Source organism: Lacerta agilis, chromosome 5 (assembly GCF_009819535.1).
Source record: "Lacerta agilis isolate rLacAgi1 chromosome 5, rLacAgi1.pri, whole genome shotgun sequence".
NCBI lineage: Eukaryota > Metazoa > Chordata > Lepidosauria > Squamata > Lacertidae > Lacerta > Lacerta agilis.
The window spans coordinates 61,310,763-61,432,658 of record NC_046316.1 but is presented as its reverse complement, the minus strand read 5'-3'; the positions used below and the strand labels follow the sequence as shown (position 1 = coordinate 61,432,658).

At 43.3% G+C, this 121,896-nt stretch overlaps 8 protein-coding genes across 10 annotated transcripts in view; 5 read left to right on the top strand and 3 right to left on the bottom strand.

The window, feature by feature from the left end:
- The first annotated feature begins 659 nt into the window (after window positions 1-659).
- Window positions 660-27,116, top strand: BOK (BCL2 family apoptosis regulator BOK). Its single transcript, XM_033150182.1, has 5 exons — window positions 660-947; window positions 2,561-2,933; window positions 12,135-12,263; window positions 24,887-25,050; window positions 26,420-27,116. The coding sequence occupies exons 2-5, from the start codon at window positions 2,705-2,707 to the stop codon at window positions 26,543-26,545; spliced, it is 648 nt and encodes a 215-aa protein (XP_033006073.1). The 5' UTR covers window positions 660-947; window positions 2,561-2,704; the 3' UTR covers window positions 26,546-27,116.
- A 4,838-nt stretch (window positions 27,117-31,954) lies between these two features.
- Window positions 31,955-51,984, bottom strand: THAP4 (THAP domain containing 4). 3 transcript variants are annotated; one of them, XM_033150179.1, is made up of 6 exons: window positions 51,844-51,984; window positions 47,185-48,338; window positions 40,197-40,356; window positions 37,686-37,795; window positions 37,391-37,494; window positions 31,955-32,234 (listed from the first exon to the last, which is right to left on the bottom strand). In XM_033150179.1, the coding sequence occupies exons 1-6, from the start codon at window positions 51,924-51,926 to the stop codon at window positions 32,115-32,117; spliced, it is 1,731 nt and encodes a 576-aa protein (XP_033006070.1). In that variant the 5' UTR covers window positions 51,927-51,984; the 3' UTR covers window positions 31,955-32,114. The 3 variants fall into 3 exon arrangements, with proteins under 3 accessions (XP_033006070.1, XP_033006071.1, XP_033006072.1); XM_033150180.1 differs by having other exon boundaries at window positions 47,185-47,366; window positions 51,844-51,979; XM_033150181.1 differs by lacking the exons at window positions 47,185-48,338; window positions 51,844-51,984 and adding an exon at window positions 43,937-44,055.
- Window positions 51,985-52,621: 637 nt separating this feature from the next.
- ATG4B (autophagy related 4B cysteine peptidase) lies at window positions 52,622-71,690 on the top strand. Its single transcript, XM_033150178.1, has 13 exons — window positions 52,622-52,724; window positions 59,359-59,457; window positions 59,982-60,053; window positions 61,635-61,733; window positions 62,311-62,412; window positions 64,391-64,463; window positions 65,024-65,103; window positions 65,544-65,740; window positions 66,023-66,101; window positions 66,711-66,856; window positions 67,400-67,456; window positions 68,270-68,363; window positions 69,871-71,690. Exons 1-13 carry the CDS (start codon window positions 52,715-52,717, stop codon window positions 69,942-69,944), a joined length of 1,182 nt encoding a protein of 393 aa, XP_033006069.1. The 5' UTR covers window positions 52,622-52,714; the 3' UTR covers window positions 69,945-71,690.
- Window positions 71,691-74,662: 2,972 nt separating this feature from the next.
- Window positions 74,663-79,195, bottom strand: DTYMK (deoxythymidylate kinase). The gene is made up of 5 exons (XM_033150177.1): window positions 78,972-79,195; window positions 77,918-78,026; window positions 76,033-76,123; window positions 75,563-75,760; window positions 74,663-75,319 (listed from the first exon to the last, which is right to left on the bottom strand). The coding sequence occupies exons 1-5, from the start codon at window positions 79,099-79,101 to the stop codon at window positions 75,209-75,211; spliced, it is 639 nt and encodes a 212-aa protein (XP_033006068.1). The 5' UTR covers window positions 79,102-79,195; the 3' UTR covers window positions 74,663-75,208.
- Window positions 79,196-81,003: 1,808 nt separating this feature from the next.
- On the top strand, window positions 81,004-90,285 carry ING5 (inhibitor of growth family member 5). The gene is made up of 8 exons (XM_033150176.1): window positions 81,004-81,121; window positions 83,343-83,414; window positions 84,344-84,510; window positions 85,736-85,847; window positions 87,624-87,717; window positions 87,969-88,104; window positions 89,735-89,795; window positions 90,182-90,285. Exons 1-8 carry the CDS (start codon window positions 81,082-81,084, stop codon window positions 90,256-90,258), a joined length of 759 nt encoding a protein of 252 aa, XP_033006067.1. The 5' UTR covers window positions 81,004-81,081; the 3' UTR covers window positions 90,259-90,285.
- A 5,230-nt stretch (window positions 90,286-95,515) lies between these two features.
- Window positions 95,516-107,652, top strand: D2HGDH (D-2-hydroxyglutarate dehydrogenase). The gene is given in 16 exon segments (XM_033150174.1): window positions 95,516-95,571; window positions 96,760-96,990; window positions 96,993-97,058; window positions 97,061-97,107; window positions 97,109-97,172; window positions 97,608-97,665; window positions 99,128-99,153; window positions 99,156-99,191; window positions 99,194-99,265; window positions 100,098-100,220; window positions 100,223-100,290; window positions 101,411-101,579; window positions 102,879-103,022; window positions 104,145-104,287; window positions 105,230-105,395; window positions 106,882-107,652. Coding segments are annotated over 15 exon segments (1,668 nt in total). The 5' UTR covers window positions 95,516-95,571; window positions 96,760-96,767; the 3' UTR covers window positions 107,145-107,652.
- A 5,138-nt stretch (window positions 107,653-112,790) lies between these two features.
- NEU4 (neuraminidase 4) lies at window positions 112,791-117,954 on the top strand. Its single transcript, XM_033150173.1, has 3 exons — window positions 112,791-113,013; window positions 114,573-114,828; window positions 116,616-117,954. The coding sequence occupies exons 1-3, from the start codon at window positions 112,813-112,815 to the stop codon at window positions 117,665-117,667; spliced, it is 1,509 nt and encodes a 502-aa protein (XP_033006064.1). The 5' UTR covers window positions 112,791-112,812; the 3' UTR covers window positions 117,668-117,954.
- Window positions 117,955-120,768: 2,814 nt separating this feature from the next.
- The window catches only part of TM4SF19 (transmembrane 4 L six family member 19), a 9,293-nt gene continuing 8,165 nt past the window's right edge, over window positions 120,769-121,896 (bottom strand). The window contains exon 6 of the mRNA XM_033148110.1: window positions 120,769-120,998. The gene's annotated coding sequence lies outside the window, so the exon portion shown is untranslated. The remainder of the gene's footprint in view (window positions 120,999-121,896) is intronic.

Here is a 121,896-nt window from a genome sequence, read left to right as displayed (position 1 = left end):
CTTAGGTTACATTACCTTAGGCAGCACTTTTTTTGGGGGGGGGGAGAGAACGCAGGTGTACACATACCCCTAAACATTTTGTGAATCTAAGTTTGGCCTCATTGAGGGGCAGCACAGTGGTACCTCAGGTTACATATGCTTCAGGTTACATACTCCACTAACCCAGAAATAACGCTTCAGGTTAAGAACAGAAATTTTGCTCTGGCGGCGCAGTGGCAGCGGGAGGTCCCATTAGCTAAAGTGGTGCTTCAGGTTAAGAACAGTTTCAGGTTAAGAACGGACTGCCAGAATGAATTAAGTTCTTAACCCGAGGTACCACTGTATTTCAGTATGAGGAGGAAAATGAGAGTACCCCTAAACATTTTTTTAAAGAAAAAAACCCCACTGAATTTAGGTAACCAAAAGGCTGCCAGCAGCCCTTTGAGGTGGGCTGCTGTTTTCCCATTTTAAAAGATGAGGAACAGAGAGGCTCACAACCCTCTTCCTTAGGCCTAGACGCCCCTTTCAACAACACTTGACTGATAGTGAGAACAAGATTGTCGGTGTCGCAACTCCAAGAGCCACTCTCAGCCTTGCCCAGCACAGTTCCCTGGTACCTCCTTAAGAGCGAGGAGAAAGGGGCGGGCAGATTCTTTCTAACCAGATTCAACTCCTCCCGCTAGTTAATCCACCTTCCTTACAAGGCTACTGCTAGAAGCTGGCTTTCCCCTCCCTTTGAAAAAGAGCAGAGCCAGAGCTGACAGCAGCAAAGGAGGCTGAAAGAAGAGCGGGACCGTGGCTCCAGGTCTTTTGGAAGAAGCAAATGCAGCGTGGCTTCAACAGCTCAGTATCCTTGTAGTCTCTGTGCAGCCCAGGCCCTGGAGAAGGGGGCAAGTTCTTCCTAAGGAAAATACAAAACACATACGAAGCCATCTGCAGATAATTGTGGGTGGAAATGCTCTAGAAAGGTAAATGGCTTTATAAAGCTGGTTTGGATTTACTTGCTGCTTCCTTTCCTCATGTCCTATTTAGAATAGGCCATCCCACCCCAGGACTCCTGTTGCTGATGTGTGTACCTTGCTAGGTTTCTAACTTCTGAGCAAAAAAAGTTGCATTGTTGGTTAACCTGCATTTCCCGCCAAAATCAGGTTCAAGCAGTTGTTTGATACCCCAATGCTATTTCTGAGCCTCGTTTTGGGCCCTTGTGTCTCTGGGTGTGGAGTGGGTGGGAGAGATGCCTTGCTCTGATCATTCAATGAATGCTTAGGGCTGTTCTGCTCATCCTGTTAGGGGATCGAAAAGAAATCTCAGTATGAAATAGGCTGGGAAAAGATGGTACAAATGGCACAGCTTGCTGCTAGAGACATTTAGGTAAATCCCAACTTGTTTTATGTCCTGCCGGAAACCGCTGTGGAACCTCTTGGTCCTCTTGTCAGGGTTTCAGGCTGCTTCTGGTCGGTGTCAGGCCATCGGCCAATCTTGGTCCAGGGTCCCAGGCAGCGGTCTTTCCACCAGGGATTGAATCTTTGTGCACATGGGGTATGTGCTCTGACTGCTGCTGAGCTATGCTGGTCTTTCCATTGATGTTCTCTGTGTCAAGCCAGAATTTCATTTTGTAAATAAATTCTATTAAGGTTTATAGAGGAAAAATACAAAAAAAAAAAAAAAAAAATACAGTTTGTAACCAAACTGTCAAGCCAGAATTTGCAGATCTTGTCTGAGTTGTTTTGTTAGGGATGTGCTAAATCGAGGCTCTGGGCTGGGAGTTAGTTACCAGACGCAACTGGAGAGGTTTATTTGCAGCTCTGTGATTTTTAAATTAATAACATCTGTGAGACAACATTGATGCAATAAAAATGTCTTCTTACTTAAGATAAAGATCAAGAATTTGGTGTGCCTATCGCACCAAACAAAAATCCTTACGAGGTGTCTGTCTGTCTCATATATACCGTACCCAAAGTCTGGGGTGATAGTCCTTGTTCTGTGAAGAAGCCAAGAGAGACAGCCTGTTGAGATCCTTATTTCTGACTGCCATATTTTGGTTGAGTGAATGATGTGACTTGGTGTGCATATTTTCTGCTGATTTTACTGCCCCTGGGATTTTGTATTCTTCGGTGGTTACTTTATTATTCTCTGTCACAAAACAACAACACCACAAGATGGGAGTATCTGTCCTTGAACATTACTTCGAGATTCTAACTGAATGTAATGTCTGCTGTGCTAATTCTTAAAGGGGGCTAGTGGGTCTGTATGAAATAGCATTAGATTTGTAAAATTTCTGCTAGCATCTCCCCTTGTTCTTGCAGATATCCTGCAGCCTACAAGATGTGATTTGTGTTCTGGGGTGTTTTGCTTTTATTTTTGCAAGAATCACTTGCTGGTGTAGGCCCCATTGAACACAGAGGGAGTTCCTTTGAGTAAAAAATGCATAAGGTTGTGATATGATTCAGTTTCCAGGATAAATAGTGTTAAATATTAAAATACAACATCATCCGCTCTTCACAATGAGATTTCGATGCCTGGATATTCCTTTGTGCCCTTTTTTAAATTCATGGATTTTTCAATATTCTTTATCAACCAGGCAGCTCCAAAGAGCATTCGTGGCAAGAGCTGCAGTGAATCAGGATCATAGTGAACCACTGGCCAGCTGTAGATTTCCCTGGAGGCATCCTACTACCAGCTCATTCCTCATGACTGCTCCACCCTGCCTGCTTGGGACTGGGTGATGAAGATGGAGGTTCTGCGCCGCTCTTCTGTCTTTGCTGCAGAAGTCATGGAAGTGTTTGATCGGACTCCTACAGACAAGGAGCTTGTATCGCAGGCCAAAGTGCTCTGCAGAGACTTCATTCACTCCAGGCTGATTCGGGCTGGAATTGGCTGGAACAAGCCTGAGCAAAGCACACCTGTTCCTGGTGGCAAGTTAGCAGAAGTGTCCAACATACTTCTAAGATTAGGTAAGTGCTGAAACTGTCAGTGTGCCTCTGTGAGGGTGACAGGTTGGATTCCTGGGATTTCTGCCTGGATCAGGGGGAAGATGCTGTTGAGTGAAAGGCTCAGCAAAGAAATCCCCCACAATCTTGCTAATTTCTGCTAGGGCATCCAGGTGAATGGTGTTTGGTCATATTCCTCTAAAACTGCTCATGCCTGTAGAATCAGAAGTGTGTGCTATGCTCAGCCCAGACTTCTGGACCTCCTCATTGCCCATGAGTGCTTGAAAAAAATGTGATGACAGTATGTGAACAGACATGGTTTTAACTGTGAGCCCACTGGGGAAGTGAACTCATTGCAGTTTAGACATTGTGGGATACAAATTTAAAACATCATCAGCATCAGAAACATATTGTTATGTATTGAAGTTCCCACCCTAGGCCACTAGGGGTGTGTGTATATAGTTCATTCTGCTGCAGTTTTCACTCAGGTCCGCACATGTAAATGAGGGATTGAAAAGTGACGTTCAGGGATTGGGTAACTACAGAAAGTTGTTACTGTTGCTTTGTAGCTGAGTTCTATATAAGCAGGCTGCTGAGCCCTTCAGCTCACTTCTGTTCCAGCCTGAGAATAAACAAGAGCTGCTTGGAAATCACTGTGTCGTCTGCGGTGTCCACCCACTACTTAACACTGGCGACAAGGATGGGATCATGGACATCAGAACACAGACAGACGCAGCCATTCTTGAAGCAAGAGCAAATCCAGAGCCGTCTCATCCATTGGGGCTGGTGGCGCGGCGCACCAGGGCGCAATGGCCTGGAGGGCGCCTCCGCCCTCCAGCCCCGCTGGCAGCGCCTGCCGGCAGCGCCCTCTGACTCCCGGCAAGGGAGCTGGCCGGTCACGCCACGCCCTCTGGCTGCCCAGCAGAGCACAGGAGCTCTGCGCGCCCTTCCAGCGCTTCCGGGACGGGAGGCGAGGGCAGCCGGCTCGCGCTCCCGCGCGCAGCCGCATGGCGCGGCGCAGCCGGATGGCGCGGCGCAGCCGGCCAGCTCGTACTCCGCGCGCAGCCGCCCGCCCGCCCGATGCAGCGCGAGCTGCCCAGCCGCGCCGCGCCGTCCGGCTGCGCGCGGAGCGCGAATTGTCCGGCTGCGCGCGGGAGCGCGAGCCGGCCGCCCTCGCCTCCCATCCCGGAAGCGCTGGAAGGGCGCGCAGAGCCCCGCGCCGCTCCAGCGCCACGCCCCTCATCCCCCACTCGCCCACCCCCCTCCCAAGGGGCGGCAAGCGCGGGAGGGAGGCGGCGGAGAGGTGGCATGGCGGGGGCGCCGGAGGGATAGCCGCGCCAGGGCGGCAGATCCCCGTGAGACGGCTCTGAGCAAATCACTGAGCTGAATCACTGAGCTGAAACGCTGAGCAAAATCACTGAACAGAACCAATTCAGAGCTGCCCGTTCTGGCTAGAGCACTGTGTTCCATCCGTCGCCCACCACGTCAGCATCATAATCATGGCTACACAACACATATATACCATCTTCCTAGGACTGAGCATAGGCATAATTTGTTTTCCTTGTTTGCATCACTGATTGACCATCCAGTGTGCATTTATAAAGCCACTTCCTCTGTTCATAGAGCAGGGCTGTGCACAGAGCTGATTGGCTGGTCTTTGTGTCAATCATGCAGTCATCACTACTCTTTCTCAGGCACATTTAAATATAAACTTTTTAGAAAGAAAGAAAGAAAGAAAGAAAGAAAGAAAGAAAGAAAGCCCCAATAAACAATCAAATAGCTCTGCAGATAATTAAAAAACAAAAATACGCCTCCTTGGAACAAGGGGGAGGGTGGGAGTAACAATCAGTCTACTCTTTGGAACTTGACACGTGTGTCCATTTGAGGAAGGAAGGATAGGGGCAGATAGAGTCCACCCTGCTGCACCCTCTGTTGTTCTCAGGAACAATAACTTTTCATTAGTCTAGTTCAGAGGTATAGCTATACGCCCTCCAGATGTTGTGGATTATAACTCCCAACAGCCTCGACTAGTATAGTCAATGGGTGTTTTATTCCGCAATTTGGGGTGTTACCATGTCGGCTACCCATGCTCCAGTTGTACTAGCCTATAGAATCTGGCTCAAGATACCGGTAGTATCATTCTGGTCAAACATTTTGCAGTGCTCAAAAAATTTTAACCAGGGGAAAAGGAAATGCATGTGCACATCACAAGCAATGATGCCACTATCATACCCTGAAAAATAATTGCTGCCTATAAAATAATACTTTTTGAGGCTAGAATCCCTTCTGGCATTTCCTTAGCAACCTGCCCATAATAGATTAGTGTTGCATCTTCATTTGTGAACAGTAAACTTGTGCTTTCAGTTGCCCTCGATTATGACAGATGGTGAGCATAAGGGATGCTGAAATAAGATTTCTACTCAGTTGCAAGAATCTTCTGCAGTCAGAATAGCTGCACCCCACTTTTCCAAAGCACTGCAGGCAATCAGCTGTCATTTGGCTTTATATTGTGAAAACATTATGTGGGATTATAGTACCAGCAACAGACCTCAGTAACAGCACCCTATGCAAGGCCAAAATTTGAGGTGCACACCCCACAGCCCTCCCACCTCCTTCCCAAAGCTGGCTAAGTGCTAACTAGGCATGGGGAGGGAGGTGGAAAGACTCTGGGGCCCTGTCAGAGCTCTCAGGCCTGCTTCGTGAAGCAAGTGCTTACTAGGCTTTGGGAAGGAGGAGGGAAGGCACCCCCTCGGCTCAGCACCCTGTGCTGGGTAACTGGTTGTGCTGCTCTAAATCCGCCTCTGATAGTACTAGTTATGCATCTCTTTTCTCTCTGTCATTTGGCTTTGGTGTCACAGTTGCCAAGTCAGTATTGAAGAGCCAATTTCTTGGCTAAGGAGATTTGTACGAAGGTGGGAATTTGTTCTGGCATTTTTGCTTTTTCAGATTTTTTACAGCAATAAATAGCAGCATACTGTGCACTTATGGTATTTACTTATATAACTGAAAGACCCGAATGGCTTACCTTTGCAATATTTTGGTATCTTGATGCTCTGGGTTCGTGTCTCCACTCCTCCACATGCAGCTGCTGGGTGACCTTGGGCTAGTCACACTTATTTGAAGTCTCTTAGCCCCACTCACCTCACAGAGTGTTTGTTGTGGGGGAGGAAGGGAAAGGAGAATGTTAGCTGCTTTGAGACTCCTTCGGGTAGTGAAAAGCGGGATATCAAATCCAAACTCTTCTTCTTCTTCTTCTTCTTCTCTGGAGAGGAATAGTTCGATGCTGTGGGGTTCTGTCCTGCACAAAATGTTTCTTAGAAAAAAGTGGGCTTCTTTATTTGTCAAATGTTTTTTTAAAAGGATGACACCTTTGAGAACCTCTGAGAAGGTTCCAAAATGTTGTCACAAGGAGCCTCTGTAAGCCAAATGCTTAGACCCCTCCATATCCCAGTGTCTCCTCCATCTACAAGAATGAGAGATAGAAGGCATTAAAGCCTTCCCTTAAAAGGACAAATTAAACTTTTTTGTTTGCTCGAGGTTATTTGAGTATGCAGCTTTGGCATATTTATAAAGCGGTTATATACATCACTGATAATGATACCATCAAAATGCAGTGGGAACACCAATCTTAACAGCTGTCCTTTTAAATGTCTGTTTCTGGAATTTTGTACAGTACAGCTGGTTTTAATCCACCTCTCACTCTTTGCTTTCAAAGCCTTCCCTTCAGGCTGAGACTTTGGAGTATAATGTAGACTTCCTTGTAGAGGTGATCCCATCAGTTTTTAGTTCTTTTCAGAACTGTTCCCCTCATCTCCAGTGGGGCTTGTATTCCTTTTTGTTTGGGCCATTCCTTTGCCTTCTTGCTGTTCTCTCCATCAACTGCCTTTGCTCTTTATTCTCTCCCTGTTGCTCTTCCTACACTATTTGTGTGTGTGTGTGTGTGTGTGTGTGTGTGTGCATTTACCGCCTCCCATTCAATTTCCCTCCAACACTGAGGCCAGAGTGTGGGACTTGCATCCTTTAGATACGCGGGTGGCAGTGAGTGTTTCAGAAAGCTAGTGCAAGTGCTGTGGTGCGAATCTTTGGCAATTGTCCTGGCTGCTAACGTTTTGAGTAGGATTTGGCTTATGGGTACAATAACTTGGCATTCCATCTAAGCAATGTAGCTTGAAATCAAAACATTAATAGAAGGCTTGAGGGAAACACCACCTCCTCCTCCCCACCCCACCCCCCACTGAGCCTTTCTTTTCCTTCTGCTGTAAACAACCCTATATGGTTACGGAAGCCATGCTGTATTCATGCTCTTTCTCAACAATGTGTATGAAATATGGTGGCCCTAAGCTTTTGTAGCCCCTGCCAAGTGGTGCAACAAGTCTGACTCATTCCAGCTTTGGTGAGAGCGGCTGGGGAACACCTTGTGTGTCTGGAGTTCCTATCATATTTTTGAATGGATGTCTTAATTCTCAGTGAACAGAAGGGCAATTACTTGGTTGGAACTAGTCCAGTGCTGAAGCATAGGCATAGAAACATAATATAGGTGAGATAGGTTAGGCGTAGGCCTATCTCCCCAGTGAACCTCCTTATAAATGTCACAGTATTGGCTGTTCTTTTGGGAGGGAAAAGCTCAACAGATCTTGAGGTGAGCATCCTATTCTTTCCCATACCTTATGCATAAGAATGTCCATGTTTACCTGTTATCATAATTTATAGACACCGGTCCTTCATTATGCAGTAATCGCACGGCAGTTTCTAACATGCTATATAGCAGTTGTGGGGAACCTTTGGCCCTCCAGCTGTTTTTGAACAACAACTCCCATCAGCTTCCACAAGCATGGCCAAGGATGATGGGAGGTATAGTTCAGAAACATCTGGAGGGCCAAAGGTTCCTCACACCCGAAAGAGAAGAAGAGCCCTGGTGGAGCAGATCAAAAGTCTTATCTAGTCCAGCACTCTGCTTCCTACTGTGGGCAACCAAAAATGTGTCTTGTAAAACGTATAAGCAGGACATATGGGCAATTGCCCCCTCTCAGTGTAACTCTCAGGCAGAAGGGAAGGCACCTGCATTTTCCAGAGCTGTTACACTAATAGTCATAGCTGGCAAGAGTCCCTCACTGTGGATTATTATAGGCAGATGTCAGCAAGCATAAACGACAACAAAAGCTTTTGTTTTGCATACTTTCCCAGGCAGGTTGAGAGATTTCTGGGGCATACTTAAAAGGACATTGAGTCTGAGCTCTTCGGTCACACATATTTTTGTATAAAGGTATTGCAGTATGAGCAGTTTCATTTGTCAATCCCTTTCCTAGAGAATTCTGACATGGAGTTTGCCTTTCTCTTTGCAACTACCACACAGGGATGGGGGAGAATTCAAAGTCCGTTTGCACTGAAAGGCAAACCCACCTAATTTGTACTTTCTGAAACAATATGAAAATTGAAATGTTCTTCAAAATTTGCACTTCTCTGAATTCTGCAGTGCAGTTCTCCAGCAAAGTAATGTGCACAGAAATGCATATACTGAGGTAAAGTGTCCATAAAAATGAATTTATTTCAGGGGGAAATGCATTGCAAAAATGTGTCTATCAGGCAAAATTACATACAGATGTCTATATCAGGAGAATTTTGCACTAAAATGCTGGTGAATTTTATGCTAACTGTTAGACACATTAATGTGTTTGAAATCTCAGTCATACAAGTAATAATATTTTTCAAAGCCCAGTGATCGTGTGAGCATTATGCCACAGTGTAGCTGCTTGTGTGTTCATATAGGGAGGAAAACCATGGGAGCCTGTACTCCAACCAATTTGCAGCATTGCTAATGTAGAGCAAACCTTTACCAATTTACACTATGCCCTATTCTTCCTTCACATGCAATGTGCTTCTCTGCTGGGAAGCAGCTGTCCTCAACTTCCTCCCTTCTTTGCCATGTCTCAGAAGGAATCCCCCCATTCCTAGTGCAGAGAGCCCCCTCCCTCACCAGTGGGTAATGTTCCCTCTTATCAGGCTTGTGCATTTATAAACCACGTTTCCTTTCTGTTTTTGTCAGATAACATGGAACAATCCAGCCCTTCAGAGGGTCAAAGGTTTTCCTTGCAGGTTTCTCCAAAAACTTGGCTTTTTTAAAAAAAATCTGTTTAAATACCGGCTTAATTGAGAGTGCAAGATGGTTGCATGAATGGCAGATCATCAACACTTTTTGCTGTCCTTAATGAGACTAAATGAATGCAGTGCTGTGGCTAGTTACATATGAGTAGAGCTGTAGCTAGGTGATCTTGTGCCCGTGGCAGAACCATCCAGCTTGTGCCCCTTAGCCACAGACAAATTAGCTCTTCTTTCCGCATTTTCCCCAACCTCCACCCCACCCATTCAATTCACCCTCTATTCAAAACCTTTTCTTATGAGCAAATAATCAATAGATTCACCCTATCCCTGAATGAATACAGTTCCATCTACACAACACTAATGTCTACATCATGGCAACCTTGTTATTATTTTAGCCTCACAGTAACCTGGCAAGGTAGATTAGGCTGATAGAGATGGTGACTGGACCAAGGCCTGGACCATGCTCCTAAGGTGTAAGATTAGTTAAGAGACATCCTCCAACTGCTTGTTAATATTTGTGCAATATTCAGTGCAATATCCAGTAGATGCTATTGCACAACCACATTCCACATAGCAACCACAAGCGCAGCTTCCCCTCATGATACAAACAGATGGTGGCAGGGGAAGATGCAGTATTATTATTATTATTATTAGAATTTATATACTGTATTATACCCAGAGGTCTCAGGGCACAGAGCAAAATCAAAATATAAAACCACAATATATATAGTCAAAATAAAAGAAACAACCCAATAACCCCCACAAAAAACCCACATTTTAAAAGGGTGTAGGATGTTAATCAAATCAGTTAACTGAAGTATCCTGTAACTGAAGCACAGTCTAGAGGAAATGTGCATAGAAAGTATACAACCAAAGAGAAACGAATACCGTATGTGTCCCCTATTTGCCTAGTAAAATTGCTTTGCAGAAAGCCCTAGAACTATAACCAGGAGTGTGCACTGGTCTAGCACAAACACAATTGGGACTACGTTTATGATTGATATCCCTATTTGCGTTTTGAAAGCCCAAGTAAAGGAGCGGTCATAAAGTAGCTGCAATCATGAGTCTGTGTAACAAGAGAATAATTAGACATGACTATTGGTCTATTGAGCTCAGTGTTGTCTACACTGACTGGCAGCAGCTCTCCAGGGTTTCACACTTTCCCAGCCCTACCATCAGCTGTTGGGGATTGAATGTGAGACCTTCTGCATGCAACGAAGGCCCTCTGCCACTGAGATACAGCTGTTCCCAGGATTTGCAAGACTCCTGGAGGCTTCGCTTAAGTTCATGTGTCTTGACACTTAACACCTGACTATTCTCTCTGGCCACTTTCCAATCTCTTGTGTTTTATAATGGATGTGACTTTTCCTGTTTGATGTCCTCGCACACTTCTGGGAAAAGGATACAGAAACAAGAAAAATGCTTGGCACACTTGCTGGTCTTGAGATTGCTTAGATTCAGCAAACCAGTGAAGGATTTTGGGGGCAAGGGAAGACTATTCCAAGTCTAAATATCTCATGTCATTATTAGTGGGAAATACTGGTGACATATTTAATCTGCCTGATTTATGTTTCACAGCTTCAGGCAGGCCTTGTACTACTTCTGTCATGTCCCAGCCCATAAAATACAGTACCTTCTTTGATGCACGGCTGACAAGGAGTTGAAAAAGGGTTGTTCCATGGAAGCTATGAGATACTGTCGGTGTCTCGTTGCTTGCTGAGCAGCAACGTGCAGAGCTCAGTGGAGTGGGAGCCAACCAGAAGAATCTCTGAGGTGCACTTGCCTGGAGGCAGAGTCAGCATCCAAGGTCAGGTCCAGTCCTAGGGTTGCGCAAACAGCAATATGCACAGTCAGACGGTTCAGGAGTCAGGAAATCCAATGATCATGGGGTCAAGGGTCAAAATGAACAGGAAGCAGGAAGGTAGGGCCAAGAACTACAAGCCTTGTTATCAGCACCTGACTGCTGCTGGAAACTCTGCTTAAGAAGGCCAGCTGGTTCTCATCAGTGCCTTCTTCTCTGTGTCCTTGCAGTCTGATCAGCTGCAGGTGGAGCAAAGCTGACTCCTGGCCCATGGCATCCACATGTTGCCTAGCAAGGGCAACATATTGCCTAGGCCACATATTGCCAGGGGGCGGGGGAACAGAAGCTTTTCTCTAACCCTCTCAGATAATACAAGAATACCATGCTTTGAAAACACTCTGAAGATCCTGAAACCAAATGTGATCAGAGAATGACTCAATTTATTTATTCATTTAAAGCATCTGCTATCTTCAGTCCAGAAAGGATTTTCAGAATGCTTGACAGGAGGAGATGCATATATACACACATACACATACAGTTTAGCAACCCAGCACAAAAATCCCATTTCTTTTATTCTGCTGCACCATCGTTTTTTGAAACAGCAACTAATGTGACTTCTGTGAAATGTTGCTCTCTATTTGTTTCTGTGCACAATCTAAAGTGCTTGTTTTGGCACATAATGTTTCGAGTTATGATCCAGGTGTTGAAAACTTGTTCCCATATGAACAGGACTCCCCACCCCCCACCCCCAGTTCCGGCACCTCTCCACTGGGCGCCATTAAGAGAACGAGGGAGGTGTTTATTATGGTGAGTTCCTGCACCTCTTTTTCTAGAAAAATAGCTGTTACTGTGCGGCCATTAGAAATCTGGGCAGTGGAAATCCGAGAGCGAGCCATTTCAGTAGTGCATGCTGAACACCATCCCCAGTGACAGGAGTCTATGTGGTTAACCATGTGGTGCTTAATTAATATTTGTGTGTTTTCAGCTATTAGCTTCTGTCAGGTATTCTACTGTTTTGTTGTGTTTTTAGACACTTGTATTGTGTTTATTTGAAGTCAGGGCTTGGGGGAACCTGTGGCACTCCAGGTGTCTCCCATCATCCCTGAACATTGGCTATGCTGGCTGGGGCTTATGGGAGTTGAAGTCCAACAACATCTGCAATCCAGCTTTGGGATATCCTCCCCCTGGTGCCACAGGTTCCCTCACGCTTGTCTCGGGTGCCACAGATTCCCACCTTGAGAATGTTAATTGAAAGGTGGGCTACAAATGTTTAAAATAAGTCCTTGTTTGTTTGTTTTTTGAATTGTATGTGTTCTTTTTTTCAGGTGATGAACTGGAGTACATCAGGCCCAACCTGTACCGGAATGTGGCACGGCAGCTAAACATCTCGCTGCACTCGGAAACCGTGGTAACAGATGCCTTCCTAGCAGTGGCAACTCAGATCTTTACTTCAGGTGCTGTCCTGCAACCCGCAGTGTGGGTGAGGGAATGAGAGGGATGAGAAATGAAACAAAGCAAGATGTGTAAGCACAGGCATGTTTTAGGTGAGCCTGTTGGGTGGGGCCCACTTGGCAAAGGATCCTGGCTGTAAGTGGTTTGGCAGTGGATGCTGCACTAATGATTTAACACAAAGCCATGTTTGTTTACTCTTTCCTCCTATATCTCACCAGGTGAGGAGATGCTGTAGCCACTCCCCATTTCTATCCTCCCAGCAGGGGAATCCCTTGCATTTTTAGCTCCCTCACTACACTCCCAGCAGTGACTGACTTAGTTACATAAAAAATACCTTTCTGTTTTTCTAGTTTCTTCCTCTTTTTGACTCTTGGGATTGGACACATTAATGGCTGCCAAGTTACTGCTTCAGTCTGGGGTACAACTGTGCACAAACGAATTTCCAAAATTCCTTACCCTCTAAGTGAACAGGGGAATTGGGATGACATGGACATAATTTTACCATATTTGTCTTGCTAGAGGAATAATTCTCTGTCAGTTTCTCATCAAACACAACCCATCTAGGCCTTTAAGAGCTGCTAGATGGAATCAAATCAATGTCATTTTTCTGAGGAGATGGTTGAGGCTTTGCTGGTAAACTGCAAGCAACAGTTAAACTTAAATGTTAAAAGTAGCAAAATAAAGAGCTTCAGTCGTGCCTCACCCAGACATTCCACTCTTCGAAGAAGAAGAAAAATCAATGCCAGATCCAGCAATTAAGGACAGAAAGCAGCTGCAGAAATCGGACTGACTTTAATGTTAAAATTCTGCACTAATGAGATGTTTGATTTAGCACGCACACACACACAAACACACACACACACACACACACACACACACCCCGCAAATAAAATAAAAACTGCTTTTCTTCCAGAAAATGGTTGTATGGCTAAATTTACAGTGCAACCCTTTGCATATTTATTCAGAAGTAAATCCCACTGTGTTCAGCTGGGCTTGCTCCTAGTTAAGTTGATAGAACTGTAGGTTTCATCTTGCAGGGGGCATAAAATTGACTAAGATGGTGACTTTTCAGATGCGGGAGGTTTTTACTCTGGTTCAAAACTGGATACAAAACACATGCATGTTGTGCCAGATACAAAATGTATTTTACATACGTGTCCTTTCTTTTTGGGCATGTGAAGAAGTTTCTTGATTGCTCATTCTGGTGTTTAAAGGGTTGATGATTGACAAATATACATTTGTCCACTTCACATAGGATGAGTTTATGGTCCTTTGGTTGATTTCTGCTCTGTTGTCCACATAACTTCCTTTCAACTGCACCTGCTGTGCTCTGTCACAGCACAGTCGTCATCACCACCATCGTTTTATTTGTATGCCGCCTTTCCATAGTTGAAACTATGCTCAAGGCGGCTTACAACATGACAAGATTTACATAATCACAAACATAACAGAAGCCATAAACGATAAATAAAACACATCAAAAAGTACACAACCAAATGGAAACAATTTCCACGTAAATCATAAGATCTAAAACTAAAGATACAACAACAATATCATTAACAGCAACAGCTCCCTCAACCCCTCGTAAACAATACTCTGGCCCAAGAATCTGTTCAACAGCTTCAGCTTTTGTAGCTGGAGTCAGTCAGCACTCCACATTCCCAGGCCAGATGGGAAAGGGCCAGCAAGGCAGGGTTCAGGTCTTCCAGGGTGCACAGCCAAGATGGTCTCATTTAAAACAACACAGATAAAAATTAAAAACAGTTTAAAAGCAGCTGCAGTCCTTGTGAAGCCTGTCAAGCCCCGCCCCAGGCCAGGTGGAAAGAGGCATGGGCAGAGTCCTCCTGGCCCTCAGCAGCCAGTCCTCCTTCCAAATCGTACCTTAGAAGTTGAACAGCTTAGTTCCTGAGCGTCGCAAACCTGGAAGCGACTGTTCCAGTTTGTAAACTATTTTTGGAAGCTGAACATCTGACGGGGCTTCTGATTGGCTGCAGGAGCTTCCTGCAGCCAATCAGAAGCGGCGCTTTGGTTTTTGAACGTTTTGGAAGTCAAACGGACTTCCAAGGTATGATTGTACAGCTAATCTGCTAGATTTATTTAAAGCATTATTGCCTTGCAGTTTAGCTGCAAGTCTTCTAGATGGCGATTCTTGAAAAAATATGAGTTAGCTTGTGGTGCTATGCAAGGAAGAAACTAGAAAATAAAATGCTGCATCCATTACGCTTAGTCTGAATCCAGATAATTATTTCCTATGCCTCTGAATCCAACCAGCACAGTCATTGCTTTGGACAAGGACCTAGAAACTATGAGCAAGAGAGTGCCCCTATTCAGCTCTCCAACTAGCAACAACAAATGCTTTTAACATGCTTTCAGCCACCCCAAATATATGGATGTTGTTTAAAAGTAGAAAACTGATCTTTCTTTTCTTTTTCTGCCTCTTTCAATACACGTTAAATGCATGGAGCTATGACTTCAAAAACACACTGGTGCTTTTGACTACAAGGTCAAGAGTGGTGACAGCCCTCTTCCTGTGTTTGTGCTATAAATCTCAAATATTGGGCTTGATTTCAAACTTCCAATGAATGTCTGTGGGAGCTGCTTGCGTTGGAGTCCACAAAACTTTGGGTAAGGTTTTTGTTTAGTCTGGTCAGTCTTAAAACTGGCCATGTTGCTCATGCTGCTGCTGAAGGAGAGCTTTCATTGTGTGAAAAGACTCTCAACACAATAAGGCAAACTTCAAAGCAGTTGGCCTAACTTAGCACAGAGGAAAGGGCTTTCAAGCGGGTGCTTTTAGACAGCTGTGCATTGTGCCCTTGGGCAAGACAGAAATAGAGGCTGCCTGTCATGGTCCAAGGTTGTGCCATGAACTGCCTCAGTCATCAATTGTGGAGGAGGCTACTTCTCTCCACCCAGTTGTCAGGTGAAAACTGGGCCTAAGGTGACCATGTTTCCTACTTGGGTCCTTTACTGGAAGGGATTTTAGAGAACAGTTCTCTGTTTGAAGCTGCCCTTTGGTTGAAGGGCTGAGCAAGTACAATTTAAAGATAAATAAAGGGAGCAGGAGGCTTGAAATTGTCCATTAACAGCTCCTGGAAGACAGAGTGAATAGGCACCAGGCACACTGGGCATGAGCATATATGTTAATTTTGGTTTTTCTCGATTTCTCATTTCCTCAATCTTAAATTCAAATCTCCACATTAATTTGTTCTTTTTTAAAAAGTCTTTATGAAACTTTGTCAGAATTTTAATTCAAATTTCTTCTTATATACATTTATTTTTGCAATTTTGCCAAATATACAGATTTTAGCAAAGCGATTTCCCTTAATATAATGCTTTTTGTATGTTAGTTTCACTAATATAAACATTTAAATGCATCCTTTCCCCTAGTATACATATTTTTGTGCACAGTACTTGGCTGGACTGCATTGCAAAATTCAGAGAAGTGTGAATTTCAAAGGATGGTTATGTTGTGTTATGATTTGTTTATTGTTTTGGGAAGTGCAAATTAGGTAGGTTCTCTTCAGATGTGAATATCAAATTTCTCCCCCATCCCTAGTAGGTACACAGGTCACCTGGTCATGGCCTGCCTCTCTATAGTGAGATGCCTTTTTCTTTAAAGTATTTCCCCTAAATTTGAACCTGAACATAATAAATTCAAATATGCAAATTGAAAATTTGATGCAAATCTGTGTCCCATTGTTTTCTTCTTTTGGGTGGTACATTCCCTCTTTTGCAACAAACCACACATGTCCCCCCCCCCCCTGACAATGCCAGGTAATACTAATGCTGGATTCAGCAAGCTCTAGTTCTTAATTCAGGCACTGTCTGAAACAAATAGCAAGAAGCCATGGTCGAAGTATGCATGCTTTGTCTGTATAGTGTTTGTTCCCTTTCCTATACACCCACAAGCAACCCCCTTTTTGTAATCCAGGAGAGAAATTAGATTCAGTTCATATTTAATGGCAAATGAATCTAATTTGAACTTTCTGAAACAACATGGCAGCCTTCAAAATTCACATTTCTCAAAAATCTGTAACACAGGAGCCAGACTTTTTTTGGGGGGGGGGGGGAGAGAGAATTGCAAACTGGTGTGGAAATGTGGAGAACTAAATTTAACTTTGAGAAAAATAATCTGAGAGTCACCGAAATTGGCAGATTCACCCATGTCTAAATACAACTCATGAAAAGTTTGTTTGGGGATCTGATTGTTTGGGAGAGCTGTGTACTTTGATAATGAAGTTGGTAGACTTATTTATTTAGCTAAGGGAAATGTGGTTTTTGAGCTTGGAGACAGACCAGATGCTTACCCTCACATGGTTCCTGGGTGTTTTCCAGGACCTGGGAGGCCAATGCAGACAGGACAGGTGGGCTCCCTCCAGATTATTCACATTTGTTCTCTCTTCTGTGCTGTGCAGTATATTTACATATCTTGGCTTCACAGCTGGCTTCCATCTGGCATCTTTTAAAGCAGAAGAAGAGACAGCTTTTTTGGCATTGCTTGCCAGCTTTGAAACAGATATTTGTTTTTAAATTCAGCTCTGTGATGTGGAGATGCATAGGGACAGCCCTCCCTCCTGCTGGTTTCTCCCCTCTGGTTTATTCTTCGCTTGCTTTTATTAGGATAACACATACGTAAATATAAATAAGTGGTGGTATTCTTAAGTGTCTATGGAAATAACAGTTGTCTCTTGCCCAACTGGATTATGAATTGGTGGCAGTTTTTTTTTTAATTGGATACGGATTGGTGCCTCTTTATGTTTGTGGGCAGGCAAGTGCGAGAGGGGTTCAAAGGAACAGGCAAGCTGTCTGTCACATCTGTGAGCTCACAAATGCTGGTCAGACACTGCCCTTGTACTGCAGAGTGTTGTAAAATAGAGGAAAGATGTTCATGATAATAGTAGGCATAAACAGAATGGGAAATTGTCTTGCCTACGTTAGCAATCAGAAACAATGGTGCTGTGGCACCTTAAAGACTTAGCACATCTATTAGGTGTAGCTGATCAAGTGGGCTATAGCCCACTGGTTCCCAAACTTTTTCCCCCCCTCCATGAACCACTTGAAAATTGGTGAAGGTCTTGGTGGACCACTTAATGATTTTTCTGCCTATTGTAGTGTTTGTTATGCACTGTGCTTTGTAATTTTCCAAAGAATTCAAACTGAAACACAATACAATGTAAGATTGAATACAATATAAGAAATAAAAGAATCAATAAAAATACAATTAAAATGAACAGGAATATTTAATGTGATGGATGCACCATCTCTTGTCTTCAACCACAAATCCACAGACTTGCCATGGACAGGAGTGCCAACTTGAATAAAATATTGGGGGCCCAGGTAAGCTGTGTCCTGCATAATTGATCACAAGACACAGTGCACTCACCAATTGAATGGCAATGACCCTCAACTTAGAGGGGGCAGCCCTCTAAGTTTTATTGGGGGGGCGGCGGCGAAGGGACCTCGGCCACCATGAGTTGACTCCTATGCTCACAGACCACTGATGGTCTGTGGACCACAATTTGGGAACCTCTGTTCTAGTCCCTTAAAGTTTTTGTCATAATAACTTGTTGGTGGCGATGCTTGAGGATTTCATTTAGTCTGCATTTTAAAGCAAATTGACCAAATTCACATGGCCTTCTTGGCTTCTTCGGACTTTGTATTCACAAATGTTGTGAATTTTCATTCCTTTAAAAAAAATTCTTACAAGAAGAACCAGGAACTTGGATTCTGCTTACAGGAGACAGAGTTTGTAAGGACCATGTCACCAGAGACCTCTCTTTTGTCTTCTCTTGTTGTGAAAGCACAGTAGCAGTCTTGAGCTCCAGTCCTCAATGCATTTACTCAGAAGCAAGTTCCACAGATTTAAGTGAAGCTTACTCCAAGTACATATTTATGGGATCATAATGTTTGGTTAAATAATTTTATTGTATTTTTTTTAAAAAAAATGAATGCTATTATGGAGGCTCTGCTGAAAACCATTCTGTAAACTTTAATTTTTTTAAATCTAAAATAAAGAACAGGTGCACACTCTGTAAAAAGAATGGGTGCTGCTTATATTTAACAGGATAAAATGAGGTATTCTGCATTTGAAAACAAACACAGCTGCCTTGAGGCTGCTCAAAAGAACCCTTCTGCTTTCATGAGCTCGTTCTTTTGAGCAGCCTTCAAAAACAAGGATAAATATTTCATGGATTAAAGATATATTTTGGAAACACATTGGGAACACCAACCTGCATAGCTATCTTTGTTTGGTTTCTTGACAGCAGCAGTTGACGCTCTTCTTTTTGTGTAGACCAACCTTCCCCAAACTGGTGCCCTCCAGATGTTTCGAACTGCAACTCCCATCAGCTCCAACCTGCATGGCTAATAATCAGGGATGAGGGAGGAGGGCACTTCATACTAGCTCTAGTAAGAATGGTTGGAATTGCCCCCAGAGGGCACATCTGTCTAGCTGGTGCACATTTGTGGACGGGAAGCTCTGCTGCAGGCCAGATTAACCGGCTAATCAGCATCCCATTCTCTTGCTACATACTGCACCTCATTCACCATTGCTGAGTGTAGGCAGTAGGTAATGAGAAAAACTGATAATATCTTGAATTTCTGTGTGTTTTTCTACCAAACTAGACATTGACTATACAGTATTCATGCATCATACAACATTTGGGGTATTTACCTCCCTAGATCTCTTTTTTATTATTAAAAAACAAACAAACAGCTGGGTTTTGTGAGAACGCCAAGTTAATTCGGCTCAAGGATCTTATCACCATAATCAGAACAGGGCTGTGTAGGGGCAGGAATGATGACATTGTGTTATGTACTGAGTTGAATAGGATCCAAACTGCAGCAGTCTGATTGGTCCTAGAACAATAGGATTGAGATTGCAGCAGTCTGACTGGTCTCAGAACAATAGGATTGAGATTGCAGCAGTCTGACTGGTCCCTGAACAATACGATTGAGATTGCAGGAGTCTGATTGGTCTGCAGGAGCCACCCAATCCAGCTCCAGGTGGAAGTGAATCCGCACTCTGATTGGCATACAGGAGTATCCCGGAATTAGCCAATCACGTGGGGCCCATTGTGTAAATAGTGTATATAAAGCAAACGTTTTGGGGGAACTACATTCCTCACTACTATGAGCTGAATAAAGAGCATGAAATTCACACTCGACTCCGAGTATCTTTCACTGGCGACGAGGATGGGATCCCGCTGAGCTGACTGCAACACACAGCACCGCAGCAACGCCACCTGCCGCACAGCTGCCTCGCACCGTGTATCCAGGCTTCAGCTCCGGGTCCCAAGGAACTCAAGATGGCAACAGACAGCAGCTTCTCGCCGTTCAACCCAGCATCAGGAGACTGGGAAGGATATGCCACCCGTTTCACCTTTCTTCTAGAAGCTAAAGGGGTCACCAACGATGCCAAGAAGAGGGCGATATTCTTCAGCGTCTGCGGAGAGGAGACATTCGAAATCGCCCGGGCTCTCCTTGCGCCTGATGATGTCGCTACCGTTCCTTACAAAACAATAGTGGAACGGCTGAAGGGGCACTTCTCGCCACAGCCCTCGGTGGTGGCTCGTCGAAATGCCTTCTATGCAAAGCGGCAAGCCCCTGGGGAAACCATAACGGGGTTTGTGACCTCCCTCCGCCAAGCCGCTCGGTTCTGCAACTTCTCAGAGTTGGAGAACATGCTGCGTGACCGCCTCGTCGGTGGCCTGAGGGACGAGAAGCTGCAACGACGCCTCTATGCCAAGAAGGACCTAACGTTCCAGGTCGTTCTGGAGGAGGCCCTGGCAACAGAAGCCGCCGAGAGGTCGATGCAAGAGGCACGGCCGAGCGTGCCGTCCCAACCAAGGGTCCACCAGGAGGACCTCATCGACGATTCAGGATCAGACAGGGAGGAGGTGCACAGAGTACAGCAGCGCACTCAAGCCGTGCGCACACCACAGCTGCCTCGACCAGAAGGAGGGAACTGCGCAAGCTGCGGGGAGAATCACGAGAGGAGGACCTGCCGTTTCCGCAATGCCGAATGCAGGAAGTGCAGAAAATCAGGCCACATCGCCCGGGTGTGTCGGGCTCGGCCCACCCGACGCTAGGCATCAGATGACCGCCCCAAGAGCCCCAGGTCCCGGGGCCCAACGCACCAAGGCAACTCGACGGAGACCACGGACTACCAGGTATACCAGTTGCCCCACCCCAACATAGAGAAAATTTATGTAGAGGTACAGATAGAGGGGGCCCCGTGCCGCATGGAGCTGGACACAGGTTCAACCCTATCCATAATCTCGGCACGGACTTTAAGGAAACTGTGCCCTAGTGGGGGTCCCAAACTCAGGCCGGCCCCATTCACCCTCCGGGACTTCCAGAAACGTAAGGTCCCCACAATGGGGGTGGGGACCTTCAGGGTGCAATATCGAGGGCGGACGCGGCAACTGGACTTGCTCGTGGTCAAGGGCTCCTACGTTAGCTTACTGGGATTGGCATGGTTTGGACCACTGGGGCTAGCCGTCACCGGGGTGAACCGCACTAGCTTACAAGTGGATGTGGACGCCATATGCAAGGAGTTTCCGGCGGTTTTCGATGGGAAATTGGGACAGTATACGGGCCCCCCTGTTGCCCTACAACTGGACCCCACAGTACGACCCGTCAGGCTCAAGGCCCGCCGGGTCCCGTTCGCCCTGAAACCCCGTATAGACGAGGAATTGGACCGGCTCGTGGAGCAAGGAGTGCTGGAGCCTGTGCCTAATGCCACCTGGGAAACCCCGATCGTCACACCCGTCAAGCCTAATGGTTCAGTCCGCATCTGCGCAGACTACAAATGTACCATAAACAAGGCCCTCATGGCCCACGCATACCCAGTGCCAGTGGTCAGCCATGTCCTCACCACCCTGGCTGGGTCAATTTTTTTTGGCAAGCTGGACTTGGCCCAAGCCTATCAACAGCTGCCAGTAGATGAAGCCACAGCAGAGGCACAGACGATTGTGACGCACAGGGGAGCGTTCAAGGTAAAGCGGCTGCAATTCGGTGTCAGCGTGGCACCAGGCATATTCCAGAATCTAATGGACTCGCTGCTTAAAGGGATTCCTGGCGTCACCCCCTTCTTCGATGATGTGTTGATTGCCGGGCCCACGGCAGAGGAGTTTGAGGACCGCCTTCGCACCGTTCTGCACCGTTTCCAGACGGCGGGTCTCAAGGTGAAGCGGGAAAAGTGTCTACTAGGAGTGCCTCAGGTGGACTTTCTGGGATTTATGGTGGATGCAGAAGGGGTCCACCCGACTGGGGACAAGGTACGGGCCATTTGTGATGCCCCAGCGCCCAAGGGCAAGACTGAACTTCAGGCCTTTTTGGGGCTATTGAACTTTTACCATGCCTTCCTTCCCCATAAGGCAGCAGTAGCAGAGCCCCTACACAGACTCCTGGACAAGCGGGCCCCTTGGGTGTGGGGCCAGCGCCAGGAGGCCGCATTCCAGGCAGTCAAGGACTTGCTCGTCTCAAACTCGGTCTTGGCACACTTCGACGAGAGGCTGCCGGTGGTGCTAGCATGCGACGCCTCACCCTACGGCATTGGCGCTGTCCTTGGACACCAACTCCCAGATGGAAGAGAGGTGCCAGTGGCATACTTTTCCCAGACACTCACCGCAGCCGAGCGGAACTACTCGCAAATCGACAAGGAAGGTCTGGCAATCGTGAAGGGAGTAAAAAAATTCCATGATTTCTTGTACGGGCGGCCCTTTACCGTGGTGACTGATCACAAGCCGTTGCTTGGTTTGTTTGCCCCCGAAAAGCAGACCCCCCAAGTGCTGTCTCCTCGCGTCCTCAGGTGGTCAATTTTCCTTGCCGGCTACAAGTATGCACTGATTCACCGCCCTGGGAAAGCGATGGGCCACGCAGACGCCCTCAGCAGGCTACCACTACCAGAAACAGGCCCCGACCCAGCACCCGCACAAGAGGTTATGAGCCTGGAGCTGCTTCCCGACCGCCCTATTCAGGCACAAGTAGTTGCACACCATTCCAAGAAAGATAGGGTCATCTCCCGGGTCCTGGACTGGGTGTGGAGGGGATGGCCCAGCAGCAGCCCCGGGACAGAATTCGCTGGCTACACAACCCGTAAACATGAACTGTCGGCCCACAAGGGGTGCCTGTTATGGGGAAGCAGGGTCGTCGTTCCTGAGCCCCTTCGCAAAAGGGTCCTTGCAGCCCTACACGAGACACACCCAGGGGTAGTGAGAATGAAGGCCCTCGCCAGGAGTTATGTATGGTGGCCAGGGATTGACGGAGAGATAGAGACCTGGGTCAAACACTGCCAGGCCTGCCAAGAATCCCGCCCAGATCCCCCAAGGTCCCCAGTGCAGTCCTGGGAGTCCGCCCGAGCACCATGGTCACGCCTGCACATGGACTTTGCGGGCCCCTTCCAGGGGAAAACATTCTTCATAGTGGTGGACTCCTACACCAAATGGCTGGAAGTCGCACTGGTACCATCCACTTCTACGTCTGCAGCCATCCGGGTACTACGCAGGCTGTTTGCAACCCATGGACTCCCTGACACTCTCGTCTCAGACAACGGAACCGCATTTACGTCAGAAGAATTCCAGACCTTCACAGCGCAGAATGCCATCCGCCACATCCGCTCAGCACCATTCCACCCTGCCACCAATGGCCAAGCAGAGCGCATGGTGCGGACCACCAAGGACACCCTACGCCGCATGACGCAAGGGGACTGGGAGTACCGCCTTGCCACATTCCTTCTAGCACAGCACAGCACCCCCAGCTCAACGACTGGCCGGAGCCCCGCTGAACTACTAATGGGCCGGCGCCTCGCAATCAGACTGGACCGCCTCCACCCTGACAGAGTTCAGGATGAGGTAGTGGTGGGGGAAGGCAGGAACCCCCGGACCTTTGTGGCCCAGGATCCAGTGTACGCAAAGAATTTTGGGGCAGGCCCAGCATGGGTACCCGCCACAGTCACCAGGGTGACGGGCCCCGTGTCATACGAGGTGCTAACAGAGGGGGGGCAATGCTGGCGCCGCCACTGCGACCAGCTACGGCGACGATTCCCAGGAGAAAACCAGGAGGAGGACAGGTCAGAGGAGTCCCAAGGGAACAGTGGGGCATTGAGACCCGTAGAGCAGGAGGGGCCGGCAGGGAGGCAGAATCAGTAAATACTGAGAGGACCCGTGAGGCCGAAAGGGCACCGGAACCAGAGCCACGACAGAGCGAGCTGGTTGCGCCAGACCAAACAGCCCCATCACAACCAGCAGCCTTGGAACACGAGCCTGAACCAGAACCCCTGACCAGGGAACAGCCCAGGCCGCAACGCACACGTAGGCGGCCAGCGTACCTTGAGGACTATGGATGCAACCTCCCAGGCAGGACTGGAACTTAGAGGGGAGGGGTGTTATGTACTGAGTTGAATAGGATCCAAACTGCAGCAGTCTGATTGGTCCTAGAACAATAGGATTGAGATTGCAGCAGTCTGACTGGTCTCAGAACAATAGGATTGAGATTGCAGCAGTCTGACTGGTCCCTGAACAATACGATTGAGATTGCAGGAGTCTGATTGGTCTGCAGGAGCCACCCAATCCAGCTCCAGGTGGAAGTGAATCCGCACTCTGATTGGCATACAGGAGTATCCCGGAATTAGCCAATCACGTGGGGCCCATTGTGTAAATAGTGTATATAAAGCAAACGTTTTGGGGGAACTACATTCCTCACTACTATGAGCTGAATAAAGAGCATGAAATTCACACTCGACTCCGAGTATCTTTCACATTGCTTTGATCAGAGTGTGTGGTCTAGAACCTTGTGACATTTTAAATGCCTCTATTGTACACTCTCCTTGTATGGGAAGTTCCTCATGCCTAAAACAGTTAAGAACGTGGACTTGTGTCCAAGGTGCCTTTTTTGTTTGCTTGTATGGCCAAGCTAGCTCTGTCTTGTAGCACTTCACAGAGAGGATAGGAAATGTCCTAGGTAAGGGTTTGTGCATCCTGGGTGCTCTTGAATTTAGGAGGAGAAGCCAGCCAGGTGGATTGTCCATCAGGCAGCCTGTGCTGGGTTGCACATCAATCCTTGCCAGATGGATGAGAGTCAGGGCAGGCTGATGCTGTCCATCTTTATTTATTTATAATTTTCATTTACAGCCTTCTTGCTATCTAAAGATCTTGAAGCAGTTTGGAATCAATAAAAATTACCTAAATGTAATATAATCTCAATAAAAACCATATCAAGTGACTTACACAAAAACAAAACAAATACATAAATAGCATCCATATACATAAACACGATTATCAATACAAAAAAGTCAGGGAACATTATGCACCTTATTCATACAGCTACTGGACCAATCTCATTCACCATCCATTCCGCACAACCACTACAATCATTCACTACCTCAGACATTGTCTCTTATCAACCAACCACTTCAGGGTGCCAGATGATGCTATCCATTCTCAAAATTGAGGCCATCCAGGCATGTAGCATTGGAAGGCTAGGGAGGCCAGAACTTAGTAGTAGAGCATCTGGTTTAGTGGCATAGTGGCTAGAGTTTGGGGCTGGTGTCAGGCCCTTTCTCCCACCAGTTTTGTAACAACCGTATGCTGAAATTCTTCCCCCCCTCCCCTTCTTCCTGCAGGCATAACATGGGGTAAAGTAGTGTCTCTCTATGCCGTGGCAGCAGGCCTTGCTGTGGACTGTGTAAGACACGCCCAGCCAGCGATGGTCCATACCATTGTGGATTGCCTGGGAGAATTTGTACGGAAGACTTTGGTGACGTGGATGAAGAGGAGAGGAGGCTGGGTAAGCTTTTCTAAAGAGCAAATGTGCAAGTTACGGACACATTACTGACATGAATAAAAACAGAATGGTCACAAAAGCTACCGGTAGGTATAATGCAGCTAAATACTGGATAGAATTCCCATTTATGGAGCTATGTGTACTTATTTTAAGCATTTTACCCTGTCCTCCTGGAGCAGCAAGATCAATAATAAGCCCTTTGCCCTCATTTTTACAATCTAAAGAACATAGCACAAAAGGAAAAAAGGATGTGTGGATGGAGGGGTAGAGAGAAGGGACAAAAAGCAAATAGGCATTGGCTGTTCATTACAATGACCAGCTGGAATGGTATCAGATCAAGGAGAGGAGAAGTCACAGATTGCTGGTCAAACTAGCGATGAGGGGCTGCTTCTTTTTTCACCCTAGGCTGTAGCCTGATATAATGACTGCTGCCAGGGACATTTGATGGAGGGAGAAACTTGAGAGAGTTGACATCTCTCAGCAGAGCTGATGCTTTACTTCACTCCCTTAGCCAATCCACCTTTGCCTGCAGTGATCCTGATTATACTAGCTCTACGCTCCCAAAGCTTTCCCACTGACCTGCAGCAACCTTGACTATATTTGCCATCAAGCTCCCAGCACAATTCCACTAACCTCATTTGCTCCTGACCTGCCAATACCTTTGCTATGAATCCAGTTTTCATCCCTTCGAGGCGCATGAGCACAGAATTGCTTAGGACTGCTGCTGCATGTGTTATGAGAGAGACAGACACATCTGCTGCTAAGGATGCTGGGGGAGGGGGGGGATGGTCTCCTGGCCATTTGCTTGATATGTGATATATGTGTCTATGCCCTTCACATCACAAATTATGGTTTTTAGCACGTCCAGGCTAAAAAACGGTAACGTTGAGTAGGTATGTTGAATGAATGAATTTATTTTTACGGTCACAGACCAGCTCAAGAGTAGGTATGTTATTCAGATCAAGTTTAGTAAATGAAAGAACAAAGCGGAAAACAGGCAGTGATGATGCTTACTGTATAATCTTTACAGGAAGCATTTTATTTTAGAAAGGAGGGTGGAAAAGGATGATACTGAGAACTTCTGAAAAAAATAATATGATTCATTTTGTCAACGTTAAATGAATAAAATGCACAGCAATTTGGGTCTCAGTATGACTGGGAAACAGAGTGGTGGTGGTAATATTGGTGGTTGTAAGGCTCTAGGGAAATATTTTAGGGCTGGTGACCTGCAGAGAAAGGTGGGAAATCTTCCCAAGCCATCTGCTAGAAATATTTGGAGAACCATGTGAGAACACAGATTGTGTGAGTGTGAAACATTGTATTGATGACAGCACATTTCTGAGTCTCCATTTTTCTTTTTCTCTCCCCCTAGACCGATATAACGAAATGCGTGGTGAATACTGATCCCAACCTTCGCTCACATTGGCTTGTGGCTGCTATTTGTAGTTTTGGCCACTTCCTGAAGGCCATCTTCTTTGTGCTTTTACCAGAAAGATGATATCCAATTGCCTATTGAAACCCCGTCTCCTTCTCACAGACACAGCTGACACAGAGAAGGGGAAGAAATGAGATAATGATGGAGAGGGGCTGGGCAAATGTACATTCCACTTGTCTGGCTTTCCCAGCTGCCTCAGTGCAAAGACTCTTTCTTCAGCAATGGGGAACATTTCTCCTGATTACTTCTTACAGCCAAGTGACTTTTGTGCTTTCTAAGTTGCTGGGATCCTGTATGTAAGGTTGGGAGGCTGTTGGACTTGCCAGTCAGTTATTTATTCTTTTCCTCCCGTTCAAATTGTGTCACGTTTTTATATGCATACACACTTAAGAAATCCTACTTGGAGTTGCTATTAAGAAGCAGTCTGCCCCCTTCATTTGCAAAATGACAACGGCTCCTTTGTTTTTTAGTCAGTCAGTAGATTCTTCCCATCTTCCCTAAACATGGTGTCCTTGAGCCCCTGGCTAATGTTGTTGTAAGATGGATGTTTTCTGTAACCACCTGAAATATGCAGTTGTCTTAAGTCACCACAACTCTGTCACCCTCTGCCTGAGGGATTTTCTTGTTATTAAAATGTGTTTTTTTCTTGAGAGGGATTTTCAGCATGGATAACTACATGCTGCATGTTAAAATTTACTTACATGAGGGAAGTAAGACCAAAAATAAATAAAAACATTGCCTAAAAAAAACATTAGGGCAGGGCCACAGATTTTCCACCCTCCATTTAAAATGAAGAAAAATTGAGGGACATTTAACTGCAGCAACTTTTTGAGTTTTCTAACCACTCTTTCTGTCCCAAATATGAAGTTAATGTGGAATGCAGGCAATCCCATGAGCATGTTGTATCTTATGCGGGGAGAAAAAAGAGACATCAATAAATTGTATCAACTGCTGTGTGTTTATCGTGTACAGTGTACGACTATTGTTACTGTTGTGGCAAAATTAATGCCAAATGAATATTTAGTTGCATGATTGGTATGCATACATACCTTTTATGCTCATTCAATGGCCATTCTTTAACTCCAGGAATCCTGGGCACAGCATTTTAAGCCCTCAAATAGTTACAATTTCCAGCAACCCCAGCGCCCAGGGTTTGCGGGAAATATTGTGCTTCGAACGTGCTTTAAAAGTATAATGTGTACTACACAGCCTTGGCAAAGTAGTGTCACATCAATTCTGAAGTCTGGGTGGGGAAGCTGGCTTTGGAGTCCAAAAGGAACTCTGGAAAGGAGAACTGACTTAACAGATCCACCCCCTGCCCACACTCCCTTGTGCACATAAAGCTGTTGCATGCGCTTCTAGAAATGGGAAAAGCAGAAGCAGGAGCGGCAGGGACATGATTCAGCCCTAATCCACAGCGTGGGGACTCTGACATTTCCCTCCCATGAAGGCCATGACCTTCACGGTGACATCTTACCATGGATGTGTTGTAGGAGTTCCATGTCACCTCTTGCAGGAGCAGAAAAAGAATCACAGATCTTCCGCTTTTTCTGCTTCTGATATGAACCGGCTCACGGAGATGCATATTTTCCTTCCTTACATACCTGAAAAGGGTAAAATTGAGGTATGCTACTAATCCTCTCTTCTGGCTCATGCTGTTGTCCTCATTAATTCTTGGGGATAAAGTTCACACAACACCATACCAAGCTGCATCTCCTCTCCCCTGATGCTGTATGTGTAGGTCACAGCTGTAGGGCTTGTCCCAGCTCACCCCCCTGCCACAAGATAGGGATGGAGGTAGATCTGAGAAGCACACTCTCAGACCTCCCATTCCTTGTAAAGACCTTGTCAGCTAAGTGCTCAGTTACTGGGAGGGAGGGGCTCTGCCAAATTTTATGGGGATCTATTTGCAAATGGCTGCTGTGCTTGCATAACAGATCATACTCACATTATTGTTATATGTTTGGAGAGGGCAAGGATCCCCTAAACTCCTGGGTGCTAATCCTCCCCCCATAATTCCTGGATTTAGTCAAAGTTAGAATTAATCAAGGTTTGATTAAACTCTGCTGGATTCCACTTGGCATAGCTAGTACTGGAGGAACAAAGCTAATAATGGTCAAACTATTAACCCATTAAGAAGGTCATTAACAGATACTTTCTGGGCCAGACAAAAAATGGAGAAAGCCCCTCCCTGAGGTGAGAGGTAGCAGAGGGAAAAGGCCAGAGTTTCCAGAGGGAAGGACGGAATTACTCTGGGTGATGAGCTAAGCAAAGGGGGGGGGATGCCAGTTTTGCAAGCTGGGGAGGGGGAAGTCAGAGCATGAGACGGGCAGTCTGTTTTAGGCTGCAGAGAGGGTCTGATACAATGTTTGGGGTCTCTTGGACTCTCAGGTTGCAGCAATGGAAGGATCAGGGCCCTCTTGGGATGTGAATGCTCTGCACTCTCTCCATGAAGGTTCTTGTTGTACAGTATATATGTGTAAACAAACCATGCATCATATAGACACCACAGTATCTGCCCTGTCTTTATGTTCCAAGGAAACACAGACCCTGGTAAGTGTGCCTGGTACCCCTGGAATCTCACACCGCTTGGAGATTGGGGTGACGTGTAACAATATTTTGAACTTCTAAATACTTAATGAGCACTCACATTTTCAATCTATACTGTGCCTGCTCATAATTGTACCAGAATTGCTAAGGGAGCATAAAGTGATTGGAATGTATGATTATTCCTGCTGACGGCCATGAAAGATTAACTGGATTAAGAAACGCCAAAATATTTTCCTCCGTGGCAGTTTGCCAGTTATGCTGGTATTCATTGTTGGGCAGGCCCAAAACATTTTGCTGCCTGAGGCAAAGAACAACTGGCACCTTCTCCTTCTAAGTACAGAAGCTGACTGGACTGGCAGTTGAATCTCAGGCTGTGTATGCACAATCCGTTTAAAGCAATTTCCCTCAAAGAATTATGAGCACTGCAGTTTACCCCTCACAGAGTCCCAATCCCCATTAATAGATCCCAATGTCCAGAATTATTTGAAAGAATGTGCTTTAAAAGTATAGTGTGTATACTTCACTTCAGCACTGGCAATGAGACTGTGTTCTCCACATGAAAGAAGCAGATTAGAAAGTTCTGGAAAGGATGTCTGTCCTCCCAACAGAGAGGGATGACTGCGGGGTTCAGGAGAGAAGCCTGAGTGGCTAACCCATTCTCCATCATATGCAGCCTAAAGTGGTCACTTCACTCTGGCCAGCCTTGATTCATAAAGGGCAAGCTGTGTCTAAGGAAATCACACAGACACTGTGTGACCTGCTGCAGTGCAACTCAACCCCTATCCTGACATTTCAGTTCAGTGTAGGACTTTGCTTACAGATAAGGCTTCTCACCACATGTTATAGGAAGGCTATAATAAAGGGGCAAGGGGCATGTGATTGACTTAACTCTATCTGCTATTCTATCATTTTTATTACAGGTCTTGGTCTGCCATAGTCAAAACAAAATTAAAAAATTAAAAAATTCCTTCCAGTAGCACCTTAGAGACCAAACTTGGTTGGTCTCTAAGGTGCTACTGGAAGGATTTTTTTTTTTTTTTTTTGTTTGGACTATCATGTTTATGTAACTCATACTGCAGATTAGATAGCAGAACACTTTAAATGGTGGGATGATAAGAAATAAACTAATACAGAGTGGGCAAAGTAAATGTCCTGACAAAACCCTGTAATCTATTAAAATTCAGAGCCTGAAAAATCCCATTTAAAAAGTCACCCTAAGGATCAAATGCTTAATTTAAAACTGTTGGTGTGTGGTTAATAAATGGAGCTGGAATAATGATCAGCAGATATTTGGGGAGCATTGTGCTTAGCTTATGGAACCAATAACTTAAAATAGACTTACCGTAAAATAACTTAAAAGAAGTGTGCATGCACATGAAAGCTCATACCAATAACAAACTTAGTTGGTCTCTAAGGTACTACTGGAATGAAATTTTTATTTTGTTTTAAAATAATACAACACTGGGAACAAACTAGTTTTGAATATTTACACTACTGTTCCTTCATCAATTCCATGTCAGTTTCCCCCTCTTCATCTAACTCTTCCTTCTCTTTTACGTATATGACATGGTATTGGGGGTGAAGAGGGTTGAAAGAGGAAGGGAGTAACCCTGAGATGAGATTGTGAAATACTCAGTAGTGTGTAAGACCACAAATATCTCTCTCACACAGCAGTTATCAGATAAATCAGTGAGGTTGTGGTGAATGACATCCTTTTTCTAAAATAAAGCTTTTGCTAGGAGGAAGAAAGTGGAAATAAAACCAAGTTTCAGAGGGCAATAGAGGATAAAGTCCAGGAAGCTGGATGTTATTAGACTTGTATAATTTTATACTACTCTGTTGTGACATTGCTTATTATGTTATGTGGGCTGGTGTTATTTTTTTTAATTGTGGATTCTATTGTAAACCTCCCATGGGCACTTTTTAATGGAAAGGCAGAAAAAAGGCGGCAGAAACTTGGGCCATTGTTTTAACATTTCCAATGCTATTTATTAAACATACCTATGTTTAATAGACAAGGCTTCTAATGTGCAATCACAAAGCCTCCGTCAAGATCCACACATTGCCATCAAATTGTAATTTCCCCAGTTTCCCCCACTGTACTACCACTGGGCAAACTGAACCAACTGCCACAGACAGGGTGGCAGTGGATTAGTGCCCTCTTGGTCTCTTGTTTCCCTTAGAAATCCACTCACACAGCTCCTATGGGGCTCTCTAGAGTGGCCGCATCGCCATGGCTCTCTCGAAAGACAAAGCTCCTTCCTCAGGCTGAACCCTGACTACATGGTGGACAGACCAAAGTAGAATAGTTTACTGAACATAGCAGAGTATTTCCTGAGAATATGAACAATCAACACAGCTCACACTAAAAGCAATGACTGATTAGTGCAAGGAGCTTCCAGCCTGGAACAACCACAAAGCTGTAATGGAAGATAGTGCAATTTTTTTTTTTATCTCTATCCCATACCTTTTGGTTAAGCTCAAGTTATTACATGAAGCCATGAAGGAAGGAGTTCTTGTTTTACCCTATTCAAAGGAACATTGGTTATATAAGAAACCTGAAAAAGTTCTGGGCTCTCAACATGACTTGAGAAATTAGTTTAAAAAACAAAAACAAAACAGTCTCTCTCAGGATTGCTTAACTTCTTATAGTTATTTATCAGTTCTAGCCATAGCCTGCATTTAATGAGAGGAATCCATGACCTCTTCCTTTGTATAAACCACCTTGTTTGCAAACCATAAAGATCGCAAGAAGGAAACTGAAGAGAGAAGTCTCCCATCACCTCCATGCTTCGTAAGGAAAAACTATCAATGCTTCTTTAACAAATGACAACATGGAGTCATTTCTAATTCAACATAATACCATTCCAAGCTACACCTTTAAAAATAAAGGCTTTTTTATTGGCTTTTGGTTTTTTTTTAAAGTCTACCATTACAGAAACTTTAGAATAACTTCCTTCAGCAACTATAGTTTCTGCTGTCAGGTAGGAACTGGATCACGAAGATACAGAGTCACTGCTTCCAAGCTGCTTCCGTTTTCTTGGCCTCGATTCCTCTGTGGTGAAACAACCTCCTCTTTGTTTTAAGGAGTCACTTTCTTGTAGGTAATGTGAAGGTGCTGAGTCATTGGCTGCGTAGTGGTTGCCATGGAGACAGTCTGTTCTAGTTTCCCATCAGAATTGAGCCTGAATTTTCTAGTAATCTAAGGAGGGGAATAGAAAACACATGGCTTATTATTTGATCCTGTTTATAATTCAAGAAGAAAAACAGCAGCAAAGCAAACCACTGTCCAATGACTTGAACCAAATCTGTGTCCTCAGGACTGGGAAGCAAAATGGTTCATCCCTGCAAAATTCTATAGAGAAAATATGAAGGCCTACTTATATCCCCACCACCCAAGTATTATTCAAGAGGGACAGATAATATATGCCATAAATCAGGAAAAAAAGTGAACTAGTTTGTTCAAAAGCTCTTTCAGAAGATTTCTGCTTATTTTGTGTACCAGGAACCTGCTCTGAGATCACTCAACCGTTCAACAACCATGGAGAGAAACACACATTGTGCCTCATTTGAAAGCATCTTCTGCTTCTAATTTGCCAAGCTAGGTTTAAACGAAGTATGAGAATCCGAAGGCAAGGAGTTACAATGCTGAAATTGAAGAAAAGTGTGATGGAGAATTGGATCAAACATATTAAATAAAGGGGAGAGGGGAGAAAATAGTTTAGAATTTGGTAGCTATGGAATACTGGGGGTCTTGCACCAAACAGCCCATAAGTGCAAAGCAAGGCACTGTAGTCAGAGCACATTTTGGCAGACACCAGAAAGACCCCTCCACTTATTTCAGTAAAATATTTCTGCACACAATCCAAGGTTTTGTGTATGCTAAGTTGGTGCCCTTTACCCTTTTTTGCCATAGTTAACATGGTTTTTAAAGAAGAGTGGAAATGAAATATCCGGGACTGCGGGATCTCTGCCAAAGAAAGCCTGCCAAAAGTTATTTTGTTAAGTACAACTGCAGCAAAAACACCCACACCCCACCAATATGCAGCTATCGAAGCAGAAAAACTTCAGCTCCATTAAAGCTCTCCAATACACTTGTTATTTCGAACCATATATTGTGAGGAAATGCAAACACAAACCGTGCCAGTAAAATCAATTTCCTATCTTTATTTGAAGAGGTCTGCAGAATAAAATGCTTTACTTTCCCTCCTTTAAAACAAATTGCTGAATATTGGTAATTTTTACATAATCACCGAGGAAATGTATCCCAAACATTACAGGCAAGATAATCTGAGACAAGGAAAAGGAGGTATGTGTGAACTGGGATGACGTGTCTCCTGCTGCTCTCACCAGCAATAGAAAGATTAGCTTGACCCCAGCAACTGGCTGGAAGACCTATAGCTTCTGGGAGTTTGCTTCCCCCCTCCCTCCAAAAGGAACTCCACGGCAACTGTAAGTTGCCCTGTAGCTGCAGAAATCCTTAAGGGAATGGATGGAACAGGATAAAACCTGAATAAACAAACCTCTGGTGTTATTGTTCCAGTGTTGGAACTGGATTAATACGAAGAGAGAGTGGTCTTGCTTTTTCATGTTCTTGACTTATCAGGGCCTTAATATTTAGTACATTAAACCTTTAATACACACTAATAATTACCATGCTTTTCAGATAACATGCTTTGAAGGTGAAACTTGTGTGTGTGTGTTTTGCATTATAGGTGGGCTTGAGCACACTCAAACTGGAGATTATGAAGTTGACTTGCTTTCACCAACCACAGCAAACATCAAACATAGTTTAGTGTTCAAACAAGGTAACTTGTGGTTAATCTAAAATGGAAGTGGAAGTTTCTCATCTCCTCATGTTAGTGCTAGAGGAGAGGGGGAGGAAATAGCATATAAGCCAAGGGAGGAGAGGCCAGGCTTGTTCTTGTAATGCATCCAGTTACATTCAAATTGCAGCCTGTATCTTTCCCAACTCTAAATTCTACAATGCTTTGACTGGAAATTCAGGAGCTATTTTTATCAAATGTTTGTAACAGTGGCAAACCTTGACATCTCTACAATGAACTAAGTGGTATGTTGTATTTTTGAAGCACCCACCCTTAGACAAGTCACTAGAATACAAACAGAAGTATACTCGAATACTGTTAGCATTGCTTTGCTGCAGATGTAGAGTACTTACATAACAATATAGGTTAAATGTACCAATAAATTAAATTAGTTCCACAGTCCAAAATTATTCAAACTATTTTAACGTTATGTATTGGACAGCTATAAGCAACAGGGATTTAAGAGGGTGAGTGTTTGTAAGCAAGCAGTTTACAAAAGGTCTTAAATAGATATTCTGAGTATCTTTGTGGGATATGGTTAGGCAATAGTCAAGAAAAATTAAAGGGTCCGGTGTGCGTAGGCTCATTTCAGAGCACCTGTGAGACGTGGGATCATTATATTTTTAACTGGCCACCAAAAGTTTACATTAACTAAATGGTTAGAAACTCTTTTATAGGGATGCTAAGAGTTGTAGTCCAATAACATCTAGAAGGCACTAGGTACCCCCACCCTGGAGCCTTACAATTACTTTTTTATTTTAAAAAAATCCCATTTCTTTATAATTCATAACATTACATAATTCTGGATATCTGGGAGCTTGCTGTTATCTAGAAATGAATCCCTTACTTTTGAGTGGCCCCATTTAGCTTCCAAACTGACTGACACTCAGTCACCTGAGTTCATCTTCAGTAGAAACAATTAGGATCTGCAACAGAATGTTCCAATGTATTCTCATTTCCTAATAGGACTCCTCTTGTTCAGGGTTCAAGCCAGTCAGTTTGCTCCAGGGAGCCTTCCATCTACACCCATCGCTTCCCCGCTTTTCTCTTCCAACTTATACTCAGCTTTCCATGGCCAATGAACATGCTTGCTTTAATATATAGTTGTGTACTTCTGTAAATCTTGGCGTTCCACTGAATGTGCCAATGCCTCCCTCTTGTTTCTCAGTGGCCCCACTTCGGTTGGCACTCACTACCCAAGTTCCCTGTTCCCTTCCCTCTAAGGTTGACAGTAGCCCTCTCTCAACAGCCACCCTTCTACAAAATAGACAAGACCTCTCATTTCTCTGTCATTTTTCTGACCTCAATATTTTTTCAGGTCCTCTGCTGCTGTTCTCGTTTTACTCTTCTACCAAGTGCTTAATGCAATTTTTAAAAAACTGGCACAATTTTTTTAAAAACTGGCACAGATCTCACAGTAGCATGAAATATGAGGATGAACAGAGCTACTTTAAATTTTATAGAAGCAGACTGTCTACTTGACTTTTGTCTTTTTTCTCCCCCAAGGGAATGTGTTTGTTCTGCTAAGCTCTTCAACTGCAAGAGTCAAGGCTGCCTGATGAGGAAAAATACTCTAAAACCTTGTGCGATGCTACCAAATAGTAAAAATTATTATTAAATTATGTGAACAAAATGAAGAGGAAAATAAGTATACAAAGAAAAAAGAAAAGAAAAGGGAGGGAGGGAGGAGGGAGGGACAGTCCTATGAAGAGAAGAAACCTGTTGGCTAGAAGTATGCGAAATTCTTGAACAGATGAAATTCTTGAGATCAGGTAAGAAAGTGGGGTGTGTGTGTGTCTAGCAATATACACACACACACACACACACACACACACACAAAACCTATGAACAGTCACAGCCTGCGGAGCCAACAAGCACTCCATCAGCATGGTGTTTTCTTGTGTTGCCTTCTAACAGAGCAGAGAAAGTGGTGGCAAGCACCAAGATAAATGTGCCTCCTTTCATCCAAGTCATAATTAAGGCTCAGCAGGGTAAACAGCCCAGGGACAGGACATTTCTCTCTCTCTACACACCAGGGGCCTTCCCAGGGCAGACATCCATATTAAAATAGCCAAAGGACACATGAGGACAATTTTTGTCTCTTCTCTATGGTATCAGGCCAGCCAGAGAGAAACCTACTATTCAATTCAAGAGGAAGGAAAAGTCAGGACTGTTGAAGGACTGGGAATGTCTGGTACAAAATACTGAAAAATTGTTCCTGCTTCTGAAACACCAACCAATCATTTTGACCCTCATTTACCCGTCTTGTGAGGGGTAAATGAGGGTCCCAAAAATTAGGTAACCACAGCCTTGAGATGTTGTGGACAGGAGGGAGAATATTCACTAAAATATCCTATCAAGTCAGGAGTGCACATTTTGGTCAGAGTTTTGCAACTCAGAGTATGAGCAGTTTCTGCTAGTTTAACTATCAACCAAGCAGTGCTGCAGCCAATCTGTGGAGAGACAGTTTGATAGAAAGGTCTGCAGAGTACAAAAATCGACAGATATTGGGAATCAGTTACAAAAACTAGGTAGGGCTGAAGAGAATGTCAAAGTTAAAGGCTTCCTGGGGCATGAATGAATCAGACACTTATCCAGTGAGGCCCTGCACCACTCTTTCTGATTAGCTATATAACTGCAGGCACATCTCCCTCTCCCATGCACTGCAAGAAGATCAAACCTATCCATTCTTAAAGAAATCAGCCCTGAGTGCTCACTGGAAGGGCAGATCCTGAAGTTGAGGCTCCAGTACTTTGGCCACCTCATGAGAAGAGAAGACTCCCTAGAAAAGACCCTGATGTTGGGAAAGATGGAGGGCACAAGGAGAAGGGAATGACAGAGGATGAGATGGTTGGACAGTGTTCTTGAAGCTACTAACATGAGTTTGGCCAAACTGCAGGAGGCAGTGAAGGATAGGCATGCCAGGCGTGCTCTGGTCCATGGGGTCACGAAGAGTCGGACACGACTGAACGACTGAACAACAACAACTCCCTCTCCACTCTTTTCCTGTGTGAGATCATAATCCTTGGCCATATCTGGGACCTCTTGTGGTCTAGGTGGTTCTACTGCACTAGTGAGTTCAAAAGGCGCCATTATGAGCCTGCCTTCTGCCATTTCCTGAGATGTGGCGCTCAAGTTTGTGGAGCTATAGGAAATCTGGGTTCTAGTCTTGATGCTCTTCCTACCTTCAGCATCTAAAATAATTGCTGCTGCCAGAATACACAAAAGCTTTCTTGTAGTCACTTCAGCATCTCCCTTCTGCAGGAACTGAACCCTATCTGTTTTATCCCCCAAATTTTGGTAGTTGCTTGCAGTCTGCTTGCCTGCTGACTAAGGGTTCAAATCCTTAAACGCTGAAGTTCATACCTACAGATGTTAGTTGCTCTTTTCTGCTCTTTAGTGGTCTCTTTCGAGTTGCCCATTTTACCTTGTGTGCATGCCCTAGGTTGGGAGATCTCTTTAGGCAGGCAACAGAATGCCAAGTACAGATTTGTCATACCAGTTCAGCTGAACCACACTTAAATATACTCACTTGCTCTACATGGGGTTTCTTGGCAAATGAGATCCTTGCTACAGAGTGGGAAGCTATAGAAAGCTCCTGCCCATTAACCTCTCCTTCCTCCACCTCTACCAAACCTGGATCAAGAAGAGAAATTATTAATACTGACACAATTCATGGAGCTGGAATACAAGACAACACTTGGCTTATAAGCAGGCAAGAGAGATTTGTTGAAAGTACGGCATCAAGCCACTTTCTGACTACTTTAAGGGAAGTCGTTTTTAAAGCAGAAAGAGGGGGAAACCTGCTAATGTAATTAGGCTAGTACCTGTATTCTGAGCACTGATGAAGGCCACCTTGTTAGTGTCAGGTTTGATGCGGATAAATCCACATTCTCGGTGCATCGGTTTCCTGGTGTCTGGATGGAAGGCGTTGAATCTATTAGGATAGGAGGATACTAACATTACCATGCCTCTATAAACACATCCTCCACAGAAACTAGAACTCGTTCAGCTTTTTCAGCATCATCTGTATGAAAAGAATATAGTGCTCCCATACCTGTCCTCAACAAACAGTAAACCCGAAGTCCCATTTAAGAAGCACAGGGTCATATTCAATGCAAGTCCTATTCAGAGTAGACCCACTGAAGTTAAGGGCATTTCTAACTTATGTTCACTCAAATATGGCTGAAGATAGTTTCTTGGATATCTTCTTTTTTTCTCTTGGAAATTTGTTCATTCTTTTAACTATGGCCTGCATTTTTGCCTGTCCCATTAGATACTTGTCAGAGTATATTTTTCATATTACTTGGCAACTCCAGCAACTCCTAATAAGGAATATTGAGGTGTACCTGTCGCCGCAGGAGTAGTATGACAGTGTTCTTCTTCCTCGACATAGAATGCTGCAGTTGTATAAGTGCTATGTATAAACTTCCTTACACACAGCACTCCTGAACAGTCGTTTTAAAAACTACAGAAATGTGCTAGTAAAAAAGTGCTGATTTTATACATGAGGTCCAAATGTGATGTCGGCAGCAAAGCGTGCTTTCTTCCATAATCGCCCTATTACCTCTCCCATATTTATGATGTTTCTGGATAATTTCCTACACTGCATTTCTGCAGAGGTCATGCAAAGTAAGAATGGATGCTCACTTTTGGCCTAAATAGTCTCTAAGGAGCTAGGCAATTCCGCCATTTACAGAATCAGCTGGCAAGTAATATTTTAAAATGCAACTCTTCCCTTAAAGCTACTTTATAGGGGTCCAAATCTTCCCAATTAGTGAAAATCCGTATTTCAGCTGGGCAATTCAGCAGAAAGAGTTATGCAACTAGAATAGGCATGTGGCGGAGTGCATTAAATTCCAAAGCAAACTGAACTGACCACTTTTTAAAGGATATAAAAACTAGCAGCTTCGAGCAGTGCTCCCCCCCGAAAAATAGGTGCCAGTACTCACCACAAAATTGTTACAGTAAGTGCCACACTTTTTAACAACAACAAAAAAGAGGTGCTGGTACTGAGTACCCCCTGAAAAAAGCACTGGCTTTGAGAAAAGAATATCATGCATAATTGCAATCATTGGGAAGATGTTTGTTTAACACCACAACAGCATCAGGTGAATATCCTTTCAACTCTCAAATTTCACTTTCCATTTTAAGAACACAAAAGCCTGCTCAAAATTCTAAGAAAAACTGTTTTTCTCAAAACCAAAACATGTTGCATTTCCAACTTTCCATTTGTGCTTATATAGAAATGCATCTTTTTTTGAGTCAAGAGAGCTGGAAAAATTTCAAAAATATATCGAAAAAATCTTTGTAATGCTTGGAGGATAATAAATCATACATTTGATCACGCCCACTCTTGCTTGGCTCTGGAAAAAAACATTCCATTCCCAGGCTACCAGGAAGGACCCCATTAACCACTTAAGCCAACTAAAAGAAAGTGTCCAGAACTACTATATCACAACATCACATATGACCACTGTTTTCCTGCAACACATTCCTGTGCCATTGAAGCCCCTTCAATCTATTGTTCCCAAAACCATCATACAGCCACTGCTGATTTCTCCCACCTAATGTGACTTGTATTCAACAAATCACCTGTCAGCCATGCATAAAAGGAATTCCATGCAGGTGAATAACCAGGCTGGCAGAGGAGGGTCATCTCCAGTCTACTTGGTAAAAGGCCAAAGTTTGATAAAAACCTCCTCTTAGCAGGGCAATATAAATGTTGCTGACTAGTAAATTTTGGGGTCTTATTTACAAAGTCTATGATCCCTAGACACCCAATTCCTTGGTGAACCCACAAACAGTTGCATAGCTATCTTGACCCTGCAGCTACCTCTTCCTCTTCTGCCATCTGCCCTGCTGTTACCTTTCCATGGCACACACAGGACGGGAGCACTGGGAGGGAATGGGAAGCAGGGGGAAAGCAAAATCATAAGGGGCTTTTAAAGATTTTGCTGCCTATTTACTTTCTTAAAGTGCCTGGGAATTCAATTTTGCACTAGAATTACTAGTAGGGGTGTGGAGATGTTATATTGCCTGCACAGTTACTTCTGTCCTTTCATTTACATTTGAGGTCTTTAAGAAAACTGACTGCATCTCTAGGGATGACAGCTAAATGTAAAAATATATGTGGTGATAGGTTAATAGCTGCTGAGCAGCTTCTGAGAAACATGATGTCTATTTCTAGGAAGAATTTGATTTATATTCTACACACTGATTTTATTTAAATTGATTCTTAGGTTGTACCTCACTAACAGTCTCAGTTGATAAACAACACAGATTATTTTAAGGTGTCCCTGTCGCAGAAAACCCCCCTCAAAAATAAGGAAACTTACGAAAAATTCAGCATGGGTTGCCCCACGTGAGAGATGCACACTTCTTCGAGGTATTGAAAGGGCTTCATTGCAGGGAAGGTACCATCTCCTGGGGGGTCTGACAGCCAGGTGCCCAGCATCCAGGAGAGAGGCTCAACCACAGGGTTCAACTGCGGGGGTTCTGTGAGAAGAGAGAGACTGAGGATAAGCAAACTGCACCAAGACTTTGCGCAATTATCTCTTACCATGTCACTGTTGGTCAACTACTTTGCATTGGTGAGACAGTTCCCAGTAGCCATGTTGCATGTTCTACCACCCTCTTTCATTTTATCTGTTTTTATCCAGCTCTGGCCACACGAGGCTTGAGTTGGGTCGAAAGTTCAAAACAAACAAATTTCATATTTTACAAACCTGGCTCAAAATAAAAGTTTGACTAGTTATGTGCCTATAGGCTCCTTGACCATTTCTTACCCCCCTCAGGGTCAAACTATATGTTACAGAGAAGACCTGCAATCAAAGCAGCAGTGCTGGGGAAGGGCATAATTACCCCGCCATCAAAGAAAACTGCTGGAATGTTCACAGTCCTGGAGAGAAGAAGAAATAATACAAGCATGTCATTTTCCTAAATGAGGCTAAGATAAATTTTCAAGGCATGGAAAAATTTCAGCTGCAAAACCAGAACTGGGCAAAGCTGTACACACCCAAGTCCCCTTCACATTAATACTGAATGTGCTGCCACACATTCAAATAACTATATATGTGTACACAAAGAGCTTTTAGCTATATACAAATAACTGTATCAATGGCAAGCATTATTTTAGACAGAGAAAGCAATGTCATAACAAAGCTATAACCTATACGTTGGGAAAGACAAGTGAGAACCAGAACAAAGCATTTTAGTGTTCCCTGCTTCCTAACAGGAGTGGTCCCATTCAAGGCTCAAGCCAGATGAGTGAGTGATTGACGGTACACAAGATGGTACACAAACTATGCTTTGCATGAACACCTGACCTCAGTGTTCTCAAAAGTCTGCTAACTTCCAGGAGTATCTTATTTTCTTGTTCTTTGATGGTAGCTTGAATAAGATATTGGTATGGTAAAATTGATTTTTTTTAAAATTACATTTAAATTACCATTGTAATACTTCACTATAGTACCCCTGTCTGCAAACACCCAAAGCACACTTTCTTTAAAAATGAACACACAGAATTCTACAGACTGGCTTGTCCTTTTAAAAATTTGACTGCTCCATGCAAGATGGCAAGGACTCCATGCAAGTGGTATAGTAGAGTACTGCAGGGGCAGGCAGGGACGAAACACTTATTTTGCAGCAGGGACAATATATCTTTAGGTATAATTTTATTTTATATGGGATGCTTTCCAATTGTTGAAAGCAGAGTAAATCAGAATTCTTTTTGTTGTGAAGAAATTATAACTTGTGAGTATATATTTTGGTGCTCTATTTATTATTTCAGTTTATGTACTAATGTTATGCTTGTGTTAGGCAAGTCTATTCTTTTTCAATTTTTAAAAAATACAATCAAATGGGCATAAAAGGATATTTCGAAGCTAACTTTATTCTACATAGAGCAGTGAGAAGTGTGATGGGTGATGAGCTATTCTGAAAAGTCCTCTTTATCTGGGCAGATTTCGATGAAATCTCTTTTCCTTCCATCTCCTTAAGCATAAAATTGTGGCAATATTTATGACAAAGAACCATTTCCATGGAATTAGTATAAGGTCATGCAGAAACCTGACCTCTCTCCTTGAAGAACATATGCAGTTTATAACAAAGAGTTGTGTGGCAACTTGAAGTCTAATAATTTATTATGACTTAACTTTTGTAGACTAGAGTCCATTAGTTTATAAGAGGATGAAAACAGGGAAGCTTGCAAAGCTGAAAATGTGTTTTTTGCTACCATCTAGTGGCTTCAAGTAATAATGCAGCAATTCAAAGCAGCCTTCCCTGAGAGGGTGTAACACGGAACCATATTATCTGCTCCTTTTTTGTCACTTTTGTCACTTATGTCACTTTTGTTACTTTTGTTATCCGGAATGGTATCACTAAATGAGAACAAAGTATAATTGAGAGGTCACTGCTAGACCTTCCAGATTCACTACATTAAGATAAATACACTTTATATAAAATTTATTTATATTTATATTTATGTATTTATATAAAATAAATACACTAAATACACTTGCAAAGTTCCAAAGGCACTGAATCCTTTGCAGTTGTATCTTCACGACAAATTCCATTGCAACACATGCAATTTTAACAGGAATAAAGGTAAAGGGACCCCTGACCGTTAAGTCCAGTCGTGGATGACTCTGGAGTTGTGGCTCTCATCTCGCTTTACTGGCTAAGGGAGCCGGCATTTGTCCGCAGACAGCTTCCGGGTCATGTGGCCAGCATGACTAAGCCACTTCTGGCGAACCAGAGCAGCGCACGGAAATGCCGTTTACCTTCCCGCCTATTTATCTACTTGCACTTTGAAGTGCTTTCGAACTGCTAGGTTGGCAGGAGCAGAGACCGAGCAACGGGAGCTCACCCCGCCACGGGGATTCAAACCGCCAACCTTCTGATTGGCAAGCCCTAGGCTCTGTGGTTTAGACCACAACGCCACCCGTGTCCTTATTTGAAAAGGAATATTGGACTGCAAAAAAGATGACAACCTTTCTGTTAGATTTGTACTTGGAGGTTGTTGGTCAGAGATACCAGAGCATGCTGACTCAAAGTTGAAATTCAACTCAAAGTTATTCAACTTATCATCCAGCCCAGACCAGTAAGGATATCTATGTTTATTTTTACTCTAATGAAGAAAGAATGTGAAATGTTAGATGACTAGCTGGTCAAAAATCTTATCTGATTCATAATCAGCTACCTTTTCTTTTTTAAAAAACACATAAGAGAATCCCAGGGTGTTTTACAGTACATCTCCTTCCTCATTCTCAACCTTTTATACAATACATGTTAAATGTCATACTGTATTGTGCAACACCAAAGCTCACATATTGCCTTGTAAAGTCTCCTTAAATACAACCGATAAGTTGATTCTACTAAGATTTATTTGATTCTACTGCTGTAAGGTCTTTGATTCCGATTCTTAATGACTTTTAAAAAATTATTTAAAGTAAACTCTTTATAGGTTTTTTATTAATCCATATTTAAAACTTGCTAAATAATGCATATATTATTTTATTGTACTTTCATTGTACACCCTTGAGGGTGGCCAAGAGTGTTTGATAACCAAGTTCCCCTCTCACCATAAACAGAAGTTAACTGAATAGGAGGGCTGTGGGCTCTTCCCTGTTTTACTTGTAAACTTCTACCCATGATGAAGAGATCATAGAATCACAGAATTGTATAGCTGGAAGGGACCACAAGAGTAATCTAGTCCAATTCCCTGCAACACAGGAATCTTTTGCCCAATGTGAGGTTCAAACCGACAACCCTGAGATTAAGAGTCTCATGCTCTACCAACTGAGCTATTTGGATCAAGGGAGTGAGTGCATTTTTCTGAGGTCTCATTCTGAATACAATCCCATGGACCATATAGCAGCTCCAAGTAAAGTTGCGGAGTGCAGGTGCACTGTGCTCTGTTGAGACAACAGATCTCTGCACACAAAGGCTGAGAACAATGCCCTGCAGGATAATTTAAACAGGCACGAATCTTAAGAAGAGCTCAGATGGAACCCAAATCTCCGTTTTCAGAATGTCTTAGCGTTTCGATAAAAGTGTTAAGCATTTTAGACTGTACCTGTATCTGTTTCAATGCTGGTCATATCGTGCAAGATTATTTTTAGCTTGTTCACTCTAGATTGCTTATCATTCCCTATTCTCCAGGAACACTGTGATGCAATCTAGTAAGACAAGACAGGAAACAACCTTGGGACTCTACACAGAGGTTACCCCAGTGCATTCTGGGACTTGTAGTTTAGCTTAAGAAAGCTATGGAGAGAAGAAACCTACAAGTATGGCATATATTGTGACTCATAATTCCTTTCTGGCTACTACTGCCTTTTCATAGACAGAGGATAAGCAACATAAAGGAAGTTAAAGGCAAACATATATGTATTTACATTTGAGTTTTATCAATTAGTACAGATGGTGATCATTTCGTGCAGAGGTTCCATTCCCAGCCCCCGCACACATTGGTGGAGTGTGCGTAAGTGCGCCCCTGCCCATTATGCTCCAAAATTCTACTTGGAGCCTTTGCTGTGATGCAAAGGGGGAAACATAAAGCAGGGGGGAGGCTTCACATATGCTCATTTGCAAATAATATGCATGTCAGCAACAATATTGCATACCCTCTAACTTGTCCCAGAGGAAAACCAGGACACACATCTTTTGGGGCCATGAAGTCACATGACTTGTGCAAGAGCACAGCCCCCCCAAATGGGATGTCCCTCTTAAATTGAGACAGTTGAGGGGTATGATATTGCAGATTAGCAAAATTGTATCAGTAATTCATGCAAATTGAGATTTTGTCAGGCAAAGTTACATATTGAGCCTACAACTTTGTCCTTTGTTTCTTTCATTCTTACAAGACTAAGTAATCTGTACGTAACAGTGTCCACACAGAAACATATTCCTTGTTTCTCTACAGAGCACACACAAAACAGTTAACAACTGTTCAAGTTGTTGTTGTTGTTGTTGTTGTTGTTGTTGTTGTTGTTGTTGTTGTTGTTGCTGTTACTAAGGTTACTACCTGCCCTTCACCAGCAGGTCCCAGGGCAAGTTACAACAGTTTAAAATTTAAAACTGTTAAAACAAATTATAGTCACGGGAATAGCCTGATCACTGCTAGCAAGGTCCTGCCAGCTAGAGTTGATGGGAGTTGTAGTCCAACAGCTGGGGACCCAAGTTTGAGCAACGCTGGCCTAAATAAGCACAACAAACTAAAACAGGGGAGGCTAACCTGTGGCACTCCAGATGTTGCTGGACTACTGCTCCCATCACTGGCCATGCTGCCTGGGGTTGGTGGGATGGCCACAGCTGCCCAGCTACAGGTTACACACCCCTGGTCTCAAACCCTATGGTAGTAAATAGGTTTTGTATATGAATTCTGAACGCCTTCATCACAATCCAGCCAGGAGAGGTGTGCACATGCCACCCCTCCCTTATTTCCTTATAGGCAAATGACTTCCATTGACCTCTTTGGCAGAAAGGAAAGGAGAACGTGTGGCAAAACCTTCCACAGTCCTCAGTGGCTAAGGTGTTTTATCCTATCTCAGCTTACAGATCTTCTTCTCCAATAGGGAGATGTTCCAAGTAAATTTCAGACAAAATTTGGCTAGTATACCTAGACAACCCTGATGTGAGGAGTAGGAATGAAATTTGGCCCCTTCGCCTCCGGGGCTCTGAGGATTTTGGTGCACACATACAAACACACTCCACTGGAACACCTGACTTGCCAGGTCTTGGCCACATCAGCACTACTGAATCTGAACCGTCATTCCACTGTCTGCTTCCTGAACACAAGAAATGGCTATTTGCCTAAGGTAGGAGCGCTCAAGGACCATATTATCTCATAGGAAATCTTCCAAGGTCATATGCCAGTAGCAGGTAAGCCAAAGGCAACAGATGTGACTCTTACCTTTTGTTGCCAGGCAAAAACATTCACTTGGCTTTTAACTATATATGGGCTTTTTCTGTGGGCGGTTTTTTAAATGCTGGATTTAATATATGTACCCGGTATGTCTTTGGTTTTTTTCCTTAAAACACTGTAAGTCACTTTGTACAGTAAGCTACATTCCTGCCATGCAAAAGTCAGAGGTTTTGTACACACACATAGACATGGTTCTTCATTCAGAGAAGGATACATTCCAGCCAGGCAAAAGCATGCAGAGGATGCAGGGCTGGTAATGAGTGTGGCCTGGGGGAAGCTCCATGGGATGGCTAGAAATGCCTGGAGGGCTGCATTTGTCTTGCAAGCCTATGGCTTTTAATAATGTATCTTATTTTGGGTATAACTACAGTGTACCAACTGCATGTCAAATGGTGACTAAACTGTGTTTGGGTATAAGAAAGCTACACATTCAGAGGGAAAGCGTGCCGAGAAATCACGATATACATAAATGAGGTATATGATGTTTTAAAACTGGCATATTAATGACTCACCCATAGGCAGTAATGCAAACAATCAAAACCCCTAAAATGTAATTCTAAGGACAATATTCCTCCTCTCTTCAAATTTCAGAGCACTGGTGCATGGCGTATGGGTGGGGAATATACGTGTGACTGTTTCGGTTAGGATGGCCAAGTGCAAAAGAGGGTAGGATGCCTGCAGCTTTCCTAGCTGTATAAAAGGAAATCTCAGCAGATGTGGCTTGCATAACAAGCCACACCTGCTGCTGAAATTCTCTTTTTTACATGACAATTTAATGTGCGGGTTGCTTGGCCTCTTTTGCACCTGACGATCCTAGTTTCAATAACAAAGCATACGAGTTTGCAAGCAGTTTCATTTTCAAAAACTGGAGGCTACATCGCCAGACTCCCTGGAAAAGACCCTGATGTTGGGAAAGTTGGAGGGCACAAGGAGAAGGGGACGACAGAGGACGAGATGGTTGGACAGTGTTCTCGAAGCTACCAACATGAGTCTGACCAAACTGCGGGAGGCAGTGGAAGACAAGAGTGCCTGGCGTGCTCTGGTCCATGGGGTCACGAAGAGTTGGACACGACTAAACGACTAAACAACAACAACAAAAATTTTAAGGAAATGGGCAGAAATCATCTAACACGGACTTCCGCTAGTGCAATGGGACATCCTGCCCTCTCGTCTCACTGTGTGCCCCCTGAAATTGGCTCGAGGGGCAGTTGGGAGAACCCACAGATCAACACTGAAGGGGAAGAAGAGGGGCAATGGTTCCATCTGGCAAGCTGCAATGCATGCAGTGTGTGATTGTTCATTATAATGCAACATTGAATCCCACCCATTATATCTAATAAATGGCTTCATATTTTTATATCAGTTTCACCCTGGCTAAGAGCGCAGAAGATACTGACCACAGTCCTGGGACAGCAGGTTGCTCAGGCATGGGAAATTGATCCTCTTCAGTTCATCTAGTTTTTCCTTCAGCTTTCTAACTTGGCTGTCGGAGCGACTGATCTTTTGTCTCAACTGCTTTAGCTCTCCATTCTTCTTCTCTACCTGCTCTCTCAAGCAGCACACTTGACTTTTGCTCTGCCTAGAGGAGAAGCAATACGAATGCAGGGAATCAATGAGTTTGCAGGCTCCTGAAGCAGACATGATGACCTCATTGATGGACATGGGGTTGGCATCCGTTTCTCCCTTCTGACCTACAACAGCTTCTGTTGCTGGCTTAGGGGTCAGATCTGCAGGAGAAGCAGACATGTTCTGGGAAGGTTTCTGAGGGATAGCAGTGAGAGAGGAAGTAGAGGAGGATTCTGTTAAACTAGTGTCCTGCTCCAGAGTGTTGCTACTACAGCTTGGATCCACACTTCTCCTTAACCTTTTCCTTTCTAGTTGCTCTTTTGGAAAAGATGACCTCTCTCTAGTGTGCTTGGAGAAAAAGCTGTAAGAGTGAAGGGAGCCAATAAATTTGCATGCACCAGACACAGGAGGTGTGAAGTCATCCTCCGATATACCACTTTTGTCCATTTTCAAATTCCCAGAATGGATAACTGCTTCGGAACAATCCTCCAGAGTCAGTTTTCCTGGCTTATTTTGAGTTACTTTTGTGACTAGGTTATCTGCTAACATCCTCCTGAGGGAGCCTTCAAGTTGGTCCTGGAAATTTTCTCCCTGCTCTGACATTGACCCGATTTCAGCTTGAAGAGTCACTTGCTCTATTTCTTGAGTCCCGTGAACTATCAAGTTTTGGTCAGATGATAAGATTCCCTCAACTACCTCACCGCTTCCTTCCTTTGGTTGATCGCCATCTCCTTCTAGAGTCTGACTTGCTATTTTCCTCCTCCTTTTGACATAATCCCTGCTCTCCCCTCTTGTCTCTGAAATATGGAAGATGGTTGGCACAGCTGTGGGCTTGAGCAGCCGGTGCTGGTCTTCGTGCCGTTTTGAAAAACTGTCTTTAGTAAAGTGCTCGCTGCAAAGAAAGGAATACTTGGTGGGAATCCAGTTGTCCCGCTGAACTGCTTTTAACCACTGGATCAGTCTCTTTGAATCCTTTAAGGGAAACCTTCAAAACAGTGTAAAGGAAAAGCATTACTGTGTATGCTTTTTGCCTAGAGCTTTGCAAAGTAGCTTATACATTGAGTTACATTTAAGAGCAACCTGAATTTTATAAAAAGACAGTCTGTTAAGATTATATTGCAGGGCACAGAAATATGCAGCAGTAATTACATTTTCTACAAATCAAAATTTGTCATGTATGTTAAGACCCTTTCAGCTTTGAACCTATTCGTTCATTTTTTTTAAATGCAGTAACTCTGGATTAGGTGGAAACGGTTCTTGCAGCAAACAGAAATACATACAATTCAGAAACATTAATGACAGTTAAAATATTTTTTATCATTTAGCCACTTGCAAACAATTCTTACAACCCAACCAGCAGGTTTAAATGAGCTGCCAAGTGCTATTCTAAAGCTGCAACTCCTATGCAGGGTTGGATATGGTTAAGCCTATTTGTTTCCAAGGGGCTCAGACTCACCTAACTTTGCATTAGGTCAGGCTGAATGATAAGAGGCAGCTGGAAAGATGGGTCTCCTACAGGGAAAGTACTGTAGTAAGGGCACCACCACCACTGGTAATCTATTGCTGAACTTTATATGGTACCCTAGTTAGGTTATCCCTACTATACCTTAAGTCTAGATTTGGGAGCTTAGCAGCTAACCATATCACAATGTATTTGCACCAGTCAAAAATACATGTCTATCCCTGACATAACATGGAGTTATGCAGTCTTCTAGCTTAGCCTGAGATCACTGACCAATCTCCCATTATCTACCTCAACAACTTTCTCCTCAGATGGCACATAAATATCCTTCTACCTTCCTTCCCAGTGAAGTGTGAGATGCAGACAAAGAAGAGGAGAGGATGGGGGGATACTGCTAGGGTCACCACTGTTCACTCTGGGGAAGAGAAATTGTAAGCCACACCAAATAATGTGTGTGCAATTTATCTGTTTGCCCGTGTCCTGGTTCAGGCAGAAGTGCATCTGAAGGTACGTCAAGCGTTGTTGACGGCAGTATAGACCCTGATCAGCACTGTAAAGTTAAAAAAGCAAATAGTGTGAATGGAAAAACTCCGTCTGGCTCCACTATATTGGCGAGTTATCCATGATGAGAGAGGCAATCTAACCCATTAATCTGCTTTGTGAAACAGACTCTTCCAAACTGTAGAGAGAGAATATCAGGAAAGGTATAAAACAGTCTGAAATTGCCACTTCAACACAAAGGCAGAAAAAATGGGTTTTCAAGTGTCAGGCCTTCTGATTCAATACACCTGACACTGACAAGTTGGACGGAGACTATGCCAGTTTCTCATGTCTATCATGAGCAGACAAAATGCATTCTGGGAGCTAACAGGACACCTGTGGTACCACAGGAGAAAGTGATTGCCTATTGTGGGGGCAGCATGCAGGATCTACTTTATGTGTGTGTTTTTAATAGATCTCCAAGATCCTCCAACTGAGCAAGGCAGGGGAACAGGACATACTTTAGCAATGAAGCAGTAATGTGTTCAGCTAAAAAAGATGCTATATTTAACTTATTCAAGGAAAACTAGGATATAAGTGTAATAATAAATAAATAAATAACATCAGATATAATACTGCAAATTATATCTACTGGGATATCCTTATCCAAGTTCTGTTCACCCATAGTGCAAAATTAGATGACAACTTTTCCTTTTTCATCTATGTCCACTTTAGTATTAGTTACTTCTGTTACAATGCAGACCAAGTAGGTATTATAAAGTATTTATTTTGCACAATTTAGATGTCAAAGCAAATCATGGGTAAAGATCCTCTGCAGGTTTAGCAATGACTAAGTCTCACTATGTTAAATATATAGGATGTAACTATTATGGTTTAGCATGCTGACTGAATTGGTATGTCATGATTTGCAATCAGTCAGCAAACCAAAATCATAAGCAATGGTTTGAAGTGGATCTGCACTTGCAAACTACATTATGTCATGTCTGAAATGACAAATTATAGTCATGGTTTTTGCTTCATTTCTGGAGTGCAAAGCAAAGGGAAAATGAAAGCAAACAGCTTTAAACCATGGTTTGCTTGTACATTGGAAGCGCAAAACATGATTTGGGCTCTAACCCAGGCATAGGCAAACTTGGCCCTCCAGATGTTTTGAGACTACAATTCCCATCATCCCTGACCACTGGTCTTGTTAGCTGGGATGATGGAAGTTGTAGGCCCCAAAACATCTGGAGAGCCATGTTTGCCTAGCCTGCTCTAACCTATGGTTAGAGCAAACAATGGTTTGATGTACTTTGATATCTGAAGTAAGCCTGTGCTTTGACAAAAGCAATAGCTGTTGGTCATCAGTCCTACTTTAAGAAACAATGTAATGCACTTTGCTACTCTCAATGACAGAACAGTTTGAGTAATCTAAATCTAATACAAAAAGGAAAAAAAAACAATATGTGGGCAAAATATGGAGGAGTATGACTCCCATCATCCCTGACCATTGGTCATGTTGGATTCAATTGACTAGACTCAGGAGTCCAACATCATGTGGAGGACCATAGATTCCACAGCCCTTCTCTAGCACACCTTTGCTGAGAATCTACCTTTTGCCTTGATTGTGAATTCCTGGTTGCTGCTGGAAACAAAATGCTGGGCTGGATGAAATTTGCTTCTTTTCTCAATTATAAATATATATTGTTTCCTCAACTTATTTATAGTAAACTCTGCATATCTTTGCAACTTAGCTATTTGTCATTTCTATATGCATGGGTGTGGCACATTTCTTAACGCTAGGGAATGCTCTTCTTGCATGCTACCAGAAAAGCAAAAAATCAGGCATTTCTAATTGTTGCCATCGGCCGAGATGTTTGCTGCACACCTGATGGGCAACTTGCTTTCTCCAATGGGCGCATACACCTTATTCCCAGAACTCTGACAGGACGAGACAGGCAAACTTAGAAACAGGAAGGCTATGTACTCCACACCTTAAAAGTGGGGCTTTCTTTTGAGTTCAGGACGTACCCGCCCTGGAACCTGTTTTCAAAGGTTGCGCTTCTGCTATAAAACGTGGGAAAGCGAGAGACGGACGGGCAAGGTGTCGTCATCACCAGAAGGAAGCATGTACAGGGTGCCTTGCTCTGCCTTCCCGGGGGTGGGGTGGGGTGGGGTGGGGGGCACAGCCCTGACACACCTCTCTAAAAATTAGGTTAGGCGGCCGGAGTTGTATTGGTGGATAGAACATGGCTAAGGGAATCCCTTTTGTCCGCGGGATGCTCCCTCGATCTGCCTGGGAGCGGGTGGAGGCGAGGTAATAAGTGGGGTGGGGGGATGCAAGCAGCCAGTACTGTATGCGAGCGGGGCACCCCGTCTTGTTTCGTGGGGCATCAGCCCGTCAGGGTGCTGCAGGCGGAGGAGGAAAAGAAGGAGGCTCCTCGCCCGCCTGCCCGACGTATGTCACGGAGAAGGAGATGGGCAGGGCTGTGCTCCAGTCGCCCTCCCAGGACCAGGTGCGACCTGTTCCTGCCCTCCCCCTGGTTACCTGTGGAAGGAGACGGCCGCTCGACCCCGGGGAGCTTTGCCCTGCCGGTTGGAGCAATTCAGCGCCGCGCAGCAGATCACCATCTCTGGAGGCCGCGCGGGCGGCCCTGCCTCTCCCCCACCTCCTCCTCCTCCTCCTCCCCCCGCTCCGCGTCCGTACAACAAGATGGCGCAGCCTGTCGAGTCACCTCAGCCGCCTCGCCGCATCCTGAACGGCCACTTCCGTACGGAAGGAGCAGCCGTTTCACAGGGGCGGTCCTCAGGCGGCGTTTGGTCATAGCGTACGTGCATCTACAGCACACTTGCCTTTTTTAAAAAAACAACAGCAGCAACAACGGCTTTTTACCTCACGGCCTCACTGTCTGTACACAGAAAGACGGCCGGACTGTTGTGGGTTAGAATGGTTATAATAGAAGTGTGACGTGAACTCCTAGACACTGCAATGTTGGGGGGGGGTAAGGGGGCGGGGCGTTAAGACTCCGTACACAAATATGGCGGTCTCCGCGGTCTGAGCTTTTCCTATCCTGTGGTGGTTGTACGACTCGGAGAGGTCGGGAGCACATCCTGAAAAAATCAAAGTGCCCTCCACTTCAGAAAGGTGCGAAGTTGGACCTAAAGGAGCGCGTTTGGCAGAGTCACCCTCTCCGTACAGCAAGATGGCGCCTCCCTAGCATCAGGAGGAAGCGATGCGGTGCAGAAGAGCTTGCTGACCTCTTCAGCGAACCTATCCGCCACACAGATGGACTGCGAAAAGCTACGCGATTGGGCGAGAGTCGGACAGTCGAGGCGAGTAGGTTAGAGTGCGCCGTTGTGGTGGTCTGTTTCTGTAAGGAGACAGCCGTGGTCGCCCCTGAATCTTGAGCGGGGGCAGAATGGACGCGGGTGAGAGAAGGGAAATATCTGGGTTATTGGAATGGGGAGGCTATTCGGAGGGCAGGCGGGGGGGGCTTTCTTTGTGTTTGTGGCTCAGGGTGATTGGGGTGTGAAAGGGTGGAGGATCGGTCTGTTTTTCAGGAGAAGCTGGTGTTGCGGGATGGGCTAGGGAGAGGGTCGTTCAGAGAGTGGGGAGATTAAAGGGGGGCGCTCTGTCGGGGGCACAAGAGGTCGTGTCTCAAAAAAAGAGGGGGGGACATACTTCTTTTACAGAATAGGTCATTGGGTAAAGTTGTTAAAAAGGAGTCAGGCAAACGTGGTACTTCGCCTCCCGGTCTTGTTTCTGTAATAGACACACAGCTTGCTATGGCATTGTATGCTATTTATGCATTCCCTGCCAAAGCCAGCATGTTTTTTGTGTGTTTTTTTTTTGTCTTCCTAGCATTAGCAGAGAGTGATGTTTTCAGTCCACAGTGCTGACGCTTCATCACCGGTGGGTGCTGTGACCTAGTGAAATATGCCTGGGTTAAAAGTTTTATGAAGTTGACAAGAACTTGGGAATTAGTGGGGGTTGGTGAAGTTTGCGTGTGAGGCCTTGTAAGCTGAAAGTGTGTTTTTGTTTTTTTGCTCCCCGACATGTTGCTGCAGTGGATTCTCCTTGGGGCATTGTGGGACAGTGCGCTGCATGACAGCTGGTTATAATACTTTGTCAAAGTGCTACAACTAAGATGGAAAAACCGTGAGGATGGTAAAGAATAAGATAGCGAATCAAGTAACTCCCTTATTCTTCATCCCCTCCTTGAACTTCCCCAGTAGGTGGAAAAACATGATAGTCAAGGACTGAAGTTCTTAGGTTTACCCCCTAAATGAGATAACCTAAGCAGTACACACACATTCTTAAATATGTGCCCTACTGAACTTTGTTGAAAGCCCCTAGGTGCCTCCCAGATAACTGATCATTCATGTCTGACAGAAATGCACAGTATTCTCTTTCCCCCCCTACTGGCATACCCCTATTGATCAACGGTCACAAAGTACTGTAATCTGTTGTTCTGAATTCATCATGGTATGAAATGTATGGCTCCTAAAACTATACAAATACCCTACAAAAATTTATGCTCTTTATTTCACCACACCATAGCTCCATGGCAGCCCTGTCTTTTGGAATTTTGATCAAGCAATATGTGAAAATAATTAGAATTAGTTGCAATATTAGAGTCATTTGATTGCAGGTAACCTGTTTCCTTCAGCCTGAATGCTTGAGGGCAACTCAGAATTGTGTCTGTGATCACTTGCCTTGTGGAAGAAGATTCCTAGTTCAGATCAAATTGTTGGCTTTTACTTGCTTTGTATTTGATGTCAGCCACATTTTTCAAAATTACATTTGTTTTCTGCCTGTTCTCTCAGGAGTTCAGAGTGGTATTTTAGTCTCCCAGAAGCCATGTGAAATGGGCTAGACTGAATAATAATAATCTGTCCAGCACTACAGAGTGAGCTTTACAGCTAAAGACCAAACTATTAACACATTTTGTCCTAGTGTGTCTGTGTCTGTGTTTGTGGTTTTTTGATTTTTACAAATATCTGGTGTGTGAGAGCTGTTTCAGGACTGTAGTGTGGCAAAGGCATAAAGTCACCCTTTGCTCCATGCCGTGGTTCAGTCCAGCTGGGTGTGTATTGTGTGCAAGCTATTTTTTAAACAGGCAAACAGCCATAAAAGGGTTGATGGTGGTAATAATGTCATGACTACTTTGGCTGTTATTGGTTTGCCCATATCCAATTCTCTAGCTACTTCACCTACTGGCCACCTGTGGAAGGTTGTTGTTGTTGTTGTTGTTGTTGTTGTTGTTATATACAGTTTTGCTCTTCTGTTTTCTGTTGGTTGGTCACATGCTGAAGTCATGCAAAAGGGCACCTTGGGGCCTTTTTGTTTGTGGGTTTGGTGGTGGTTAGTTTTTAAAAGATTTCCCCCAATTTCATCCCAGTCATATTTTGACATACAAGAGTTGGGGCTTATCTCCAGTGCCTTAACACTAACCAATAATTTGTTTACTTTCTTGAAACTGGCACTATGATAAACACTTTATTTTAACATCGGTTGCTAAGGATCAGTTGCCCAAGAAGTTGCTCTTGAGCTAGTGACCTCACGGCTCAGTAATTGAGGTTCCTTTCTTTATTGTAGCTTGGCATTCCAGAAACACTAATAGTTTATTTTGTTCTGATCTTTGACTATAAGCATTGAGACATGAATAAGATTTTCTCATTACTAAGAGTCTTAACAATGGCTATTCTTTATCAAGCCTGGCCATTCTAGCTGTGGAAGTTGCAAAGCAGATAGAACAAGTGGTTTTGAGTTTTTTCATGATGCCTTGGTTCACAGTTGTGAGAATGATGTACCATTTCCCAGAGTGTAATGGCAGTTCCTCGTTATATTTCATTTTTTGTCCTTTCTTTGACATGTAATATAAAATCATTTGTCTGTAAAAATGATGGCTGTGTCCGGATAGGCTATGTAAACCTCTCCTGCTTTGACCAGTAAAAATAACTGTGCATGAATAGCCTATAATGGTGGTTATTGGCCTGTGTTATTTATTAATTTTTTTATTTGCTTCCTATGAAACTTATTGAAGTGATTTCACAACACAATAAAAACAGTTAAAACAATTGCATATACTGTATAAAACAATTTCAAATAAATTCAGATACTGGCTGGGATAGAATAAATTCAGTTACTAACTTGGATAAAAATCTCTGCTTAGAAAGCTTATTGAAAGAGTGTTGAAAAGACAGCTGCCGAAAAGACAATGGAGACTCTGCCTGTCTGATATGTAATGGGAGGGATTTCCAAAGGGTAGGTGCCGCCATATTAAATGTCCAGTTCTGGCACTGTGTGGAACACCCTTCCTGATAAGATGGTATCTCTTTGTTTTAATTTACTTTGAGTCACTTTTGTGAAAACAACAAATATTGAGGGGGGGGAATAAACCGGATGCTTTCTTTGCTGGTTTGTGACCATTTACTACTACTACTACTACTACTAATTTTATTATTTGTATGTCGCCCATCTGACTGGGTTCCCCCAGCCACTCTGGGCAGCTCCCAACAGAAAAATAAAAATACGATAAAACATCAAACATTAAAAATTTCCAATAATAATAACATAATAGGTCCAGAATAGAGAAAACTGTGTTGACTGCATAACTACAAATCTGGACTTCCTGATTGCTTCCACTTTTTTAAAACTATGTTTGTGAGAGTCCTATCTCCTTTGGATGAAAGAAAGTACAGTATGGTGATATAATATATGAGGTGCCAGTTGAAGGAATAACAAAAATAGATAGTAAACAAACATGAGTGAAGATCATACAATAGAATAGAAATAATAATACTTACGTGGCTTCTGGTGAGAGGAGGGGGGATTTTTACCCTCCCTCTTATGGATGTCAGTGTGCTCATTGCAAAATAAATCAAATAATTTTATTTAATTTATTTCCCGCCCAAATATTCTAATATTTTTTGGGGAGGGGATAAAATAAATATAATCAGCAGCAGCAGGTTGCCATCTCCTGGAGATCTCCTAGATGATCTTTTAGCTTTCCATGTATAGTTGAGCCCTTTTGATTGCTTTTCTGACTCCTCCCTTGCCACAGTTAATTAACAAGAGTTTTTCCTTGTACTGTACACTTGGTAAGGTTGCCAGAAGTTATTTGTTCCAGAGCAGCCCCATAGAAGTCAACAGATGAAAGATACTGCAGCTGGCACAACAAGCTAATAATCTAAACCATGTGCCTGTGTATGCCGGGGCTATCTTTCTTCTGCTTATCATCATACTAACTTCTTGACCACGGTATCATGTGGTTTATAATATATATATATATATCAATCTTGATATTGAAACATTTTAATGCAGAGGAATTATTTATATGTGACTTGATGAGCATCCTTACTGTCTGGGAACAGAATATAATAAACTAGCAGTGGGGCATGATGCCCTCTAAGGTGAGGCTGCAGAGCATGTGAAATTTGAACTGAATGTATGATCTGGAGATCTATTGATTTTTGGACTACACAAAATGAAGGTCAAGGAGAGAAAGATGTGACATTGAGGTGCATATTTGCTTCAGAACCTTTATTTGTTCATGTTGATTCAGATTCCTAGGAAAGGGCTGTATGGTTCCTTTGGTGTTGCTAAAGAGGCCTAGAATTTTCTCTTTTTATAGATTTCAGCCTCCTGCTACTTGTTCATCATGTTACTTTTACTGTTGCAGATATGAGTAAATTGGGGAAAGATTACATTTGTTTATCAGATTTATTTCCTGCCCCTTATCACATTTGATCCCAGGGTAGACAATATGTCATTAAAATACAGTTGAAAAACATCTCTCATGTAAACCCCAATATACTCAGGTTGCTTAGAGAAGTGGTTCTCATAGTGGGTGGCAGGCATGCCAACTCCTAGGGGTTGGAAGTGTTCTCAACTCCCTCAATATCAGCTGACAGGGGGCCAGGCCCCCTCAATGCTGAGGGGGTAGAGTAGGGTTACCATACGTCCCCGGTTCCGCAAATCTGTCCCTGGAAGAAGAAGAAGAGAAGAAGAGTTTGGATTTGATATCCCGCTTTATCACTACCCGAAGGAGTCTCAAAGCGGCTAACATTCTCCTTTCCTTTCCTCCCCCACAACAAACACTCTGTGAGGTGAGTGGGGCTGAGAGACTTCAGAGAAGTATGACTAGCCCAAGGTCACCCAGCAGCTACATGTGGAGGAGCGGAGACACGAACCAGGTTCCCCAGATTACGAGTCTACCACTCTTAACCACTACACCACACTGGTCTCCGGAACGTCCCCAGATTTGCAAATCTGTCCCCGGGAAATGTGGCAGCGGCAGCTTCAGCAACCCAGAGCCAGCCTGGTAGCGCAGTTGGCTCTGGCTGGCTTCAGGAGCTGCTCGCTGCTGCTGCCACTACTAAAGGGGAAACGGGGATGTCTGGTGGTACAGATCTCATGCCCTCTTCCCCCTTTGTTTTGACAGATTGGGGGAGTCTCGGGAGTCGCAGGTGGGCGGCCGTTGCCCAGGAGGAGTGCAAGGCACTCCGTTTCTCTGCCAGGCAAGGTGCAAAGCCCTTCTTTTGCACTCTGTGAAACAAATGCACAGAGTTTTTTTAAAAAAACTGGGCAATGGCACGCTGCCTGCCTGTGATTCCCAAGCCTCCGATCTCCTGCCCCCTTCCCCCTTTGTTTTGACTGATCCAGATTCATTGAAAAATAATCTGGTAACCATAGGGTAGAAGAGGCTGAGTGCAGAGCCGAGTGTGGCTGGTTCCTCCTGAGCATGAGAAAGGAAGCCATGCTGCGCTGGGCTCTGCCTTCTCCTGTCAATGCAACATCGTGTGCATGATGTCACACACTTGAAACGTGCACTGGGGCCCCTCAACCTTAAGTGCAAGACAGTGCCTCTGGTAGATGGTACCCACCTGGGAGGGCAGTGGGATTACCTGGGGGGAGCACAATAAGCACGGGCACTGCAGGTGTAAATGACTACAGTGGTACCTCAGGTTACAGACGCTTCAGGTTACAGACTCTGCTAACCCAGAAATAACGCTTCAGCTTAAGAACTTTGCTTCAGGATAAGAACAGAAATCGTGCTCTGGCGGCGCAGCAGCAGTGGGAGGTCCCATTAGCTAAAGTGGTGCTTCAGGTTAAGAACAGTTTCAGGTTAAGAACGGACCTCCGGAACGAATTAAGTTCTTAACCCGAGGTACCACTGTACCAGACTTTTAAAAGCTGGGATCTTTGGATCAGGGTCATCAATTTTGCTGACTTAATTAAACTATATATATTGAATTGGATTTTGAATAAATGTGCAGTTTTGAATTTTATTGTGTGAGTATCTTCTTTAGTGGGTCGTGGAAACTTCTATTCTGAATAATGCTTTTTACAGGATAAGATAAGGGACACTGTTGCTCCTCCTATCTTTATTGTTCTTTCTCTAAAAAAACTGAAACCGAAAAAAGTGCAGGTGGTGGCCTTGGTGTGACCCACCGGTTGAAAACCACTTGAGAACGTACAATGAAAGCCCAGAATCTAGATGCATCCAGTAAGTGGCTGGATTCCAGCAGAGTATCTATCTTGGCAGACAGTGAACAGAAAATTCAGCTTGACATGGAGCAATGTGTGTCATGTTGTTCACAAATTGGCTACTGGTTCTTTTGCTGTGTGTTTGGGTGTAAATAATGGTGATGAGGCCACCCCCACTATTGGCTTGTCTTGTGTCTACATATGCTGGAAAAGGAAGAAATGAAATGTTGAGGTTTTAAGATTGGTGATGGGCAGATCAGTTCAGAAGCGTGCATTTATCAATCCATTTTTTTCTATGCTGGTATGGTGCCTTTTAAAAATCTGTATGGAAATGCACATTTAAATGGACTTTTGAACTTATTTTCTCCCAAAATACATTTAGAAATGTGCATTTTATCTGAAACCACACGTTTTAAAAATTCATTTTAATACCTCTTTGAGTGAGGAAACTGCATTGCAAAAATTTGGTAGGTATAACCTCCAGACCTTAGCTACATGCTGATCCTCACATGTAGGGACAAAAGCCTCAAAAGATTAGTGACGGTCTTGTGTATTTTTGTTTTTGAACAGCTACTCTCACGTACGATACTCTCAGGTTTGAGTATGAAGACTTCCCCGAAACCAAAGAGCCTGTTTGGATCCTGGGGAGAAAATATAGTGTATTAACAGGTATTTGAAGGGCTATAAATACTCCAGTCAGCTGTGTTGCTAACTCTTCTTTTTGAAGGCTTGGGGGGTGTTTGTAGTTTTGATTTAACAGCTTGCCTTTCTCTTTTCCCTTCTTAACCACCTCCGTTGAATATTCATAGAGAGAGCAGTCATCATTCAAATACAGATGTGTAGTCCACCCTCCTTCCCTATTTTCCTGAATGAGTTTAGGCTCTGGAATATCAAGGCTAAAATAAAGAGAGAGAGAGAGAGCACCCAATAAAAGATGAAATGTTAATGTGTATTTTTCCCACATGCATACTGTATTAGTCTTGGCTTAGTTGTCTTGTACCTTTTGTAGTCTGAAGTCCAGAGAGCTGATGAACCTAAAAGGTTCCTAAACCTCCCTAAAAGGAACAACTTTTTTTAAAAAATGTCTCTTGGCTTGGTTAATTAATTAATTCAGTGACAGTACCACTGAATCAGCACAGTGTCAATGCACTTCCAGGGAAAAAAAATTACATTTGGTGTTTTCACTTCTTTAGAGAAAGAGGAGATCCTGTTAGACGTGACCTCTCGTCTTTGGTTCACATACAGAAAAAGCTTTCCAGCCATTGGTAAGTAGGAGAGTTCATTCACTATGTTACACCATAAATGAAGTTGGTTTATTTCTTAGTACCCAATTGCCCCTTAGCCCAATGATGACAGCAGGGATCATGTGTTGAGTTGTGCTAGCAAAATCCGAAAGCCCTGTTCTGCTCATTGGAGGGTAGCATAGAATCACGTTGCTCTGCTAGGTTCTGGAAAGCAACTTTACTTCTTTCTCTGTTCTGATGTGACATTTGATTCTAATTCTGGTACAGTATTCATAGAAAAAGGAAATGTGCTCCCACCTTGAAAACAGGAAACACAAAAAAATGCAGAAGTTGAAGAATACAAAGGAAACTTGTTTTGGAGGGTGGGTGGGAGGGTGTTAGTTAAAACAATTTGACAATATGTTACTTTCAATAAAATTGCTATTGGATTAAAAAAAAAAGCTCTGGAAGCCAAAGTTGATAGTTCTAAAGAATGCTGAGGATGAGAGAATTTTCAAGAAGGTGACACCCCACTCCATTTTAAGGTGTTAAAAATAATAATTAAAAGTATAGGTGGAAATTAATGTTTTCTTATAGGGTTAGGGTTACCTGGAAAGCATTATACTATACAGACCCTTTGGTCTATCTAGCTCACTAATGTCTACACTGATAGACAGTGTAGTGTGTTCCAGACAGAGGATATTCCCAGCTCTACCAGGAGATACCATGGATTGATTCTGGGACCCTCTGCATATAAAGATATTCTACCACTGAATTAGGGCAGTGTGCAAAACTCCCATTGTTCTAGGCGCATTTTGCGACCGGGAATTTCATTAGTGTGAGCAGTTTCTGAGCTCTGGGTGCAGTACTGCACCTAAGATTTCTGATTAAAACTGCAGGGTGGAAGGAAAAGAGGACCTTTTTCTGCCTCCCTTACTTCCAGCTACTCTCCGAAGACTGGAGAAGAGACCCCCTTAAGAATATTAGGTGGGTGGCAGGGGAAGGACTAAACCATGCGAAAAATGAGCATAATACTTTAGCTGCCGTTCATTCATTTTCAGCTTTGTATTCTTGTTATAAAAAAGAGTGCCTAGACATTCTGTTGTTGTGCCTATAACCTAGGTTTAAGGTGCCATTTAGCTCCTAGCTTTCATATCTCAGTTTCTAATACTGAATTAGGGTCATTCCCCTTCTCCCAAGTTATGACCATGGGGTATTGGGACATTCAGTTTGTATACTTAGAAGTTGTTTCTTCTTATAATGGCTACAAAATATATGTAGCTCTTTTTCCAATACTATGTGTAATCCAGGTTCAATGCAATAAAAAAATGTGTGTAACATAAATATATTTTACTTCTTCTAATTTTTGCATTTATTTTTCTGAGCTGAAGAGAAGACCAATATGATACAGTGCAGTCCTATGAATGCCAGTGCAGAAATAAGTCATACTGTGTTCAGTGGGTCTTAACCCCAACAAATGTAAATAGGATTACAGCCATAGCCGGGTTTCTGGGCTTTCCAACCTATGCCTGCTCAGGTATACAGCAAAAATCACATTGCTTCACACCACATATGCCACGTGTGCCAATATGGTTGGTTTCTGTTCTTTCTTTTTGGTTGCAGGGGGAACAGGTCCTACATCTGACACTGGCTGGGGCTGCATGTTAAGGTGTGGTCAGATGATCTTTGCTCAAGCCTTGGTTTGCAGGCACTTAGGCAGAGGTAAGTCAAATCCCACCCAAAACAAATGAATATGGTACTGTGACAATGTGATGTGTTTGTGTGTTCAGATACCAAAGGGCCTTTTAAAAACTGTATTTAACTATGAAGAACTGGACAATAAAGTTGTCCCTTAATAAAATATTCTAGTTCATCCTTAGTAGCACCACCTCCTTCAAAATAGGCATTATGTTGGGTAAAAGTGCAATTCACAAGGGACATGCTAACCTACAGTTATTTTGGTGTGGGTCAACTTGCTTGCTCCTTGCAGTGTGAAGTGTTTTTTTTTTGAGCATGGATTTGTCACAGTAGGAATAAATCGTTGCTGTTAGTGGTACATGACAGGAATGCAAGTAAACACTCAACTGGAGGGTGTTAAAACAAGATTGAGGTGTCTTTCGCTACTTAAGAGACCAGACTGGAAAGTAAAATGTTGATTTTGCTTTCCTTTTCTTTGCCAAACGGTTTTGTTTAATAGTTTGGGATTATAGTCTTCAATATTCTTTGTCATTTTTTGTGATGTTGTGAAAACAAATAATGTGTGGAGTTGGGAATATTGATTAGATCTTCTGTGTCTCAGATTGGAGGTGGGTGAAAGGGAAGAAGCAAATGGAAAACTATTACAATGTTCTAAATGCCTTCATTGACAAAAAAGACAGCTACTACTCAATCCACCAAATAGGTAAGATGGATATCTATGCTGTGTTTCTACGCCTTCCTTGCAGTAAGGAGTTCCCAATTTTTATTTTTTTTGAGGGAAACTACTTCTAAATTGCACTGTTAACTATATACTAAGAATGTGGACTGTGTTCAGATAGTAAACTCATGCCAGCTAATGAGGACAATGGTATATTCAAAGCATCTGTTGCTGTTGCTGCAAATGAACAAAACAACATATGTTGTTTATGCTGTTCAGAAAGAAAGGTCATTATGTGTGAGTTTTGGAGGAGTAGGAAACATGGTGATGGAGGTGATTCAGATTTTACATTGTATGTAACTAGGTGGTCTAGATGTGGGCCATTTCAGAATTATGCTTATTTCTATAACAGTGCAATCCTATACATATCTATTCAGAAGTAAACACCATTGGGCTCAGTGGGACTTTCTACCAGGTGCATAGAACTGTTCCTGAAGCCTTACTTGTCAGTCAGTTAGCTGTATTTTTCCTTTGTAGCTCATGTGGACAACACTAGAGCCCATGCAATTAGACTTTTTTCATTTCCTATTCTAAATCTTGTCCCAGAGAAGAAGGCTCTAATAAAGGGATTTTACTCTGCAGAGTAGGCTACTGTACAGTGAGATAGACCTTCAACTTTCTTTCAAACAAGATCTCCTGGCACATCTGCTTCACAGAATGTGGGGTGAAATGCGCACAAAGTGAAGCCCAGTGAGACTTTCCTGAATAGCCTTCTATTCAAAATCTTTGTGCTTTTCTTACGCTGAGCAATCAAATTACTAGGAAGCCATTAGAAATCTATTTGTTTTTTAATTTTTAAAAAGTCCACTGTGGTTGGACCTTTGATATTACCCTGATATTGTCCTGCTCACAAACAAACAAATGAAGACAATGGTATATTTTTAAAAACTGTGTTTTTTATATCTGGTTCCAGAGAGCTGAACTCTTGCTGAATGTTTTCACTAGCCAAAGTCCCTTGTGAGTGTGTCTCTGGCAGCTGTAAATATCACCTAAATGGTCTTGTGAATCCACTTTTGGATGGATGGACCTCTTCCATATTTAGTGATCATCTGATAGTAGGCACTCTCAACTTCATTAGGAATCACAATTAAATTAAAATCCTGGTTTTAGCATAATGAGCAGTCTGATACTATGCATGCTTACTGAGAAGTAAATCCCACTTAGTTAAGTCTGCTGATGCTGTGGTCCTATACTAATTTATCCAAGTAAATAAGAGTCCTGAAAATAATTAGGATAAGAAAAACAGACAATGTGACTCTCAGCGCCTATTCATTTGCTTGGCTAAGGTCAAGCAGTTAAAAAGAATCAATGGATTCTGTGTGTGTGGCACGTTCTAAGATTTTTGAGGGCTGCTTGAGAGTAACTAATGGAAAGTCAGGAATTGCCCCAGTGGACATCACAATGATTCGCAGCACCCAAACATATGTAGCAAACACAGAAGTTTTAATGCTTTCAAGGCTAAGGTGCAGAAAATTGTTATTAGGGATAAATGGAGAAGGCAAGAAACATGTTATAGGCCTGGTCTCCAAATATGCTAAGCAGCTGCAATATCATTTAAGGAGAACTGTGTGTTCTTGGCATCTCTCAAAATCTGGTGAACGAAATGGTTCTTCCAACAACAAAAACTCTGTCAGATTAATACGGCTGTCCACCTGGAAGCACATTTTTTGTACTTTCCTTGATGCTTCTTGTGCATTACAGAGTATGAGCATTTCTCCCCCACTTTTTCATACCTAAATCATTTCAATAGTGATTAGAAAGCCTCAGAATGTGCCTTCTTTGAGGAGTACTGTATGCAGATTGTTGCTTGAGACATTTTGCAATTATTTCACGGGCCTTTGGCTCCAGAGAGGTAGCAAAATCTAAGTATCTGCTAACTAATTTAAGTACCCATAGTGTTTCAGAAAGAGCCTTGACTGAAATTATGGACCAATTATGGTTTGTTTGCTATTTGCTGTTGCAGCCCAGATGGGAGTTGGAGAGGGAAAATCCATAGGCCAGTGGTATGGACCAAACACAGTTGCACAAGTACTAAAGTAAGTGCTCAGTGAATCCAGCTGTCTTGGGTATTATTATTTTTTAGTACACAAAACACTTAGTAACTGTTGCTGTGTTAAAAATTATAATTATTTGCCTTGGATCGTATGATTAGAAAACATTTCTCCAAATCAACACACATATCTACAGTTCTGACTTACACCATGTCACAATCTGCATTTTGTATTGAGTTAGTGGAAGGGGTGATTGAGGTTAGGGGTCCATATAAGTAAAGAGTCTATGGGGAAGGTGGCTAGCACTATGTAGATACTCTGCCTCACTGGTTATTAGAAGGCCAGCCTAGACCATGTCTCATCTCTGACCTTTTACCATGAAGTTTGTATTTTATACACATGGGAAACATCTCACTCACTAAAATAATATAAAAAATAAAACAAAATTATATGAAAAATAAGACTTGGGATACCATATTTGCTACATGACTACTACTGGGTAGCAATCTGGATTTCCAAAGTGTTCTAATCCCTTGATGTAGTGGCAGCTTCTCCTTTCTGTAATGCATTTGCCCCTAACTTTCTTCTCATTCTCTTCCTTCTAGAAAACTTGCCACTTTTGATACATGGAGCTCCTTGGCAGTGCACATAGCCATGGACAATACTGTTGTGATGGAGGAAATTAGTAAGTGTTTCCTTTGTGGGGCTGTGTTGTCTTTTTGATGAATTAAATCTATATGGAATGGAATAGAACTGTGGAGTGTCTATGTTACAGCAATGCTTCCTGACTCTCATGGGGATGTGCTTTAGAACCCAACCAGAAAAGCCAAATGAGTAAAATTAACTTTCATCATTTGAGATTGTAAAGTGAAACTAGTTCTTAACTGTGAACAAGGGCACTTGCTTTAAAGAGGGGAAAGAATTTTACAAATATCAGACTGCTGACTAATTTAGTTGGGGTATGTTAGAGGACAAGAGCAGAAATCTTCTTGAAGGAAAGTGGAAAGTTTAGGTCCTATCGTTGGTGCTCCGACTCTTAGATTCTGTGAACACAAAGGATGGCTTTTTGCAGCTATTTGAGACTTTTGCTAAAGGTGTTCCTGCTTATGACTTATCTCTTCATAGGAAGGCTGTGCAAACTCAGCTGTCCATGTCCTGGGGCTTCAGCATTTCCTGCTGCAGAATCGGACTGGCTTTCCAATGGTTATCCAGATGGAGCAGAATGTATGGACAGGCTATTGTCCTGGAAACCTTTGGTGCTCCTGATACCTCTTCGCCTTGGCCTCACAGACATCAATGAAGCCTACATTGAAACACTGAAGGTAGAGGGGGAAATTACTTACCTGAGAGCAGAACTTGTTTCTGAGTAGACATACCTAAATTGTGCTGTCAATTACCTTGCTCCTTGCAAATCTTGTGCACTGCGGTGGTCCTCCCTTGTGGCAGAACATTTGTTCTAAAAATGGCTGTTCTGCTGCCTTTTCCTGAATAATCTGCAGGCCAGCATGTGTCTCCATGTTTCTAAACACAGATTGTTCTTTACTTGGGTAGATTTTCCAGTTTATGCCAGCTGATAAGTGACTCATTGCCTGTCTGTTTTCCAGCACTGTTTTATGATGCCTCAGTCCTTAGGAGTCATTGGAGGAAAACCTAATAGTGCTCATTATTTCATTGGCTATGTAGGTGAGTAACTGCCATCCCTAGCAGTGTCTGCAGTGAGTACATCAGTGGGTTACCTAGCTAAATTTTGGGAGTACAGCTATAAGCCTACCAAGGGAGCAATTTTATCAGATGCACATTGCCATGTCACATGGCACACCTTGCCATTAAAGAAGAATGCTTTGCTAAATAACAAATTTTGTGTATCATTTTGGTTTAGATAAAGTATTAATTGTTGAGAAATAGTCAGTGCTCCCCCCCTCGAAAAATAGGTGCCAGAACTCACCACGAAGTTGTTACAGTAAGTGTCACACTTTTTAACAAACAAACAGAAAAGTGCTGGTACTCACTATGAAGTTGATAAAATAAGTGCCACAATGTTTAATAACAAAAAAGAGGTGCCAGTACTGTGTGCCCTTGGGCACCCCCTGAAAATAAGCACTGAATTGAGTGGTCCCTCATGCATTACCATCTTACACCATTTTTCACTGTTTCCTTTTGCAAGTATTTAAGATAGCTGTGACTTTCCCATTCCTGATCTTCCCGAAGTGTAGCAACAGTGTATATTTGATCCATTATCTTCCCATGGGAAGTCTAATACTGTATTTCCTTTTTATGTCTATTTTTGTCTAGGTGAAGAATTAATCTATCTTGACCCACACACTACTCAGCCTGCAGTGGAGCCCATGGAGAGCGGCCACATCCCTGATGAGAGTTTCCACTGTCAGCATCCACCCTGCAGAATGAGCATTGCGGAGCTTGATCCTTCAATTGCAGTGGTGAGTGTGTGCACCTGCCAGTGTGGTGTAGTAGTTAAGAGTGGTAGACTCGTAATCTGGTGAACTGGGTTCGTGTCTCCGCTCCTCCACATGCAGCTGCTGGGTGACCTTGGGCTAGTCACACTTCTCTGAAGTCTCTCAGCCCCACTCACCTCACAGTGTGTTTATTGTGGGGGAGGAAGGGAAAGGAGAATGTTAACCGCTTTGAGACTCCTTCGGGTAGTGATAAAGCGGGATATCAGATCCAAACTCTTCTTCTTTTTCTTCTTCTGCAGTGAACTTTCACATTGTGAGACAGCTGTTACTGTCTTTCAGCTCTCCATTAGTTTCCAGCCGATTCCTCTCCCTACAAGGACAGTGGTGTTGCCTTGCCTCTTTCACATCTTCTCGCTATACTAACCTTTTAGCTTTCAAAATGTGTCTGCTTCTCAAAACATTTCCAAGATATATTCATTTACACTGAACACGAGACACAATTCTTGCTGATTTTGAAGGCATTTTCTGTTAATATTAAGCCGATGCAAACTTTGCCTTTCCTTGCAGGGCTTCTTCTGCAACAATGAGGAAGACTTCAATGACTGGTGCCAGCAAGTAAAGAAGGTTTGTCTACAGCAAGTCCTTTGGTAAAAAAGGATAATATGTGCCCAAGTAACTTTTAAAAAAATTATAGAAGTGAATTCAGCTTTGATGGGCACTGACTAATACATTTGAACAGAATTAGCATTAATGCAAAGATATGTGTTGACCATATGATCTTAGCTTGACTTTTTTGAGACCAGGGCCTTTCTTAATAGCCATGTGACCAGCATCTAGGATAGGTCAGGAATGAGGAACCTGTGGTCTTTCAGATGTTGCTGGATGCAACTCCCCTTAACCCTGATCCCTATTAGCCACGCTGACTGGGGCTGATGGCAGTTAGAAGTCCAGCAACATTGAGGAAGCCACAAGTTCCCCATCCCTGGAGCAGAGGAACATTCAGGTTGTACTTCACTGGGGAAATGTTTCGGCTGCTTCTCTTTTTAAACCTTTTTGCCTGCTGCTCTTCCTGTGAAGTTTCCCTTGAAATATATATTTGTTAATGTATTTATTGATCATTTGCATCTTCTAGGATTTTTTTTTAAAGTCATGGTGTTTTGCAAAAGAGCATCTAAGGCTACAATGTTATGCAAGCTTTTAATAATAATCAGCCCAAAATGGGGAACAAGCCCCAATGAATGCATCCAAACTTACTTTGAAGTAAACATGCTTTGTATTTCACTGTAAAATGATATTAAATAAGCAATAGCTTTTAAAATACAAATCCATAAAGTATGAAACTGTCTTGCTCAGCATTAACAAGATATGATAAACCCTAGGAATACCTTGATTGAGGAATTACCAGCTAGTTGTACTTTCCCCATTATTTTCCAACAGTTGTCACTGATCAGAGGAGCCCTACCAATGTTTGAACTGGTTGAACACCAGCCTTCGCACTTCTCTACTCCTGATGTTTTGAATCTTACTCCAGGTAATGCTTGCCTATTTGACTTTTTTTGGTTACTCCAATTGCATAATTGTGGTAGCTTTTATTTCTTCTCAGCCTAAAGTACAGGTATATATCCTAGACGAGGCATTCGGCATTGGAAAGCCCACTGAAATTATTCATTTCAGTTGCAGTTTGGGAATGTTTAACCCCATATAGAATCACTAATGAGACATAGTGACCATTCAGGCACACTTTCTTTCATTACAAGGGATGAGACCAACCTATTTCTTGTTGTCAGAAATATTATGCCTATACTTGTGATACTGGTCTCCCTTCTAGCAAAATGTTAACTAATGCTTTACTTATTTCACTATTCCTGCTTGCGGAAAAATGTTTACCTTTAAACACTATTTTCTCTATAACTGTAACAAATCCCCCTTTTGTTGTTAAATTTATATCCCACCGTTTCTCAAGATGACTCATGTGGGTCTCCCCCTGCTGTTACTCTCACAACAATCCTGTGAAGTAGGTTAGAGTTGAACAACTCAAGGTCTTTCTGTGAGTTGCTAGACTGAATGGAAATGCAAACCCTGGTTTACTAGGTCCTAGGTAACCACTACCCCATATTGGCAATCTCTCTAAAACTCCTCTCTACAAATTTTAATGGAGAATATTTAGTAACATTGTCGTTACATAATTGTACAGTAGCAATTAATATTTGACAACCATCATACAGTATTTAGTAAATTATAATACTGACTCTTAAGTATCTTCTTGAGTAGGTAAAAAAACCAAATATCGTTTAATTTTGATATCAAATTTAGAATCTGAATTTTGGGGTGAAACTCCAAATTGTGAAACTTTAAATTTTGTCAAAGATTTGCAAAAATTCTTATCAGATCTGATTTGAAATTTGTTTCTAATATTTATCGTAAAATTATAGCATGCTTTGCTTGAATTTCTGCTTTGTAGTGTACACTAACATTTTCTGTGGTTTCTGTTGGGACTGTTTAACATTTTTTGCCAATACAATGATCTCATGTCAAACTGGACCTGCTAAATTAGCTGGACCTGGTGAATCTCATTGCCAGCTGCTTGAACTTGTTCTCTTTGGATCATAGACACCATGGCAATGTTGTTGTTTTTTGCATCTAACCCTATGTCATTAATAATACGTCCAGGCACTAATTCACACTTTCAAAGCAAAGTATTGTGCTTTGTGTAGTATGTATCATGTGTATTATGCAAGGGAACAAACATAGCTATTTGAGGATAAAGAGTGTAGCATCTTAGTGCTTTATTATGCTCTCAATCTTCAGAGTTAGGAAAATTACAATATTCATTGACCTCTCCCAGGTATAACAGGAACAGAACCTGTTTGCATGTTATCTGATCAATTTTTTTCTTTTACCTGCACAAGCAACTTTCTGTAATGTGCTGGTTCCTAAAACAGTCCAGTAGCGTTCCTGGTCTTCTTGATAGATCTAAATATATGTGCTGGTGTAATTTTTACCGTATAATTATGATTATATCTCTCTTTGCCTTTCAGATTCTTCCGATGCAGACAGACTGGAAAGATTCTTTGATTCAGAAGATGAAGACTTTGAAATTTTATCTCTTTAAAGAACAATAAGAAGCTAACTCTGCCAATTTGTGTTGTGGGGGGAGGGGAGCTCCTTGGAGAGCCTAGGGCTACCAGCTTTCATAGGTGCTTGTTGACATCCCTGCCTCCCATCCACCCCAGCATTCTGTGCAGCCTTGGAGCCGAGTGGATTTTTTTGCAGTGGGATCAAGAAACGGGTCATCATTAAGGCCTTAATAGATTTAGTCAGGCTTTCTCTGTGCAAGAGTACCTGCTGGAAAAGGAGGCAGTATTTCCTAGGAGCTGAATATTTATTTTTATGTTAGCAAGCCAAAAGGGTGAGCAAGAATAGCAAAATCCCTTCGGAGTGCTTGGTTCTTACAAGTTCTGTTATTAAGGAAAACTTCAAATCCCATTTGCTTCTGTCTCACTTTTTGTAGTTTGATGTGGAAACCAGCATAAAATACAGACACCTATCCAATAGCTGTCTCTTTAGCCCAGCAGAATGTGTTCTGTGTAAATTGGGAGTAAAAGCTCTCACACAATGATATGCATCAACTGTTGCTACTCATGCTTTAATTTATCTTGGATACAGTGCTTCCATAAAGATGTATTACTGCTTTTAAGTTCCAAAATGGCCATTCATTTTAAACTCTCATACTCTGCCCAATGGTGTCATTCTAGAAATCACAGAATCTCATCATGCATAGCAAATGATACAGTAAGAAGTATGGGTCGAAAATTACAAATATAACTTTTCATATAGAGAGTAGGGAGGGTTTGGACAAGTGCTCTCTTTCAGCTTGGAGGCCATTCACAGCACATCCAAAAGGAAGAACTGACAAGTTAACCAGGATATGTCTTCATTAAATATAACCTGTATTTGTTGGGTATTTTTCTATTCCATATTAAAAATATGGTGGCTGCTATTTAATAAAATGTGGTGGTAGAAACATCCACCAGCTCACTTGAATTGAAAGTACCTCTGCTTCTTCTCTTGATTCCATCTCTTTGTTTTTAGATTCTGATCATGAAATCTGGATATTGTTACATGGATTTAAAATGCTTTGCTTTAATGCCAAAATTGTGATATTAAAAGCCTGGCGTGGTTATTGCCAGAGGCTTGGCCCCCCCTTATCTTTCCAAGGTTTATACACCACACAAGGTCAAGTTTCTCTTGCGTGGTGATGTTCACTTGCTTTTCAGTTTTATGTTGTGACTTGTAAGGTATACTAGTTTCTAAAGAAAAGCTCAGCAAATTCTGGATGCCTTGAAATGTTAATTTACCAGCTCTCAGCTAGGCTGGAAATGGTGGCTGTTGTACTCTTAAAATAGCATTAGAGCTGCCTTTGTTTAGACGAGATGAGAATGGCTGGAGAGGACCCGCCGCTCCCCCCCCCCCAAAGTATTGACCACCTTTTTGAAATTCAGTCGCTTCATTGATGGATGCTGGAGGTGGCAAATATGTTTACAAAGCATTTTTTCCTGCATTTATCAGCAGTGCTATCAGCCTAAAAGATGGTAGTATAGCCATCTATAAAGTAACTGCATCTAGGGGTAACTGGTCTACCGGTAGTAGGTCTGATTGCCCCTTAAAGCTGCCAGAAAGCAGAGGTCTGAACCATGATGCTTATTTGTCATTGTTATAACTTGCTGTCTTTCTCTTGCTGTTTCTCCTCTCCTCTTGATCATAGACTTTTGGAGGGAGAGGAGGCAGAGGAAGTGGGGCTGTGCTCCATTCATCAACTGCTTTCAATTTGTATCTGAATAAACCAAGTTAAAAGAAACCTTTGTATTTTTGGTACTTCTACCCTGCTGAGTCGGAAATGTCAGACTAATTGAAAAGTGGGTCATAACCAAATGCTGTTTGCTACATATTGCATGAAATTTTTGGCCTGCTGTGTAAGATAGGGTAGAGTCCCTTCTCCTGAAGGATCAAACCAGGAGTGGCAAGAAACATTCTGCTCACTACTCTCCTCCATATTCTGGTACTGCTTGCTTTGTGAGGCCAAAGCTGCACTTTTCATAGAATCAGAATTGTAAAGCTGGAAGGGATCCTGAGGATCATCTAGAATCAAGTGCCTCAGAGCCTCTCCTTGCATGCTGCTTGACAATGCTTGCTCGATCTCTGTAGAAGCCAGAGCATTTCCCCACTAGTTTGTGTGATGCAACTGGTGCTCCTGGGGCATGCTCGGTTCCCTACTTGTCCTGTGACAAGGACAAAATATAGGACAGGATCTGGCACTGTTAGATGCCTCACTTCTCTTGTTGAACATGGGCTCTTCCAGTAGTCACTGAGTCTTGGACCAAACTCCTGGTTTCCTTCTGCATTGCAACCTCACTAGGAAGCAAAGAAGATTGATCCTGCTTAAATAATACAGGGTGTAATGTCATCCCAAGGTTATGGACTAACTTCTGGGAGAGGCAGAAAAATGAGATACTTGTTATGTCCTAACACAAAGCGATCAAACATGAGGCCTGAAGGTTGCATGCCGTCCTTGGTAGCCCTGGCAACACTGAGCCCTTGCACTGTCAAGGATGGTGCTGTGGATGAAGTGTAAGGGCTCAGACAGGGTCCTAGAGTCCTCCACTTTCCCAAAGCCTAGTTAGTGATTTTTCAATTTGAGATGAATGTGAGGGCTCTAGGACCCTGCCAGAGCCCCGTGTCTCCTTCCCCAAGTCCTGCGCCTTGCGAGGGCTGGGTGTGTATCTTTAGTTTTCTATGTATTTCTGTTTTCCTTTAACACAGCCTTAGTGCCTATACTGCACCTTTGAGACCATGAAATGATGTAGTACTAGAATTGCATCCTACTATAACCTCCCTTGCTCTTCAGTCCAAATTCTGAGGATGATCTTGAGATGTTACCTATAACTACCCTCAAACTGAGTAGTGAAAATTTTGAGAATAGCACTGTGGTTTTGTCAAAACTTTCTAGAAACAAAAGACCTGATTTTTAAAAATAAAATCCTAGCAGAGATCCTAGCTCAGGTACAAAGTTTAACAATGTCAAATTACAAAGCACCAGTGATCAAATTAATATTGAATTCAACATAAAAACATGGGAAATAGCCTGGGAATTGCCTTATTTTGTTTTTTTTAAATGGGGAGCTGGTATTGCAATTAAGATTAAAGGATAGTTGAAATGTATATATAGAAGGCAGCTTATGTTACAAAGCCCATTAAGGGATTTATTATATTAGAAAAGTACACACATTTCCAAGAGAACACCAACATGAGTAAATAAAAGATTTCTGGATATAAAATGCAAGACTGCTTTCTTTAAAAATCATAGAGTTGGAAGAGACCACAAGGGCCATCCAGTCCAACTCCCTGCCAAGCAGGAAACACCATCAAAGCATTCCTGACAGACGGCTGTCAAGCCTCCGCTTAAAGACCTCCAAAGAAGGAGACTACACCACACTCCTTGGCAGCAAATTCCAAATAGGAAAGTGCAAAAACTGGCAAATAAGTTAACGGTAAAGGACAAATTTGAAGAATGCATTTCTAATATACAAGCAAGTTGCTTCTTTAAATATATCACTAATAGGAAACTGAACAAAGGCTTTATAACCATAACAAGGTTTGAAGGTAATAGTGGGAACAAAATTGTGAATCTGCAAATAAGCTAATTCTCTAAATCAGTCTGCACTTTATAATATGGTGGAGACACATATCCAAACCACTGCCTCCAAAGAACACACCAAAAAGTCAGATGAAATCTTCAGAAAGGAAAAAAGTCAAAGAAATAGCCCAAGAGTTTGAGAACTCAAATACTGTACAGTAGACTTTCATTATAAACACTGCTCCAATCAGGATCTTTACTACATAATTGGACAGCAGCCCCCGTAATACAATTAAAAAACAAACGCCATAAATGGGGCTAATGTAATTAGCAAAGAAATGGTTTTGGTGGTAGTGTTTTAAAAGTGTGCAGACGATTCTCCTTTCATAATACTGAAATCCAGAGTCACCCAGTGAACTACCAGTTGAGTTTTCAAGGCTCTTCAAATGTTGTTGGCCTCCCAATTACCATTAAACTTAGCCAGCGTGCTCAATGGTCAAGAATGATGGGAGTTGTAGGCTAGCAACATCTGGAGGGTTCCTGTGTCATGCTAGAGTTAATATTCCATATTAAGTTAGCCTTATTTTGACCAGGTACCATAACCTTAACTCCCTCATATGACACTTTTCCCCATTTATGCAGGAAACGAAGAATACTGTCCGTGGCAAAGGGTTGTGTGTCACTCCAAGTATTTAGGTTTGGAAGTTGATGCACTATTCTCTGTTGGGAAGGCAGGGTGAAACATCACATGAAGTCACCCTAAAGCAGCTTGATCTAGAGCAGGGGTGGCTATGTTGTGGGCCATCAGATCTTGTACTACAGTTGTCACCATTTCTGACCCCTGACCATGGTAGCGAAGGCTAATAGGAGTTAAAAGTCCAACAACATATAGAAGGTGATGGGTTAACCACTCTGATCTAGAGGGAAAGGTCTGAATCAGCACTGGGGTGGGCATGTTTCAAGTTATTTAAGCCATCCTATCAAGTACATATTGCAGGGATAAGGAACCTCCAGGCTTCCCTAGGTGACCCTTGGATAGAGCCCGGGCCCTGCCCCTAGCCTCAGCCCATACCACTTAACCAACCCAGCACTGGATCTTCCTTGACTGCTTCTGTATGGCTGGACTACATCCTTGAACTCTGATAATGCCTCTTGTGTGACTGGAGAGGTGCATGTGTGTACAGGAACCTTTGACATTTGCATAGTTGGAATGTAGCTTACCATACAAAGGGAAGAGTTGTTCTGTTGTCTACCCACTTCTTGCCTCTCAGACTGTGTCCCACTGGCATGTGGCCTTCTAAAAGGTTGCCCATGAGGCAGTGTGGTCTTCGGGCTGAAAAAAATCCTCCACTCAACATAAGTTTGTGGTTGACAACATCATGTGAAAATCTGACATTTATTAGTAAACCTCTTTCCCCTCATTACGAAAAGATTCAGCTGTTTTAAAATTTTGAGTCTGGAAAACAACAGCTACTGTACAGCTGAAGTATTAAGTCTCTCTTGGTAGGACAGAAAGACCTTTGTCTAATGCTTCTTTCACGCATCTACTCCAGTCCAAGTCCCGACAGAGCTGCCAGACCATTCTCTTATAAAATGCCACCCAAAACAGAAAGAAGAGAGCTGCATCAATAGCAAGTCTAACAAATCCTATTTGATAATATAAATACAGGGTGGTTTGAAGGTGAACGGTGCAGATTTTGGCTAGGTGAGAAGTGACCCATAGGAGATGATATACTCCAGTCCTAGTTCCACAGTTCTCCTATGGGTTTGTGCTGAGCTTCTCGCATGACCTCCTCGGCAAACGATTTTATTTCATTATGCAAGTCTTCTATGCTCTTTGAAGCATCAATCACCTGCATCCAAAACAAAACCACAAACACATGAAAAACTCCTCATGTTCAACCCAACTACAGAAGAACGGTTGATGGAAGAAATAAAGTATCAAAATATACTAATAAGGTTGTCCGTGTTTACTCCCATCCTATTAGTTTTTCTTCCCCTTCAACAGATGTTTCAGATCTCCTAGAAGGGTTGTTCGATTTTTTTTTTTTGCTTATGAATCCCACAGTGCTCCTCCTGAAGTTTCTTTTTTTTACCTTCCAGTTTAAAGTCTTATCTTCCATCAAACGGTAGAAGTGTTGCAGAACTTTCTCCTGAAAAGAGCTGTACTCATATCGTTCATTTCCAAAGTCTCCTCGTTTGGCTGCTTCAGACGTGCTCAACTGAAGAAAAAGGATCAAGTCTGGTTTTGGAAGCCCAACATCGGGTTGCTTACACCATTCCAAAGAGAAGTTCTGTTCGGAGAGAAACGAGAAATGCAGCAAACAGCCCAATGAAGCCAAGGAGCAATTTGACAGGAACACAGGAAACTGTGTTATACTGAGTCAGACCACTGGTTCAATCTAGCTCAGTACTGGCTACCACTCTCTGATATTTCAGACAGGGTTTCTCCCTTAACTTGCCTGGAGATGCCAAGGATTGAACCATTGAACCTGAGACTTTAATGCAGCAAATCTTTCCATAAATACTGTATTTATATGAGGCTGAATTGGTGTTTTTTACCCACCTCTTTAGCACCTGTGAAGGCTACTCCAGAAAACGCATATCTGTCCACTACCAGAGTGATACCCTGGTTTAACTTCTCTTTAATCAATGGCCTGAATGGTAGAAAGATACCACTATTAGAGAAAAATAGAAGCATAATTTGGAATAAAGCAGTGATACAAGGTATAAAATTCCCGGGACTGTATTTATATGCAGAAAAGGTTATGTTTATTTATATATGACATTTGGATACACCCTCATTAAGACAAGAGTACTCTGGGTGGTTATACTGTAAATAATAATGCATTTTTTAAAAATGCAGTTTCACAAATTGGGTTATTTCAAAGATGCAAATAATTTGGTAAATGTTCATGCTAACAGTTTTTGGTGTCTTCATTTTCTTTCTCAAAAGTTTAAACAATGTAAGGAAATGTATGCTATTCCTGTAATGTCTATACAAGTATTCCAATAACCTAATTTCTAAGACGTTTGTTTATAAAGCTTTGGATTTGTTTGACTATAACATTTAAACCACAGAGTGCAATCACATGCACGTCTACCCAAAAGCAAGTACAACTGAGTTCAACGGGACTTCTTCCCAGATGAACATGCACAACAGCGATGGGAAACCCAGATGCTGCTTGGTTACAGCTCCCATTATCTGGCAACGCAGGCTGGGGCTGATGAGAGGTGGGAGTCCAACATCTGGATGGCCAGATTCCCCAACCCTGGTGTATAGGACTGCAGCCAAACTGTGCTTCTGTATATTGATTCCCCCCCCTAATTTTGTATTTGAGTTCCACAACTTTTGAACTATTGTTCGGGGGTGGGTGGGTGAAATCTGACATATAAAGTTAACATGGTATATATTTTAAGTTTGCTTACTACATCCAAATAAAAATTTGCTAAATGGCTAAGTAACCTATTTCTTAAGTATTTCCAAACTCAGTCTTATTTAAGAAGTCACCAGAAGTGGGCTAAGAATTGCTTGGATATTTTTCTTCTCCTGCATAAATGATGCCACATCATTTTGAATTACCCTATTTACTTGAATCTAATGCACACCTCAATGTTCAGAACCTTGAAACAAAACAAAAAAAGTATTTGCTGGCTAACGTAAATGCACCATCGAAACTAATGTGCACCTTAATTTCCGCAACGTAATTTGGCCAAAAAAGGTGAGCATTAGATTTGATTAAATGTTGTTAATTAATAAACATTTAACTAGGAAACAATGCCTCACAACTTCATCAATAAGAGATGTTAAAGCATCAACACAATTAATTCAGTCCTTGTAAGTGCGGTCAATAGGTAGACAGTGAATGGGGAAATGCAAGAAAACACTGGGCACATCACAATACCGTGATTAAGGAGCATGCTACTTTCTCTTTCAGTCTACTCTGCCCAGAGCCAGAAGCAACAAAGCAACAAAGGGGGGGGGGGATCGATGGAAGTAAGTGAATCACAATTGCTTTTATCTGGATTAGTATTTATTACCCTAGCCTTTTGTAATATATTTTGCATCCAGTCCCTGACAGCAACTGTAATTCCAGCATCATGCATGAATCTTGATCAAATACAAACATTTCTCTTATCCTCTCTTCACCATGAATTGCCAACTAGACAGAACAAGTTTGATTTTTTCATTTTTTGAGAAATATGCCTAAATTCCAATTATTAAGACACTTGACTCATGTAGTGACACTCAATAACATCTACCTGCTTGCACAACAGAAATCTGCTTGCATAACAAGAGCAGGTAGGAGAGCCAAGGAGAGAAATACGAAGACTTCCTGTGGGAGTAGACATCCACCCACACTACATTGGATCTCACCCAGTATTCTCCCAAAGCACCATTGAATTAGTGATAACAGGGGCTCAAAGTATTTCACAAGAATTCTATTTACACTTGCTCCCAGCGATTAGCAGAAAATAGCAGATGCACTGTGTGGTCCTCCAAATTGTTCTTCTTTTCCAAATAGGAACTTATCAGCCGTCCGATTTCTGTAGTTCTGTCTGCAATAAGATGTAGACAAGAGTGGAATAAGACAAACATATTCAGCTTCTATAAATTCTGAAATATTCTCTTCCCAATGTACATCATTGTTGGAAGCAAGGGTCAAATGCTACTTCTAAACTTCCTAAAAAGATAGCAGCATTCAATATCAGAAATATACATTCCCCAACATCTAGGCAGAAAATAGATAACCACGATCCCAACCCACAAGTGGGATTACACCCACTTTATGTGTTATTGCATCTTCCATCACTGTACCCTTGCTAAAAGGATGGTTTGATGTTATGGGTCTCTCTCTGCATGTCACAATGTATCCTAACACACATGGTCATGCCAGAATTCCAATTCAGTTACAAAGCAAATCTAAGATGGTAGCATTGTAGTGTACTTAGTTTAAGTTTTTCTTTAATAAGCACTATTTTGCACCATGGTTTCAAAGCCACCCCAAGAAAGTAGAAAGTTAAATAAGCCTTCAAAACAACCACACACACACACACACACACACCAACAACCATAAAGAAACTTACTTTTTCGAATGTCAAAATGATTAAATATTAGATAAATTAAATTAAGAAAAACTCAAGGAGGTTACTTACGAAGAGGGCCAATGACTCAGCCCAAAGCTATGACAATGCTGGTAAGGAACGCTTTCTACACATCACTAGCACCGCCACAAAACGTATTAGACTGGGCCCCCCTTTCCCACCCCATCGGCAGCCTTAGGACAGACAGAAATCCCACAGATGAAGCGTTCCCGCCACTGCACCTGTTACGGGAGAGGCTGTGTGCACCTGTCGACTTTCACCCTGCTACCCGTCTGTCAAAGGCACAGACATGCTGCCACAGCAGGGAAATTGCCGACAACCTATACACGTAAATCTAAGGCAGTGTGGCGAAGAAGCTGCGCCATGCTGCAGCTGCCGCGACCCCTAAGCCTCGCATACCGGGAAACCGAAGGAGTTCGGCCCGGTGTCCCCCTGCCAGCAGGCCCTCCACCAGCTTTCTGGTCTGCGTGCTTTTGCCAGCTCGGTCCACCCCCTCCAGCACGATCAGCGCCCCTCGCCTGCCAGCCATGGCGCCCCCTTCTCAGTCAGCGGCGAAGGGAAGGCGATCGAACAACAACTGCAGCTTCCCGCGCTTTTGGCGCAATCACAGAGTACAGTCCTCCAGCGCGTGTAGAGCGGCTCTGGTGTAACCATGGTGACCAAACCCTCGCGCGATCACGGAAAACACAGCAAAGCGGAACAGTCTGAAAAAAGCAGAAGCCGACTGCGCGGTGCTTGACAGGATTAGTCCGTTGGAAGCCGCATTCTTTCTAGGCGTTTTTGTCCATCTCGCTGATATTAACCCTTAGTTGTGTTTGAACGACAAGTAGGTAGCCGCGTTGGTCTGCCATAGTCAAAACAAAATAAAAAATAAATAAATTCCTTCCAGTAGCACCTTAGAGACCAACTAAGTTTGTTCTTGGTATGAGTTTTCGTGTGCATGTACACTTCTTCAGATACCAAAAGCACAGGAAAGCTCATACCAAGAAAAAACTTAGTTGGTCTCTAAGGTGCTACTGGAAGGAATTTATTTATTTTTTATTTTGTTGTGTTTGAACGTAAGGTATAAAATACCAAAGCAAACGCACTCAGGAGCACAACGCTTTTCTGATCTCGGCGCAACAGACTTGCCAGTAAACTTTTACCCTTAACGTGGGAAAAATCTCGTTACGGGCACCCGTGTCTTGTAGCTAAATCCCTCGGGATTTCGAAGGCGCGCGCGTTTCGCATACACCCGTGGGATCCAAACGAGCGTTTCCCGCATTCGCCCACCCACACCCCATGATGCCCTTTTAAGATTTGGAGGTTTTTTTTGGGGGGGGGGTATATTGGGTTGTTTTTATTTTGAATATATATTGCGTGGTTTCATTTTTTGATTTTGTTCTGTAAACCGCCCTGAGACCTTTTTTATATATAAAAATAAAATAATGCCAGGAGAGTTTTGGAAGGGTGGGTTTAAACAAAAACAAAAAAACTAAACTAAAGTAATGATGCGGGGGGGAAATAGAGGTCCATCCATATTGCACGCAGCCCGTTGTAAGTGGGGGCATTAAACCGTCCTCCTTTTTATGTAATTAAATAAATGAAGCTTTCAGAATTCCGTGCAACCATATATATTTTCTCTATTATAAATAAAAGTACGTTTACATATATATCTCTAAGAATGATCTTTCCTTCCACGTTGACGGTAACCAGAAGCGTCTAGTCCACACTGGAAGCCCCCATTCTCCGCAAGGCTTACTTGGGCTATAAGCCACACTGAAAACCGTGCCACTTCTTACAGAATAAGCACGCGTAGGGTTGCGCTGCGCGCCATGGTACATAAAATATCTTTCTTCTCTCTCTACACACACACACACCCTTTGAAAAAAGAGCTAGTTTATGGGTACAGGAAATAAGGAACATCTTGAGGAGGTGCCAATGAAGGGACGCCTAAAAGCAGAGTGTTTCTGTCCTTGGGTGGATGCAGAGATCCTGAGAAGATACTCCGCTAAGGCTACTTATGCTGTAAAATAGAAGCCAGCTTTCCGGGAGACGGACACGCGTTTGCTCTGCCACGTCTTTACAGCCCGAACCCGCGAGCTCCCGTGCACTTCTACTGTATTTGAAAGAAGCTCCGTCGGCTTCAGTGGCGTTTTCCCTTCCAAACAGACACGCGTACGCCTAGGACCGCGTCACGCGAACACCGCGCAGTAAAGTGCGGGAATTACAACGTGAGGAAGAAGAAAAAAAAACACCACACGCCGCCGCCGCCGCCGCGGACACCGGGAAACGGCCCATTCCGGCCGATGGCGAACGAACGTTGACGTCGTATTCCCCGCCACGCCCCCAATGTGTCCGCGCCCCCTCATTCATATGCAGCGGCGGCGTTCGATTGCCCAATCGGCGCCGGCCTCTCATGACTATGCAATAAGAGCCCCGACCGGCCATTGCGAAGGCGCCCGCGTGACAGCGCCGAGCGCGGCGGGGCCGGAGGGTGGGCGTTGGCTGGCCGGCTGGCTGGCGCGAGATGGCGGCGGCGGCCTTGTACCTGGAGCACTACCTGGACAGTGAGTGAGTGCGGCGTTGGGCAGAGGGAACGGGAGGAAAACAGGCCCAGGCTAAAACCGGGCGGGGGCCACGCCGGCAATTGTGGCTGCGTCACACAGACCCGGCGAGGGAGGGGGCGGCGGGCGAGGTTTCTTGCTGCGTCATTGCGACGCGTAAAGGAGGGATCTCCGCGCCGGCGTTCTAAGGGTGCAGCTGCGTTCCTCGGCCACCAGGGGCCGCTGCTGCTCTACTCCTATGAGCGGCGCCTGTCAGACGAGCAGCAAAAACATCCCCCCCCCCCAATGCTTTTAAGGCGCGTCGTGTAGCTCATTCTCCTGGATTGCCACCTAAAAATAAATAAAAATGTCAGGGTTCCTATTTCCCCACGCGTGTGACCAGTAGAAATTCAGCAAGTCAGGTGCCGAGGAAAGCTCCATTATTTGTAGACGGCTGTTGAATTCAACATAGGAGGCCAAGGCAAGGCATAATACTAATACTATTAAAAATAGTCGCTTTGATATTCCCATAAATTCAGCCCCGTGCGTCAGTACTTCGTTAGCAAAGCTGCAGACCTCTCAACTTAAAGACATAAGGTTATTTTATTCTTAAAATCTGTATGCTGTTTTATTGTCAAAACCTCTAAGCAGTTTATGTAGAGAATAATATACACATTAAAGTTAGGAATAAAAGACAATAAAAACAAGCTGACCTAAAGAAAACACAAGTTTTCATTAAATGTATGTACAGTATTTCAATGCTTGTTAACTTTACATACCTTGTGCAAATGTGTTGTGCAGTTGGGAAGCAGATGCTCACCAAATGCATAATTGGAGTGGAAAGCTCCAAACACAAAGACACACAAGAAACCAAAAAAAAATTTAAAATTTTTTTTTTTTGTCAAAGGGGTAGCAGACACGCTTCCTTAGCCATAGCACCAGCTGGGCTTGGAATGCTTCTGTCTCCTTCCTCTTTAGCAGGCAAGTAAAACTCCTGCTCCCATATTGGGGCAACCTGTATTTGAAGAGTCTCCATGTTTACTTGTTGAAAGGATGTTATTTGGCGCACGGGCATTGAAGCCCCCTGCAAAAGAGGATTAGACAGATTCATGGAGAATAACATTATCAACGCCTACCAGCCATCATGGCTATGCTTTACCTCCGTGGTAAGAGAGGCAATAACGCTTCTGAATACTAGTTGCTGGAAACTGCAGGATGGGAGAGTGCTTTTGTGCTCAGGTACTGTTTGAAGTTTTCCCACAGGCATCTGGTTGGCCACTGTGACGACAGAAAGCTAAGCCAGATAGGCTGTTGTCCTGACCCAGCAGGCTCCTCTTATGTTCTTACAGTGGGGCCATAGAATAGAATAATATACTTCTTCTGGACTCTTCGTAAAAACTGAGCTTGTAGATGTTTGCTTCCTTAATGGGCAGAGCCATCCTAGCCATGGCCAGGTGGCAGCAGGACATGACTGCTGCAGCCCCACTGCTCACACTGATGAGGGTGGAAGGGCAGGCAGAATCCTGCTATGCCAGCCTGGAGCTGGCGTAGCTATTGGGCCAGATGCCATCAAATGATGGCAATAGGACTTACTCATGTTCTAGTGGATCCCAGGGCAGCTTAGTTCTTCACCGCACCTGGAATGCCCTATTTTGGGGCTTTCTGTTGAGTACTAGTGGGAACAGGGAGCTCCACAGTGGAGGAGTGGCACTGATGCCACTCCACAGGCAGAGAGAGACCAGTGGAGCTGCTTTGGGATGGGCAGAGGGAGACCTTTGCTCTGTCTTGGATTGAACTGGGAGGTGAAGTCTTAACAACTTCTAGAGGGTCGCAGGTTCCCCATCCCTCCTGCACTTAACCATGGTTTAGCATAATATCTGAACATGGCCACAGTGACATGTGCAAAGATATTGAGGTTGGTAGTAGCGATGAGCCCCATGACTCTCTGATCATTCAGAGATTTCAAGCAGAAAACATTCCCCTTGGGATCCAGCAAAAGGTTTCCTGGACTCTGGTACCTGCCCCGTAGCTAGTGGGATCACCCAGCTCAGCATGCCATATACAACAGGGAACAGATAAAGAGGAAGGTGGTGGGAGAAAGTATATATGGGAAACAGGGTACCTGGCGAGGTTTATGGGTGCTTTTTGTTATGTGTAGTTTGTTTGTGAACATAACTTTTATATTAAGAAAGTTATGGTAGAGAGGGGACTGCAGCAGTGCAGCATTTCTGTTTTTGTATTTCAGGCATTGAAAACCTCCCTTGTGAGTTGCAAAGGAACTTCCAACTTATGCGTGAGCTGGATCAGAGAACAGAAGGTGTGTTCAGGTATTCTGGTTCACGGATCTTCTCGAAGTAATATGTGCTCAGCTCATGTTAGATTTGCACATATCCGAGATTCACTTGTCATATATTTTCACTGGGAAAGTGAGAAGTAGCCCATAGCAGAGTATCTTCAGCCTCCCAAGTTTTTGCTATTTCAGTGCAACATGAAGATGGGGTGTGTGTGTCATAGTGTGGCCATCAACTGATTCCATTGTTTCATGTGCACCAGTTCTAGCAAAGCTTGTAGGAGCAGAATTATATAATGCTGTATTTACATTTGAGTTTTACAAAGGTGTGTGAAGGACTGTAGATGTGTATGAACTGATCTTGCAAACACAGTCTTACTACTTTTTAGTCAGTTGTGCCTTACTAAGGTTGGAGAACATTCCCCCTCATTTGAACTCTCAGAAGCACAACTCAAGAATTCAGCTGGCACATGTGCTTTGGTTTAGTTGCAGGTATTTTACAATGAGGGAACAAAGGACCAATTAAGTGGTCAGATGAGAAAGAGGACAGGACTCCTTCACTTTTAATAGTTGTGTAAGCTGAGGGAATGTCTGCAGGTGTAGCTTGCATAACAAGCTATACTTCCTAAAAATCATTTTTTTGCACAGCCACTGAATGTGCAGAAGCCCTGTACATTTTCTCTCCTGGCTACCCCAGAGGGACATTTCTTTCATGGTTTCTGAAAAAGTTTCCAGTTGTGAAACATAGTTTGATCCTAAATCAATTTACTTACAAATAATCCCACTTAGTTCAGTGGGACTTTCCCCCAAGTAAATGACCTTTGGGTTGCAGCCTCGCAGCTCAGTCTTACTCAAAATTAAGCCCCATAGAGCTCAATGAGGCTTACTTCTCAGGTAAGTGAATATAGGGTTGCAGCCTCAGTCTCACGCACATACTGTCTCCCATTGCTCTTCAGACAAGAAAGCAGAAATCGACAGTCTTGCTGCTCAGTACATTTCAACAGTGAGGAGTTTGTCATCAGAGCAACGGGTGGAAATCCTGCAGAAGATTCAGAATGCTTACGCAAGATGCAAAGAGTACAGTGATGACAAAGTGCAGCTGGCCATGCAGACCTATGAGATGGTAAGTTTAGATTAGGTAGACAGAGGACTTGTGTTTCAAAATGAAAAATCCACCCTCTGTATTTCTTCTCCTATAGCTACCTTTGAAGCTTGTATTACAGGTACTAGTCTTTCTGGGTAATCAGTAGCTGTTGACTGACACAGACATGAGGATCCATGATCCCGGGTTCAGTTAGAGATAAAGAAGATAATAGGCAGGCTTGCATCATAAATTCTCTACTTCAAAAGAATCCTGATGTGGACTGGGATTGTGTACAAGGTTGTGACCTCCCCCTGTTTAATCTTTTACAGTCTGGGAGCAATGGGGCAAAGACCCGAGGCTAAAGTTATGGTGCTGGCAAGCAAGTGGATTTGTCAGCAGGGCATTTATCAAAATTCTTTCTGTGGCTACATGTTCCCAATTTGTCAGCAGAAGTTTATGGGGAGCTTAGATGTTGGCTACTTAATGAACATTCGTTCTGATTTGTTTGTGAGGTTAGATGACATTGAGTCAAAGCAAGTGTTATCCCAGTGCATTTCCATGTCACTTTCCTTAATCACCAATAATCTGAGCTTTGGGGGAAGCAGGTTTCTTTCACAAGACCTCCCAATCAACTGTATTTTGCAACCTGAATTTGCTGGTCTGTGATTGAATCCCACCTGAAAATAGGAACTGTCTCAAGCCTACAGAGGGACTGTGTGGCTTGTAGTGACCACCTTCCTATGGTAGCTGGTTTTTCTGCTCCCTCCCTCCCTCTGCTCCCTAAATGGCCTGTGATTTGTGTTTGTGTGGTACCCACAGACACCCAGAAAAGTTAACAGTGAGTGGCTGTGGTTAACGCACACACCAACCACAGGTCAGATGAGAGAGGTGTGTTGAGGTGCATTGAAGTAATAAAATCCAGAAAAGGAAGATAGCAAGTTGAATCTGATGATTTCTAGAGATATTATTGGGTTTGATTTTCTTTAGCTGTGTGGTCTCTTTCTGAGAGCCAGTGTGGTGTAGTGGTTAAGAGCGGTAGACTCGTAATCTGGGGAACCGGGTTCGCGTCTCTGCTCCTCCACATGCAGCTGCTGGGTGACCTTGGGCTAGTCACACTTCTTTGAAGTCTCTCAGCCCCACTCACCTCACAGAGTGTTTGTTGTGGGGGAGGAAGGGAAAGGAGAATGTTAGCCGCTTTGAGATTCCTTCGGGTAGTGATAAAGCGGGATATCAAATCCATACTCTTCTTCTTCTTCTGATGTAGGTAGATAAGCACATTCGACGGCTGGATGCTGACCTGGCACGATTTGAAGCTGATCTGAAGGATAAGTTGGAAGGCAGTGACTTTGAAAACCCTGCAACGCAAAATCTAAAAAGTGTGTACATTATGAATAGTGTCATCTTACTGTGAGGAAATCCTTCTATATACTTCTTAATATATTATTATTATTATTATCATCATCATCATCATCATCATCTATTAGACTTACAATCATCTATTAGACTTACAATCATCTATTAGACTTACAAAACATTTAAAAACATAAATACTAATACATTACACCATAAAAAAACAGAACAAAACAATCCCCATAACAGCTACAGGAAGCTTTGGCAGCACACTAGTACATCTAGTGTGAGTCTATCTTATGTGACATCTTATGTGAGTCTATCGAAAGCTTGGGGTGGGGAATATAAGTCATTACCTGGTGCCAGAAAGATATCAACAAGGGCACCAGAATGACCTTTCTTTCCTAGTAAAAGCTGTTTCTCATACATTATGAGAGTCTTCTATAAAAAGCATACATGCCTGCTATGAGGAACAAAGGGAGAAATCAGTGAGGAGAGACATTTAGTTGGACAGAATTGAGCCATAGTTTTTCTTGCATATGGTTTCCATAATTTTGGCCTAAAGCAGGCAAAATTATGTTAAGTTAATATTAGGAAGAGCCCTCCTACCTCAAACCACAAATCCACCTGGTCCAGTTTTGCTTTATAACCTGTGTAAATTCTTCCACAAGGTATTATGCATTGACAGTGGCTTCAGTGTTCCTGAATTCTTACTCATACAGGAAATAAAGTAATACCAATTTTCTCCAGAGTCATTTTCTAGTCCTTTAGCTTCTCTTAGTAAGTTTTTTTGATAAAGCAGTTTACCTGTGGATTGCATTTTGTTCCTCTGAAATTATGTATTTGTTCTAAGATCATATATAGAACAAAAAAAATATTAAAATAAGAGTCTGGTACACAATGTTAACAGGGTAAAACTGTAGTAGTAATTTTTTAAAATGATTATACATATAAACAGCTTAGGGTGATTTGCAGGTATGTATATATGAGCTATTTTCATTTGAATTATTGTCAGATTGTAGGCACACAAGAGGCAAATTTTTCAACATTAGTTTATTAGGTACAATCTTCAATGTACTTTACAAGGGAGTAAACCTCATTTGACTTGGTGGGTCTTACTTCTAAGTAAACCTGTATAGGATTTGGCTGTTAGACACTTTTTGAATGTACAAGTAGAGTACATTGTTATTTATCTTAATGCCCCAGCTGACAGCCAAGTTATTTGAACAATCGTACAAAAAGATACATAAGATTGTTGTTCAACAGGTAGCATCTTAGTGATTTTGTTTAGTTACGAATTTTACAAATGTCATGTTCAGATAATAGGGGAAGTTGTACTGGATAAAGTTGTAGGATTTTTTCAGTGTATAGCTACATCAGAGCTTGCATTGGCAAATGGCTTCTGAACAAGGATCACTTTCCAATTTGCGATCCCTCCTTATATAAAGTCTGCAAGAATAGATGAGAGAAAAAAGAAAAATTAATCATTTTTGAATCATTATGGTGCTTCAAAATAATTACAGTGGTACCTCGGGTTACAAACACTTTGGGTTACAAACTCCGCTAACCCAGAAGTAGTACCTCGGGTTTAGAACTTTACCTCAGGATGAGAACAGAAATTGTGCGGCAGCAGCAGGAGGCCCCATTAGCTATAGTGGTACCTCAGATTAAGAACGGTTTCAGGTTTAGAATGGACCTCCAGAACGAATTAAGTTCATAACCAGAGGTACCACCGTTTGGTATAAAACCTCTGGGTTTTTTTCTTCTTATGGTGTAGTTAACCAGAAATAACTGTCTTTCAGAGGGGCGAACTCCAAAGGATAAGAAAAGCTCTCGGGGTCGAGGCCGGCGAACATCCGAAGAAGATGTCCCAGTAAAAAAGAAACCAAAACGAAGGTAAGTGACTGCAGTCTGCAGTTAGCTTGTTCAGAACATCTTCCATTTGATTTTTTTTGGGGGGGGGCAATGTGCCATAGTAACCAGATTTTTTGGCCTGCTTAGTTTCACATGCTTTATACTTTCTCCACTTTTGCTGTGGAGAACTGACCTCCCAAATAGTTCTAATTAGTTTCAAACTGGAGATATATTTTTTTAACCAATAATCACTGGCATTTACTCAATATTTGTTCACGTTGCTCTTGTTGCAGGTCTGAATTAGCTGATACCATTCTGGCGGTTCATCCTTCAGATGTCCTAGATATGCCGGTGGATCCCAACGAACCAACGTATTGCTTGTGTCACCAAGTATCCTATGGAGAAATGATTGGCTGCGACAATCCTGATGTAAGTACTGAGATAACCCAAGGTGGCCGTACACACGCCTCCCTCTTCAAATTCTACATGAAGGTGCTTCCTTTAGAAAGAGTGGAACTGTGCAAGGGAACAAACCCCATCCAAGTGACCACTAGAAGCTGCTTCCAGATTCCCCCTGGTTTCTGAACACAAAATTGAAAGCACTTTTCTACAACAACAAAAATCATAGTGTCAGGTCTGCGTTAGGGTTGCTCACGAGTAATCAGATTTGAGCCTCAACTGTCTTTTAACAGTTTATTGGTGCAGACTATTTATGACAAACCTAGACAGCATCTTAAAAAGCAAAGACATCACCTTGCCGACAAAGGTCCGTATAGTTAAAGCTATGGTTTTCCCAGTAGTAATGTACGGAAGTGAGAGCTGGACCATCAAGAAGGCTGATCGCCGAAGAATTGATGCTTTTGAATTATGGTGCTGGAGGAGACTCTTGAGAGTCCCATGGACTGCAAGAAGATCAAACCTATCCATTCTCAAAGAAATCAGCCCTGAATGCTCACTAGAAGGACAGATCCTGAAGTTGAGGCTCCAGTACTTTGGCCACCTCATGAGAAGAGAAGACTCCCTAGAAAAGACCCTGATGTTGGGAAAGATGGAGGGCACAAGGAGAAGGGGACGACAGAGGATGAGATGGTTGGACAGTGTTCTCGAAGCTACCAACATGAGTTTGGCCAAACTGCGGGAGGCAGTGAAGGATAGGCGTGCCTGGCGTGCTCTGGTCCATGGGGTCACGAAGAGTCGGACACGACTGAATGACTGAACAACAACAATTTACAGTACAGAGAACATGGAAACATGACCGTCCTAGTCACTCGCAGAATCCGGGAGTGCCGGTTTCCGGCTGTGACCCCAACATAAGAATCTTGGCACCCCAAAGCGCCGCCTCCCCGGTCTCCTTTTGACCCCTCTGCGCAACTGGGGCGACGGAAGTGGTGTGCTCCCCTCAGAGCGAAACTCATGAGGCATGCTGGGGCTCTCAGCAGCATCTCCAAGCCCTTGTCTCGCCTGGCTGTTTCCAGCCTGCCCCTCCCCGCTGGAGGAGGTGCCGCTCTTCCCGCTTGAAGAGGTCTCACTACTGAGGAAGTGTCGGGGCTCTCGGTACATCGACAAGACCTCCCGCCCTGCCGAGGGCAGTTCCTTGATACATAGCTTATATTTTTTTAATGAAAAACCAGATCTGGGTCTTAGGACTCACTGGATTTGATACTTCCCTCCATATTTGAAGTTGTTTGTGCATCTCTCATACATATACAACCCTGAAGTCATGTCTACAACACAAGCTAACTTGCTTCTATTTTCCCGTCCTGGAATCTTAGTATGAAGGGCATTATACAAATTTTAATAGTAATAATGATAATCGTTTACATCATGCTTTACCGGCCATTTGCAGTGGGTAGTGCATCCTGTGTCTGCAAAATCTGGGCACTTCGCAAGCAACAAAGGGCTCTTGAAGTTTCCTATGTAATGTGCAGTATGCCCCTTCGATTGTGGCATGCCAGGCACCAACCAGGCTCCCATTTCTGTTAAATCTGATAAGATAAATTAATGTTATCAAGCTCTCTAAGAAAAAAAAACCCATCTTTTATTCTTCCCCAAAATATAGTGCCCGATCGAATGGTTCCATTTTGCTTGTGTGGACCTCACCACGAAACCCAAAGGAAATGGTAGGTGTCATGAATAATAACTTTCTACACTTGCGTTTTCTTCGTTTAATTTTCTTCATTGGTACTTTCTTCACTTTACCATAACGAAAGCACAAAGGTCCTTGACCAAAGGCTCACAATCTAAAAGAGACAGCAAGGGATGGGGCAGCCTATGCCAACCTGGTGCTTTCCAAATGTTTTGGACCGCAGCTCCCAAAAGCCACAGCAGTATGGCTATGCTGGCTGGAGCTGATCGGAGCAGCTGTTCAAAACATGGTGTAAAGACTAGAACCAGGAAGTTAAACGTATAACTCTTGAGTTTTATTTCCCCCCACATATGAAATACTCCCAAAGTAATGCATTGAACTGAACACAGTGATTCTTTTTCTTCTTTTTTTAACCCTTAGGTTTTGTCCTCGCTGTGTTCAGGAGAAGAAAAAGAAGTAAAATGGGACTGTACAGTCTGAAAGAAGAAAAAGTTTAATATATTCGTACATGTTGCAATATTTTATTCTATTTTTTTGTCACTTACCTATCTTGTTTGATTTGATATTTAGCAGTGGCCAGTCATTTTTCTTAACATTGGGGGTGGGGGTGGGGGGTGGGGGGAGAGCTATCCTAATGAGAAAAGGAGGATGTGGAGGTTTACTGTGGTGATGGTCACCTAGGTTACACACTTCTGTGGCACTGCAATCAATGTTATGAAGTACTAAGAGTAGCCCTGCACTGGAATTTCTGCTCATGTACTAAGAGTCTGTGAAATTGCCTATATGGCCTTGCAGGTGAACGATGATTTTTTTGTTTTCTTTTGTTATCAACAGGGTAGTCACTCTGCTCCGCACAATATTTATGAAGGATTTAAAATCTTTAACTGCATCTTTACAGAACCTTATAACTACTGTCAAGGAAGGAATGTGCTGCTCTGTTCCTCGGTTGCAGCAAGCAAGGAATTGTTTCTTACAAAGGCAGATGAAAAGTAATGGGTATTATTTTGGTAAGGTGCGTTCCACAAGTAAATTTCAAGAGTAGTACACCTGTTCTAATTGCTTCTAAATTGTACACTACTGCCTCTGCGCTTCATACAAGTCCCTCTGAAGTCATCTATCCAATCCTGATGGTAAGCAGTGGATGCTTAAATTGAGGCACAAAATGTCTAGGAGATATCAGTATAGCTTGATTCACTCATGAAACGAAAAATAAGGCTTATTTTTCATTGGCTAAGCTATTAGATGTTAGACATTGACAATCAGGAAAACCAGATGTGAAAAGTAAAGCTTTTTTTTTTTTAAGGAAAGATTCCCAGGACTGCAAAGCACTAAATGTAATTTGGTGTAATTTTATACTGAACTTTTATCTGGTGTGAGATGTCTGTTCTCTGTAAGCACCGAGATGCCATCCAGTATAAAATGTGAATGTGGGTGCCCCTTAAAGCAGCTTTGAGTTGGGAGACAGACAATATTTTTTTTACCAGAAAGCTGGTAGAGCCTTCGTTGCCTGTGATGCACACAATGTCACCTCTATCCTCTCTGATAATGCAGGGGGTTTGGATCCAGAGTGTTCCTTTCATGGGCCCACCCAGGGGTGGCTGTGGGCAGGATTCCTGCATTGCAGGGGGTTGGACTAGTAAGCCTTCGAGGTCCCTTCCAGCCCTGCAATTCTATGAATAAAAGGGCTTCTTCCAATTGCAGAAGGGACTGAGATCCAGTGGAGGCTCCCACCAGAAGAAGTGGGGGAAGGCAGATTTCATTTATTCCCTCTACGTACATCTCCCCATGTCACCTTCCACACTGTTCCGGAGGGTCACCCAACTTTTTGGCATGTTTTTTGCAGGGGGGGGGGGGGGGGAAGAACGATGTAAATCACCTCTCCCTTCTTTGGGAGCATCCCCCTGGGCAGAACTCCATTCATAGGAACTGGATCCATGCCAGGGTTTGCAGGCTTTACATGTAACATCAAAAACATGCAAATGTTGTTTGACCAAAGACAATATATAGGGAGATAAAAATTGTACATCATGGATCATGTTCACTCTGTCATACCAATATTTGTTAAAGACGATCATCTGTCTCCAGCTTTGCATTTCTCAGCTAAAGGCTGGAAAAAGCAGGTCAAGAAGGATGCATAAATAATATTATGTACAATGGCTAGTTGGCCTCAACTGCACTTGCATTGTGAGATAACGCTGATTATTTGCATATGCTGATTAAAAACAGGCAGAATATAGCACACACGGCTGTTATCTGTTCCAATGGTGTGCAGCTAGTTAAGGATTCAGGCGTACCCCCTAATCACAGTGATGAGTTATGCTTCCTTCTTGAATAACTTGCAGCACGTGATACCTGCAATATTGCAGTAACCTTGCTTCCCTTCTAGAAGGTATAGGAGAAAAACTATCACACAACAAAAATGTGGAGTTAACAAGTGTAGCTTTAAATTGAGAAAAGGTATATTTGGGTTTTTTCTGAAAGGACATGGTTTGGGGGTTTTTTGTTATGAAAGAACGGAAGTCCTAAGTGCTTATTTCACATGACATTGATTTTGCATGGTTTTGTAGGCAATTCACTGAAAGTATTCTTTATTTGTATCACTTTACTTTCTGTAGCTACATCTAGTTTTCAGTGATCACATGCACATTTGCATTGGCCACATAAGAGTGAAATAATTTTGGAGGTTTGGTTGTCATAACTTGCTCTCAGAATGTTTTGTCTCTGCATAATGTTCTGCTGTTGTCAGGCTTCAGTAAGTTGTCACTCTGAGAGTTACTCCCTAAATATCATGCACACAACTATGGAACTTAATGCAAACAATGAGGACATTAGACCATTTAAGTCTTCCATAACTTCGTGCCCTCCAGATGTTTTAACTACTGTTGCCTTAGCCAGTGTGGCCATGTAAGGGATTATCAGAGTTGTAGTCCAACTTCTGGAGGGCACTAGGCTGGGGATGGTTGTCCTATGAGACATAATTTTCATATAAAGTTTGGGGTGCACTAAATTAGCTTTTCCCAACATGGAGCCCTTGAGATGTTTTTTGACTACAATTCCCTTTAGTCTGCCAGCATGGCTGAACAAAACATCTGGAATGCTCCAAGTTGGGGAAACTGTTTCTCTTTTAATGCAAAGCAATCCTGCACAAGATGTGATCGACCAAGCTGCATGCGGCACCAGCAATGTTGTTACGGTTATCAAGATGCTTGACAGTTCCCTGGCTTTTGCAGTCTCTTGACTACAAAATAGAAAATGAACCTGATGGCAACAACACATAGTGACTTGTAGTTGGATTTTTTTTGGGGGGGGGGGGTCACAGCTTTTGCAGTGTGCATTTAGATTTTAGTAGGAAGTCTTATAAGACCTCATGAATCAGTAGTTCAGTTATCAATAATGGATATGTGTTTTAACTTCCCATAAAGTCATGTTAGCTTCTACTAATAGCAGTGACTTTCAATATCTATTTCCCCTTTTTTCCACTTAATTTGTATCTTAGATAATGGAAACTAGTGCTATAGGTTGGCATACATCTTGAAAGTCCTTAAAATGTGTTTGGGGGTAGGAAGTTAGTGCTGCCATGTAGGTATTGAAGCAAACTGGACCTGTTACTTTACCATAAACTAGAACCAAGATCATGTTTCCGTCCCAAGGAATTGAATGTTTTGTTTCCTTTGAGGCTCCAGACAGTAGTGGAAATGTTGTGGCGGCAGCAATATTTCACAGCACAGTTTCTGGTGCTGTATAGTGTTGAACTGTACACTACAGATGTCACATGTTGCTGTCTTGACTATAAACTGATTGTCAACCAGATCATGTTTCAAGTTTTTTATATCCATGCTGATAATGAACATTGGGCATTCTGATCTGTGAAGAATGTATTCTCCTGAATTTTGAATGTATCCTGTTTAATAATAATTACTTTTGTCAGGATTTAGAGCACAGGAAAAAAGTGAAGATAATCTTCCCCTCCTTTTTTTTTTTTAAAAAAGATAAACTACATATTTTGTGGTTGTCACCTTTTTCATAGTTTATCTCACAAGTAATCAAATGTCACAGCCTATACTTTCTTGTCAGAGGAATTAGATTTATGTTTTCTTTGTAAATGGAAGAGAATATTAGAAATCTTTTTATTAAAATGTGAAAATGTTTATCTGTATTTTTGATCATGTTATAGATATAATAGGTATATTGTTACAAATAAAGTATTTTTGAGAACAAACAACTGCATGTTTTGTTTGCTTCTGAGGTATAGTATGCAAATGGCAAGTTCACGCTACTAACAATGTACTTATTATGTACATGTACTTCTAGCATTTAATTGGGTCTTGTGGAAAACACTGATTACTTGCATGTACAGTATAAAGGAGGACAAGAAAACCTTGGATCCTGTGAATTGTCAAACCCAGCTAAATGCACTAAGGTGACATTTAGAAATTTGAAAGAACGCTGAATTGTCATTTGGTTGATCTATTCTGAAACCAGAAAAAGTACTACATTGGAAATAAATTCCAAAACCCACTCTTGGACAATACCTTTATCAAGAATAATAAGTCACAAATCATTAACAGAACTCTTCATGAGGGTGGATGTTAAGCAAAAGGGAAGGGGGAAAGAAATTTGACGAAACCACAAAGAGCATCCTTTGCTTTGATCTTAAGTATATTAATTACAGCACCATGAGTACCAAACTGCAAACCTAGCACGCTACCACTATTCATCCTTGACCTAGAGTGATGTACAAAGCTGATCTTTATCGGTGAAAAGGTGCTGGATGCGATTCTCAATCTAGATTGCAGTACCTGTAGTTTCTACACTAGTTTGGAAACAGTGGTTCTGATAGCAACCTAAATCTCATCCCTGTTCCTCTGTGGGCAAGAACTGGGACTTTGAGGGTGGATGCCCTGTTGTACTTGTCTTGATAGGCATAAGAGAAACAACAAATTAGATAGCAAATGCAAAAGGGAACTCTTACAGCTATGCATGGGAAAGACTGGAAGTTGCTCTTTGGGTACAGGTTCAAATATGTGAGGGTGTGGACTACAGAATTCAGTGGCTGCTGTTTTCTATACTTTTGAAAAGCTACATTTCAGCTGTGCAAGTCTAAACACACAGGCAAGGAACAGGCATTTATTAGCACAGTTCAAGGACCCATTGAGCCAGGCAGAAGCACTCAGGAGGGTGCGGGTGAAAGATGTCTTGACAGAGGAGGCAGAGCCTGGGAGCGTTTGGAGGGCCAGGCAGAGATGTCTGCTGGGCCATATTCAGCACTTGGGGGGCCTAAAGCTCCCCAGGCCTGGTGCAAGCGCTCAACACTGGACTTGACAATGGTGGGAGGAGATGTGCATATCTGGTTCGAGGCAAGTATTTCCAGTCAGTAATGTGGATAATATGAAAAGGGTAAGAATAGGGCTTATTACCATCAGGCAGTATATAAAACTTGTGAAATAAAGATAAATTCTTTCTGCATCTCTTTTGCCTCAGAGCAGCTTACAATAAAAAAAATCCCCACACACAAAATGGCAAATTTAAAATGCATCCAAAGTATTATTAGCTTAAAAGGGTTCAGAAATGGAGCTAATATAAGATATGCGAAAAGGCAGACAGGGAGACTTGACGCGCTCGCGCGTGCGCACAAACGCCGAGCGCAGACTTCCCTCCGCCCCGCTCCTTGCCTGACTCCTGGCTCCGCCCACACGGCGCGCCTCTTCTCTGTTTGGTTCGGAAAAGAGCACGAGGGGGAGGAGCGAGCGGAGAAGCGAAGCGGAGCTGCGTAAGGAGAAGTGGGTGAGATCCCGTGGGCCCCGTTCAAGGTGAGGCGCAGAAAGGGCGACTGCAAGGACGCGCGCGCGCGCGCGCTTGTGATTTCTGGCTTGGCAACGTCTTTGGCTGCGGCCGGTTTCTAGAGAGCTGCCTGCCCTCCGGAGGAGCCTAGCGGTGCCTGGCCTTGCACTTCCCTCCCGGTCCTGAACACCAGAATCCGCTCCAGGCAAAGGGGCGAATCTAGGTCTGACACCGCGTCTTGCTCTGACATCGATCGCGTTCACTTTATGTTTGCACCCAACAGTGACTTTGAGGGACCCGAGGCTTCCTCCTCTTCCCGCAAGCCTAATGGAACTTCACAAAGGAAACAGCCATGTTAATCCGTTACAGCAAAATAAGCAACACTATATATAAACTGGTTTATAATACATGCCAGCTAAGTGCACGGCAGTTTAAAGAGTGCGGGAGAGGACACCTCCTTGTCCCAGAACGCTTACAATCTTAAAAGTTCAATATAGGAGATCGACAGAAGGAGGAGAGGGAAGTGAAAACAGGGAAGCAACTTTCAGTTGCATTTGCTTCAGTTGCAGGCTGAATTTGAGTAGGGCAGGCAGCGCCGGATTTAGGTTTGATGAGGCCCTAAGCTTCTGAAGGTAATGGGGCCCTTATTATGTGTCCAGCCGTCCTTTGTCAACAACAAATTGTCGCTGTTTTGTGTTGAATATATGCTGTATGGTAATTTATGGACCTAATAGGTATCTAAAGCCATTTGCACATAACAAATAGCAGCCTACAACATACAAAACACTTGCTGTATGTAGGTTTTATGTTTTTTATCTTATGTTTTGGAAATGTACATCCAGGTTTTTTTTTTCCTTTATTTTTTTGTGGGGCGGGCCCCTAAGCTACAGCTTGTTGTAGCTTATATGTAAAATCCGGCAGGTAAGTGCAACCTCTGGCACTCCAGATATTGCTCCCAGCATCTATGGCCATTGCTCATGCTTGATGCTGGGCTGATAAGGGTTGTATAGAAACAAGAGGTTGTGCTTTCCTATGTTGTTTCTTAAGTGCTGTGTCCCTGAAGCCTATCCTACCCATGATCGTGATCTTTCAGTTCCTGAAGGAGTTCTCTTTCCCATGAATAGAGATAGCTGAAAATAAAATACCGGTAAATCGAGTTGAGTGCCTTTCAGAGGAAGTTGATCAAACTGGGTGTTTATTTTGCTTTTGCAATTCAGGTTCCTTCATGGCTGTTGTTTGCAGCCTTGTCCGGCATTTCCTGTTTAGACACCGCTGGTCCTTACCAAGGTTGCAGATCAGATGCCAGAGAAAAGCGTTGAATGTAGTGGACATGTGGGTCCTCCGGTCCAAACTTAAGAAAGAAGGAACAGGGCCATTGAACAGAGAAGTTCTCATCATGCCTTCCATCCGATGGAGCATCAGTCACTTGCCCAAGAGAGGTCTGCATGCTACCAGCTTCACCTCCAGGAAGTGATGCTCACCAGTGAGCGATATGGGGTGCAGAGGCTTCCCTTTGCCGTGTTTCCAGTACTGATGTGTCTTTCTTTGAAAACCTTATGCCTGGCTAGAGTCATTCCAGATTCAGATGAACTGAAACTCTTCAATGTGGACTGGCTGAAGTCTGTAAGAGGTACGTTATTTTGGCAAACTGCTTTAAAGTATTTTTCTACACCAGCCCAATTGGGTTGGACAACAAATTTCATGGCTGTGCTATCTGGGGCTGATGGGAGTTGTAGCCAAAACACCTGGCGAGCATCAGGTTGGGTAAAGCTGGGCTGTACTTACTGGAAGCCATTCTCCAGAGTTGAGGCAGGAGTATTTCACAGCATCACCTGGAGATTCTGGGGACTGAACCCTGGACCACGTGCTCTGCCACCGAGCTCCAGCCCTTCCCCTTAAGGCTATAAATCTGCAGTGTACGTTTTACTACAAGCACATGAAGTTTTAGCCATATTAATCAGCACAGGTATTTTTTTATTTGGGGGTTGGTAGGGGAAAGCAGTCGTGTGGGCGAGCTTCTATTCTAGTTTCAATGATTTCTCCATTCTATGCTATTCGATTACAGGCTGCAGTAAAATATTGTTGAAGCCACGGACAACAGCAGAAGTATCTGAGATTCTCAGGTAACATAAAAACTGTGTTTCCATGAACTCAATAAACAGCGTTAGAGAAGTCTGTATTTAGGAGACTGTGCCTTACTTCTGTCTTGCTCACCTATGTATTAAGATATGTGTATTATCTTGTTTTTCATCACTATGAGTCATATTCAGGAGTCATATGATGATATCTCAGAGTCCTTTCTTATGTGTCTCTCTCTAGTATCCACTCTGATAGACAGAGGCACATGAACACACAGTACTATCGTTATTAGGTCAGGACTCCTAAGACGGAGTCTATACCGTCACCTTCTTTCCTGCCTTCCCTTGTCTCTCTGTGAGTAGCAGCTAATCATATAGAGAGCCCATCACATTCGGAAGGTGGTCTGTTCTCCTGTCTAGCAGCTTTTACCATTAGGAAGTTTCTTCAGCTGTTAGGAGGAATCTGTTCCCTACAGTTTCCTCCCATCGACTTAGTCATGTCCTCTAACAAAGAGCAAATCTTAGCCTTTAGTGTATAGATAAACTGAAGAAAAATGGCCTTCAGAGATATGGTATTTCGGTTTTGTTTTTTATTACTAAATAAGTTAAATTGATGGTAGATGAGATGATTTCAAATAGAATATGGTTCCTAACGTGTATGTACTGTGAATCTAAAAGCAATAGAAGTTTTTTCTTAGTCTCTTTTCCTATGCACTTTTCTCCCTCTCCGCTTGTTTTTCCCCTCCTTGCTATCTGTATGGTGTTTAAGTGAAAACTCCATGAAATTAAACTAAGGGTGAGCTAGTTGCACACATCCCTGTGTTAAAGGGATGCATAGCATCTCAGGGCTCATCCACACAAGCAGGTAAATACAGCAGGTGTACAATCATGTGGCAAAAAGCGTGAACCGAGAGCACACGCAAGACAGCTTGCAGCCACTTCCAAGATCCTGGCCAGACTGCCCCCCCCCCATCACTGCTACCACCACAACTGCAAGCACATCACACTGGCTATCTTCGTGTGTACCAGTGTTTTTCAACTTTTTTGGGCAAAGGCACACTTGTTTCATGAAAAAAATCACGAGGCACACCACCATTAGAAAATGTTAAAAAATGTTAAAAAATTTAACTCTGTGTCTATATTGACTATATATAAAGTAATTTTTCAATTTTCCCACCGGCACACCAGGCAACATCTCGCGGCACACTAGTGTGCCGCGGAACACTGGTTGAAAAACACTGGTGTGTACCACTTAATTTAAACTTGTGTGGCACCTTCATATCCTTTAGGATTGGGATCTCAACCCACTATTTGAAGTCTTACTGCAATAATGGGATTAGTGTGCATTTTAAAACTACTGAGTAGTAGCAGCCAAGTTTACTCTTGAGTCAGTCTAGAACTTTGATCTTAAAAAAAAGACTTTTGGTTCACTAGGGTCGCCTTTTCAAAGGCGGCATAATATGCCCTTAGGAACAAGACCCCATGGGCAAAATGTGTTCCCTTTCAGGTACTGCCATGAGAGGAACTTGGCTGTGAACCTCAGGGGGGTAACACTGGCCTCGTTGGGGGCAGCGTCCTGTCTTTGATGAGATCATTCTCTCCACAGCTCTTATGAACCAGATCATCAGCTTTGACAACGTTTCTGGTAAATATATCTTCCCATGGCAGGGAAAATGGCTAACTATCTTCCTTTAAGATTGCCATTCTCCTAAATTAGGGAGTAGGGAGTGTATCATCTCTGGCCATTGGCTCTCCAAAAACATATGGAGGACCCACAGGTTCCTCAACCCTGTCTTAAGAGTTTCGCATAAGGGAGGACAAAATGGGAGGTTCTTGAACCCTGAATGGCAGAGCTGATTCCTCCTCTGCCAATAGCAATGGGATGTAAGCTCAAATAAAGGGGAGGCGAAGGTGGTTTTCTGTTCAGAAGTGTTGGGAGGTCATTGCACAAGCCAGAAATAACAGCTGGACAGCAAGAAGTGTAATTCTGGTTGTGTTTATGGCATTAAATGAAAGAATTGGACAATGATGCCAATATACAAACAAGAAAACCCACCTCTCAGATCCTTGATCCTGAGGCTGTTGGGGTGGGTGGGGGGGAGAATGTTACTTCGTTGCCAAGCCTCTGATCCCCCTCTGACGGACAGGAGATTTCTTTGGGTTTAAATTACGCCAACAAAAAAAGGAAGTTTGCATCCGTTTCTCAGAGCTGTAACTGGATACAGTGGTACCTCTGGTTGTGAACACTATCTGTTTTGGGGTGCCGTTTGCACCCCAAAATTCTGCAACCAGAGCATTGCTTTGCGCATGCGCGAAGCGCGCTTGAGCGCTTCTGCACATGCGCAGAATGCTTCTGTGTGTGTGCGTGCGCGGCGAAACCCGGAAGTAAACACTTCCTGGTTTGCTGCGTTCTTAACCTGAAAAAAACGCAACCTGAAGCGGCTGTAACCCAAGGTATGACTGTACTGATTTTTCAGGAATCCTTGTTTGCCAGGCTGGCTGCATTTTAGAAAACCTCAACCAGTACCTGGAACAGCTGGATTTCATCATGCCGCTTGACCTCGGAGCAAAGGGCAGTTGCCACATTGGAGGGAACGTAGCTACAATGCCGGTGGCTTGCGGCTCCTGCGCTACGGCTCTCTCCGAGGGACAGTCCTAGGACTAGAAGTGGTAAGATGAAACTTTGAAAGCTGCTTCCCATATTTTATCTTCTTCTTGACCATCGGAGGGATGAACTAGAGGCCCACAATGCCCTAGCTGGTGGCCCATCAGCCCCTTGACCTGATATGGCACTGACACAGACATGGGTGGGAAGTCCAGGACATCAGCAGATCTTCATCCTCATCATGCTGCTGAGCTGGGTGGGGAGGTTTTCAACCTCTCTGCCTACCCAGCACCACTATCAGGTACAGATCACTCCTCCTCCTCACTCACCAGGTGATTGTTCTCATGAGCAGTTGCGAAGGGAGAAATTGTATCTCTATCCTGTGCATGAACCTGCCTGCCTGCCTGCCTGCATATCTTCCCCAATGTGGATATCATGTGTATATGCACACACTGGTGTATATGTGTGCGCATGCTATGGTGGTGTGTATGCTAGCTGTGGGTGGCCATGCCCACTTCATAGCCCCACTGGGACATGGTCCACTGGAGATGTGGGAAGGTGGTGACTTGGCCCTTGGACCCCAAAAGGTTAGCCACCCCCATCATTCACCCCGGACACTGAGGTCCAGTCCAAAGGCCTTCTGGCGGTTCCCTCACTATGAGAAGTGAGGTTACAGAGAACCAGGCAGAGGGCCTTATCGGTAGTGCCGCCTGCCCTGTAGAACGCCATCCCATCAGGTAAACAACTATCTGACTTTTAGAAGACATCTGAAGCCAGCCCTGTTTAGAGAAGTTTTTAATGTTTGATGTTTTAATCGTGTTTTTAATATTTTGTTGGGAGCTGCTGGAGTGGCTGGAGAAACCCAGCCAGATGGGTGGGGTATAAATAATAATAATAATAATAATAATAATATATAATAATAATAATTTCACTCCCACTTCAGATGCGCATCCTGTTAATTACTGAATTGTAATCTCTTCATCTCATTTCAGATCCAACTCTGCCCTTAGGAATTGTCTTTTTTAAAAAGTTCCCTCCTGAAATATTCTGTGTGATGGCAACTAATTAATTTAATTGAAAATGTTATGTTTAATCTTATTGTAGCCTTTTTAAAAAAACAAAACAAAACAAAACACACACCCTCTCAAATATATCAAGGAATTATCTAAGGATGTCCTCTTCCAGGTGCTGGCTGATGGCTCTGTTTTGAACTGCTTGGCATCTTTGCGGAAGGACAATACTGGCTATGACTTGAAGCAGTTGTTCATTGGGTCTGAGGGGACCTTGGGCGTCATTACGGCAGTTTCCATTCTATGCCCACGAAAACCCAAGGCCGTGAATTTGGCATTTCTTGGTAAGAGCCATTCTCCTCTCTATTTTCAGAAGTGTTATTTGTAACTACTAGTGGTATTTTAGCAGACTAGACTTGGACACAACTCCACTTATGGTGAAACTGTTACAGCCCTCGAAGACAAATTGGTTATATTTATATTTTGTTTCCACTGAATATGGTGACTGACTTGTTAGGAAAGGTTGGGATAAGAACAGAGAAAGCACAACCGGCAGGGTAAGAGCAGAAAATGCAGTTAACGTAACCAGCAGATCACTTTTCACATATGTCTGGAAGAGTTCTGGGCTGAGCTTCAAATCAGGGTGTGTGATGGTCATACAGGCAGCAGGGTGAATTGCTTGCCTGGCCCAAAGGTTGCAGATATTGCCTGCTGCCCATATAGCCTGGTGGACATGCTGGGGAGGAGTCAGTGGTCGTGGGCATGTTGGCACCAATGTCATGGGGAAATGTAATCATGTGGTCCTGGAAGCAAAATTTAGATGGCTAGGTTGTTGTTGTTCAGTCGTTCAGTTGTGTCCGACTCTTCGTGACCCCATGGACCAGAGCACGCCAGGCACTCCTGTCTTCCACTGCTTCCCGCAGTTTGGCCAAATTCATGTTAGTAGCTTCGAGACACTGTCCAACCACCTCATCCTCTGTTGTCCCCTTCTCCTTGTGCCCTCCATCTTTCCCAACATCAGGGTCTTTTCTAGGGAGTCTTCTCTTCTCATGAGGTGGCCAAAGTACTGGAGCCTCAACTTCAGGATCTGTCCTTCTAGTGAGCACTCAGGGCTGATTTCTTTAAGAATGGATAGGTTTGATCTTCTTGCAGTCCATGGGACTCTCAAGAGTCTCCTCCAGCACCATAATTCAAAAGCATCAATTCTTCGGTAGGATGCCTGATTCAGCAGGCTCGTCATACTTTCTTAATAATTCACTGAGCCAAGGAACTGTAAATAAGTTATAGCCAAATCGTAACCTGGTCTACTCAGAAATTATTCCTATTACATTCAATGGGTCTTATTCAGGTAAGTGGGGTTAGGATTGCAGCCTTAAGCTATTTTATGGGTGTCATTCCTAAAGCTGCTGTTAATGTTGTTTTGCAGCATGGAAGCCTCCATCCTGAAGAATGGGGGAAGGGGAGAGTTCTGTGTTTAGCAAATAAGTTGTCCTTTTCATCTTTTACAGTTTTGCACACATGTGGCACCTTTCTAGAAGGCTTTTTGATGTGAATAGGTGTGCTGTCATGTTTCCCCCTAGTAGGTTGTTTTTTTTTAAAGGAAACTCTCTTTTTAATTATTTTATGTTTTCCTTTGTGTAAAGGTTGTCCAAGTTTCTCTCAGGTCCTGAAAACTTTCACTCTCTGCAAAGGCATGCTGGGAGAAATCCTGTCTGCCTATGAGTTCATGGACAACGAGTGCATGAAGCTGGTTGAGCAACACCTCAAATTAACCAACCCAATCTCAGGTACCAGCTAGCCATATGCAAAATTCACAGGAGGGATTCCTTCACTGATTCTGTTGGGGGTGGGGGAATAGGATCAAATGGTTGATTTGAAATTTACAGCTTCCCTAAGTGCTTTCTGTGACAGTAGATGTAACTACTCAGGGCTATGCTTAGCCCAGGTTGCAAAAAGAAGGGAATTGACAATATTAAATGGCTTGCTGCTACTCAGTTGCCCACTGTAATCTTGAATGAATTTCTTGCTCACATTCACGCTACATCATGGATTTTGTAGTCTTAAAAACTGCACAGGACCTATGCACACATATTATACCTGATGTTGCCTTGCATCAATATTTTCATTGTTTTGTTAAACTTCTTATTCAATGTTTACACATTGTTAACAAGCATTACACACATGCATAATGTTATCTGTATGCACCTTTCCATAGTTAAAACCATGCTCAAGGCGGCTTAAAATACATAATTACAAACATAACAAAAGTAGTTAGAAACAATAAATAAGACATCAAAAAGTACACAACCAAATTGAATCCATTTCCATATAAATCATAATATATAAAATAAAGATACCAAAAATTAATATCAATAACAGCAAGAACCCCCACCCTGGCCAATACCCCCAGCCTATGCATTTTTTTATACCATATGTAATTGGCGTTCTCTACCATTTTCACAAATTTACAGAGCCATCTAAGGAAGGTGTGGGCAGGAGAATCTGGAACCAAATGTTTAAACCAAATTCCACTTTTTCTGAATTTTGGCAACTAGTCTAGTAAAATCAGGATATAGGCCAGGAAACTGTGTCATGTGAGGCAGTCCGCAGATTCAGTTTTCTTTGGGGATTCTTTTAGGTTAGTAATACTAGAGAAACAGATTTTTGATTAAAAAATAAGATGGCTGCTAATGTGACTTCAGGAAAAGGCCTTTTCCCTCCTCTTCTTTGGTTGAACCGTTTTGGGCAGGTTGGCAGGATCCACTGAAAGATCCAAAATTTCAGAGAAACACCATTTTCTTAAATTCTGCATGGTGCAGCAGGAGTCACTCCACTGAATATAGTGTGATTCTTAGCTGTTGCAGCTGATAGTGACCATCTGCTTTCTGATTCTGCTTTTACAACTCCAGAAAGTCCTTTCTATGTGCTAATTGAGACTTCAGGCTCCAATTCTGCCCATGATGAGGAAAAGCTGAGCCACTTCCTGGAACATGTCATGGCCTCTGGTTTGGTAGTAGAGGGGACTCTGGCTTCAGAAGATAAAAAAATAAAGGTAATTTCCCATTTCTCCCTAACTGTGCTTGGGTTGGGGCTCTGATTTGAATCTGAAACTGCGTACCAATGGATGTGCAGCTATTGGTGTATTTGGCATACACCAGCGATCCCAAATTGCTAGGCATTCATCAAATAGTCAACATTGTCTAATTAATTAATGTTTTACTTTTACTAAATTTATGTCCCTCCCTTCTTCTCAAAGGATCCCAGGAAAGCAAACATCAAGAGACAAAATAATACAAATATATTTAAAACAATTCCAAGGCAGGTGCAGACTGGGAAAGATTCCAGCTTAAAAGCTTGAAAGAGGAAGGTGTTCAGTAGGCATCGAAAAGGCAGTAGAACCGGCACTGCCTAATGTTAAAGGGGAGGGGATTCCAAAGAGTAGCTGCCACAAGACGCAATACCATGTTCTTATTTTGTTCAGAATGGACTTCCTGATAAGATGTTACCTGCAGGAGTGCGGTGATCAGTCGGGTATATAAGAGGTGAAATGATCATTCAGGTCTCCAGGTCCCAAGCTCTGTATGACTCGATACACCAGAACCAGCACCTTGAACTTAACCTGGTAGCTAATTGGCAGTCTAATCCCCTTGCAAAACAAATCAGGACAAATGCTGAAACACGTCCTTTGAGACTTGTGTGTGTTTGGTCCAACTGGAATGCTGCAAAGGAAGACTTAAGCTGCTGTGGAATCGCTCATTGGAATGACAAAATAATGTCAGCCCAGCACTAAATAAGCTTTTGGTGATTTGTTGAACCTAGCCTAAGCTCATTATTCTTTGAAGATTAATTGGTTCTTTTAACATAAACACCCAAGTATCCGAGATGACTTAGCCAGCAGTGTTCAGATAGCAGCTCACTTTTGTAAAGCCATCCATGTGGAATGAAAACGAAAGCATTTCGTTTCCATTGAAGTCACCACTTGGGTCCATTGCAGGCGCTTTGGGCCTTGCGGGAACGGATCACAGAGGCCTTGACTTGTGACGGATCCGTTTACAAATATGATATTTCGCTGCCTGTGGAGAAACTCTATGATCTGGTGACGGACATGCGGACACGGCTGGGCGGAAATGCCAAGAACGTGGTTGGCTATGGCCACCTAGGTAAGCTGCAACGTGCTTGGAAACAAATGGCCTTTACTGATTTGGATTTAGGGTTCTTATAGCAAAGTGCTGTATAAGGAAGTCCTTGGTTCAGCTCTCACCTGCTCTAGGGGGTTGGACTAGATGACTCTTGGGGTCCCTTCCAACTGTACAGTTCTAGGATTCTATGAGCTGCTGGATGGTTTTCGGCCAGCTTCTGTCTCTCAGCCTCAGCCAAAAGTAAAAGAGTGATGGAATAACTTCACCAAAAGAAAATGAAAGTTCCGCTTGCTATCTGAAAGGAGCTTGCCGATGATAAAGAGTAGAGGGGGTTTTGTTTTGTTTTTACCATGGTACCTGACTTACAGAATGGCCTCCCCAGGCTAGTTCAGTTGGTGCCAACTGTGATGTCATTACGACAACTGGGAAATACATTTTTATTCCTCATGGGCATTCCAGCACATGGTGTGAGCTAGTTTTTATCTGCTCTGCCGATCTTTCACTGCTGTTTATGGTTTGTTCTGCATCTTGCTTTCAACTGTGGTTTTTACCTAATTTTTGTTTTATTCTTTTTTATTGCACTGGTAGCTTACTGGAGAGTGGCCTCTAGAAATCCCTTGGACCATGAATACCCAATGTGTTGCCCTCCAGACAGAGCCGTCTCATTCATTGGGGCTGGTGGCGCGGCGCACCAGGGCGCAATGGCCTGGAGGGCGCCTCCGCCCTCCAGCCCCGCTGGCAGCGCCTGCCGGCAGCGCCCTCTGACTCCCGGCAAGGGAGCTGGCCGGCCACGCCATGCCCTCTGGCTGCCCAGCAGAGCACAGGAGCTCTGCGCGCCCTTCCAGCGCTTCCGGGACGGGAGGCGAGGGCAGCCGGCTCGCGCTCCTGCGCGCAGCCGGATGGCGCGGCGCAGCCGGCCAGCTCGCGCTCCGCGCGCAGCCGGCCGCCCGCCCGATGCAGCGCGAGCTGCCCAGCCACGCCGCGCCGTCCGGCTGCGCGCGGAGCGCAAATTGCCCGGCTGCGCGCGGGAGCGCGAGCCGGCCACCCTCGCCTCCCATCCCGGAAGCGCTGGAAGGGCGCGCAGAGCCCCGCGCCGCTCCAGCGCCACGCCCCTCATCCCCCGCTCGCCCACCCCCCTCCCAAGGGGCGGCAAGCGCGGGAGGGAGGCGGCGGAGAGGCGGCATGGCGGGGGCGCCAGAGGGATAGCCGCGCCAGGGCGGCAGATCCCCTTGAGACGGCTCTGCCTCCAGACGCTATTAGACTACAACTCCCAACGTGGTCAGTGGGATAATGGGAATTGTATTCCAGCAACATCTAGAGGGCGCCACATTGTCTACCTTGCTTTTAGACAAATAATATTAATGAATAATCTTCATTATATTTTAAAATAACCCTTGTTTCTAGAATAAAGAGAGGAATTATGGGGAGCCACTGCATGCCCAGTAATTGAATATGTTTTCTGCTTTCTCTTTTGAAACCCACCGATTCGTGGACTTCGCTTTGGCAGGAGATGGAAACTTGCACCTGAACATCACAGCAGATTCCTACAGTCATTCCCTGCTGGAGGCTATTGAGCCATTTGTGTATGAGTGGACTTCCCAGTACCGTGGGAGCATCAGCGCAGAGCACGGTCTGGGCTTCAAGAAGAAGCATTATATCCACTACAGTAAGCCCCGGGAAGCAGTCCTTCTCATGCAGCAGTTCAAGGCCATGTTGGACCCCAAAGGGATTCTAAACCCTTACAAGACATTGCCGGATAAGGCTGCATGATGGTGACTATGAAGAAACGGATCAGGAGACCTTTGCGTGGAGGTTGTCTAGCACAGGGGCTGTAAACAAATTGTGAAACTGCAACGTGAAATGGAGGTTTGCTCCCCACCCAACAAAATAAATGGTAAAGGGGTTGAATTGTCCTCCCAGTATTATCTATCTACCAAGCCCTGAATTATCCGAGAAGCAGAGAAGACAACATTTGTTTTCTAAGGCTCTTTCTTTCAAAGCTTCCAGTTGCTCCCCATTTTTAGGGCTTTGTTCTTATCTGAATACAACATGTAGGAGTGGAACTTGGGATAAGAGAACAATTTGCAGGAGGAAATTCGTGGGATAGCTTCTCTTGCCTTCTTGTTGCAGCTGCATACATTCAAAACACAAATCGACAGCTGCAGGATTGGCAAGGACCTTGAAGAAGATAAGAGGGTATTCTGTGCTTTGAACCAAGTGTGGGAACTAAACATTTTACTTTTCTTCATGGAAAAATAAAACCTGTAATGAAAACATTTCTCGACGTTTCAAAGCAGCCCTTCTTTATAGGTTCCCCATTCTTACTCTACAAAAACTTAAGTCGAATATTGGAAACGTGTGGCCCTCGCATCACCCATCATTACTGACCATTGGCCATGTTTGCCTGGGGTTGATGGGAGTTGGGAATCCAAAACATCCAGAGGGAGCACTGGGTTGGAAAAGGCTGCTCAAGTTGCCTTCCTCAACCTTTCAGAGGTTTCAGACTGCAACTCTCATCAACTCCACCTAACACCCATTCAGTGTTCTGTGACTGCTGAACATGTGACCAGTCTTCATTGGGCTATTTGGTGGAGATATTATTCCAGTGAGTGTTTGCCTAATTCGGCATCTTTGGTCTAACCCTCTTTTAAAGCCATCTAAATTGGTTGTCATCACTTTGCAGTGCTCTGGTCCCCAGTAGTTTGCAGCCACTCTTCTTTTTAGAACATATCAATAGATGAACCAGGTAATTTTGCTCAATGTTAGTCAATGTGACACTGTGATCTTTGAAATATGGGATGGGAACACACATTACAACTCACTGAATGACTATTTTTATAGAAGGTTCAAGTTCCCACAGCCTTGTTCATGGTTTCATCATCCTTTGGTCAGTTTTGCTCTTGTGCTGGAGAGTTACTAGATAACCATTATGGCTCTGAACCATGAGGCCCTCTGAAATAAATTTCCTGCAACGTATTGAAAACTCATTTTGTTTTGGCTTCATTCCATCTTCTAGGCCAGGGGTCCCCAAACTAAGGCCCCGGGGCCAGATGCGGCCCAATCGCCTTCTTAATGCGGCCCGCGGACGGTCTGGGAATCAGCGTGTTTTTACATGAATAGAATGTATCCTTTTATTTAAAATGCATCTCTGGGTTATTTGTGGGGTCTGCCTGGTGTTTTTACATGAGTAGAATGTGTGCTTTTAGTTAAAATGCATCTCTGGGTTATTTGTGGGGCATAGGAATTTGTACATTTTTCTTCTTCAAAATATAGTCCGGCCCCCCACAAGGTCTGAGGGACAGTTAACCAGCCCATGGCTGAGAAAGTTGGCTGACCCCTGTTCTAGGCCTTCAGTTGTCACAGTCCCCTTTGTCCTCAGGTTTCTGCTCCTTGCTTTGTTTAGTCTCCGCCCCCCCCCCCCACTTTTCTTAATGGGAACATTTGGACTCAGCTCAGTGAACTGGAAGTAACTCTGTCAGCACGAATCCTAGTCGTACAACATGTCAATTGATTTGCGACTGAAATCAAAATACAAGAAAGTCTAGCCTATGTTAACAACTGATCCAGTTCAAGAAAAACAGCAGTTTAAGTCCTCAAATGCATGGTGGTTAGGAATGAGGAAGAAATTAGAATCAGTTTCCACTCAAAGGCATGCCAACATACTTCACAGTTCCTGAAACAATGCAAGAACCAAATCACAGCCATCCTTCAAAATCTGCACTTCTCCAAATTTCACAATGCAGTTTTCCAGGCAAGTACAAGAATGCATATAGTAGGGTAAAGTTGCATAAAATGCATATACAGTTATTAGTTGTCAGCTGAACAAGGCTAGCTTATGCATGTTTACTTGGAAGTAAGTCCCACTGTGTTCAGTGAGACTTAATCTCTAGTAAGCATGTTTAGGATTGCAGCCTAAAGCAATTTTTGTAAAGGCTGGGGAAAGCTTGACAAAATGCAGAAGATGAGGGTCAGGATGATGGCGAAGGTGAAGGGCACTGCAAAACATTTGACCAAAAATTGTTTGCTAGCATGAAGGACATGAGGATAATGCTAATTCCTGTTTCTGAGGTTCTAACACCTTTATCAGAAACCTAGAAATATAGAGTACAAGCTCTCTGCAATGTTTCTAGATACAAGCCGCATAATTGTCTGATGAGAACAGTTTAATGACATGAGCAGCTTTTCATTAGGAAGTAATGCATTCTGTTTATTAATAAACTATCAGAGGCATATGGACTGCAGCTAACATTGTGTGTACTCAATGGTAATTAATGTGTACATGGTCAAAGTCAATAAATTCTGATGCTTACACCCTCTCATCAAAACATCCTCCAAACATAAATATCAGTTGCCATCTGGTACCCTATCCAGGTCACCCATCCTACTTTATGGACCTCCGGGGTTGTCTAGTTCAAGTACCATATCTTTCTTACAGTTCTTTATCTCTAAAGAAGGAACAGCAGACAAGTCTTGAAATTGCCCATCAGCCAAACAGAGAATGGTAGGTAGGTAGGTAGGTAGGTAGGTAGGTAGATGTTATTTGTTATCTGTACAAAGTATGGCTTTGTAATCTACACAGATGTTACAAAGGATAAGACAGTTTCCCCAGAATTCCAATCCCAGGCTTTTCTTTGAGGAAGGAAGGGATTATAATGTCTCTCTTCCCAGACTTTAAGGCTGCTAGTGTGGTTTCTTTCCATTTGCACAGATAAAAGCAGAGTAAAGCCACATAGGCCAATGGGCTTACTCCAGCAGCATAAACATTAGAGAGGTGAACACGACATTCTCCCTTCTCTGCCATTACACTGGACATATGATTCTGATTATGGGAGATGTGCAGCTAATGAAGTCCACATATACAGACAGGTAAGTATGCCCCTTGAGAGTTTCCCAGTTAGTTTAAAAAAAAAGGAAAGTGATGGTCACAGGTATCTGCACATGGACATTGCTGACTGTGTCCTCACTGTGCTCTGACAATGAAGTCTTTGTCCTCCATTTGCTGATTAAGCTGCTGGCTGCTGGCTCAGTGCTTTTCCCCCAACCATGGAACAAGTAGCGAGCCCACTGGGTCAGAGGTAGAGGGAAGGGGGGTGCTTGAGAGTCGGAACGTGACGAATGAAATAAGGCATCACATAAGCAGTGAAGGAAGCTGCTGAAATTGCATCGGTCAGCAAAGCGGAATTTGTAAAGGGCTCAGATGAAGACAGATCAACATAAATAACTTATCAGTGGCTTTGGGGACAAAAGACAACCTACCAAGCAGAAAAGGGGGCAAGGTTTGTGGTTTTATGCTTGTTTTTCTTCTGTACTCTCCGTAAGTTTCTACATGTCTCCTTCCTTATTTGGGGGCATGCCTAGATGGACTAGGATTTTCTCCCTCTATTCCTTATACTTGTAATATCTATTCTTCCAAGAAGGGATTAAGAGGAGATTCTGCAGTGTAGTGTGGGCACTGTTCCCGTTTTACTCCTGCCTTTCAGCTGCTACCATCCCCTCCCCAGATACCGTAGTGTATCGTGTGACACTCACCCTACTTCCTCTGAGAAATCATAAAACAGTGCAGAGTGCAGTGCTTACCTGGGCCATTCCTGTTTAATCCACCCATGCTTTGCTCTTTCCTACCAAGCCACCATCTGACATACTGTTGCTGCCTGCACTTCGTCTCTTAGAGTTCTTGGTGGCCTCCATTCAGCTCCTTGGAAAAAAAGAAAAATCACACAAAGAGCAATACAAATGTTTTGTCTGCAGTGTTTGAAAAGCTATCTGTGTGGACTCTTTGGTACTATAGTGGGACCTAAACCTTTCTCCTTAAATTTATGGATCCTACAATAATTATGTGTCTGGTTACCATTTTTAAATGAAGTTGTCTTCCGCTTATTCATTTCTTGTCACCTTTGTTGTATTACAAGCCCCTGCAGACTTGCCTGTTAACGTGGTGGGCGTATCCTGCAACATCTCCTTGGCACAATAGTAGTGCATCACGGGTGGGTTTATTCCGCTTTGGTCTAGTTTAGTTAAACATCATTGCCGTCTGGTGGGGCTGTTGCAGAACAAAAGTAGAAGAAAAATAAACCAGAACATTTTGTGGTATAAAAAGTTACGGTATTTCAGCAGGAAGTTACGGGATATGCGCTGACTGGAAATAAAGCAGGGTGACCATCCCAAAACATTTTAAAGAGCATTAAAAGCAGGATTGTGTCTAACCACCCAGAAAGCATCATGAGCACAAATCATCATCAAGGTGCAACGAAACGGATATCTGGAGAGGTGCTGTGTCTATTCCCCTCATGTTATTGTTTCTATTGTGATTGTCTATAGTGATGGATTGATTATAGGTCCTACATGTAGACCTCTTGCCAATTTAACTTTCTTGGTTAAGTTGCCTGTTTTTGCATTGTGCATGGGAGGAGATGTGGGTTGGGATCCTAGGACATCATCCCAGAATACCGGCGATCACTGCTTGCTAGTTAGTGATTGCCAGGCATGACTAATGTGGAGCTAAGCGTCATCAAGAATTGTGGGTGATGAGGTAGAATGGTCAAGGATGAGGTGGGAGCGGCTGCTGGTGAGTCGGCTTTAGATTTTCCTAACATTCTGTTTTGGGGGATTGGAAAGCATAGGATTACAACAACTATGTTATAATGGCAGAATAGCAAGACCAGAAGATCACAGTCACATCCACACTGTAGATTGACAGATTCACCCATCCCTAGTTACACAAAAAAGTTTCTGAGTAATTGATAACATATTTAAAAATAGACATAAGTAAAAAATACATTATAATATGAATATATTCGAATGAAGACACATACAAGTAATAAAAAATATGAAAAGCAACACCCCCCCCATAACAGCAGCAGAAAGCTTTGGCAGCACACTAACAGCAAACAACACTATCATAATTCATCCAAAGTCTGGGGGAAATGTACATATTTTCCTGGCACTGAAAAAAATGTCAGTGAAGGCGCAAGGCAGACCTCACTGTTCCACAAAGAGGGTTTATTAAAAGAAATTGACACAGAGCTTATTGGTAGCGCTCTAAAACAGGCCTGCAGCAAGTTCTGTCCTAGGCCAAGAGTGGGGAACCTGTAGCCTCCCAGAAGTTGTTGAACTCCTATCATCCCCAACCAAACATGGCTGGCTATCAGATATTATGGGAGTTATAGTGCAACAACATGTGAAGAGCCACAAGTTCCTCATCCTCGTCCTGAGACAAAGGAAGAGATGGAATTAGGTGTCTGGAGGCTTGGGTGCACTTAAGATGGCGGTGCACATTTATTTGCTGTCCTTGAAGACAACACACCCTTCACAGAGTTCACAGGTTCTCTGCTTACAAAGAATGCCTGATGCGTGGTTTTTAAGTTTCGAGTCTGCTGTGTAGATACATCCAAACTTTCTCTTTGGTATTTTAGGGCTTTCTCTCCTTGCTGCAAGTGCAATGGGCTCTCGCCATTTCCCTGCCCGGACGGTCCTGTTTGAAAGGGAGACGAGCGGAGTGACATACCGAGTGCCAGCGCTTCTCCACATCCCTTGTGTTGCAAAGCTGCTGGCTTTCGCAGAAGAGCGGCTGAGCGTTGATGATGCTCATGCCAACTTACTGGTGCTGAGAAGGGGCACTTTCTACAAGAACTTTGTGGACGTAAGACAAAATGAAGCCAGTTTTGCTGACACTGTATGACAGGACTGAAACTTGAGGCATAGAGGAAATTATCTGTGACATCCTTGTGAGTTTCCCACAGGCATCTGGTTGGCCACTTTGAGAAGAGGATGCTGGACTAGATGGGCTATTGGCCTGATCTAGTGGACTTTTTCTTTTATCTGTCTCTGCGTTGCTCTTTCTTTGTCACTTCTTTTGTTGTTAGGAATAATATAACTGGTGCCTCTTGATACTCTGAAACTCCCACCTCATTCAGCCACGCATAGAGCAACTGTAATTGCCAGGAATGGACCAGAGCAAATTAAATGATAAATAACAGGTTTTTTCACTTACCATATTTAGATCCTGCTGCAACCAGCTCATCTTGGCTGCACTGAATAGTCATTTTTCTTATGATTCATGCTGCCTGCAGTAGGGTTTGTTCACAGGTGATGGTTGACACTGTGCTTTTCAGATGATGACTTAGGCATAAAACTGCTGTTACAGATCCATGAGCAAAGTTATCTTTACACCCCACCAGGCCCAATGCTTATCAACAGAGGCAGTGCACATCTTCAGCTCCTTGCCATTGAATGATCAATACTGAAAGGACCAAAGTTGACATAATGTGTGGAATCAGCCCTAATGGTTTATGGATACCTTTAAAGATAGAAGTTTCTCTCACTACTACTACAGACCAAAGGCCTGCCTAGTCCAACATTCTGTCCTCACAGCGTCCAACCAGGTGTCTAAGGGAAACCAATAAACAAGACATTAAAATTGGATATTAAATTGAAGTTCTACCATCCACCGCACTGCCCACTGATAAACCTCATTTCCATTTCTTGGCCTCAGTCTTTTCATTTGTAATACAGGGATAATATGGATCTGTCCTACAGTGTGGTTGTTGTAAAGGTTACTGAACTAATGCAGATAAAATGCTTTGAATACTTAACAATTCTGTATAAACAGTTCTGTATAACCGTAATGGTGTTACCCATCTGCTTTTGGGTGTTCTTAGTCACTCAGGGGATTGATTGGTACCAGTTACATTGGTGCAACTGATTGGCTTAATATCAAGCACTTTCACTTTCCTCTCTTTCAAATACTACCTAACACAATGTGATCTTTCCTTTGGAATGAAGAGGGTCCCAGAGAGAGAAGCCTCCGACCTCAAAGATGGTCTTCTGATTAAAGCTCACCACAATAACTGAGAATAAATTATCTCAATGAATAGAATATTTCTGTATGACCAGACAAACACAAGATTGCTGAATCAACACCTTCACACAATTCTGTATGCCACAGTAACTGATAACCATGTTGTTAGTGTGGCTGCTTATCCAGAGTTGACACAGAAACTACCTTATTTATCTTTGAGGAGTCTCTTTTCCTTGATTTTTACTGACCAGCTATGAATTAGTCTCTTGACCAGAGGAGCAAACCTTCTGCAATAATGGGTTCCTATTTCAAATGAAGTGATTAGCTTTTTTTCCAGGGGAAGATGCCGGGGAAGAAAAATGAATTGGCTTCCAAATTCTTTTACCGTCTTTCTTTGCCAGTGGGAAGATATGCGAGCCCTTGAAACAGCAACTCTGGCACATCATCGGTCGATGAACCCTTGCCCTATCTATGATGAGCTTACAGGCATGGTGTTCTTGTTTTTCATTGCTGTGCTGGGCAGAACCCCTGAAGCCTTTCAGATCATCACAGGCCAAAATGCTGCCCGCCTCTGCTATGTGTCTAGTTCTGACCAGGGCATCAGCTGGAGCCATGTGACTGACCTCACCCAGCAAGTTATTGGCGTGTCCATTGAAGGTACGAGAAACAGGAGCAGTTTACTTACTTAACTAATTATGAAATGTATACCCTCCCACCCCTGCTCCCAGAGGAATCCACAGTGGCAACCAACAAGCAACAAAACAGCAATAATAATAAATCTTTAAAGCATCTTAAAAATAATTTAAATGCAGATCCAGGCTGGGAAAAATCTCAATTAAAAAGACCTATTGAAGGAGAATAAGGTCTTCAGCAGTCACCGAAAGGATGACAGCATATTTATCAACTGACCCAGAAATACCAGGTCACCCCATTTCCCAATGTGACAGTACAGCAGCCACGTGGGAGCACCTTGGTCTCACGCAATTCCAGGCCAAGAACTCCCCCACCAACACCCCAGCACATTTTCTGGGCCCGCAATGTTGCAAAGGATTTAGGACCAGGAAAATGGTGTCCTGGATTTGGGCCACATTGTGTTGGAAGGTATGCAACAGAGACAGTGCCTGTCTATTATTCATGGGGAGGGAAATTAAAGGGTTGGTGTCAGAACGCAAAAGGCCCAATTCCTACATTGTCTGGAATAGACCTCCTAATAAGGTGGTATCTATAGGAAGCTCTCACCTGCAGAGCACAGTGATCAACTAGATATATAAGTGGTGAGACGATCTTTTATGTTAATAAAGGAGAAGGAATGGAGAAGGGATACATTTAATGAACATTCATTCTGATTCGTTTGTGGGAAGGTTGGATGATGTTGCATCAAAGCAAGCAACTTGCATGACACTTTTTTCATTGTAAAAGCTTTGATCTTTGGGGGAAGTGGGTTTGTTGCACAAGAGCTCCCAACCGATTATAATTATGCTACCCGAATTTGTTGGTTTGTGACTGAATTCCACCCCAAAACAGTGGCAATCTGGGAATGCCCAAAGAGTTTTGTGGCACCTCAAAGTGTAACACATTTATCAATTTATTATAACTTAAGCAGAAGTTTGATTGTTTCCATGTGGCATTAAATCAGAACAATGGTTTCTTGTCCCACTAGAGGTGTTCACTGACAGAGCAAAGTTTGGATGAGTGTGCTATCGGCTTTGTGTTCATTTTGCATACTATTAAGCTTTAATTGAATTGTCACAGACTATGTAGTTTGAACTTCATTGCCATTTGACCCCACCGTTTGCAACTTTATTTCTTGACATGTCCTCCTCACTTGTCAAATGAGAACAACACTTCATGCATCTGATGAAGTGGATTCTGTTATACAAAAGCTCGTGCCATAATGAATGTTAACTTCATTGCCACTTAGTGGAAGGGCTGTAGCTCAGCGGTAGAGCGCCTACCTTTCATGCAGAGGGTCCCAGGTTCAATCCCCAGCATCTCTAGGTAGGACTGGGAGAGACTCCCTCTCTGAAAGCCTGGAGACCTGCTGTCAGTCAGGACAGGCAGTCCTGAGCTAGATGGACCAATGGGTCTGACTCCATATAAAGCAGTTTATACTTATGAATCTTTGTCATGAAGCTCTGAAGCCGACTAAGAACTGCCAGGTAAGTTCCGCTCACTGTTGTGTGGGCTGGTTGATCCCTCTCCTTACCTGGCCAACTCTCTCCTGGCAACGCCCCCCCCAGCTGGGATTGAGTAACTGGCAGAGGTAGGCGGCTCCCTCCAGGGGTCCAGCCTGGGGGCACGCGTATCCAGGCTGTACTGCCAGGAGCCGCATGGGATGGGGGGGGCTGTGTGTGACTGTGCAAAAGGCGCCCCCATTTGATGTGGGGAGCAGTCACTCATGACTCTTTGTTGTCATTGTTCCTGACACTGTCTTTTTCCTTCAGACTGGGCCACTTTTGCTCTAGGCCCCGGGCACGGCATCCAGCTGAAGTCAGGCCGCCTGCTGTTGCCAGCCTATGCTTACCATATCGACTGCAAAGAGTGCTTTGGGAAGCTCTGCAAAACCACCCCTCACGCTTTCACCTTCTACAGCGATGACCATGGGCAGAGCTGGCAGTTTGGCGAGTTCATCCCAAACCTGCAGACCGTCGAGTGCCAGATGGTGTCAGTGGATGAGGAGGACGGCAGCAACGTGCTCTACTGCAACGCCAGGAGTCCTCTGGGCTTCCGGGTGCAGGCCCTCAGCACGGATGATGGGGCCGTATTTCACTCAGGCCAGCTGGTGCAGCGGCTTGTGGAGACCCCGCACGGTTGCCATGGCAGCATTGTCGGGTTCCCAGCCCCGCTTTACTACTTGCGGCACAACACTTGCGTATTCCAGAGAGACACCTGCTCTGATAAAGATGTGGGCTTCCTACCTCAGGGTTGGTCTGATAAGAAACACCCACCTAGTCTTGCCTCACCTACCCCTTTTTTCTTCAGCCAGTCTCTGAGCCACCGACAGCCTCAGGAAACAAGAACTTCTAGCGTCTGTTCTGGTCACATCCCATCAGGTAAAGGACATGCTGATCTAGAACATGCTAAAGCTGGAAGTATTTCGCAATCAGGCTTTTCTTTCCAAATGCCAACGTGGGTGCTGTATTGCCACCCAACGAGCTCCAGATCCCGAGTCAACCTGGGGATTTACCTCAGCACCTTTCCTAGGGATGCTGACAGCTGGACTGAGCCCTGGGTTATATACGAAGGCCCCAGCGCCTACTCAGACCTGGCCTACATTGAGCTGCCTTATCCAGATTTGTCAATAACTGGGATCCCAGCCATAGCTTTTGCCTGCCTGTATGAGAACGGGGTGCGGTCCCCTTATGAGCAAATCTCCTTCAGCATGTTCACGTTGCATGAAGTTCTTCAGAACATTCCTCTCACAACTTCTGCCCCAGGTTTGAAGCAGCCGTCAGGTGGTAGAAAGAGAAAGGGGAAGAGTTGTGTTATTTCTTAAAGGTCATGACAGAGGGCCAAACTTAATGTCGTGCTAAAGATGTCACTAGAAACCATGTAAATTTTTATATTACTAATATCAAGTGCAAAGGCAGATTTTCATAGAGAATGCAGCAAGCAAGAAGGAGTAGAGGTTTAATCTTTCCCTCCTGTTGTATTCTGTTAACTGAGTTTGCGTTTTGAGAATTTTGCCCCTAGGAGCACCTAGTAGTTGAGGAAGGAGGTGGAAGGAGGGAGAAGAGAGAGGGAGCTAAGAATATGGTTGAGAATGTCTCTGGAGGTTATCAATAAAGCTCTCTTTGAAAATCATTAGAATATATTTCTTCTGGTTGAAGGAATACTACAAAACCCCTACAAGTAGGAAAGCATAATCCAAAAGCCCACAGGATTATTTCCGAAAGAATTATCTCAGGTATCCATTCAGTCTCCAGTTCCTATACTATCACCGCTACTTTGCTTTCAAACAATGAAATACACAAAGTAGAGAAAGTGACCTATTCACTTAGATCAGCCTTCTGTATTGGGTTTTTGCTGGGGGGGGGGAAGGATTGGGGAATCCCCTATATGCCAATGGATGCTGATATCAGCTAAAGGGATTTCATTCAGGACTATGGTATTAGCTGTATACCCCCTGCTCGGCACCAGCACCTTATGCATAACCCCCCCCCCTGCACATTAGATGCAAAGACACATCTACTTAGTCTTTAGCCCTGTGGTACGAGAGTTAAACCTGTCAATTTTCTTAAAGGTCTTCCTGAGCAATCAGGACCTGGCTGGCTTGGGCCTGCCACCTGCTGGCCAATGCTTGACCATTGTGTCTAGGAGAAATTTCTCCCCTAGGACAATAAAAAGGATGGGTTTCCAAGTCAGGCTCTAGAGCACTTCTATATTGTTGCAGAATACACCTGCAATAAAGCAGCAAACTCTTAACAATAGTGAATTAGTGGTGGATGTTTTTCTGCTTTAGTTTGTTGCACAATGAATGCTTCCCCAAAGCTTCCAGGTTACTGCTGCCTGGGAGGGGCTATAGCACAACCAAAGCAGAAAAAAGCCAGAACATTTATGGTATAAAAAGTTACAGGATTTCAGCAGGAAGTTACAGGATATGCACTGAATGGAATGAAGCAGTGTGACCACCCCAAAGCATTTGCAGGTACAAAAAAACAGGATCGCGTGTGACTGCCTGATAGCATAATGAGCACAAATCATCATTAATGCAAAATAAAAAGGATGCCTGGAGAGGCCCTTTGACCCAATATTAGGGCATTAGTGGTGGATTTCTTCTGCTTTGTTGATTTCTTCTGCCTTTGGGGGAAGGGCTGTTGCCAATTACCCGTTCATGATATCTCAAAAACCTGTTTACAATATTAAGCCATCATCTGAAAACTGCCTTTGTTAGTTTCACCACTTTTTATGTGAGAATTACGGTGCCAGCACGCTGCTAGAGCTTCCAGGAGTTCAGGATGTGAAATTCTAATTAACAATGTCCCCAACTTGAGGTGAGGCAATAGTGTTACAGTACAGCCAATTCAGGTGTGTAAGGATTGTGTTGCAACTGAAGTGAAAAATAAACACTTGAGGGAAGTGAAGGACAATGGGGAAATTATGGAGAATGCAACCATCCAGAATGAATGCTATCTGACTACTCAGGAATAAAAAGAGTGGGTCAATGGTATCAGAACTGAAGAAAAGTAGTACCATGGTGGCATCTGGTAGCCCTGAAACATATTATAATAAGTATCATTGGCTGAGAAAATGTATAGAAAAATAGGTATCTTTATTCATTTTCACATAAGTTTTCAGCAGCTTCAACCAACAAGGCCACCTATTATGGTGGCAATTAACACAAAGCAAGGTCTAAACATAACACAGCTAGGCAATTGTTTTCTGACATGTTTTGAGTGTTATGGAAGAAGAAATACAGGTCATCCATCCCACTCAAAATATACTCCCCTCTCTCTTGAAAATAACAAGTCTCCTGAACCTACTCTTGTAACAGAAGGTAGGGTTGCCATATTACCAAAGATAATGAGCTTATTTTTGGGAAAACGCGGACATATGGCAGCCCTACAGAAGGTATACAAAACACAGACCTGGAAACACAGCCACCCTGCCCTACCCTTCCCAATTCATCTTCAGCAGCATAATCGAAAAATATTGCAATTCATTAAAAATAAGCTGTTCATACAGATGTACTGTACATTTGTTTTCCTTAATTTTAAACTATTAAACACCAGTCTTAATATGAGTATTTAAAAGTATTAAATGGATTTTTGGGTTATGCGACTTGTCAACTCTACACATTCCCTTCATCCAGGGGTGAGGAACTTGTGACCTTTCAGATGCTGCTGGCCTCCAGCGTTCATCAGCCCCAGGCAGTCCAGCCAACAGTCCTGGATGTTATCTAGGAACATCTGGAAGTCCACAGGTTTCCCCTTCCCAGAGGGTGGGAATGTGTATGGTTGGCAAAGAGAATTCAGGAAGGTAGTTTCCATTTCTGGAGCCCTGCAGGGCCTCAGGAGCCTCTCATGTGAGCAAAACAGATTAGAACTGTCTCCTTGATGTTGCTCTGTCTTGTACCTAGACCATCCTTGCCTTTGCTTGAGAAAATATACACGTTTCTAGCATTTGACTAGCTCTAAACTTTAAAGTCTGACTAAAGCAGCACTGATCCCTTTCTTAGACCAATGTATTAGGTGGCTCTTAGTGGTCCCTCTTTCCACTTGTCAACCAATCCATGACATGGACCTGTGGACTGATGATGCCACGAACTCAAAAATATGTTGCTCATCAGGTTTGGCCTTCTCACTTGAAGGTTCTGTGGCAAGAGAGGTAGAAAGTAAGAGCCCCAAAGCCAGAAGACCTGATACAAACTGAACCTGTGTGCAAACAAATCTCTACATTCATGCCTCCTGTGTAGCCATTCCCCCCCCCCCAGAACAAACCAACATGCTTTCTGCCTTGATTTCATGCTGACAGGAGTGTTTGAATTTTAGAAATAACAGAAACACGAACATATGTTCATTCAGCATAGGAGAGGAGGACTTGGGTAGATGTTAAGGAAATATAAATAAATAAATAACACAACAACATTACTAAATCTCAAAGCACTGAGATCAATAAACCCAGGTCATCATTCTAGATCTGTGACACTGTAAGCATTTCCTTAGCGACAGCAGTTCCAGTCTACATCTCCTGACAATAGCTGACAATGATGCCAATGGAAGACAATGATATTCCTTGCACTGAAAGGTGGGTGATGTCTCATTACTGTCTGGCAAGCAGCATCTTGAGGCTTCAGGAACAACAGAGGGATCAGAAATGCGCAGAGGCTGCAGCAACAAAAGTTGATGATTGCAGATACAGGTTAATGCACATATTTTTGTAATCTCACATACAGAGATTAAGTAAACAAAGTCTGTCATCGTGATCCTATAGAACTGGTGTTGCAAACAATAAAAATGTGGGGGCCAAAGTATCTGAGTATGCTGGTCTGAGTGTTTCACAGAAATCTTCATCAGAGTTTGACTCAGTTTTCTCTTAATTTTTTTTTAAAAATATATATTCTCCCAAGCCTATTTAAATTGGTTCAATAAAATATATAGTGCAAGGGTGATTAATCTGGAGTCCTCTAAATGTTGCTGGACTACAAATCTCATCATTCCTGAAGTCCATTACCTCTGAAGGGTCACAAGTTCACCTCTCCTGATATAATAATGTAATTGCAAAAATGAGAGAAACAAACTGAAATGTCATTATTTTCAAAACTGCTGAAGGGCATGCTGTTTTCAGTTGTGAGCTGCCAGAGCTAGAACTAGGAACCAGTGCATTTTGCTCAGGGCTGGATAAAGATCTGTGTAACTTTGGGAGTTCATGTTCTAAATAAATATTAGGAGCCGACGTTTTATTCTTCTGTCCGAGAATCCTAGATTTCTTTCATGTCACCTGCCTGCCGTCTTCCCCTCATTCCATCTTGCGATGTAATCTTTATGGCTACAACTTTAAGACTTCTTTTGTTGTTATTTTTTGGTGTCCCCCCCCCCCGGGCCCTTCTCACTACTTTGTGTAACATCCTGCCTGTTTAAGAGGTCTGGAGCAATCAAAAGCTTGCTCACTATTTTGTGATATTTTGATTGGCTCTAGCAAAAATATTACTGAATTGTGGGCTTTAGCATTCATCTTATGGGCCCACACAACTTCCTTTCCCTCTTCGACTATTGCTGACTCTCC

Excerpts from the sequence above, each read along its gene's own strand:
- BOK (XM_033150182.1), top strand. The coding sequence starts at position 2,705 with ATGAAGATGGAGGTTCTGCGCCGCTCTTCTGTCTTTGCTGCAGAAGTC. Across the intron at positions 12,264-24,886 it reads AACTCAGATCTTTACTTCAG|GCATAACATGGGGTAAAGTA; the intron begins GTGCTGTCCTGC and ends TTCTTCCTGCAG. Across the intron at positions 25,051-26,419 it reads TGAAGAGGAGAGGAGGCTGG|ACCGATATAACGAAATGCGT; the intron begins GTAAGCTTTTCT and ends CTCTCCCCCTAG.
- THAP4 (XM_033150179.1), bottom strand. The coding sequence starts at position 51,926 with ATGGTGATCTGCTGCGCGGCGCTGAATTGCTCCAACCGGCAGGGCAAA. Across the intron at positions 48,339-51,843 it reads GCGGCCGTCTCCTTCCACAG|GTTTCCCTTAAAGGATTCAA; the intron begins GTAACCAGGGGG and ends ACTGTTTTGAAG. Across the intron at positions 40,357-47,184 it reads CCTGCTGTCCCAGGACTGTG|AACCCCCGCAGTTGAACCCT; the intron begins GTCAGTATCTTC and ends CTCTTCTCACAG.
- ATG4B (XM_033150178.1), top strand. Across the intron at positions 61,734-62,310 it reads TTGCAGGCACTTAGGCAGAG|ATTGGAGGTGGGTGAAAGGG; the intron begins GTAAGTCAAATC and ends TCTGTGTCTCAG. Across the intron at positions 65,741-66,022 it reads CCTACATTGAAACACTGAAG|CACTGTTTTATGATGCCTCA; the intron begins GTAGAGGGGGAA and ends TCTGTTTTCCAG.
- DTYMK (XM_033150177.1), bottom strand. The coding sequence starts at position 79,101 with ATGGCTGGCAGGCGAGGGGCGCTGATCGTGCTGGAGGGGGTGGACCGA. Across the intron at positions 76,124-77,917 it reads GCTAATCGCTGGGAGCAAGT|GCCATTGATTAAAGAGAAGT; the intron begins GTAAATAGAATT and ends TCTACCATTCAG. Across the intron at positions 75,320-75,562 it reads ATAAGACTTTAAACTGGAAG|GTGATTGATGCTTCAAAGAG; the intron begins GTAAAAAAAAGA and ends TTTTGGATGCAG.
- ING5 (XM_033150176.1), top strand. The coding sequence starts at position 81,082 with ATGGCGGCGGCGGCCTTGTACCTGGAGCACTACCTGGACA. Across the intron at positions 81,122-83,342 it reads CCTGGAGCACTACCTGGACA|GCATTGAAAACCTCCCTTGT; the intron begins GTGAGTGAGTGC and ends TTTGTATTTCAG. Across the intron at positions 83,415-84,343 it reads GCTGGATCAGAGAACAGAAG|ACAAGAAAGCAGAAATCGAC; the intron begins GTGTGTTCAGGT and ends ATTGCTCTTCAG.
- NEU4 (XM_033150173.1), top strand. The coding sequence starts at position 112,813 with ATGGGCTCTCGCCATTTCCCTGCCCGGACGGTCCTGTTTGAAAGGGAG. Across the intron at positions 113,014-114,572 it reads TCTACAAGAACTTTGTGGAC|TGGGAAGATATGCGAGCCCT; the intron begins GTAAGACAAAAT and ends TTTCTTTGCCAG. Across the intron at positions 114,829-116,615 it reads TATTGGCGTGTCCATTGAAG|ACTGGGCCACTTTTGCTCTA; the intron begins GTACGAGAAACA and ends TTTTTCCTTCAG.